This window comes from Zeus faber (genome assembly GCF_960531495.2).
Source record: "Zeus faber genome assembly, chromosome: 15".
Classification (NCBI taxonomy): Eukaryota; Metazoa; Chordata; class Actinopteri; order Zeiformes; family Zeidae; genus Zeus; species Zeus faber.
Genome location: NC_137194.1, coordinates 15,878,242 through 16,009,209, shown reverse-complemented (window position 1 = coordinate 16,009,209; position 130,968 = coordinate 15,878,242). Strand labels below are relative to the sequence as shown.

Sequence of the window (130,968 nt, the reverse complement as noted above, 5' to 3'; positions counted from 1 at the left end):
CTCATGCGATGCCGACACTACTGCACAGATCTACACTCACCTGAAGAGGTTAGTGAAGACATCAACATGTCATTGTCCCTTGACCATACAAACTACTACCACATCGATGACATTTACCACCATTTTTACTATACTACCTTCCTACAACAACCCTTTTTGGCATGGCGCTTATAACCGAACCTACTGTGAGCAGTGTTCACAGTATTTTTTCTATGAGGCTGTATTAAAACATTGGTTCCCAAATCCAAACTGTTCAACTTACCACTAGAAAGAACACTCTGCTGCAGCTCACAATGCTTAAATAGTCTTAAAACAGAACGACCTTCTTGAAACAGAATGCATTCTGGTCTTACAATTGCTGAGGATATATTCAGAAATATTTATTATTATTTTCTATCCTTCAAATAAGATGTTCTATGGGCAAGTGGATGTTTGTGTGTCTTCGCTGCCAGTGTTTAGCTGTTAAACTGTATGTCTTTGTATATAAAAGATTATGATATTTGCTCCTAACCCCGCAGCGTGTTGAAAGGCTACACTGTCCAGCACCTCCCTGACAGCACGGTCATGGTGGAATCCATAGTCATCAAGGTTTCCTCCTCAGCCGAAGACACAAACACCAAGGTCCTCCTCCTCTCCTGGAGCTACCAGGTAACAGGCTCGATATCGTTTTTTTTTTTGTTTGTTTGTTTGTTTTTTTTGTTTGTTTGTTTTTCCATCGGGTGTCATGTTAAGTTACGGGGGCGAGCAGCACCTGTCTGTCTGTGTGTGTGTGTGTGTGTGTGTGTGTGTGTGTGTGTGTGTGTGGGTGTGTGGGTTTGTGGTTGAACTTGTTATACAGATCAGGATCTAGCGTGCAAAGTGTGCGACTTCCGAACTCTAACCTGTTGATCCTGTCTATTAAGTTTCTAGTTTCTGATTGTAACCTCAAGCTGCTTTACAGTAACGCATAGAGCCGCCACAACATTTAGTTGTTTTCTGTGGATTTCTTGAAGAATACAGTCTCTGAGGATTTAAGTCATTTATAAGAAAGAGAAGAAAAATAAGAAAAAATGTAAAGATATAAGAAACATATTTTGTAAAAAGAAGTAGTCCACTTAAGCACATCTTTATTGACATACTTTCTATCGTTGCAATTTTATGTTTCCGTTTCTTGACCATGGTTGACATTTACCACTTTACCACATTCTGTGCGTACTTGAGCGATTGTAAAAAGTTAAGAATTTGCAGCTTGGTTTGGATTTAGTCAGACGAACGTTTTCTTTTTTACTTTTGGCAGGATGAAGATTTAGGGAGCTTTCTTTCCAACCTGCTAAAGAAAGGACTTCCTTCGGGACTGTGCTGAAGTATGTGGACGACGATAGAAATGTTTGACATCAAAAAACTATTTGCAAAACCTACATTTCCATGAGTGAATATTAATGTGTACCATTTGTCAGTATACTTCATATTTTCAATTCTATAAGATTGGACTGACTCTTATCCAGACTCTTATTGTGTTCTATTCATATCGAAAGACTGAAAAGACATTAGAAGATAATAGGAATGAGATATGCACATTTTCTGTTGTGTTGGGGGGATCCTCTTTATTCCCGTTTCCTGTATGAGGTCAATTTGAATAAACTGTTTTTGTAGTAAAAGAAAAAATGTCTTTTCTCTTGGGATGTCTACTACTTATCCGGAAGGCGGGCGAACAGGTAACCTTTCCTCCATAACGCCCCCCCTTTGCCTCGCTCATATCCTTGTGATAGTGTACACTCCCGTGGTCCTCCTCAGCCTCCCCCACAGCCACCTCAGCCTGGAGGGTTTCCACTGGAAGTGGTTGGTGGCGGCGAAGTAAATCAGGGGGTCGAGGCACGTGTTGATGGTCACCAGAGCCTTGGTGACGTGCCTGGCGTTGTGGATGGCGTCGGCGTAGGGGCAGTGACTGATGGCGCCCAGGCGCCGCAGCATGTGGAGCAGGTACATCAGGTGGTAGGGCAGGAAGCATAGCAGCGTGATGGCCATGATGGTGTAGATCACCCTCACGGCCCGGCGGGCCGTCTTGGTGCCAATCCGGGTGATGCGCTTAGCGGCCAGCGGGTAGCACACCAGGATGATGCTAGAGGGCAGCAGAGCGCAGAAGACCAGACTCAGGACACTGTAGGGCGCCACACGCCGGCCCCACTCATTCAGGGCAAAGTTCTCAAAGCAGCTGTAGCTGAACACTCCATTGGCTGCAGATTCAGCAGTCTTCAGGGGCCCCATGAGGATGAAGGATGCCACGGCCAGGCACAGGACCCCCCAGATCAGCAAGCTGACCCTGACGGAGCAGTGGGAGCTCCTCATTCTCAGGTAGGTGTGAGGGTACACTGTGGCGATGTAGCGGTCCACGCAGATGCACGACATGAAGCAGACGCTGCTGTAGATGTTGGCGTAGAATAGGGTGCCCGCGACGCGGCACGCCAGGTCCCCGAACACCCAGTGGTTTCCATTGACATGGTAGTGGATGTGGAAGGGCAAGGTGAGGAGGATGGCGGTGTCGGCCAGCGTCAGGTTGATGAAGTACACGCCAAAGGAGGTACGGGGGCCGACCTTGAAGACGAAGACAGAGAGGGCGACCAGGTTGCCGGGAAGCCCCAGGACAAACACGAGGCTGTAGACCGCGGGGAAGAGCCGCTGTTGGTACTCTGCCGGGGCGACGCTGCAGTTGGAGTACGACACGTTCATTTTCTCTTCGGTGGATCTTCAATCAGCTTGGCTGTAAATGCTTTGCTGGGCTCTTTTCTTCTTTCTACTGCTTTCTCACTGAAAAGACAAGATGATGAGAGAACCTTTGTGCAAACCACCACTTTTCCCAATACCCTGATGGGGTTGGTTGTGACTTTGGTACATTAATGGTTTATAAAAGAGTAAAGCAATGCAGTAGTAAAGAGGAATAAAGAGTGGACAAGGTGACACTATCCCCACCAACAATGCAAAAATATGCTATTTTTGAGTTAACAATACTCCTTAAATCATCATACTCTCTTTCTGACCGCAATACTTTGAGTGTCAGAAGTTAGATATTTTGAAATGAAAGTACTGTACTTACCAAGTTATGACAGGTTTTAAGGAAATAATGCCCCGCAATTATTCTCAAATTCAATATTCCCTTGAACTGCAAAATATAGTCAGATCTTGCTGGTAAAATGCTCGATCTTTTGTTCAGTGGGCCCCTTTACAGTATATGCATGTAGGTAGATGTTTTTGTCTTGCTTTTACTTTCAGAAACAGGAAACGTAAGAGTGGATGGAAATGATGCACACAGCTCGACACCCACTCAAAACAAAGTTTCAGAGTTTCCAGGTGTCAGACCCTACTTCAGATTCGAAGAAGAGAAATGAAATATGTTTTGCTGAGAAGTTGATCTAGCCTACCTACTACTTTCATGGCTTAGTTTTAAAATCAATGTATTATGATTTAAATAACTTCAATATCATGTTTATATATTCAGCAACATTGATGTCTACTGTAAATTCAAGTATATTCTCAACAAATGTTTTGTAAATACCATTTATTTACTAGAATTTATTTTCATATTTGTTTCTAAACAAAGCCTTCTAAATTGAGAGTTTATTTTTCACAAATGTATGTTTGTAACCATACATTTAACATTTATTTTGTGTTTTTACTTGAACTGAGTTATACTGCAGTACGAGGCCCGTCCTCTAGATGACGCCAAGAACCAACACTGCATGAAGATGAACTGGTTCCTGGTGTCTTTACCACTAAGGTCTCCATCATAATATTATTCACTGCAGCAGATCAATTATTAACGGACGAGCTATAAATACGAAATCTTGATGTAACTTACACAACTTGTATTTAAAGCTCTGACACTTCAAAGTGCCAGCTCTTAAAGTTTTGCTTTAAAAGTATGGATTCTGTTGGAGGTTACAGCAAGTCGAGGGTTAATTTGGTTTGATTTGATATGATTTCTGATTCGATTTTGGGGATATTTCACCCATTTAATCTCTGAAAATAACTCAAAAGTTCACCTGGTCCAATTCCGGGATGGATTTTCTTTATAGACAGTTCCATTCGTATTCCATATATTTTCAAAGATTTCTAGAAAAACGGTAAATATCATAATAACCTAATGTAGTAAATAATACATTGTGGAGTTACTTGCAGTATATTGCCATTGATAAGTCACTCCTAACAAAAGGGAAATTTGGACGAGATCAGAGCAGGTGCCCTCACTACGTCCATCACTCCATAGGTTGTGTAATGTGGGGGGGGGGGGGGCAGCGGGTGGAGTGGACACCGTCCAGCAAGCGTGTGACGGGACCTCGGAGACGTTGCGGCATCGAGGCGGAGGCGCCACATCTCACAGGGTGAAGCAGTAGCAGCAGCAGCAGCAGCAGCAGCAGCTGCAGCTGCGCGGTCGGCGAAATTCCCCCACCCCTCGCATCTCCTCCATCGCCTAGCAACGGCAGCCTCTCCGAAATATCTAGTCCAGCCGTGCCCCAGAGAAGGCTGCTTCTGTCTGCGTCAGACGCGTTCCGCCACAGTCTCACTGGTCCTTTGTGTCTGGGCATTTGATGTTACATCTCTAGTTTGTTTATTTCTTTTTTTATTTTTTCGCTTTGTTTTTCGACGAGGGATTAGTGCTCGAAAGCATCAGATTTCATACTGGATACATGAAAGTATGGAGGCAAGAAACGATCTTTCATACATCACATTGTTATGGTCACTTGACTCTCGATGCTGGGAATATGGTCAGTTACTCATAGGTCAGCACATGTATATCTATATGTCTGTGTGTGTGTGTGTTATCATTCATGGAGGGGGGGCTAAGCAGGCCTGCAGCTCATCTTGCCCTACTTTTCCTAAAACAAAGTGCATAGACCAAACAAACATGTGCCTTCGACTGCTGCACCTATAGGCTGATGCAGAGCAAAATGCGGAGTGGCATGGTGAGCAGACCGGACCTGAGATGGGAATGGAACCCATGGTCTTTTTGGTGTTTGTTTTGCGTCGTGGGGTCAACAGTTGTAGGTGAAGTTGTTGCAATTAAGCTGTCCAGGGCTGGATTTGTTTTTAGTTTAAAGTTTTTAACACAACAAAAATATACAAACTAGATAAAAGATTTATAAGAAAATATATTTATACAGAATATACTCTATATATATATTTTTTTTTCCAAATATAGTTATATTTAATAGCCTATCCCGTATACATAAGTCTATTCCCTTTATTTCTAATTTGTACCCCCACTCTGCATTACCTTTGAGTTCTTTATTTTATTTTTTTCTATATTATTCGACTTACTTACTGCATTACATTTTAGGAATCAGTTAGTTAGTCAAGTAGAAATTCTTAGGTAGCTGTTGTGTTCAGTCTAGAACATATTGTGTGCAATCATCGGGTGCGTTGCATTGACATTTCACTGCATATATGTATGAAAGGATGCATATGTATGTGACGAATAAACGTCTTGAATCTTGAATCTTGTTTATTTCTGTTATATGAGGCTCAGGGTCGCCTCTATTTACTAGGAGTGCCAAAGTAGCGACGATGACTAATTTATTTACATACAATAAATGAATCGTAATGTTTTTAGTGTTGACTGAGTAATTTCTTTATTGACATTATTTGGATTTTCATTTTTCATCAAATTGACTTTTTACGCAGTGATCAGCTTTGTATCCTGCTGGCACTTTAAAATCAACCCCCAACTTGGTGGTTTGGAACGATGCTTTCCTCAGTGGTTTCTACGATTTTCAGGAATCGTGCACGCTTTAATTTCAGAATTCGGGGTGCCCTGGGTCTTTGCTTGGGCAGAATTCCCAGGGAAATGGGAAATTAGTATAGCAACAAAAATCCATCTATCCATTTTCTTTTCCCTCTTGTTCTAGCTCAGGGTCGAGTGTGGTCTTCAAACCCAAAAATGGGTCTTGATATTTGACAGATTTTGATCACCCTGGAAGCGATCGGGCTCGTCCTACAACACCATTAACAGACAGCGACGTCGAAGTGAGGACTACAGTGATTCACTGCTTCGGAGAGGGAGCCCTGTTTACTTCTTCATCTTCCCCTTCAAAGGGCGATAGCCCTGCGAATGGTTCTTCCTGGTCGCATGGTACTTTGGCTTCATGATCAAACCCAATGTAAGACTTCTACTTCCAAATACACAACCTGACGACAGACCACCCCCCACACACCACCATTTTATCTTGCAACACTCGTATATGATGTACTGTAGTGGAACCGATGCCGATTGCCCCGGGTGGGTGGGGCCAAGACGTCTGGCGGAGTCGTTTTCCCGGGGCGAGATAATCGGCACGGGCTGCTGAATAAGTCATGGCTGATGTTGGCGCGGCTGCAAATCGCTTCTGCTCCCGTGCATCTCAAACACCGAGGCCAGTCAAAGGTCAGGTGCAGTTGAACGTGACCCCCGCCATTGCCGGGGTCACAAGGAAGAGCATCCACGGGGCATCGTACCCGCAGGGAGGAGAATATTCATTTCCAGGACGTTGTTTTGGTGGGAATTTCCACGCGGTCTCGAGGAAAGACGGAACACTCCCGCTCCCGCATCAGCGCCGTCCTTCCTAGCAGCGCGATCACGTGCGTGAGATGGTGAGATAAACAACCCCAAAAATGGGGGTGAAATGTGGGGAGTGAGCCAACGAATCAACAACGGGAGATTTTGGAGATTGCGCAAAATGTTCCACGGCCTTTGCGGTAGCGGCTGGTGAGGGCTCTCACCTGCAGTCGATGGAGGTAACGCTACAGGCTGCGGACCCCACCAAACAGGGGAGAAGAGGAGGAGGAGGAGGAGGAGGAAGAGCGGGGAGAAAAAGTAGGTCAACCTCCTAGAACATCCACACACACACCCCCCACCCCCCCCCCCCCCACCACCACCACCACCACGTGGTTCCACGCCGCAGTCGGTGCTTATGTCTGCCGTGAGACTATAGGGACGTTCACCCAAAACCTGTACGGCTGCCGCTTCGGCTCCCCAAACCCCCGAGCTCAGAGCGTGAAGATGCCACGGAACAAGGCAAAGGGGGACGCGGTCACGTGAGGGTCCGTGAGAAGAATATTGACTGGGCGGCACGGTGGCTCAGTGGTTGCCGCTGTTGCCACACAGCAAGGAGGTCCTGGGTTTGAAACCTGGCCATCCCAGGTCCTTTCTGTGAGGAGTTTTCCACGGGTTTCCTCCCACCATCAAAGACATGTATGTTCGGGGTGCATACTCCTGTCGATCCCCCTGACCGAGGCACCGGTGAACGAGCCGGAGTTGGTCCCCGGGTGCTGCACCACGGCTGCCCCACTGCTCCCAGGGGGGTGTATGGGATGGGACAAATTTCATTCTCGATGTATGCTGAGATGACAATAAAAAGAGGCTTAGGCGTGTTAAATTTCCCCCAATCAAGTATCACAATTCCTCAGACAAAACAGCCTTCGCGGGGTGGAAGGGAAGGGTAGAAGCAGGAGATGATTTCCTTCCCTTGCCGCTTCCCAAACTTCGCTCCCCCGCAGGTTTCTTCATCGAGGGTGGATCTTTTTTTTCTTCAAATCAGAGTGAAACCGCTGGCTCAACAGTTTCACACGGAAGCGGCTCTGCCTTGATCTCAGACGAGGAAAAAGGAACCAAAAATGAACAAGAGAGGATACTGTATACAGTATATACAGTGTGTATATATATATATATATATATATATATAGACGGATCGAGAAATTGGTGTTGTTTTGAGCATGTCTAATGTTAGCCCCTGTTTATTCAACAGAGCAGAGGATGGATGAGACGTCCGGTGCCGGGTTTCTCAACGTGGGGTCCGGAGACCCTCCAGGGGGTCCCGAAGCAAAATTATTTATCGCTAAACCTTATTATTTCATTTGCACGATGTTCGCACCAGCGGGGAATGTACAATAATGACTGTTTTGATCCTAGTTTCACTGTTATCGTTCTAATTTTAGTAAGTGGACTAGTTTTAGTGGACGTTTTGGACAAAAAAACCCCACAATAAAAATCTTCTCAGATCGGGGTGCCAGAGAGACCTAGATCTAGATCTTATCAAATGGGGTCCGTGGCCTTATATATATCAAATTGAGGGTCCTCGATATGTAAACAGGGTTGAGAATCAGTGGTTGAAAGTGAGATCATTTCCACCGAGGGTCGCTTCCAAAACGAAGGATGAGACGGAACAATGGTGCTGCAGTGAAATCCCGAAGCGAGAGCTCTCGCTCTCTGTCTCCCCCCCCCCCCCCTTGCTCCTTCGCTTCCTGTGAATTAATAAGACTATTTTAGGCATTCAAGCGGAAATGGATCGAGGGGGGGGATGAATAACCGCTATTTTAAACATCACATTGGTTTGATTTTTCTGTGGTTTCCATGTATGTTTAAGCATGTTTTCAAATCAGGGAATTAGAACTTAACGGTTGAAGCATTAAAACTTGTTCAGCTGCGTTCAAATGAGCGATCACCTCAATATCAGCGTAAGTCTCAGGATTGGTCCCATTTATTTACACGATAAAGTAATAAAAAGGTCCAATAGTAATGTAGATCACAAAAAATTACAGTCGGAAAAAGAGAGAGAGATTCGATACCAGTGTTCATGATAATTGACAGGATGAGAGGTTATCTGCTTAATTCCTTTTTTTTCTGATAAAACTTAGAATTGTGCAAAATTGTATGAATTGAATAAAAATAAACTATATGCTGACAATGGCTTGGTCCCAGACTATTTTTTTGCGATTTCAAAACTTTGCAAAGAATCTCTATATACATGACATAATTCAGACAATGCCATATTCAAGATATAGCATCAATTCGATTTTAAACACAGCCCCATTTTTTTCCTGAAGTAGATAATTCAAATACGTTGTGGAGTAGGCCTGAAAATGTACATAACATCAAATCTTTCTCCACCACAAAACACTGTTTTTGTCCATGTCAGAGATGTATGGATTGTTGTTTTATATGCTGAAATCCTGCGGGGAAATTCAGGGTGAAAAGCAGTTCTAAAATTGGCCTGCATTCCTACTTTTTATTGATTTTATTTTTTTTCAGAGTGTGATTGGGAATAACCTGCCCGTTAAAGGCCAAAACAACAACAATGGCCATCCGTCTCTTGCAGTTATCCACCCCCAATGTGTATTCTGTAATTCAAATATGAATACACCAGAGATGGGACCCTGTGCGCATAACGAGTGACTCCACGTGGGGTCCCGACCCCGAGGTGGCCGAGGGCCCCTCATCCAACAAAACCCTCGAGAGTATCATTGTCATTTTCTTAACCTTTTTGAGTGATGTTGCATCGTCAACTGTATGGACGATTCATGTTGTGTTTTTTGTACACACAGATTGTGATAAGCATATTGCAAGGTTCGAATATAAGCTGAATAAAAATAATAATAATAATAATAATAATAATAATAATAATAATAATAATAATAATAAAGGAAAATGTAAAAATAGGTAAGGGTTTGAGTTTAGAAAAGGGACATAAATAAATACATGAAAGGAAATAAATACATTATAGAAAACCAGGTCATCAATGTTTTTTTTTTTTCAAAGTTGATTGATCGTCATCGGACATGAAGCCGTTTTGAAGCTGCGAGCTTAACGGCATGGCGGGTGACGTCACTCGGCAACTCGTGCTGCATTCGATCTCAATCACAACTCGGAAAATCCCAAATCCCCGTGGAAAAAAAAAAAAACAAAAAAAACAACGAAACGGAGTCGGAATCCCAAGTCGGAATTTTCGGGGCGAATCCCCGTTCCGGCCCCACATCGCCGAGAAACCACACCCGACATCGCAGCAACGCGGCGGCACAACGGGCTGACAACACGCACTCACTCTGACCCAAAACCCACCTGCCCAACCGCATTTTTCTGCGAGCGTGGGTCCCGGGGCGCTGCGGCTTACGGCGTCAAAAAAAAAAAAAAATCACCGAGCTTCGAAGCGCTCGCGGAACGCCCCCGTCGGTCTTGCGCCGCGGTTCCGCGCTCGGCGGCGGCTGCAGACAGTGACCGCGGCGGCTCGGAGAAGCAGCACGGCGCGGCTCGTCGCTCTTGGCCCCGGCGCTACACGGTCTGGATACCCGGAGGCGCCGCCGAGGGAAATGAAATCCCCGTTTTAAGCCTTGCAATTTAGCTTTTGTTTTATTTGTAAATCTCGCCCCAAAATGACGGTGGATTTTGAAGACTGCATTAAAGATTCACCCCGGTTTAGGTAAGAACGGTTTCCCGTTGCTCTCATGTAAAACCTGTGTGTTGTGCACCGGCGATGTATTTATTCACTGTGCTGGATAATGCGGTTCCAAATGTAAATTCGCAGCACCGTATTCAAGTCTGTCATGGCTTACAGGACAGCAGTGGTCGTCATTCTCAACGCGGGGTCCGCCAAGACGTTCCAGCCCCCCGGTCATAATGATTAATAGTTAAAAATTCACCGTTTTTGTTTGGTTTTTTTTTCATACCGTTTTTCCAGACCTTAGGGAATGGACAACGATGACCGTTTGGATCGCATTTCCACGGTTATCTCCCTCGTGACAGTAGGGACACGTATGGAATCCCCGGGACGAAATCATATCGAACAACGAGGATCGTCTCAGATCGGGGGTCAAATCTTATCCGTTGGGGCCCATCCGTAGCCAAATGTGGATCAAATTCACGGCCCTGATATGATAACGGTTGAGGAAAACTCATTCAGAGTAATTGTATCTCTGAGGTATATCACAAGGACTCTTAAACCGCTTAAACAGCGACCACCGAATCGAATCCTAATCCAGTAGAAGAGGTCATTTCAGGGGCTCCCTTTACCCTCGTGCTTTATGGCAGGAAAGCCCCAAACCATGAAGTGACTTCCCTTTTTAATGAACTGCTCAGAGAATTGAGCCGACGAAAGTACAAGTCCTCACAAAGGGGTCTGCTCAGTGTCACTAAATATTGGATCGGAGGCGAAGTGAGCAGCTCCCAGCACAGCCTCACACACACTCGGCGACCGCCGTGCACCAGAGGTTAGATAAATAACACAGGAATTCCTCTACACCCACATCTCTTCCCAGACCTGGCTCTCCCTTCACCCCGTCCTGTCTGGGGAGAGCCAAGAGCCTTTCAGGCTGAGAGGGGTGTCTCAGCCTCCCTTCCTTCTTACCCTGCTTAACTTAGGTCCTTTTACACTGTGTGTGTGTGTGTGTGTGTGTGTGTGTGTGTGTGTGTGTGTGTGTGTGGGTGCACACTCATCCACAATAGCTTTGGGAACCCTTAGTGAAAATGTCTCATTCTGTATTTCCATGGGCTCCCATACGCGGCAGATAAATCTGTTCCTCTGGCCGGGGCTGTGAATGCGGGCTGAAAAATAATGCTCCTCATATGCAGCGCTTGGCGAGGGCTATCTCACTGGCTACAAAAGGACAGACGCCCACCGAGGACATGTTTCATTCTAGTGTTTCGTACGAAGCCTTTCTTTTGAGTGCTACTTAACGTCTATGTCAATAGTGAAGATCCAGTCCAGTGTTGAAGAACAGTTATAATAAAGTCTACGGCAGACACCGATTAAGACCAGCTTAGAAGAAAACGTTCTTCTACCCACTTTGGTCCGTAACAGCGCTTTGAGAGGACATTCAAATGGCTCTTTTGTATCTAAAAGCGGCGCGGGTGTTATGTAAGAAAGCCTGGAGGTGGAAGACTACAGCAGGAGAGCAGGCTCGGAGACAAAAAAAAAAAAAAGGGAAAATCATCAGCTCTTTTCACGTTTGATATTTGAATGACACTCTACTTCCCACGTGTGAAATCATGCAGGAAATCGGCTTGGCATTAACACTCAAAGTCTCGCATGTGGTGTGCCTATCGCTGCTTTTATAATTTTCACAATGATTGGTCAAAGTGTTTTATTTGTCAAATGCATAGTAAACCAGGGGCATTCCGAGCATTTAAATTCTTGCGACACGGTAAGCAACACCAGTGGTCATAGGATATAAAATAGGATATAAAATATAAAAAAATGAAAGTATAGTATGGAATTATTAATAGTTGCTTCTCACGCTCAAAAATATACATAACAGTACAACACTAGCAGCAGTTTCAGAGATGGAATGGAATGGGAATATGGACAATAGGGTAGAGTATAATGATATTGTAAATATAAGTGTCAGAGGGCCAATGAATGTGCACATTCAATTATGGTGATGTACATTGAATGGACATAGGAAGTGACCAGGGCATACTGGTCACCAGAGATGAATGTTGCTGGTTGAGAAGCCTGATGGCCTGGGGGTAAAAACTGTTTGAGTCTGGTAGTCCGTGCCCGAATGCTGCGGTAACGTCTACCACACAGCAGCAACGTGAACTGTCCATAGCCTGGGTGGCTGTATTCTTAAATGACTTTCCGCACTTTCCTTGGGCATCGTGTGTGGTAGATGGCTTGCACGGAGGGGAGATGGCAGCCGATGATGCGCGCCGCTCTCTTCACCACCCTCTGGAGAGCCTTGCGATCAGCAGCGGCGCAGCTGCCATACCAGGCAGTAAATGCAGCTAAGAGAGAAGGCTCTCAATGGTGCACCTGTAAAAGTTAGTGAGACTTTGTGCAGACATGCCAAACTTCTTAAGTCTTCTCAGGAAGTATAGGTGCTTCGGGGAGGTTTTTGCTGCCGAGTCCAATTGCATGGACCAATTGCATGAACCCCCCCCCCCCCCCCCCCCATTTCCTGAACTTCACCATCATCTCCTTAGTCCTTTCCTTAGATTAACCTTTTTTTTGGCCGTTTGAGCACACATAACCACCAAGGAGCTGTTTTTTAGACCTATGTGAAATCCTGAATGAAATTCAGGAAGTGAAGCAGTTTTAAAACCCTTTCCGGTGCTTTTTTGAGTTTTCATGTGCGTTGTGTTGGACAGAGAACACTTATTGGGAATAATCTGCCCATTATAGGCTTTTTAAAATGACCGGAACAAATCCACCACCTCCAGCTATCCCTCCCCAATGTGTATTCTTGCGGTTGTGTCTCTCCGGATTTCTCCGGACACAAGGAGACAGATGTGAGGTTGCAGCCATGAGGCTCTCCACATCTGTTTTGGAAGTGGGGCTCCGTAATGATTACACAACCGCAGGAATGGGGGGTGTTTGTGTTTGCTGCTGCACAACACTGGCGACGTGTGAGTCTGAGCCGTCCGTCCTCACTGACATGCTTATTTTGAGGTCACAATCACATTCTGTTGGAACACCACAGCCACCACACTCATTAAAAAGGTCTTCTGATGGACATATTAATTTCTGATTTTATGTTCTTTCTTATGTTATTTATGGTTTCTGATCAGATGTTTAGATCTGATTTCTTTCCGCAAGAGATTATAAGAACTATTGTATGAATGTATTGTATATGTAGAATATATATTCCACCTCATGAATGTTGTTCATCAGGCAAGCATTATGACGCCCTGAAGGATCGAGAGAGGCAACACGGCTATGAATGCCTCTTGTATTTACACTTGGGTGGAGAAAAAGCTTGGTTCACACACACATTTGGAGGGAATTTTGGCATCCCCCGATGATCCGTCCCCGTGTCCCTAACAGTCTCAGACAGAATATGAGTATTGTCCTAGGGAGCGCCCTGCTTCAGCCAAGAGACAGACTCTTTTCACTCAGCCTGAATGGCTCGGGCGGAGAGCCCCCGAGATTCCTTCCCTCCTCCCGCCATGTGAAACAGCCGGGGGTTGGGGGTGCCGATGATTAGGTGATTTACCCAGTGACCTGTACCACTTATTGCTTCTGCAATTTGCACATCTGTGAGAGAATGACTCGACGCTTGAATGGATGGATGCATGCATCCATGCATGCGTGGATGGATGCGTGGATGGATGTGTGGATGTGTGACCCAGTCATATGACGGAGGGCGGGAGGCATGTCGGATTCCTTGATATGGCCGCTACGCGGGAATGCAAGGCATGTGGCGTAACGTCATGCTCCATGAGGGGGGAAAACACCCCCAAATACTGTCTGTCCGCCGGATAAAGAACACTGTCCCTGAGAAATCCTCTCAACTGAAATACATATTAGTACAAATACTTTACTAGCTGGGAAAGTACTTTACAAACAAATACTTTGTTTGCTTGGGAAAATCATTGCATAATTGATTCTGTCAGTACAACATACTGAAAATGCAACATTTGCCCTGTCTGTGATTATGGCATTCTTTCTTCATCTTTAGAGATTCAGCGTTTTTTTTTAATCTTTCATCTGTGTTCTTGACTTAATGACTCTTAGAGCTCAGTTGGGGCTGGTCTTCAGTCCTCTTCACCATCTTGTTAAGGGTGTCAGCAAGCTCTCTGTGTGCACTGGAGCTCACAACTCCAGGTAATGAAAGCGACAGGGATTAAGGCAGCAGTGTGCAGTTTGATGGCTGTGTGTCTTAATCAGGGATTAGCCCACATTCCTCTGTGCAATCCCTTGATGGCAAGGTGTGACACCTGGAAACCAAACATTCAGCCGGTGTCACCTTGGTGTGGGGGGTGTGTGGAAATAGATCTAATGATAGGCAGAGAAGTATTTTTTTCTTGACCAACAGGCAATCCATAATTGTTAGCCCCTCACTGGGAAATCCCAGCACTGTTCACACTATTACGGCCTAAAGGAAAAGCTTTCATCCTCTCAAAAAGGAGACAAGATGAAAGGATTTTGCCTGCCTCAGCTTCAGAACTCACCAGGAACACCACAGCAATATAGGGCAGCAGATGGACGGTCACCTCATATTGATTATTAAAGTGTTTGAAGGATGTCCTCAGGGAAAAAAGGTCTTCTCAGCGAGGGCAGAGCTAATACGACTGTGCGGTGGACGGATCTAGGCTTGACCTCAATCAAACTTTTATTATTGGAGTACACAAAATGTAATTCTGCCTGGCAGACATATAACTGTTAATGGGCTGTTATCACAGTATGTGTACTTCAGTCATTGAACTCAGAGAGCAATCCTTTAATTGCAGGTGTGTCGTCGTTTTATAATGTAATACATTAATCGTTTTTTTTCTATATCCGGGAATTTAATTATGCTCTTCTATGATTTGAGACTTAACCCTAGTGAAATGGATTGGGGCATATTGATGATGTCATCCCTAAGCCTTTTGTGTAAGAGGGGGAAGTCGCTGCATGAGCTCCTGTGGCCCCTCATTTCATTTAGATGAATGGAAAGACGTTTCGCACACTGCACACACAGACTCGTGCAGAGCAGGGTCCTGCATGCTAAACAGTGTGCTAATCTCCTTCTATGGGACATCCTGAGAGGTGACAAAGAGATCTGGGATTTGCGCCAGCACAAACAGAACTTGCTCTCCTGCCCTCTACTGTGCACAACCTGCAAGAGTGTGTGAAGGGTTTATTAAGTATGATGAAATCAAATGGTCGAACTTAATGGCTGTCGTTCTGATTGATTCCTGCCTCCTCGCATCCAACCCGGCCATCCGGTGTGCTCTTTTGCAGTCATTGAAGCAGCAATATATTAATGTCTTGAGGCAGAAACCAAGTGATGATTGAGTGGATGTGACGTAACACCTCAGGGTTTTGCAGATCTAGGCCTACATTGCAGCATGTTTTTCCCAGCAGATTGTATTTTGGTTATCTATACCATACATCTGATGTCAATTGAGCATAGGTCCTAAATATCAGATATCCCATACTTTTCAAAAAGTGGAAAATCCACTTTTACCTTGATATTTATCAGATGAGTTCCAATTTTGCCCAGAGTAAGGCCTTGTGTTCTTCATGGGCTCAAACAAGCGATGTGTCTTACAGAGAGTAGTGGGACTTCTAGAAACGTCAGGTAAACACAACTCACTGTCAGAAGTATCCAGCTATAATAATCCAACTCATAACACACACGATAATACTCTTCATGGCAAACATTACTAAGGTCAGTCCTAGAAATCACACAACAATATTAGACCATAAAAAAGCCTACAATATTGCTAGCAACAGGTTGCTGGAATCCCAAGTATTTGCTGAGTATGTATCATCAATGCATTTTCAACATCTTTTTGATCTGCACAGAGGGAGTTAAGCCTGGGCAGCAATGTGGCACCATGGTGAATTACTGGTTATGCCATGATCAGATGGACTATAATTCTGAATTAATATACTGCATCTAATGTCCCTGCAGGATTAGCCACACTGTGCATCGCTTTCAGATCTACCCCAGTAAAGGTTGGCATAACAGGATGAGCTGCCATTCCAGTTGTTCTGTCATAGTTATGCGAGCATTTTGTTTAATTGGTTTTACATACAATTAGGAATTTTAACAATGAATCAACTATCCATTAATTGCTCATAAGCATTTAATCGATAAAGATTTTATTATCGATATGAACTGAACAATCTGTGGTGGTGTTGTTATTGTATTAACAGGCGTCTTTGTTGGGTGCATGGCGTTTTTGAGAAAAAAATACTCAGCCAGGAAGTACTGGTACTCACCAGAACGACTGGGGGCAATCGAGGAAAAAAATGATGCATGCGCGAACCAGCTCGGGGAGCCTTGCCTCAAACTTCTCCATTTTGAAATTAAAGGAAATTAAATGAGGAGAAACGCTCCTCGCGTCAAGTCACAAAATCTCAGAGATACGCGACTTTACGTATGTCCCCACGCACCATGGCCCCATCCCCTGGTGACGTCATTAGCTTTTATGTTATCAATAAATTGGCAAATTGTTTAAGGTTAACAACTATTTATTGAGCAAATTCCTTTAAATTAACATTCCGACATCAAATTAATTGCTTCAATGGCTCGATTGATTTTGACTGTTTCAACCTGCTTGAACTTCTAAAACATTGCATCATGTTTTAGGAAATCAGATTAATCTCCAGCAGTTTTTCTTAATAGATATCCCCTTAGACAGTTACAGCAATTTGTCCACTATGGTTTGCATTCAAAGTAGGATCATTTAAACATACCTACTGTACTTTCCTGTCTCAGGCCATGTAAAAGCTGCATGAGTCTTATAAGCTGCGCTGTAGACAGCTTTTTCAAAAATCTCTGGCAAATCTTTCACTTGCTCCTTACACATAAAACACTCAATTTGTATACCATTTGAGAAAATTGGACTTTCTCTTCGGGAAACAACAAGTGATGTCACGGTTTCTACATCCATTTTTAATCCAGTCTATACAAACAAATATTTAACAATAAGTGTTTATTTGCGGTGAACAGGTATCTGTCACTACACGGTCAATGGAGACAAGGCTCTGTTTGTTATCGAAAAACAGACTATTAGATGGACCCATTCGGGCCCTGATTCTTAGTTCATTTAGATTATTTGTAGAGAGAGTGGCAACATAGGGCAGCTCAGCCTAATGTATGTGGACTGAAATGCCTTATAAGCGAGCGATTTGACTCTTCTGAAACTCTTTGTCTTTATATACCCCAACTGTTGTGTGAAGAAAAGAAATACGGAACTGTCTTAAGCTCTGTGCCACAACCACTGGATTGAAAACAAAAGTAGTAGTGAAGATTAACACTCATCAAAGGCCATTGCCTCAGTTGCCTTTTAGCTGGGTCCAGGGCCATGGTTCTACAGTCACCAGGCTCTGGTACATCTCAGTTTTGAAATGCTGAATCACACGTGTAATCAAGATGAGCATCTGCTTTGGATTTGGTCTATCCCTCTCTCCGTCCTGTCTCTCTCTCTTTTTCCTCACACCCCCCTTTTCTACTTTTCCTCTCCTTGCAGCCTTCCCCTGTGAGTGGGGGCGGACTTCCTGGTCGTGGCCTGGCCAGGACTGAGCCTGGGGATGTGTCAGGAAATGCGTCAGCCTGCTGAAATATTAAAAGGGGGTTCAGAGTAAAGGGTAGTGGCCCAGAGAGGTGGGAGGGAGACTGTGATGAGGTTGCTGACGCATCTGTTATTACAGCCAACCTTCCTCGTCAATCTCAGTTTGAGCCAAATTCTAATCCTTTATATGCATTCAAGTGTATAGTTGGTTTCAGGAGAGCATTTCCAGCTGTGTTGCAAAATTAGATTTTATTATACTCATTATTTCAAACAAGAACTACCCTTGTTTGATGACAAACAAAGGTTTCATGGCAAAATCATGTTGGACTTCATATTATTGAACTTTTGTTTAAATTCACCAATGTCATAGGTTAGGTTGAACTCCATAAGTTAGATTTTGATGTATTCTATGTTGAGAGTATGAACCCTTGTGGTGACGCTAATAATCTTAAGCCAGAAATTGTCTTTCTATCAATCTATCATTTCTATCATTTGTGCACTTTCACAGTCTGTTATAGTTTCGTTCTCACCAAGAGTTCTTTACAACGCTTTCTCCCTTTTTTTTTTTTTTTTTTTTTTTAAAACAATTGCAAATATAACATCAAACTGCTTGTCCATTCCTCATTAGTGTCAAAAATATTTCTCCTCTGTCTGCTTGGAAAAAATACTCACAAAGGATAGTAGACACCATTTGATTTGGATACTGTACCTTACCATCTTGGGTCTACTCTTTCCAGTTGACAGCTTTGCCCAGGGTATGTGTTGACACAGGGGTCATCAACTTCCTAGTTCCGGGACTGATGGGATTGGGTCAGGGGGCACGGAAGAGAGTCAGAGATTGACGTAACGGACAGGGTGCTGACTTTCGGGGAGAGGAAACATCTGCGGGAAAGACAAGGGGAAATGTGAGGACACAGCACCTCTCCTGTTGTCTCCCAGTCTACTGAGTAAACTCTGCTGACGTTGAGACCTTTACATGATGTATCGGTGGGTTACTTGAATGGGTATATTTTCCACAGTTTTGTATTAACCAGCAGTCTGATGTTTAGACAATGACTCAAAATCGAGTGTTTTCCAAGACAGCTGCATATATTTTTCATCATTTATCCGCTTCTGGATCACATGTAAAACAGCAGACTTCAAATTACTTCTCATGGATGCTCACCATCAAAGGGTTCTCAACATAATCCATATGGAAGCTGTCTTTAGTTATTTAGCATGGTCTGTTGTTTCTGCAAGCTCCATCTCCCAAGTTTTCAGACAGGAAAGAGCTGAATGCTTCACACGTCTGGTATGTCTTTCTAGTGCAAGCCAAGCAGCATGTTTAGCCCACAAAAATGCCGGGAAGACTCCCAGCTCAGCCCAACCACCGTTGGACATAGTGGTTATGTAGACGAGGGATTTTTCACTGGGGGAATTCAGTTATTTCACCGAAATGTCAGTGTGTTGCGATATGGGACTGGCTTACCGGAATCATCACTCTCTCCTCTGCAGCCGTTGACCCAGGCAGCCTGATGTGATGCCCAGGCAGAAGCTTTAAGAAGCACTGTGTCTGTGGGGCTTCATTGTCTCGGTCCCTACAATGGAACATTGTCTCAGAAAATTCTCACGGCTAGGACATTTGCCCATTACCGTGTGAGGTCTAGCCTTTCTTCTGTCACTCTTAATATCTTCATTGACATTTTTGTGTGCTGGAGTCATGTTGGACCACCCTGTGTTAACATAAACCTGCTTGTCCAGCTCAGACGGCCTGCATCCTGAACTTTCTCTGGTCTGTCCGCCTTTCCGCCTCACAAATCTTCTTGCCTCGTATACAAAGTGTAACAGATAACAATTGAATCACACTAGTGGGGCACAGAATGGACTGAATATACACTGCAGTCCTGCCGAAAGGGTTAAGCCTTATCATACTTCTTCTTGACAGCCTTTTTTTGGCTGGCGCTGTCTGCCATCTGAAGTGCCATTTCCCCATGGGATTTGTTGCTTAATTGAATGGCCCCAGACATTAGTTGGAGGACTGGAGCTGGAACTGCATTATACATTGGGGTATACCCAGCTGGTTCGTAGAAAAGCCCTATTGCAGACAATATTTGGGATCTCTTTTCTAATCATTACCATTTTACATGCTTATACTAGCATTACCTCAGGTTTTTAACATCAAGAACATCACAGCACTCATAGGGTAGACTGGCTTACACAGCATGATTTTTTTTAATACCATTTTCTAAAATATATTATATTGCATTGATCCTCATGATATGCCTTTCTTATTCTCTCATACTTTCTGTTTGTGTCCGTCTCTGCCTTTGTTTCTCTTCCTCATCATCACACAAATGAGTTATTTGGTTATTAACGATGTGGCCTGCATTGGTCTACATTTAAGAAAGCAAGAGGTTAGCATACAGTTACAGTTTATCTAAGACGGGAGTCACATTTGGCCAAGCATTGTTAAAGCGAACTTACTCGTATCTCTCTTTGTCATTCCATCTAGTGATATTTTCCAGCAGTTACCATGATACTGATGTTAAATCTGTGAAAGTGAAAACAGTAAAATGGGTTTCTTCTCAAAATGATATGAAAGTGAGAGTTGTCGACCTTGAACTTGGGATGTCCTCATTGACTTCACTGCTGTCACACAATTCAAGGTCATTCAGTGCTCACTGGCGGCATTCCCATTCATTGTCCTGTTAGTCAGCTGCGTTCCACTACAGCCTCCAAACAAGAATACTGCCTTCAGAAAAGGTCAGGAGGGGGAGCAACACATGGCCACTTTGGAACGTACTCTGTACTGAAAATCAGTGTCACAAGCTGGAAGTACACTTGTGCGAATCCAGTATTTGTCTGATTCACACGAGCACAAGCGTCCTGTTGGGACCTAAACATGTCACGTTGAATTTAATTGTGTGCAGGCTCGTGAATCAAAACCATCAAACTTCTCCCACAAATTTGTCCCTTGACATTCTTTTGTACTTGTTTTTTATAGAGCAAAAATGTCGATCCTAGTAGGCAATTTGAGTTGAGAATCTATTGAGTAAGTTATTATATAATTATATTCCACTTCAGGTCAGGACATGTACATCGCCCATTTTAATGCATTAGATACCGTAGCTTCTACTACAATCTATATGTTTGCAGTCTGTGTACATTACCGAAAGCCACAACTCGACAACCCCTTTTGAGTTTAAAACAAAGTGGCACACAATTGTGAAGCTGAAGAAGAAACCAATGTGGTAGCAGGTGGTTTGCCTTTGAGCTGAACTGATGTTTTTTTTGTTTTTTTTTTAAGAATAGGGTTTTCATTTTGTCTCCAAAAGCACTGCTTAAAATATTGAGGATTCCTTTTTTTCCGACACATTTTCTTCTCCCTAACATTTTCCATTACTCAATCCAACTCTTTTTCCTGCTCAGAATATTGTGCAGAAGCCCGGGGATGCCACGGGGCAGCGTTGACCACACCACACCACCACCACCCATCCTCCATAATGCCTCCACTCCTGTCCCTTGTCCTCTTTGGGCCGGGAGCAAGAGGCTTTCCGCAGACACACGCCCTCCAGCAACATGGTTACAAATCCCATGCTGATTCCCAGATAAGCCTTGGCCCTTGCCCCACCACTCCCACTGTTTAGTTCTCCAACTTTGACTGACAGCCAGCCTGCACTAACAATCAAATCCCTCGGGGATGCACAGAATAATGGTCCCGCTATCAGGTTATCCAAACAGTCCAACATTCTCACTCAAGATGCTTATGTGAATATAACAAAGGAAGGCAAACAAGTGTTTTTGTGGTGTTTTTGAGGATGATTGCCGATTCTCCTTTCCGTAAACAAGATAAGGAATTGGATTTGGGATTTTTGATTTTTTTGATTTTACCAGATAATTGAAGTGTAACCATTTGTCTGAGATATGAATGAGAGGCAGAGTACAACCGTAACATAGCTGACTCATAGTTACAGAAATATTAGTGGAAAGGCTGACACAGAACAAAAAAAATACCGGTCCATTTCATAATGAGAGGGGAAGAGAAATGTCTACCACATAAGAGCTTTTTGTGTCATAATTTTGGAGTTAGGGCATCTGGTTTTACAATTCGGACTACAGTCCAAACAGTACAACATCACCAGTTGACGCTTGAAATCTGCATTGATATTCATAATTTATTTATGGATTCATTCAAATCCTATTATTCTGGCTGCTTCTGTCTGAGTAGAAGCTAAAATTAGACGATCCAGATGTTGTGCTATTTGTGTAACATTCAAAGCCCTGACCCACAAAAAGAAAACAGTGACCAGTTTTATTCCGTTATAAAGAAATCCAAATGTCTGCAGACTGAAATGTCATTGCATGTGTGAAATTTGCCTCAAAGTGTCATATGTTATTAGTTGAACGCAGTCTTTTTGACACATCTAATGGCCTTTGTTTGATTTATTCTGAACCAATGGAATCGCCTTTGTTGTATTTTTAACACTCCAAATGACATCTCTCTCTTGTTACGGCAGATCTAGAGCACTGACTCAGTAAAATCTTCATAGGCTGAATTTTACGTACGGGAAAAAGCTGTCAGTCACTGCTGTTGATTTGGAGCCTCTGAGCCCCCCCCCCCCCCCCCAACCCCCTTTCTCAAAAACTTGTGAAATGCAAGACTCTGGGTGACTCTGTGTGTTTTGGCGGCTCAACCTTGTTCTTGTATCCCAGTACCTCCATGCTGTCTGGGCTTTCTGTGCGATGGGAGCCAGGGTCAGCGGCTCCCTCCCCGGGGTGGTCACGTCCCTGTTGTGGTGTTGCCAAAGGGTCAGGAGTCAATGCATGGCAGACAGATCTGTGAGAGGGAGAGGAATATTCATGCTAAGATTTTTAGTAGTAGCTCCTTTGGGCTTCCAGTTGGAGCATTTTGGAGGAAATGAGCAAACCTCAACAAGTCATTCAAAAACGTGTTCGGACAACCCGGTACATCTGACAAGTATTTTATTCTTGGACTTCACCTGGAATGCCGTAACAAGCAACCCTGGCAAATTGTTTTGCAAGAATACAGTTCCCCAGGGCCGCAGAAATCTTGTTTGATTTGAATGTCTCAGCTAAGGAATGCGTCTCTATTCCCCTCTCTGTAAGCACGTTGAGGAGATGGGATTCATGTGGTCTGATTAAACAGGGAATGTTATCCTCTGCTCAGGGAAGCCCAACTGCCTAGCTGTCTCGCTGCTTGGCTGGCACTTTTCTGAGGATAGTTTGGTTGTTGCTGGGCACCGCCGGAACCAACGCCCCTCTCCTCGGCACAACTAAAGCCATACCGTAGAACTAGGATAGGATTTAAACTCTCCAATAGAAAACCATTCATTTCAACAAGAAGGGTGATCTTAGTTTCCTTTTTTTCTAAGACCATAGAAACAAAACATGCCATAACATTCAGGCTCTGGGATGAAAAATGAAAACCAAATGATAGATGATGGGTCTGTGCTACACATGTAGTGTGCTTGCAGTCTTAGTAAAAATAATATGATATTGAATATTGAGTCATTTTAGAAACCAAATGCAATTTTTGTTGGACATTAGCTTCTTCCTTTAATGGGTTGTTGTTGAATTATTATTTTAATCTTTGCTTCAGTGTTTGGATCCGCTTTCTGAGATGGAAACCCATCTGTATTATTGCCTCTGGCTGTTCATTCCCTCATGATTTATGTGCCGCGGTCTGTGGCATGCAGACGGGTACCGCAGAGTGCATAAGGCTGTCGGAGGTAGAATGAGGCTGCTGCTTGGGCAGAGATAGATGGCAAGAGGAGAGGCGGTGCAGAAAGAAGATAGGCACAGAGTTCACCCACAGCGAATGGACCATCACCACAGGATGAGCACCTGAACCGCTGCTAGCCTAGTGATCTACCTCAGTAGATAAAACAAAAATCCAGGGCGTTGACTTTGGCGGGGTCATTGTGCAGTCAAGAATGGAATATGTAGCCAGAAGCCTTTTTTTTCTCCGTAAAATAAATATATTTCCCTTCTCACTTCTTCTTGCAAAATTTTGTGGGCAGAAGTTGTCAAGATTTTATAATCTCGTCACCACTGTCACTGTTTGTGTGTATGTTTTTAAGTATGTGACATGGTTGTGTCTCTATATAGTGCTATTGTCAGACTAATGTGGGCTCAGATGGTCATTATACACAAAACACATTTTATAATCCCATCGCATCCTGCGGGACTCATGGGAATTCTGTGGGATGTAAAATTTCAGAAATTCTGTCAGGCTTGCAGGTTGGTCAGATTTAACAGATTGCTGACTTCAATCTGTCCATGGGAATAGGTGGGCAAAACACTTTGCTATGCCAACAGTGGTAGGTCGCACAAGCTGGCCAAGGTAGCGGGCCAGCTCCGATTGTCTGAATTTGCACGGATATTCTGAAAACCTTCCTTCCTCTGTCCTTTTAAATTGAGATAGGATATGTGTTGAGCTGTAACAGATATTTCATAATCAAAAATTGACTGTAGCCAAATGTCTGTTGCACTATATAATGCAAAAAAATACAATAATTTATTGTAAACTAAAATTTCAGGATCATGACAGACCTACAGTACATGTGTGATAATGGTCCTACTTGACTAGTATCCAAACATGGTTATGTCTGGTCATTTTGTCTATAAAATAACCCCATGACTAATAAAAAATACAACATGTTATATTGCATATTGCTCATACAAATGTTGGTTATCTGAATCTTTGAATTGAACATAATTGTAAATGAATACAGTGTAAAATGAGGTCAGAGCTTCAAATAAACTGCTTTTGTTGCTGTTTCTGAAAACATGAGTCCGTTGTCCTTTGACTAGAGCCCACTTAGTCATTGTGGAAGATGTCATTTTCCGCACCCCGCAGTGTCCTTGTCACTGATTTATTAAGTTCCCCCATTGTTGCAAGAAGGGAGGCATGTGCCCTTCTGTTTTTAAGACCTAGTTTCTGGGCCTGCCCATTAGGACAAGCTATGTTAGGCAGCAGTTAGTCTTGTCACTGTCACTTCAACCGCCGCTTGGCTAAGAGCCCTCAGGGGGGTATGGGGTTTGGCATCCAGCCTGGCAGTGTTAGGCACATGCTCGATGAATGAAATTGTAGAGGGTTTTACTGTAGGTTTTATTTAACGGTGTTAATTTGGTGGTGTCTGTCTTTTTTGTTATATATTCCAACAATTGCTGTATGGATTTTTTTTCATACACTAGTGAAAGAGACCTGGAGTCAAGTCAATGTCAAGTCTGCCCTGATCTGCCAAGGATCTGCACCAAACAGCACTTTTTGACAAGCCTAAGATCAGAGTTCCAGTGCCCCAATGGTACGGTAAAAGTGTTGGTGGTCCTGTGACTTATTGAATCCATTGAATGGGTGGGTGGGCTGGGACGGATGCCTGTCTGCTACAAGAGAAGGCTGTTGCCTTGGAAATGAAATAGGCTTTGGTGAATGGTTGCCTCTCAGCTGTTGGCTACATGCAAGTATTTGGCACAGTAGGAAATCAGGGGGATGGGGAGCACCCAGGCCACTTTACTCATATGGAAGCTGTTTTCCCCCCGATATCAATACTGACATGGTTGATGTCAGCAACCAAGATGCATTTTACAGCCCAGCGGTGAGTGCATTGTGTGGGGAATGTGCAACTGAATACCTTCCTCAGTGGACAGCCTAATGCCCTGTCCCCTTGGCTTGTTGTAATCGAAGCATAAATGAGTAATTATTGTGGCAGCAGGCACGTCAGTTCTGTGAAGCCATTAGTGCAGATGCGTGTGTTGAGGACGTCTGAGTTAAATGTACCAAATGCAGGCACTCTCTCTTATAGTCTGGGCAGAAATGTGAGCACTGTTTATAGGTAGGTCTTTTTCAGAGCAGAAAGCAGTCCTAGTTAAGCATGAGGAACACACATCTAAGCTTTCAAGTGGGAAAAAAAATCCTAGGCTTATGAAACAATAGTCAGGATTTTAAAGGCGTGTTAGGGGGGCACTTTTGGAGATATTTGAACTCGATCACACTCTAGAAGCATTAGTGTCTGTTACCATAGATTATTGGTTGGTGGAAGTCTAATTTGGTGAAAGTCTAATTGTTAATCTAATGGAAATACAATACGTCAACTGATTGCACAATCTTTGTCTCATGAAATGCAGCAAGACAGGTGTATGAAGGTTAATATAATACTGACACTTTTTACTGTGCCCTTACCGTTGGTATGAGGAGGTGTATTGTGTTCTGAAAATAGTCTGTGCTAAATTTTTGGTAAGTGCTTGGCATTGCAGTAGGGGGGCACCTGCTTGACCCTGCATTAGCTCATAATGTAGTCTCCATGGAAAGTAGGAGGAGGAGGAGTTCTGGCATATTAGGAGCTATACGGATAAGAATAACCCAAGCAAGGAATATTCCCTTCAGCGGAGCCAAGGGGGAGATTCTCAAGGATCCCATCCTCCTACAATCACCTATTCAGCCTGACAACTCAGCCTCAATTAGGGCACTAAAGCAATCAATATTCCAACAAAATGCTGTCATCCCTCCAGACAGGAAATGGTGGTGTCACAATGGGGTCCATAGCCAGCAACCCATCAGGTCTCTCCTCCCCGTCTCTTCTGGCTTCCCAAACAGCCCATTCTTCTCCATTAATGAAGTCCTTCCCCCTTGGTGCAGAATCTAGCTGAGATTAAAGACACTGAGCAGTGTTAGAGAGGGAAAATAACGACTCAGTATCAAGCAGTCTGTTTAACATGAAGGATCACTTGAAAGTAGCAGCCAGCCTGCTCTACAGCTGTTCTCCTTTGTATGCTGGCACGGTGATTCCGCTGCATTGCACAGTCATTGGTTCGCCCACTGGGCCTCACTGCGTAGGCTCAGTTGGTGTGCCCCAGCTGGCTGTGGGTTTAGAAGCCATGGCTGTGTTTTAGGGGTCAGTACCTGGACCTGGCGCTACTTTTCTCCTCGCCTCCCACCTGCTCATTTCCCATGCAGGCCACCAGGCTTCCCAGGCACGCCGTGGTATTGTAGGCAGCGCACAATACAGACTGGTCAGAGAGCTGGTCGTAAGTCCGAATGGTCATTAAACAGGTAGGTCGTTAAGTGAGGAGTACCTGTATTGTGTTGGTTGGGTTGTTATGAGGCTTGGAGAGCATGCATTATAACACAAGCTCTGTGTGGAGCTCATTTGTACACTGGTAATTCAGTGATCTATGGTTGTATATTCCTCGTTGAAGATATGAACCAAGATCAAATGTGGACAGATGGGTATTTGATCACTGATGAATCACTACAACAGCGTGGCCATCCCTACCAAGCCAAACTTGCTGTGAGTCATATCCTTGTCCAGCTAACCCCATGACTGTGTATGGTTTGAGTAAAGGGTCAACACACGACTACATTGAGGATTGCCGATGCCCATTTTGGGGGATGGTTGCCATGGTTATGGGCCCGGGGCAGTTTGTGCATCCATTATGGAAGGCATGTTGAGTGAGACAGGACAGTGGGGGGTCAGGGCCTGGGGGCTAACGTGAGCAGCTGTCCCGCAAGCCAGCATAAATTCACTGGGGAAACACATCTGGAAGGCAAAATGCCAGCCAGCATTTTGCAATGCTCAGCCAGGCCCAGATAGCTTCATTCCTAGAGATGCACTGCATGGCCTTAACAAAGTTCCTCTGAGATTATGTGTTAGATGTGATAAAGGGTCTCCGTTCCTTATGTAGCTTGCTACAGATTTTTGTTACAAGTAGATTGTTCAACCAAACGGACATTTAGTAGATGTCTGGTTGCAGTTTCTAAAATCTTTCTATGCTATTAATGTCTGCAACGTCCACAAACTGCAGATGCACTGCTGCTGAAATATTTTCTATAGATGGGACACTATAAAAATTAAATAAAACATTTGAAGAGCAGTCATTGTCAGATTCATGTCCTAACCCTACCAGCAACCCCCAAAAAAGAAAGAAAAAAAACAGCACTCTGTTAAGCCCTACGTTACCACATATTAAAAGGGATGTTTTAAAAATGACATCAGCTATTAAAACATTATGAGTGGCTCACTGCAGGATTATCCCTGGGTGCGGTTGCTACGGGAGATCAGTCCAAGTTACAATAACATTCATCCCTTATGTGAAATAACACTGTATTGATTATTCTGCTGATGTCTGTTTCAAATTGGCATGAGCCTGGGTTTGACAGATCTTTCCTCTCTGGATTATTTTTACCCCCCCAACTCTCTCCCTGTTCCACTTTAATGGCAGAAGTGAGAGCGCAAGCTCTGGGGGGTAAGGGTGGAAAGAATAAGCGGTGCATGTGCCATCCGTCCTCCCCTGAGTATGCTTCAGCGTGGCCAAGCAAGCTAATCCACCCAAAGCTAGGCAATGATGGGAGACGGGGTTGGAGAAAGAGCAACATAAATACTGTAGAGGTCAGTGTCCCGGCTCTGCCTATACAGTACGTGTCACAGATAATCATATCAGCCACCTCTTTGTTGTGCTGCGATTCGCGCTGCCATCTCGTCTATCCCGAACTGGAAACCTGTGTGAGGCGACCTGGCAAGAAAGGCAGAGAGCCCTGCTTCTGCGGTGAAAACGTTGCAGTAGAGAGTGCTGAGAGGCGTTACGCACAGATCATATTTACACTCCGCTGCACCCACACAGTCCCACGGGGCAGCCGGGTGCTGACGTGGGAGGATGGGCGACGCAGAGAGAGAGAGATTACATAGGAAGGATGACGAACCTCCCTCTGACTGTAGGTCCATACATAATCCACTTCGCTCCTGCTGACATCAGGCCATCAGATCAGCAATGGGAGAGAAACCGCCCCACAGCTGTAGCCTCTTGAAGAGTGGCTGTTTCTCAGGGTTCAGTGACATCAGCCGGCGGTGGGCCACCGAAGTGTAAATCACCCTCAGCTGCGGGGTCCAGATGCTATTGGGTGTGGTGGTGGGGGCGGTATCGATATTGTTATTGGTGGGGTAGATGGCTAGTGAGATTGAGGTTTGCACTATGAATGTGTCTGGGGCTTGGCTCTCTCCAAATATTTCCATGTTTTGCTGATTTTCAGGCTGTCATGCTTTCTTTCTAAGGACGGAGGGGACGAGAAGCAGTTCTTACAATGGATACATTTTTCCAATGAGGGAAAATAGCCTGAAAGCATGAAGATTCATTAAAGGAAAAAACGTACATCTTAAACTTATAACTTAAAAAGTTTGTACATTAATGAAGTCCGAAATGCATCTTTGAGACCACAAAAAGTTGAGCTTTGGTTATTATATTGAGAATGAATGGCTTACTGTTACATTTGTCAAACAAGACTGGTATCAATTTCTTTTCGGATTGACAGGTCGATTGATAGTCTTATTTAGGATATAATATTAACAATGGTATAGCTATAGATCATCCATAAGTCATTATTTTGCTGGAAATAACACATTTCTCTATGTATTTGCAGGGCAAATATCGATGAGGTGGAGACAGAGGTGGTAGAGATTGAAGCCAAACTAGACAAGGTAAGACGGTTCCACCAAATCTGTTTCTTTGTCAACACTGTGAATAACGAGGTCCACATTTTGTAATTTTTAGCACCAGATGTCCTTTATAGATGTTGTTTTACCACTTATTGTTTGTTTGCCGGAGCTTATGCAGAAGTATATGCAATAGTATGTGATATGCTTGAATTTGTTATGGCCTATTCCGGTAGGTTTATGAGGAATAACATCATATCTGTATTGGAAAGATTAAAGGATGATTGTTGCAAAAGTACCGCATTACACTACTTTCCAATAAAGCAGGTTTACCGACACAGTGATTACACAGCAGTAGTAACATACACTCTTTGCAGTCGGCTTTACAGTCGTATTATCCCAGGCCTATTCCAGCTGTAGTCCACTCAGAAAATGACCGACAGAGGCTGTGACTGAAGTTCTTTATACTTCAAACTAGTCTTGAACATTACATTGACATTTCAACATAGTTAAAAATGAGACATGGCATCAACAGTGAGATGGGACTCACTGACAATAAAAGGATGTACTGTGTAGACGAGCCTTCAAAGCATCATGGTTTCTGTTTAACAAGCAGCCACATGCTCCACCTGGAACACTCATGTCACAATTTCCATCTACGTTTTACTCTTTGCTGTACTGGGACTTTTTTTCTTGCGTACCGGTGCGGCCCGACACTTCTCACAAGCTGCCGATACTCTGTAGCTTTCTCTTTAAATGATCAGAACGTACAAGCCGCGAACACCGGCTCGTGGGCTCCTGCTTGTGCTAGTTTTCACCACGATTAAAATAATAATAATAATATACTTGTTTTCAGCACTAACATAGCAAATCCCACTTATTACCTAACCCCGCTTTGAATTGCACATGCTTTGAATTGTGCTTATGAATTGTGCAACTGCCGATTGGACTCAGCCAATCAGGGATTCCCGATATATTCGTCCAATCGCCCAAGCCTACTCTGCAGGAGGGAAGCTGATTCAATTTCAGGGTTTCAAAATTCGATTATATAAGGGGGGATGAAACAGAACAAGGAACTTATTGAGTCAAGGATGCATTTGTATATTCCCTCCAGTGCTCTGATCTTGATTGCCCATGCGTCACAAACCAGAAATTACCTCTTCAACCATGATAATCTTTGAGGAATGAATATTGTAGATTCATCAGTAGATTGAAAAATAGTTTGAAGGCACGACATTGCCCATTTCCCATTGGAATTTGTTTTGAGTTTCCTCCAATGAACATGTTGGTTTAAAGTACTGTAAAAGCTCTGATCTCAAGGGCAGCCATGGGCAGTTTGTCAAACACGCTCTAGGCATTGAAATTTTTTTCACCCCGTCAGCCATTGACTTCAGCTCAAGTGTTTCTCTGTCTAGACACGCAGATGAGCGATACAGTACCATGTCCCCAACCGTCAACCCCCTAAGCTTCTATTCGTCCGCCTTCCTGTAAAGACAAACGGGTGGGATTCCCGTCTAAACGGTCCATTCCCAACAGCTACAAGACTCTTCCTGGGTGTTAGGACCGAATAAGGTCAGTGAAGCGCACGCTCAAATCTGGCTAGCAGCTGGGAGGAAGCAGGACTTTGCTGGAGAAAAGGGGTATAGGAAAGAAGAATGTCTGGCCAAGAGTGAGGCATAGAAGAGCCGTCACGAGTCGCCACAAATGCAGAAGCAAAACAATTACTTCAAGTGAAACGGGCACCATGGGAAAAAGTGGGAAATTCGGGGTCAGAAATTGATCCTTAAGACAAATACTTTTAACACTGTAGAGGACTGTGATGATTAATTGGAACCAGGTGAAAATGTATGTTGTAATACGTTAACTGTGGCTCAAAAAATAAAGCAAAGCCCATATAGGATGGATGGACGAGGTCTTCACTTTTCACTCCTGTCAAATATCATCGGAACCTGTCAAAACAGGCTACTGCACTGAATTGCCGTCTCTGGTCCTGATTTCCCTTGCTCTCTGTCTTTACTGTTGGCATATGTGTCGGGTCACATGTGGACATCATAAGACAACATATGGGCCACACTTGAGAATGTAGCCACCACAAGTGAGAACTGAAGCCTCGGTTCAATTAGGAGTTAGTGCTCTCGTTAAAATAACTACCTCAGTAAAGGCAATAAGGAGATATTTTGCGGCATTGTTGCACTCGTCCACACAAACTAAATAGGGGTGAAAGGGGGTTAAAGACCGCAGCAGGAGGAAGCATTTAAGCTGGTCGCCCAGTTTTGGGAATTCAATCAGACTGGCTAATATCATTGGTCATCTGAACCATCAGTTGACAGCTGGGTGGATCAGTTTGACCACCATGTCCAGCCTGAGCTAAAGCTGAACCAACAAACAAAACTTCCAACCAACTGTATGACTCACCTCAAGGCATGCGTGGTATATTTATGCCTCCGTTAAAAAGAGAAAAAAAAAAAAAAAGTGGAAGAGGTAGATGATTTCTCCCCCTGCTCTAGAAATAAAACTTCTTGTGGGCTGCGAATTAAGTGTATGATGTGGAACTAAACAAGAGGCCTTATTCAACAATGATCGAGACATGAATCACATGGCAAGGGGAGGAATTTAGTCGTGCGGTCAAGTTAAGGGAGTGAAATATCAGTGCACTATCGTCCGTATAACCCCTGTAACTCTCCTCTCTTTCCCCCAGTTGGTGAAGCTATGCAGTGGGATGATAGAGGCAGGGAAGGCCTACATCAGCGCCAACAAGCTCTTTGTCAGTGGGATCCGGGACCTGTCCCAGCAGTGCAAGAAAGATGAGATGATCTCAGTGAGTCTCCAACAGATCTTCAACCTGCCCAACATTGTCGTTATTTGGTTTATTTCTCACTAATAAGCTTGACAGGATCTTTATAGTAGCATTACAAATCCACTCTTTTCCTCAGAAGAGGTACTTTCCCGAGTCACTGTTCACCAAACCCGATTACTAATGGATTAGTAAGCAAAGATCAGATCAGACTCACTTCAGACTAGTCTTCCTTTTAAGCTGTCCAACAGAACTAGACTCATGCATTAAGCATTAAAAGCCTTCTTGGCTTCAGTCTTGTGACTAATATTGACTTGTCTTATTAAAGTCTTGTTTCATTGTAAAAGCAGAATCCGGCCGGCAATTATGCTGTTGTTTCTGTTTCCCGCACAAGAATTATGTGAGGGGAAAACCCCCTTTATTTAAGATTCCAGATTTAACTCTATTTAATCCTTTTAAATATATTCACTTGTGACCTAGCATGATCAAGGGAAATTGGTTCCCTTTGGTTCAATATGCTGAAGCTATTGTGTGCTATTTTCATTGTAGGAGTGCCTGGAAAAGTGCGGGGAGAGCCTCCAGGAAATCATCAACTACCACATGGTAAGTCAGTGTGTTCCCCAGACTGTCCCCATATGCTCCACACAGAGAAAGCCACTGACACAGTGATTTCATCCCATGTCAAAATGCCAAGACGTGGCCTGGCATAAAGGAATCACTGCGGCTCAAGGAACAGCCTCTCCCGTGTTTTAATATGATTCCACCTACCATTCTCTGTCACCGTGGGGTCCAATTCAGGGGTAAATTAGGGTTTGGAAAATGGGTGGATCTTATCCATCAAGCTAGAATGCGCAATTGGTGGAACTTTGGTTTCTCAAACAACTTGGCCAAAATGTTTGACCACTCCGGCAATGGAAATTTCATGGCAGTTCTACTGTATAAGGGTTCGTTCACACTGCAATCAAAAGTGGCTAAAATCTGATTTCTTTTTGCTCATGTGAGACTCAGATCTGTTTTTTTTCACAAGTGTGAACAGCACAAATCACATGGAATCTGATCTATTCAATTCAGGTTTTGGCCACTTTCGTATGTGGTCATAAATCGAATACAGGTCGGATTTTTTTGCAATGTGACTCAGTCTGAACAGTCACATTGGAATTTGTGTGACTTTTAGGTCACTCCAGGGCAGGGGTTCCCAACCCTTTCATTGTCACGGACCGGACCACAGTGCACAAAATGTTCACGGATTGAGGATGCCATAACGCGACAATAAACTCTGAGTTCCGCCCCGCAACTTCAGGACCAGCGAGCAGAGCAAGGCACAACGCGGACGCCCCCACTGCAGCACCCACACCCCGGCCATCCGCCACTGTTAAGCAGTGTATACAGTGCTGGAATTCAGTGTGTTCTTATTTATCTTTTTTTTTTTTTTTTAACCAAAGATGTAACTCCTGGTCACCCCCACAGTAGTCCAATAGTCCAGTAAATAAAATTTTAATTAAATGTATTTATAGGCTGTGAGGCATTCAGATATAATTTCCTTCCTTGGACATGACAGGTTGATGGCTGTTAGAGGAGCCTTTTTGTTTTCAAATGAATATCTACATCTGTTTTAAATCCATTGTGAGCCACACTATAGCACACAGAAACAGTTTAAACTATAGATGTCACGGTTCTATGTTGTTGTTGGCCTTTATGCCATGGGGGCTATACCCAGACAGATCGATTTGCTGACTATAAGTGGATCTTCTGTGCGCGTATTGTTTCCCCAGCCCTGCTCTTCGCTGCCCCGCACCCCTGCCCTCCCGCTGCTCGGCGCTCCTTTGAAGTCCATTAGCTTGAACCCGTTGCATGTTTGATGACGCTCGGCCTGCTCTCGAGAGCGTAGCGTGTGCAGATCACATTCCTTTTGAATCCACAAAAAAGTCACGTGACGGCAAATCAGCGTCTCTCTGATCTATTAGAGGAGTGGTTGGGCTTTAACAAATGGAAGGTTAATGGCCCCAGGCCCCAGGCCAGCATGTATTAACTTTAGTAGTGAGACGGATTTTGCCCTGGATGACCCTGACAAGTCACACACACATCCAGTGTCTGTATAGAATATGTGCAGTTTGCTTGTTTCTCCACGTGCGACTGTTGATTGCATTAGTGTTCACACATAGTTGTACAATAATAGAGGGACATACACTGATCAAAACGTGTGTGTGTGTGTGTGTGTGTGCGTGTCATCATCATCCTGACATCAAGATTGTTCAATGGTTCTCTTATTCTAGGAGAACCATTGAAGGGAGGGCTATCAAAACAGCCATACCTTAGTTTATTGACCACTGCTTCTGTAGTTCAAAAAATAGTGTTCTTAATATCGTCTTGATTGAAGAGTTGTATCTAACAGGGCCGGGACCGTACATTTAACTCTAGAGGATAAACAATATTGGATTCACAATATGATATAGTCATGTTCCAATATCACTTAAGTTTGCCAATTTCCATCCTTAATCACTTAACGATGACCTAATACTTGGATTCAGAGAGAAAACTGGCCTGGGGCATCTGTCATTTTGAAAGGAGAAGTCATCTACTAATCTTGTTCCGTTTAATAGTTAAACTTGAGAGTTTTAACAAAAAACTAGCTGTACCATCACAATCTTTCAACACACGTACACTTATTTTGTTCCATCATATATGCATATGGTCATGGTCATTTTATTCTATTTAAAAATGTTGTGGTTTGATTTTATTATATCCCGGCCCTTCTGTTTAAGATCCCATTCGATGCCTACCCACCCTTCTGTGTGCCTTCCCCGACTGCAAGGCATTTTCATTTGTTGGCGCCGAGTAGGCTACCTTCTGTCTGTCGTTCCTTCTGCCTGTTCCATCTGTCTGACTTTCTGTCGACCGATTCTCTGTCAGTTTGTCCAAGACTGCAACTGTCACCAACCAGCACTTTACAGGATTTGGCCCGATGTTCTGAAAGCTCACTTGCCCTTCTCTCCCTTCCCGCCGGCGGGTCTGAGCCATAAGCCTAAAACCTGGCCTGACATTTATACTATCAGAGGTTCTCTGATGGGGGGGGACGATGTAGAAAAACTAAAGCGATAATAGGGATTCTCTCCTCTGATTAAAGACTCCAGAGAAATGGAAATGATATTCGCCGTGACGTGACCTTTTACACAGATTACAGTGAGGAAAGCCGTGTTCGCTGTTGATATTAAAGGATTTGACTGGGCACTTCTATTAGTCTCCAAATGAAATTAGAATGCATTTTTGTCAAAAAATATATATAAACCTACCACTGTTCTGTTTAGGAATTCTGCTGTGTATCCATTTTTTCCAAATCTGCAGTTGCTGCTGTGCTAGCGACCTACTGTAGCGTAAACCACCCAAACTAAGCTTGAGCCCCAATCTTATTTTCATATCTCCAGAAAAAAAAAGTGTTTTTTTTCACCTTTTTGAAATACTAAAAGTAGTCACAATAACTTAAATATCATTTCGATTGATATTTTTCACATTGAAAGTGACAGGATCACCAGTTTCACTTGGCCTTGAAACCAAAGTATTAAAGGCTGCTATTGCTATCTATCATGGTCTCAACAAAGGCAGGGTAAAAAACGGGGCTCCAGCAGCACCGTGATGAATAAGAAATGTTGATGGATAGATCTGAAACTTGTGGTGGACGTCCCGCTGCGTGCATGTGCATGCGATGCAGCTGCCACCGTGCTCGCCCTCCACGACGGACCCCGCCACACAAAAACGGGACCGCTGCCGAGTGCCAACTGTTCCCTTTCGTAGCCAGACCACGGTTTCCTTCACATAAAACATACAACAGCCCGCACATATGTTTACGATGATGCCCGCACATGTGCTTGTACAAAATGAGCACCTAGGTCCAAAATAAGTATGGCCCTGGCACTCGCCTCCCTCCGTTTCCCGATCGCTTGCTTCTCTTTGCCACACAATCGCCGCTCCAACACCACACAACAGAACAAACAAGGCTCTGTTTGCATGAAGGTAGAGCGCACACGCCAAGTATGGCTCCTGTTACTTCGGCTCAAAGGCTGGATGTGTTTTTTCACAATAGGCTGTTCTTACTTTTGGATGGAGAGAAACCTGGATGGAGAGGAGCCGAGGTTTAAACAGTGAAATGTTCAATTCGAGCATGAAAGCCTATATGAACGCTGCATAAATTACTGACACATGTTCAACTCGCTGAACAGTCATTAGGAACGAGAGAAGGTTCACGCTCATAGGCAGAGTTGCGTCTGTGTTGCCAGTTAGAGCAGCAGTACGGCCTCAATAATGCTAGAGGTGTCAGGGTCTTTGAGGATCTTCCTGATGAGAAGTTCATTTAGTCCCTGAGAAGCTTTTCCAAATCGACTTACTTTTATTAAAAGTGAGACCAAATAGGAATCGCTAAAAGTTTTGTGTTCGCCCCTGATGTCTTCTATTGTGGATTTAACATTTGAACAGCACATTTTTAACAGCTGAACGAGCAGAGCTTGTGGAGCAGGAAGCCTGTGAGACAATTCCGTTTCTGACTGCGCAGCATTGCGTTCTGTGTCCCAACATGCCGGGGGAATCGGAGAGAAAGTTAACAAAGTCAACGCAGCGGTCCGTTGTGGTAGCGTGTGTTGTTACCTCATTCCGAAGATCTGATCTCAGGTATCGCAAGATGAGTCTGACAAGTGTTCTCTGCTTCTTGCTGCCTGGCAATCTCAAAGGCCTGTTGTTGGAAGGCTTCCAAAAGTTGTCTTTGTCGGAGTACAGTACAATGTGTCTTTGTTGTACTGCAGGTACTTTTGAATTTGAACTATGCTGGGCACCCGCTGAACTTATCGAAGGACGGACCACAGGTTGAGAACCACCGCACTAGTCGATACGATGATGGTGTGAATCACAGTTGTTAATGGTCGTTTAATTAAATATGTATAAGGACCCAGAAAGTGATCTAATGTGATTGCATTCAACACACAGCTAGGGGGGTGGTGTTGGTGGGGTTGCTAGTTTCATGCATGCTCTGTGTGACGTGTTTCTCGTCACACAGAGCACCTGCGTCATCCCACAAACAGCCCTGGAATGCTCCGGGCAACGATACACCCAGGTCCAGGAAACCTCTCAGCACTTTCCCCCCCCCGCCACAAACACTTGTTAACTTGACAACTTAGAAAGACGTGGTTATTAAACTGAGCGACACACCGAGTCAGACCTCCCAGGAAAACAAATTCCGGCAGAACGTCACTCGGCGATCTGACCTTGCACCAGAGTGTTTATGAGCGCCGCGCGCCGCAGCCGAGCTGGCTTTAAATTCTGGATTACATTTCTCACTTGCTGTTTTTTGATGGCTTGTTAAATCTTATCTGGGCAAACAAACTGACCACACACACAGTCGGACCTGCTTGTTTCCTCTGTGCCTTTGCCAGAATCTGGTGATTTATTTTGACAGTGGGCGGTTAGCTGCATAACACCTCCCTCCAATAGAAAGCACTCCCAGAAGCCTTAGACCTTAGTCTTTTAACAAATTTAAATCGGTACCACTTGAAAAAGGATGGGTTGGCTTTTTTTTTTACCGGTTTATGGCTGGACAGATGCAACAAACTGCTACTGGAGGAATTTTCTTTCTATGTTGATAGACTGTAGGGCTTTTTGAGAACGCCACATTTCGCTGAATGAAGAGACGGTTCACCGCTCACATTTGGCTTTGAATGGTTGGAGATGGGGAAACGGGGAGATGTGCGTCCCCACAGGGGGGACGGCAATGTGCGCACAGCGGAGTGCAGATCACGGGTGCCACGAAGGGGTGTCTCCTCCCAGTGATCTGTGCTCCCCTGTGCTGCTCCATTTGCCCACAGCAGCAAAATGCCTAGAACCGGAGCTGGGGGTCCCTGTGCCTTTTCTCTTTTTTTTTTTGAGCAGCCGCCCCTCAAACTTTCTGTACGGGACTGTAGAGGGGAAGTGAGAACCGGAGTAGTTTCTCAACAGCGCTGAGCGGAGAGGGCGAGACCCTCCGCCCCCTCTCTCTCTCCCTCTCCCTGCTCCAGTTTCAGAACACGGTAAACTGCACGTACACTGTTTCAGTTCTCTGATTTTTCCATCATCTATATGGATCACGATCGATGGAGTCGATCGCTGATAGACGATTTAATCGTAAATCAAACCAAGCCTAGTTTACATTTACATTTAGTCATTTAGCAGACGCTTTTATCCAAAGCGACTTACAAGGGAGAATAACATTCAAGCTACATTGCGACAGAGCTTAGTGTAACAACAACATTCGTGTAACAATAAATACTGCAAGGTGGTGCTAAGTTGCTATGGTAGTTGCTATGGTACTTCATTTCGGCGGTTTTACCTGCTACTTGTTAGACCAGCCAACAAGCAACAGGTATGAAGCCACTCTGACCCAATCACCTAGATCCAGGTCAGGTGTGGCTGCTCGAACCAGACCATCCCCACATCACATACCCCCGACACCAAACTGAGGCCAAATCTCCCTGGCCAAAGCCAACCCGCCCCCCCCACTGCCACCTCCACCACCAAGTAGAAAACAGACTCTGAAACAGGGTTCCTATACTGTACCTAAAACGACAGACTCTGAAACAGGGTTTCCATACCTTAAACAAATAAATGTCCAAACATTTTTTAACAGGTCCCCTTCCAGAGGACCTGGTTCCCCGGAGCAGCACGGTCGACCAGCTTCCTTTCCTCAGGGGGAAGACAGACTGCCCCTCCTCCTTTCTGGAGTGTGAGGCCTCTGGCTGTTGCGCTGGCTGGTGAAGGCTTGGCTGGACTTGGCTGTTCGCGGGGGCTGCTTGGAGGGGTGGCCTGGCTGCTGGATGGTCCCGACAGTGGCTCTTGGGCGGAGGAGCTAGCTGCAGACGGTTACCCATGGTGGTTGCTGTGCTGCTTCTCCCCCGGTCCTCCGCCGGACACCCTGGGTGCTGCTGCTACCAGTCGGGAGAGGGTTGGTGCTGGGGCCGCCCATTGACCCGGTGGTGGTTCCAGGGCGTCCTCAGACGGCCCCTGTGTCCCTTCCTCGTGCCGTAGAGTCCCTGTTCAGGTGCCATTGTGGCAGTTTCTCCTACAGCACGCCACCCAAGTGGCGTTTTCAGGGCCCTCCGGCACAAAGACACAGAAGACGATGTTGTAGACACCAGTTTATTGTGGAGAGTTGGCCAGTTGGAATTAGCCAGGAGCAGATAGAACATATCATGACAGGGCTCCTAATCTGAGTGTGTGTGGGGATGGCGGTTTTACCTGCTGCTCGTTAGACCAACCAATGAGCAACAGGTATGCAACCATTCCGACCCCTTTACTTGTAAATAAGAAATCCTGCACTTCTGGAACGCATTTGTCACATTACATTATGTTCTTGGTGTGCACAAGAGCGGGCCCCCTATAAATTCATGTATCACCAGTCACCGCAGATTTGAAATTTTGCACGATCGCTCAAGCCTAGCAGCTACTTGTTCTAGCACAAATCCCTTCTTGATCGACCATACTGTGTTAGAACAAAGAAAGAGTTTTAAGGATAGCTGCGTTATCACCTGCGTTAAACTCCTTTGAAGCACCCATACAGGTTCCCTACAACTAAATGTGTTTTAATCCATGCACATCAGCAAAAACAATCCTCACTTATATAACCACTGAGTGAATAAAGCTCTGGTTCTGGCCCTGCACCCAGGATCCTGACAATACGTCTGGGTGGGTTCTCATCCTGCAGGATGGAGGCTCTGCAGTGTCGTCATGCTGTACCCAACGCCTCCCCATCTCCCTCTCTCGTTCTCTCTTTCTGGATCCTCACTCACTCTCTTCCTCCATCCCTTCCTCCCTCCCTCTGTGCCCGAATGACCTATTTAGCAGCAGCAGCAGCAATCAGAACCTTCTGCACTGGGAGGGAGAGGAGGAGAAGGAGAGAGATGAAGGGGGCTTGAATATAAAAGTGTGTGTGTGTGTGTGTGTGTGTGTGTGTGTGTGTGTGTGTGTGTGTGTGTGTGTGTGTGCGCGTGCGCGTGCGTGTGTGCGTGCGCGTGCGTGCGTGCGTGCATGCGTGCTACAGTTGGTGTAGCACTACAGTCAATGTGACATTCTCTATCAGTATGAAGAAAAACGTGCTGGTTTTTCATGCGACTGGAGCAGCTGTATTGTTATGGCGCCCTCTGTTGGCTAAACCCTATTGCAGCTTTTCAGCAGCATTTAGTCCCCAGATGGTATTGTTTCTGATGTGGAAAAACACAATGAATGCATGACTATTTCTATTCCTTTTTCGGGCATGTGATGCCTGCCAAACCAAATAAGTAAATACAGAAAATGTTTTGCACGAGGATCTCACTTGAGAGACACGCACGCACACCCACACAGATACACATTTTACTAACAATTTGTTTTATCACGTAAAGTTAAACAAACATAGTTGTAGCCATTCCAACCTTGAGGGCAATCAGGGTGTGTATTGCTGTGACTTCCAACTTTCGTAAACTCGTTCAGTGTGTTTCCAAAAGTTAGAATTAGACAAACATTAGAAGCTGTTCATCATAACTCAGGAATTTTAAAAGACGGTTTATTTATATATATATAATTTTTATTATTATTTTTCTTCCAGATTCTCTTTGACCAAGCCCAAAGGTCGGTGAAGCAGCAGTTGCACAACTTTGTGAAAGAGTAAGTCGAGATACGTAGAGCTCCATAAATTCATAATCTTACCTCCAAATGACATGAGATCTTTACTAGGCATCATTTAAAGTTGTTTTAAAAAAAATTGCTCATTCATAATTAAATTCCAATTACAAACTGTCTCCGTCGTTCAAGGGATGTCCGTAAGTTCAAGGAGACCAAGAAGCACTTTGACAGGGTCCGCGAGGACCTGGAGATCGCCCAGGTGAAGAACGCCCAGGCGCCCAGGAACAAGCCTCATGAGGTGGAGGACGCCACCAGCACACTCAGCATCACTCGAAAGTGCTTCCGACACCTCGCACTAGACTATGTGCTGCAGGTTGGTGAACATATTTCATTTTTTCATTTAATACTGATGCTGCCACCAGCAGATGTTTTCTAGAGAGACTGATTCACTGAACTTGAATGATGCACTTTGTGGGTACAGTGGCACAGTGTGGCACTTCTGCCTCACAGCAAGAAGGTCCTGGGTTCCATTCCGGCCTGGGGCGCTGTTGGCACCATGCTCCAGTAGAAAGGTTATCTCCCTCATCGGGAGATAACCTTTCTGTGCGGAGTTTGCATGTTTTCTCCGTGCTCACATGGGGTTTCCTCCATGTAACATCCGTAAGGACCCCCACCAAATCATGCCGAACATCGTTGTCTGACCAGCGATGGATATTTGAAATTGGTCGCCGAGCGCGTCGTCGTATACTGCCCACTGCCCCTGGCTGCCCCCCGAAGGAAGGACTTGCCAGGATGGGTTAAAATGCAGAGAATGAGTTTCACCGGCCACAATTTGAAAGCGTCTGTCTGCGTGTTGGTCACCGTCGCTGCATGAGTGCATGTGTTGTGGTGTGTGTGCCGTGTGACGAATAAAGAATCTTCTTCATCTTCTTCTTCTGATTCAGTGCGACGGCTGGGAAGGCTGCATCCCTTTCATTGTAATTTCATGCAAAATGCTCCTCAATTGTAGAGCAAAACTCATTGCGATTGGTTTCGATACAAAACGCACTTGGCCATTTTCAAATCGAAGTTCTAGTACGTTCCATTTATGTATCTGTCATATTTTAGTGTTAATTTCCTTTTCCCCCTTGACAATATGCGCAGTGCAGCTAATTTTGAATATTGTGAACCCAAGTAACATTTTATGTATATAACACTAACTGTTATATTTACCATGACATGGATCAAAAGAACGCCTTGCTAATGCCTTTTTTAAATCATAAATGACTTAATATATTATTTTTTGCAGATTAATGTCCTTCAGGCGAAGAAGAAATTTGAGATCCTCGATGCTGTGAGTAGCCACTCATGGGTTGACGATTTAATATGTGGGAGTTGGGGCTTATTCGTCGTATATGCTTTCTCAATCCCTTCAAAGACTTTGCTTTCAATGACTTTGGTTGTGCGTCAAATTGTCCTCAACTGTTATTCTTTATATCAAACTTCAACAAATAATAAATGCGCAGGCAAAAAATCACAAACATCTCAGCGGTGTATGCTTGGCGCTTCTACCGAATGGGGCTTTGGATAGTGGCGTCAAACAAAAATTGCCGATCCAGTCCAATCCAAGCGTCCCTGTCCATTGCAGATGCTGTCCTTCATGCACGCCCAGTACTCGCTGTTTCAGCAGGGCTACAACCTCCTGGACGAGATTGACCCGTACATGAAGAAACTGGCTGTGGAGGTGAGCAGAAAAACCATCTGTATACCCAACACGACGTCAGCTTCTTTGTACAATGTTCCTCAAGCCTTCAAGCAATCGTCCAAAACGGCTTTGGTTCCTGTGAGAGATCGCTGCATGTGATTTCTGATTTGGTTTCCGAATGCTGATGCTGTAATGAGATACCTCCACTGTACTATCTCATATGGCACCTGCTGCGGCACATGTTATTGGACGATGCACACATTACTGGGAACCAATGTGTCCATGCGTCCTTAGTCAAAATCGACCGCAAACCCGTCAATAAGTTCCTCCGCCTGCGCAGGGCCCACTGTCACGTTGGCCGTCTGTGAGAATCACACAGTTGAGAGTGTCACTGTCTGTACCTTCGATGGAGAACCTTAATGTCGGCGAGGTTCTTTTCGTGATGTCCACGTCTCCTTATTTCCAGTTGGATCAGCTGGTGATCGATTCGGCGATGGAGAAGAGAGACATGGAGCATAAACACGCCACCATCCAGCAGCGGGTGAGTTCCGCTCAAATGGGTTTCACTGTGACTCTAGGCTTCACTTAAAGGACTGTGCTGCTGTCAAATTGAGTTTTTAGACCGTTTTCTAGTCAACACTCATATTGTGAATGGCCCCTGACAGTTTTCCTGATGATAGCTCACATTTTAAGATTTTGTCTATATTTTGAGTTGTTGAGAAGTTTGAACAATATTGAAACCAAAGAAATAGTTTGACCTACCTTGACATTTTTCTAAATTACTTTATTTTGCTATGTTTTTGTTTTGTTAATTCCATGCTACAGCAATGGTCCTTCTGCCTTTTCAATTTATTTTGCAAATACAAAACACAATTATACAATTTACTTTGATAACTTTGATAAAAATGTGATAAACCTTGATTAAAATACGTTTTACTATAATTGTGAGTGGGACAAGGAGAACATTTTGAGATTTTGAGTTTCTTGCCATTTCATTTAAATTGTCCAAAACCTTAAAAAATATAGGTACAGTTTTAAATAGATAATGAAATTATTCCATAGGTATAATATAAAAATCATCAGGGAAATGTTCAGTCATCTAAAATGTCCTGTCCTGATGAGTAAATGGGCTCAATTTGACACTGTGGTGCTTTCAACATAATTTATGAATGGAAACAACACATTCCGAGAATATACTGCTTGTCCCTATAAATTAATGTAGAATTCATCCCAGTTCTGGCGCTGGTATATTTCTCCGGTATTGCACCGGTCTCCGCCACCTGGCCCGGTGCTTGTGTTATGACTGGGGGATTAGAGCTGGTGTGACTGAGAATTGCTCGATTAATCTGGCACACAAATGCCAGGCATTGCTTTAACCGTTAAATCAGGTGGAATTAAGCGTTCTGAGAAACGCTAATCCCGCTGTTGTCTGCTGCGGACGGCCGCCATCAGCACATTAGGTGTATGTGCCAACACCCAAGCAGGATCCCCCCACTCTTAGCCCTGAAAAGTGCTGACCATATGGGATGGAGACCATTTCACGAACTACCTCTTCACATATCATGTAACTGATCAAGACTGGGCTTTTTTTTGTCTGCTTTGCTGCATTTGTTTATCCAGTAGTTATCATGGAGCATAGACCGCTGTGACAAACAGGTTCTATACAATCCCTTATCTGCTTTTATCTCACTAGAGATTGGGCTTAATGCATTTACATTATGTGTGAGAAATTGGATGCTATAATCGATGAATGCAGTGGTGATATTGAGTGGTGCAGTATGTGGATGGCTGACCATCTGTCAGACAGACCGGCAGTTGGGGACACATGTTGGGCCTGGTATCGATCTGTTGTTGTTTTCAGAGCTACTACGTATTTAACAGTGTATTTACAGTAGGAATGTGAGTCATTTATAGACGAGTAATGTATTTCGGTATTTCTTGATAATGAATTGGATAACAATATAATATTACTCAATTGGAAAAAGAGAGATAATCTTGTAACAATATATCTAAATCTATGTAATCACGTAGTATTGGAGGTAGGTTAAGTTAAGTTTCATTTGGGGGGATTTTAATGTATATTTACATTCAGGATTGTGGCGCCGCCCCTTGCGGCCCCCTGCACGAGCATCTTAGGTCGATTACGCACATTTCAGTATTTTTAGTATTTTTAGAGCTTATGGAGCTTATTGTGCGTAATCACCGGGTGTCATGACATTTCACTGCATATATGTATGACCGTATGTATGTGACAAATAACCTCTTGAATCTAGATCTCTAATCAATAATGTATGTTATCTTGCTATAAACATTTGTAATTGAGTAATACATTTGACTAAATCTGTGTCCAGAAAGTAACTGAAATGAACAAAAGGTGTTTTGCAGAATCAGAATCCGTTCATTTGTGCTAAGTACATTTTCATATACAGGGAATTTGTCTTGGTAAAGGCTCTATTGGAGCTTAGACAGACAAGTAGCATAAAAAACAATGATCATCAGTCTAAAAAGGCGGTGGGATATATGAAGCAGCAAATGAACGGTCAGTTCTTAAAGTTGATATGGTGGAAGCAGTGGCAGTAGCCTCTTTCCACACTGCAAAAATTGTTCAGGGATGGTTTAAGGAACATGACAAAGAGTTCAAGGTGTTGGTTTGGCCTCCAAATTCTCAATCCGATGGAGCATCTGTAGGATGATGTGCTGAAAAAACAAGCCCCATCCATGGGGGCCCCACCTCGCAACTTACAGGGCTTATTGACCAGATATTAATACAAATCAAATACAATTAGGATGTTTCAATACAAGATGAATAATGTTTATCATAATATAACAATGGATGGGTTAGGTCTAAATGATCATAGTATTATTACAATATATTGCACAGAGGTTAAACGCAGACACCCTTGACGCAGATGTCTGATTATACAATATTTTATTTGATAAATGCAACTCTGGCATCATTACTAATGAAGTACTTTTCGCTTACACATTTCATAATGTGAAGAGAGTAATTGCTGTTTCGTCATTCAGTCAAACAGGAGAACCAGTCAGCAGGATAATCAGACATGCATCACAAGTCCAAAGATTATTGTATTATCCTGTAAACTCGTCTGCGGTGGAGCTGGAGGTTTTAAGGCTCTAACACGGTGTGTTCTCTCTCTCTCCTCTTCTAACATCACGTTCTTCCTCTGCTCCATCCCTGCATCTCCTCCACCGCAACATCCGGGGCCCTCAGACCCTCATGCAGGTGAGTGTGCACTTTTCATTATCGTCTCATTTGAGAACGAGGAGCCCGTGTACGGACCATTATCAAATCCCCTTTTTGGCGTTTTCCTAGTAGTGGGACACCGCAGACCTCCCGGGCCAGCTGTGGTGCAGCCTGAATTATTTATACAGTACCACACTTTCACAACCCCAACTTGCCTTGTAAAAAAAATTAATACATTCATATAAAAACAAAAATGGCTGCTCTGTCATCTAGTCCAGATGGGTTGGTAGTTGTTTTTATTATACGTTTTTTTTCTGTTTTGTAACTCTTCCATTGAGAAGTTAAATGATACTGTAGTTTATTCATCCCAAATGGAAAATTGCATTGTAACAGCAGCATACATCAGAACAAATAGACGATCACAATCAAGTAATAGAAAATAGAAAATAATTGGCCCTATCCAAAAATATCAAGAATAAATATTTATTTATTTAATCATTTATGATGTCCAATTTATAATATTTACTTTTATTTATATACGTAGATATATGTATTCCGTATGTAAGTTGCTGCTGATGGTTGCCATTCTGGTCTTTTTTTATGCAATATCTGATTGAAGTCAAATGTTGGAGCCCGTCTGTGTATTCTGCATTATATTTAACCCAGTCTGGCTTACTTTGTATACCCTTTTTTTGTCTTTCTTCAAGGAACTTCCACTCGCTTACATGTTTTAAACAAACCATTCCTCTCTCTCTTCCCACTGCTCTACCTACTATAAGCCCTGTGCAAACGTGCACGGGACAAAGGGGCAGCATCGCGCAGTGTGCGGGGGGGGGGGGTTAAAGTGCACACGGTGCAGAGTGAAGCCTGTAAATGCCAGGGTCATTTATTTTTCAGGGCAGATTTAATGGAGAAGCTCTGTTCCGGGCGGGCACCGTCCTCTAACCCCTAGCCCACATTTCTGCATCGCAAACGCGGTGCTCTGCTTTTTTTGTTTTTGTTTTTTTAGCTCCAGCTTTAAGTGGTTTTGTTTTTTCGCTGCTCAGAGCCAACTAGAAAGCTGTTCTGATGAAATAATAATCGTACATTTTGTTTGCGTAGTGATTTTCCCAGACACGTAGAGACACTTAACATCCGCTGGTGGAGCGTGAAACAACTTTACAATGCATATAGTAGTTTATTTGCTTTAAATATACCAAGTGTAATGTAAAAACATAAAGAAAAAAAACACTGAGAATGATTCAGGGAATATGAGACGATTGCTATCAGTACAATTCTCCTTCTCCTTGTTTTTTTTATCCCTCTGCGCCGGCGACCCCCGTGGCCGGAGGCATTATGTTTTGGGGTTGTCCGTTCCTATGTACCAGGGTTTCCGTTAGAAAAAATGGTGTCCGTCCACGTGTCCTGGAAGATTTCAATGTCCTAGAACGGGAGAATTTCCTGTCAAATATTATGTGTGTAAGCTCAAAGGTAAGTTTAAAGTCAGCTTAAAAACAATTGATAGACAGGCTTTATAAAGAAGAACATCATCAAGGCATGTAAGATAATGGTCTACATACAGTTTTCTTAGATAAAATAAAACAGCATGAAAACTATTTGTAACCCAAAGAAGAATTACATGTAGGCCTATCTGGCTCATAATATTGTAATTACTGCGTGCTTCTGAAGACTTGAAATTCAATTATTTCCATTCGCCAAAGGCCTTTTCTCAGATAAAATTAAATAGAATTAAAAACTCTTTGAAAATGTATGTATGCATGCATGCCAGCCGTAATGTAAGTAAGACGTGAACAGTAACAAGTGTAGCTGCTTTAATTAACATTTCACTTTCATCTAAATAAAATTTGGATAAAATCAAAAAACAAAATAGATATGTCATGTAGACCTAAATCGAAATAAATAATGAAGTTTTGTGGTGTTGCCCGTCTTCATCTGCACATCTTCTCGACACATTTTAGACAATGAATATCTGTCTGCTTTGGGTCGAACTTAAATATCCGAAACACACCAAACGCCAAACTATGGTTGCCCTGTTGTCAACGACACATCATCTTTCTCCTCTGAGTTGCTCATTCTCCACTGCTATGCTTTCTCTGCTGCCGCTGTGTTTACAAGCGCAACCTGCCCACAGGGGAGGGGGCGGGGCCTCTTTCTGTATCGACAAACCTAATTCTTTAGAGGTGAAAGGTCAGCCTTAGATTGTCCAAATGGATTGGCTTTCCGTTGGCACTTGCGTCTCCAAATGAACAAATCTGCGGAAGACTATCGAAATGATCAAGCTTATTTTATTTTGACATTTCACATTTTATTTTGACATTTAATATCACAATAATTATTGTTATCGTTTTGTCCCCCAACACTAATTAAAATTGTGCTTAGACGGAATTATTTTCACCGAACATTATAACCGGAGAGATTTAAATAAGTCGGACTTCAACAGATTTTCCCTGTCAAATACCGTTAAATACAGGATAATGGAAACCCAGGTACGTCCGTCCGTCGTCCCATTCTGTGAACTCGTGAAAATCTCATGAACTCCTTGAGGGAATTTGGAGTAAACTGCGCATGCGTATCTCCATACGCTCACACAAGCGGAGAGGCGTGCTCTGGTTACTGGTAGCGATGACCCCAAGGTGGATTCGCCCACAAATTGAACCTCTGGCCACATTATCTGGGCAGGGAGGCTCGCACCTGTGTTTATATATTTGGTGACATGTCCTGGCCTCACATGAGGCTTCAGGCTCATATTTTATCTTCAGGAAATGAAGCTTTTATGTTTCTGAGTCGACAGGGGCCCTCGATAAACAGACTGGGGAAGCACACTGGAGGGAGGGAGGGGAAATAAAGACTTTGTGTATTTTATGTACATTAACCCCACAGCTTTTGCTGGCACGGGAATTGGTACGGCAGGATGTCTTTTTCGTGCTTAAACTCAAGGTCAAGCAGACGGTGCAGCAGCATGAATCCCCCCTGCGTAGTGGCTCAGGTTCTCCTCACCTTCCTGCCCCTCACTGCCGAAGCCTGTGGCTGGTGAGGTCCGCCGAAAGGATTCCTGTTCCAGCCCAGCATCCCGTCAGCGGGGGGGAGGCCAGGACGTCTCCTGGTTGGCAGACACCTGGTAGGCCTTCAGCGGGCAGACATTGTAAGCAGGGCCGCAGCCTGCCCTGTGGTCTTGTAGGATTTCTCCGCCAAATTCGCTGTCAGCCTACACACCTTGGACGGCTGCTGAGGCTTTTCCGTGGTGAGGGAGGGGCACAGATGGGCAGCCACTGACTCCTCCAATGGGCGCATAGCCGGTTATCCCAACTCCGGCTCGGTGTCCAGGGATGACCACTAGTTAAACGCTTGGAGCGCTCCTTTTGAGGAGCGCTCCTTTTGAGGAGCACCCCAAGACGACCTAGCCTCCTTAGTGAAATCTTTAGTGAAATCCTCCATACCCCATATCCGCGGGAGCGGAGTCTGATCCCCAGCCTCCGTAAAATACGCCCCGGACAGCATGGAGGGAGCAGCCGGTTTGGGGTCTGCCCACGGTATACCCAGCTTCGCCACAGCTCGCTCCAGGAGGCGCAGCAGCTCCTGGTGAAAAGGCCCCTGGGACGGTTTGTGTGCAGCACTTTATGCCTCGTCACCTCGCTCTTCTCTTTCCCCCTCCTCTACCTCGGAGCCCCACTGGGCTACATGGAAGTTCCTTCACGCCTGGTGCCCGTCTAACTCCTCCTGATCCACCTGGCATGGATGTTGCGGGCAATCCACAGGAGTTGGGGAGTGTGGCCTCAAAACATGGCCCGAGCACAGGAGAGCCAGTTCCTCCTCTTTGCCCTCCCCCAAGACGCTTGTAGGCCTTTCGGCACTAGGGACGGAGCCGAAGATGTCGGCCCGATGGCGGATTACTTTCAATGGCAGACCCGAGCAGTCGATGCAGAAGAACGGGTCAGACAGCACCGCCTCCGCATGTGCATGACCGAGTCAGCGGAGGCACAACGGGTCCTGTAAGTTGTGAGGTGGGGGCCCCCATGGATCAGGCTTGTTCCATCACATCCCACAGATGCTGTATTGGATCGGACCCTAACCCCAGCAATCCACATGATATGATGTACAAGAAAACGTGATTCATCAGACCAGGCCACCTTCCATTGCTCCATGGTCCAGTTGTGATGCTCATTTGCCCATTGTAGGCGCTTTCTGCAGTGGACAGGGGTCAGCGTGGGCTCTTTTACCGGGCTGCTAGCCTGGTCAAAGAGCTAGGCAGCTCCATACGCAGCAAGCTGCGATGCACTGTGTGTTCAGACACCTTTCTATCATAGCAGCATGAACTTTTTCAGCAATTCGTGCTACAGTAGCTCTTCTGTGGGATCCGACCAGACAGGTTAGACTTCGTATGCCATTGTAACAAAATAATCGCTGTTATTCACTTCACCTCTCAGTGGTTTTAATGTTGTGGCTGATCGGTGTATAATTCAACCATAGCATAGAAAAATAAAACAAACCTCTTGAGAGTTTTTCTAGCGTTAAATGGCCATTGTGCACCAGGTGCGTTCAGGATTACAGGAAGCCTTAAGTCCTTCCAGCCGGGGGTGAGTGCCCAGCAGACGATCGCCCACAGCTCAGGATCCTAGAGACAATAGGTGAAATGTGTTGCAGCAGACTGCGCTACCAGCGCTGCCAACTCAGTACCAGGTGGTCGAAAAAACCAGGGCGTCCTCCTAAATGTAATTTGCTTGTTCTATCCTCTCACTGCCGGCTGTTTCAGCGGAGCGGCACGATTGACTTATTTGTGCCAAACATTTGGTTGGATGTCTCCATGTCCCCCGCCCGCTCAATAATTTACCCACGTTCAACTTGTATCGCTGTGATGTGGGAACCATGAAACATAGATGATCTTTGTTGGGCATGAGAAAATGTAGAGTACCAGTGCAGCTTGTGTTCATAATGTTGTATTCTCTGAACCACATACCTGATCTATCGGTATCTGTATATCCATCTTTCATATGACTTTTGAACCCCTTGAAGGTAAGAGTTATCTTCTTCAGGGAAAGATTTGGTGTTGATTTGACAGAGACGGGAGAGAATCTCTCTTCGTGGCTACTGTTTTTCAGTGGGGACTAATAAAAGCTTCAAGTGGGTCCGCCTGCTAAATTCCTTTCAGGGTGAACGGACCCCCGCCCCTCTTTCTTGAATGAGGGAGGTGTGTTTCCAGAAAGTTGTAAAACGAAAAATGACTAGTCTGCATAACTTGGGGGTGGGGGCGGTCCGGAGCAGCCACGCAGTGGGACGAGGGCCGTTGCCAATCTCTGTACTGGTGGTGCCAGGGACGCTCTGGGCAGCTGTATGGTAATCAGCTCTAATCCAGAGCCTGGTAGGCGGGGGCTGCACATGTCAGCGGAGGAATCACACAACGCCCTTACCCTTCCTCCACAAGCGCCAGAGCGTTTGGAGAGCGGGGATGAGAGCTGTGAAATGCTCGTAGTCAATACTCTGTCACTCTTGCACTGGGTTTTTTTTTTCCATCCTTTAACCGTTCCTTTTTGTTCGTCTGACTTTTCTACTCGTTTTGATGTTGTTGGAATACACCAAGCGTTTGAAAATGAAGATTTTCGGGCGCTGGGACCACACTCTGGTGGGTTGATCTGCCTTGTTTGCTGTTGCTATTTGTTTTCGATGTTTTGCCGGGGCTATAAATACAACCTGATATAAATACTTTTAAAAGGTTTTAGGAAATAAATGTTGAAAACACAATTTATTTCACTCTCTCCCTCTTTTATTTCATGTAAAACCTTTGGTGCAAGTGTTTGGTGGTCGGCTGGAGAACTTCTATATGTTGCATTTTATGTATGTCAAAAAGGAAAGGGGGTTGGAGAAGTATGTTTTGTCATTATTCAGACATTTAGTGGTATTAGTTTACAGTGTACATAGAAGTGGTATTAGGTATCAGTCGCTTTTGTAAAACAAGTCAAGATAAATTCATAAATGGCCTCCAGCTGCCGTTATCAGATATTACATGTTTCAGATAAAGCTTTACATTAAAACCTTTCTTTCATTTGAGCATGCACTTTGAATTGCCTATGGTTGGAAATTGTGGTTGCTCTATGAATAGAACCGTTGTTGTATGTCCTATAACTCGTTCTGACACCAAATGCCCCGGTTTATTTAACATTAAACCTCCAACTCCAGTAGCGGCTTGTGTTTCCGTGTTTAAGAGCCTCTAAGCGAAGCTGTGAGTCCTCTCACAGCTCTGGGCTCTGAGCCTTTCAGTAGCCCCGTCTTTCCTTTTCTCCTCCTTATAATTCTCAGGTGCCCGTTTTGACCTGAATCAAGTTGATTTATGTAATCGTTTGCGTCACTATCTGCCACGAGTTATGAAATGCCAGAGTGTATCACACAGAGAAATGAGATGCAACTCACATGCATACATGAGCGAGTACATGCACTTTCCTCATGAACGCACAATTTATGACGTAGTTCACTATGTACAGTGCGCTGCACATCCCAGCGCTACTAGCAGCGTATGGTCGGCGAACGTGAAGGAACATCTAATCCTACCAACAGAAAAGGGAAGATGCATGGGCTCTCATCTCTTTTTCTTCTTGGAAATCTTAGAAAGATTTTGCAATGAAAAGTCAGAACGCCGTCCGTCGATGGCTGTCTGTTAAACAAAGATTTGACGTCCAGGGTTTATCATTTCAGTGCTTCTCCTCCTCCTTCAGGATTTTTCCTACGATGACCCCAAGGCAGAGTTCAACGTGGACGCTCCCAACGGTGTGGTGATGGAGGGCTACCTGTTCAAGAGGGCCAGCAACGCCTTCAAGACGTGGAACAGGTAATAAGGCCGCCAGAAGGAAAGCCGCAAAATGACATTGTGGTGCGCTGGAGAGCATTGAAATGGAGTTCGGGGAGAGCTGTTGGAGGAACGTGGGATGGACCCATCACTCTTTGTCCGTCACGGGGTTGAGTGGTTGTGATGTGAAGCTATACGTTATGAAGCCTCTGATGGTCTGAATATTTGATTGCCAGATAAGGGAGAGAGAGAGCATTTCAATCAATGATTCACTTACTGTCCCTATAGCACTGGTGTATGTAGGACATTACACAACCTATGTGCGCTGACCCTTCTCATGGGAGGAGATAAATCTAGCATGTATGTTTAATCGCTCGCTCTCTTTCTCTCCAGGCGATGGTTCTCCATACAAAACAGTCAGCTGGTCTACCAGAAGAAGCTAAAGGTAAGTCCACATATCCTGTAGCTATCATTGGGTCCCCGAAGGGACGCAGGTTGGAGGAGGTTAAGTGCTGTGGTAATGGTGAGAGGGTGAGTAGATGGAGAAAATGGAGAACGCTGTGGCTCTTAAGATCATGTCAATCTGCTGCACGGAGATCCATCATCGCACACTCTGCTCACTCACCGCATGCCAACGCTGAAAAACCAAGCCCACCGAAAACAGCCAAGGGCATGAGTTTGGTTTCCTCTCTTATGCTGAAGTTTGTTTTTTCTCCCAAGGAATATTTTCCTCCTCAGTGATCTATTTTGGTCAAATTATGGGGATATACTGTATGTTAGCTATGGTTATGTTTAGCTATGCTAAATGCAAGCCAAATTCATAACTACTCCTCCGTCCCTTGGTGAGTAACTGAGACGGTCCACTGTTTTATTGCAGGATTCTCTGACTGTGGTGGTGGAGGACCTCAGGCTGTGCTCCGTGAAGCCCTGCGAGGACATCGAGAGAAGGTTCTGTTTCGAGGTTGTCTCTCCTACTAAGTAAGCCACTCAATAAATATTTATATTCTGTAGTTACAATGCAACGAACACTGGGTATTGGACAGGATCTCATGATTCAATTTCGATATAAAGGGTGACGATTCGATCCAATATTGATTCTATGCTATATCGATGAGACGGGTCATGGTGTGATTATATTGACATTTTGTACATACCGTAATGCAAAATGGTTAAATGAAATATTTCAATAAATTTGTGACGGTGTTTAATTGTAATAGAAAATGGTTGCATGACGTCCAGACTAAGTATCAATATTTGAATTTTCTAGTCTATTTAGAAATTGAAACTATGGAATTGAATCATTTTTTTAACCCAGCCCTATTAAGAAGCATACTTGCATAAAATATTTGGACTTTTATTACAGTTTGCTTCAATATACTGTATACTCTTTTTGTAGTAAATAACATTAGAGTGCTCAAACATGTCTGAATCCTGCTTGTATGTTTTTTGTATATATATTGTAATAATGTTAATGTAATATTATATTGATACACTTCATCCTGATTAAAAAAAAATAAATAAAAAAGGCCAGTGCCAGTCCAGTAAGTGATCCTTTGGGACTGATTTGTTCTCTGTCTTCTAGGAGCTGCATGCTGCAGGCGGAGTCAGAGAAGCTTCGTCAGGCCTGGATCCAAGCCGTTCAAGCTAGCATCGCCTCGGCATACAGAGAGAGCCCTGACACGTATTACATCGAGGTCTGTCACGGGAAACCATCGCAAAGTATTTTATTACAAGCAGCATTATTACTCTACCTGGGGTAGACTAAAACAGGACGATCTCTATGGGGGCTATACACAATACAAGATCCGAACCCTAACAGCTGGTTCTTTGCGTCCCCTCCAGCGTCTGGACAGGACGGCCTCCCCATCCACCAGCAGCATCGACTCGGCCAGCGAGCCGCGGGAGCGCACCGCGCGCGGGGAGAGCATCCTGCAGAGGATCCAGTGTCTCCCCGGCAACGAGCAGTGCTGCGACTGCGGCCAGGCCGACCCGCGCTGGGCCTCCATCAACCTGGGTGTCCTGCTGTGCATCGAGTGCTCCGGCATCCACAGGTACGCAGCGCTCAGAACTTGGTGGGTGGTTGATTGAGGAGAGGGGACTCCCTCTCAGATAGCCACCATATTGGATGGTACCAAGGCGTCCGGAAGAACCTTTGGACCGTTGATCGGCTGTTTGATTGATTGAATGATTGTTTGATTGGTTGGCTGGATGGTTGATATATAGATACATGGGTAGATAGTTGAAGCCTAAAACACACGTTTTAATCTGGTACAACAGACTTGAACGTGCGTAATCGCTAATGAATTTGGGCTAATGTCAATGACAGAAGCTCCTTTTCTGATTAACCTATTCATCCTCTTCTGTCATCTGCTGTGATATTTCCCACCATACTACCCTGATTAAAAAAAAAGTATGTATATATATATATATATATATATATGTGTGTCCTAATACAACATGGGATGAGTTGGAAAATATGAATCATAACTTGAATAAAACATAACAAAACCATTACAACTGTACAATGTGCAACTGTCCTTGCCTCGCTGCTCTACGTAGGCGTAGGCACACGCTGTCACACATGCTCCTAAATGGATTAAAGCGGCGCACTGTTTATTGGATCAGGCTGGCTTTGATTGAGGAATACCATTGAAGGAGGAAGGGAGAGAGGGAAGTGTAAAGATTTGGGAAATACTACCGGCGGGCAGTTCATACACAGGAGCCGTTGAATGTTGTGACGGTCAAGAGCCGAATCACTTATTTGGGACTGGCCGCTTCCATTACGTCACGCTGTTGCATCACCGGGGGTCGTTTTCGCTCGTCCGATGGGAATGTTTTTCCACCGGGAGTTGTTGCTGTTTACTCGGCTGGAGCAATTATCAAGGCTTATGTAATGACTGACGCCCCACATCACTATCCCAAAAAAGCATGCAATGAATATTCATGTTCCCTCGTTGGTCCTTTCTTCTCACATTGCAAACAGACGAGGGCCCCAAATATAAAATGGAGGAGGGGAGGAGCGCGGCAGGAACAGAACACATAACTTTTTTTTTTTTGGCGGTGGACCGCTTCTGTTGCTTGGTGACCAGACAGTTCCACCAGGGGAATGCTGCGATTTGCATGACATTGGGAGAAGCTCATTACCCCGATAATAAAGCCACAGTGATTTTTCCAGTGGCCTCCTCCACTATTCGCGTTCCTTTACCAAACAAAGCCAGACTATGTGTACATTTATTTTTCCTTTATTTTTTTCATCTTGTCTTCCTCTTCTCACAGGAGTCTTGGAGTTCATTGTTCAAAGGTGCGCTCACTCACATTAGACTCCTGGGAACCAGAGTTACTGAAGGTATGTTTCTGAAACGGCCTGTTACTGTATACTGTATATGCAGGTGATATTGTTGTATAGTTACGTGTATTAAAGTGTCAGTGTGTACTTGGTAGGGGTGTCAAGATTCTCTAAATTTGCGATGCGATCTGACTTTCGAGTTTAATGTTTTGATTCGATTTTCGATTTAAACATATATATATATATTTTTTTTTTTTTTTCCAGCACTGACTGCTTAAGCCCCTTTCACACGTAGTTCCCCGTAAATTAGAGGTAACCCATTCCGCACCGCTAGTGAGTTTCAGTATTCACACATACAGCTACATTCAGGTAAATTCCCATCTTGCACCTTTTCACACATGCCATGCTAATGCCGTGATAGATGGGGCGAGGGACAGTCATGCAGAATTCACCCAGTGCCGTCCCGGTCTGTACCCCCTGCGCCGGAGAGCGACAGACAGAGCAGCAGCACACGGAGCGATGCACGGACAAAGCTTATTCACTTGCACGAACAAAGAGGATGTATGCGGACGTAGCACGCAAATAAAAATAGATATGCCTATGAAATCCTGAAATAAATAAACAAGGTAATAGATATATAAATAAATGTAAATATAAATGAGTAAATATACGCCGGACCGACCGGGCGGAGACGGTGGTGCACCCGTGCCGCATGCAAGGTGGGGGCACCGCTTTTGGTGTTTCGTGAGACCCTCCGAATCTTATGCGAAGTTACCGTTTTTCAGGCACAAGTACCGTTAGTTGTTTTTTTTAAATCTTATTTTGAATGTTTTAAATAGGCTATTTTAGGAAAACAGTAAAGTTTTAAAAGGTTTTGAGTAGACCATTACAAAAAAAAAAAAATTCAATTTTTCTGTTGACATTAAGAACACAGAGGCATCTTCTTCCAACGCACACTGAATTTATTTGCCATTTCCCAATATGGTGGCCATGTCAGACAATATTACCCACAATAATAAGGGGAGAATCATGAACTTGCTTGTGATTTTGAAGTTCGAAATCGAACGCTCATTACAATCTATTTTCAATTTTGAATCGGAATCGTGACACCCCTACTGCTTGGTGTTGAGGCCTAATATCCATCTAACTAAGTCTGTTCACCGCAGTTAATGTGCGAGCTTGGAAACAGCGTCATCAACCACATCTATGAAGGTTCGTACCAACAGCAGGGTCTGAAGAAACCATTGCCCTCCAGTTCAAGGTAGGAATAAACATCACAAATCGGATTAAAAATAAAAATACAAATAAAAAGATAAAAGGCAATAATATCACAAGATCTGGCATTGTTTCCGCCTCACCCCATGTAGGCAGGAGAAGGAGGCCTGGATTAAGGCCAAGTACGTGGAGAAGAAGTTCCTGAAGAAGCTCGGCTCCACGGAGATTCTCATCAACGGCGAGCGCAAGGCGGAGCGGCGGTGGAGCGTCAAGAAGTGCCGGAGACACAACAGCGCCACCACGGTGCCCAAGACGCGGCGGAGATACCGGCACGAGCTGGGGAGCGCCTCCCCCGCCACCCTGTCCTCAGGTATCCCTCCAAGCTAAAGTGGAATGCGCGTGAAAGTTCCAGTCCATTTATCGGTGTCGATCTGAGCTGTTGTTGGAGGGGTTGTTCTATTTTGATTTTGTGTTTTTACTTTGACGTTCTCACTCCGTCTGTTGTTCCCTCCACAGCTGCTGCAAAGTTCCGCAGAGACTCCCTGTTCTGCCCGGACGAGCTGGACTCTCTCTTTTCCTACTTCGATACTGGATCTGGGCCCCGGAGTAAGTAGCTTGTTACGTTGAGATTTTGGGCCCCCTCGAATCATCAGTCAGTGCAGGGTCCGACAGTAATTGTTAGGCAAGATGAGAATTTTGAAATATGCATTATAATTATATCATTCAATTATAAAATGATTCGTATTCGGCAAGCATTTTGTCATTCTTGGCAACCAACAGCTGAGGCCCTGTGGTGTATTCATTGGTTCTACTAATTGTTGTGCTGGTCGGGGACAGTGGTAACTAACGTGTCCGTGGCTCGGCGTCTCCCGGTCCCGCAGGCCTGAGCAGCGACAGCGGGCTCGGCGGCAGCACCGACGGCAGCACAGACATCCTGGTGTTCGGCTCGGTGGTGGACAGCGTGACAGAGGGTGAGAACGTGTGGCGTCATCTTGAACTCGAATGTAAACTCTGATGTAAACTCGAATTTAAAAAAATATATATATATGTATAGGCCTACAAATCTTTAGGTGTCTAAATTAGTAGACACCGACTGTGGAAACTGTGCTTTGGCTTGTTTTTGATCTTCTAATTCTTATGATTAATGTTTTTGATTTTGAATCTTCTAATTCTTATGATTAATGGCTTGATTTTAATCTTTTATTCTCATGATTAATGTTTTTGAGTTTCATTATTGGTTAAATCTTTTACTTTCTAATGCGCTGTTGTACAGCACTTTGAGTTGCATTTATTGTTGGAAAGGTGCTATATAAATACATTTTTACTTACTTACTTACTTGAACGGTCCTTTGGGATGGTACGGGCTGGGCTGTACTGTACGGTGCGGTGATCTTTCTGACCAGGGAGATCCCTGCACTATGCCGTACACCCCAATGGAGCCCAAGGAAGTAGTTGAATCCATATTTCCATCTCCCTTTTTTTTACCCATGCGTGATTCCCTCGTCTTCTCAGAGTGCGAGGTGTCCGAGGACTCGAGCGGCGAGGCCGAGCTGGAGGCGGAGCCGGAGACGTCGGATCCGGAGGACGTGAGGGAGCTCCACCCTGGGGCGCTGCTCTACAAGGCCTCCAAGGCCCGAAACCTGCCTGCCATGGCGGAGGCGCTGGCCCACGGCGCCGACGTCAACCTCGCGAACGACGAGGACGAAGGGAAGACGCCGCTCATCCAGGCTGTGGTCGGGGTGAGTCAGTGGCTTTAACATGTCATCTTAATCACATCAGAGCGGTTATGCGAGCGGCCATCTTCAGTATTGGAGCCTCATAGAAATAAATGGACGGTCTCATTTCTATTCAAAACACTGCAACTTAAGTAAATTGTTAAATTTTTTTCAGGCAAATAGGCTTTATCTTTTACAACAGAAAATATAATCGTATGCCATCACAAAGCACCTAGATATCCTGTTGTACTGACGCTTTCATCTTACCTCATGCATCATCTACCGATATGCCCTTATTTGGAGTTCCACCTTGACCTATATGCCCATATATGGGTGGTATTTCTCAAGTTGCTCCAGGGCATGCACAAGGAATACAATATTAAATGCCTTCATTAAGGTGGACCTATTATGCTCCTTTCACCAAGTTAATTTATGGTCTCTGAGGTCCCCAAATATGTTTTTACATTTTTTTTGCCGAAAATACTACGCAGATTATGCATTTTAGCCATTATAACGTGCGTCCAATCCACCCTGTCTGGGCGTTTTAGTGGGAGGAGCCACCCTTCCGAGGCCCCTAGTTCTGTGAGCCAATGGCGTTTGAGCATAAGTTCCGCGTTCTTTGAGCCAATGGCGTTTGAGCATGGCTTCCGGGATTCATTCCATTTACCCCGTAACTTTCACCTCATCAGTCCACCAAAATCTGTTTCTGAACAAGTTTGAGGTGAGAAATAAGCAATCGAGTTGCTGAATCTTCACTCATAAGATCTACAAGGCCTCGTTTAAAAGTTTGTTCCGTCTTTCACCGCGATGTCCAGAGCAGCGCGGGGCTTAGAGCACCGTGGGATACGGCGAGGCTAGGGTCTTTTTTTTTTTTTTTTTTTCTTTCATTCAATTGCGGAAATGTCTGAAAATAATAATAAATACATCTACGGTTTTGTTTGGAGAAACGCAGAGGGGATTGCGGGCCACAGTCTACAGTGCAGTCAACCTAACGTGGACACACCAGAATAAATGTTTAAATACTTTCATTTTCCTCGTCCCTCTGGGTGGCGTTAGTCAGATGGGCGGGCGGTTCTAATTGGAATGTGTCTCAATGCTCTGTAGTACTGAGACACGAAGCTGAACGTCCTGTTTCCAGACCTGTTTTCTGAAACAGACAGCTCACAAAAAACTGACTGGGTGGCTTTTTATTTCACATTTTGTATGTAAGTAGACCCATCAGAGACCCCAAATGTATGTACCCAAGCACTTAAAAAGTGAGTTTTACATAATAGGTCCCCTTTAAGACATTGACATAGTACATAAAAAAATAAAATAAAAGGAAACTCCGGGGACCTCCACGGCGTGGCTCCACAGCCTTCATCACGAGTAGAAGTACTGAACCGTTACAATCATATGGTCTGTATCCTTCCCTCTAATTTGTCCACTTCAATCCCAGGGATCGCTATTAGCCTGCGAGTTCCTGCTACAGAACGCCGCTGATGTCAACCAAAGAGACGCCCGAGGGCGGGGACCCCTGCACCACGCCACCTACCTGGGACACACAGGGTGAGTGGCGAGGCTCGGCCGTGTTCCTCACGCAGTGTGCCACTCGGTGCGGTACATCCTTCACACTGTGTCTGCAACCTCCTCTGTGGCAGTCGACTGTCAATTCAGCAGACGTCCAAGGAAAGGAATCTGATGGGCGTGTGTGTGTGTGTGTGCGCGCGCGTGCGTTTCCAGGCAGGTGTGTTTGTTCCTGAAGCGGGGAGCGACGCAGAACGACGGCGACGAGGACGGCCAGGACCCGCTGAGCATCGCCGTGCAGCAGGCCAACGCCGACATCGTCACCCTGTAGGTTCCGTCCTCGCCCTCGCACAGAGACGTTTTTCCTCGTTTTTTTTTCCATCGACCCTTTTATTTATTCTCCTTACTCCGTCTCTCTTCCAGTCTGCGTCTGGCCCGGATGAACGAGGAGATGCGGGAGTCGGAGGGACCGTTCGGCCAGCCAGGTCAATACCCCAGCAGCAGCCCCACCGAGCAGCAGTATAAGAAATGCATCCAGGAGTTTATCTGCCTCAACATAGCGGAGTACTAGTACGAGAGGAGTCTATACTCGGCCATATCAGCTGCGGTCGGGGTCAAAGCACCGTCTTGTTTAAAACCCAAAAAAGAATCCGTAGACAGAGCAGATTAGCTCTCCAAGTCCCCACCAGTTCAGCTCCCGTCTCAGGAACCCTAAAAAGAAGCGAGCGCTACGACGCTCCTCAATGATGTCACACTGGGACACTCGACCCCTCGTTCCAAGATGGCCGAACCAACCGTGTTTAGCACTGATGTCACGTGAGGTACAAATTCACTGCCGGGAAGAGTGTCCCCCCCCCCCCCCTCCCCCGCATACAGGGTTTCTGTACATTAAAACGTCAACCTATTATTCTTTAGAGCTTGATGAGAGACTAAACAGGGGAAAGGTTTCTTAATTTGGTATCGATCTGTCGTTTCCCAGACCAAGGGTGCTCTGAACCAAAGACCCGCCATGACTCGTCAGCGTCAGTTTCTAACGCTCCGTTTCCCCGACGGCGATCCGGGTTAAATGATAAACTCGAACCTGCTATCCAAGAGGTGCTAAAGTCCTTCATCAGCGGAGGTGTTTTGACAAAGCGTAGCCAAATTGGGGGCCGGGCGTTAGCGCAAACTAAGGAAGAAGAAGCGTCATTACTCTGAATTACTTTATTTGTCTTGATGGAGACCATTTTGAGGCAAAGCTTTTTTGACGCAAAAGTCTAAAAGCTACGATTATGCACTTTTTCCTACCAACAATCGTTTGAACTTCTGTCTTTATTGTAGTCGTCATGGTAACTCTCACTCAATAGGCTAGGTTGAAACGCGTTTGTTTTTGTGTTTTTATTTATGATGAAATGCCCAGAGCAATAGTGCAATGACCGTTTGAATACGGATACTCTGTATTTTTTTGTATTACCTTACGATCAACGATGCAGATGGTATTTTTTTATGCTGGATATATTTTGTTATTTTTGAGTTTTGCCGAGGACTCGCACCGTTAAACACCAGTATTTACACAACACTAATTCATAATTTCAATGCATGAAATGGAAAAAATGCTCTACAAACGGCAGAGGATTTTTTTTTTAGCAGAGAAAACTAAATTCAGTATTCAGTGTTGAGGTATTTGTTAATATTTGTTTATGGTACTCTGATGCATCATGAATTATATTGGATTTTTTATTGGTTTTCTTGTTCAAATACTGCATGGGTGGCTGTTGCCCTATTAACCAAGTATTCTAAAGCTGTCTTGCTTGTTTTTCTTCCTGTACTTTGTGTATGTGACATGACATGTCGTGCTGTTTAAAGATGTTAATAACTGCCAAATTGAGAATTGATAACTGTGCATTAACTGATGACTGTGTCACCAGAGCCGATATCTGTGGTTCGCCCGGTCAGACAGAAATGGACAGGAACCAATTCAACGGCCATGATTTCCACTGGGGAATTAATAAGACACTTCTTCTTTAAAAAAAAAAAAAAGGATATAACCGTTAACCTGGTGCTAAAACTGGACCAAATGGAAAACATAAATGTGGTCCCAACATTAGACTGTTGGAAGTTTTTAACATTTCAAGATTTCGGAAAAAAGTTTAAATGTTAACGTGTAAGGCCTTAACCCAAATACTATCCAGAGGTTTTATAGTGGGAATCATTTGCATTTAATGCTGAAAATTTATGTTTATATTTCTGCCTATCCGAGATACATCGTTGCACTTTGCAAGATATCAAAAAAAGGACTGTTGTATGCTTCCTTATGCTCGACTTGTTTATATTTTGCAGTACACAGTTGGGAGGCTAGGTTAGGTGAATTGGGAGACTAAACACCAACCCTTTTAAAAAGAATGATTCAATCCAGATGTGATCACTGAGCAAACCATGCTGATCAGATTAGCATGAAGCCGCAGGATTCCACGGTGTACAGTTTATCTGTGTCTGTCAATAGGTTGTAAATATATGTAAACTAAAAACTATTAACACTTCGACTGCTTGCTTCTAACATGCAACTCTGACCCTGTCCCTGTGCCCTTTCTGTTCCTGACTATATATCTGTACTTTCTCTTTTTCCTTTTAAATATTGTAAACGAACCCGTGTCTGAGTATTATCATCTGTGTATCCTAACACTTAATCCTTTGTACTTTTTAAGTTGAATCTACTTTTTGTTCGGTAACTCTTCCCCTGCTGTCTTCTCGAACGTTACTCAAAAAAATAAATAAATGGAAGATGTGACTTGAAGTAAGCTTTCTCTTTCACTTCTTGCTTTGCTTTGTCTTTTTCTTTTGTGCCTTTTCTTTACCTTTCCACTCCTAACGACATTAACAGCATTTCTAACTTTCCTCTGCTTGTGAAAACACTAATTGGGGCCAATTATCTCTAGTATGCACATCACCACATTATATTATAGATCAATCTTTTCAGACATTTGTGCGATCTTACAGTATCTCTTGTTGGAAAACAGATTGAGTTCGGTTGAACGTTAAGCTTCAGGGGCGATATCGCCGTCTGCCTGTTTAAAAAAAAAAAAAAAAAAAAAAAAAAAGGAACAGAACAGAAAGCAGAAAGATACTTGAAGGCCGGCACCCATTCCCATGCTCAGTCTACAGACACAGTGAATGACTGGAATGTTGATTCCCCCTTTTAATTAGTTAAGCTCAGGGATCTCTCCTAGGGCACAAAGGAGTTCAATTCGCCTTTGTTACGGCCATAGATACGGCTGTTGCCATGGTGACGAGGAGAGCAAAAGCCTCCGTATTTGGGAAATTGTGAGGGGCGAGGGGGGGCCTCTTCGTAAATATCAACGTTTGAACTTGTAGTATACTTTAACTCCGTATCAATATCAGAAACCGGTCGATGAGTTATTAGTTTTGCGCCATTTGATTGCTATCCCATCGTTTTCACCCTTTTCCCCCCGTCACTTTCCTTCATCAGGTGACGCCACGTACCTGGACATCTTCCGGGAGTTCTCCCACATGGCGTCGCACAACCCCGAAAAGCTGAAGCGCAGGAGTGTGCACTTCCGACACTCCTTCAGGTAGCGCCAACACCGCCCTGGAGAACGGATTTCTGCTTATACTTGAAAAAGTGCAGCGGCCACTTTGCCTGTTTTTGTTCCAATTGAAACAACTGGTCAATTTCAACACTCCCCCCCCCCCCCCCCCCCCTCCCAATCACAAATTATCTTTACCGACTTTACCCAAACTATATTAAATTCCATTCCTGTGTTGAAAACCACTCTTGTCAGTACGATGTGCACTAAATGGGAGAAACCTTATGAAAGTATATTGGAAAAAGGTCATTACAATGCAAGTCATTTCCCCGACTATAATGTGACACCGCCCACTAAACTCCCAAAGACTTGTTTTTTTGCAAATATGTCTTGTGCTTAAGTGGAGAGTGCTGTCCTCAAAAGGAGCCTTTTGGATGCTGTTTCCTGATTCTGAAGCCTTCAGTTGCTGCGTGACGTGTGTATTGTAAGGACTAAGCCCTAATGCTGTCCTCCGATCAGCCACTCGCAGTGTATTGTAATTAGAGATTAGTGACGTTTTGTCCTGAGGGGATTTGCTGGTCTCTTCCTCCCTAGGTGTTACATGGATTTTACCATTTTACTACAGTATGCCGGTTAATTAAGATTAAGAAAGAAAAAAAACAAACAAAAAAAAAAAACACCCAAGCACTTGACAATGATCTGTCTTCCTTGTATTTGATGTTTACTTTCGCACATTTCACCATGTGTTAGCTATGATCAGTTTGGTTATTTTTTTCTTGTTGTTGTTTTCAATTCATTGCAGGATTTACATAAATATTTTACACGGAGCTTGTTTTCTTTTACTACCGAGTAACGCATGCATTTCTATAATCAAACCCAAAGTCATTTCAAGTCAATTTTACAGATCAATTACAGTATATTGATCCGAAATGTTTTATCCTCATTTATCAACAGTCTTCGTTATATACTCAGTGTTAATCTCCTCATGGCTGGTGTATTATGTTTGGTTTTTACGGCTATGCTGGTATAGTCTTCATGGTATTTTGTTTCATTGTGCTCCAGTTTATATTTGGTTGTAGGTCATACGATGTGCAGATTGCAATGCTGATGTTGTATAGATGCTCTATGGGCATAAATGGTAATATATCTCAGCCAAGTGTTGTTGTTTATTTCACTGAAGGTTGAAATGGCCTCCACTGTTCACAGGGTCAGAGATATTGATGATGGTGCCAATCAATTACATCCATTATGTCGGACAGCAGCGCCATCTAGTGGTTGGATTCAAGCATGGGCGGTTGAAATCCCCCTTCATAAAAACACAATTCACCCCGGCATTACATTAAGGAAGAACAACCTTTTCATAACGTTTCATTGGGACATTTATTTTCGTAAATTCGGTGATTTTTGTACTCTTCAAGGTTTTGCTGACCACCGAGACATTTATTAAAGCTTTTTCAGAAATGTCTAAAGGGGGATTTTTTTTTTTTGTTTGTTTGTTTTTGGAAGAATAAACCAAACAATATACTGAGGAAAGCCATTGGTCATTATTGACTGTTTCTAGATCGTGATATGAAACTTTTTTTTTTTTTTTTTTTTTGTGAAAACTATAAACGTCAATGTCGATGACGTCACATCTCAGAAGAAAGTCAGCAGCGAGGTCAAGTTTACAAACACATGTGTAAAATACGTTAGAGATTAAAATGTCATAAATACAAAAATAAAATGAGACCACCTGGAAATAAATTAAAAACAAATTATAAATGATAATAAAATATAAAATAATAAAAACAAAACCACCGGACGCTAACTGTTTTATGTGGGAGGAAGTTAGGAATACCTTTTATTATTATTTTATTGAACAAAATTATACAAACAAGGTCAGCAAAAATTAGCAACCATATCGTAAAACATCCATAAACAAATACAAATAAAAAAAATAAAAAATTGAATCAACTAACGCTACGGTAATATTGCTCCTTTGGGTGACATCATCGCCTTTGCGCCAGCGCTGACGTCACTGCGCGGTGGCGTGACGTAAACCCGAGCTGAGTAGGAAGTACACGGCTGAGCCCGCACGGCCCGGTGGCGCGCGCGCGCGCTACGGAGGACTTCGCGCACGTGCCGCGCCGTACGAGCGCGAGCGGCCAGACGGGTGACGTCACTTCGTCCCGGACCGTGACGACGCGCGGATCAGCTGATCGTCGGTCAGCTGCGGGGAGACCGAGGCAGAATGACCAGGCCCTGATGTCACATCACATCGGTCGACGGCTTTCCATCCACACACACACACACACAGGTAGGAGGAACGTCACACACCCATCCCATAATGCTAGACGTGCGGGAATGCGTCGCCTGGCGCGGAGACCGTAAGGACGGATCAGCTGCTTTATAATAACGGGGTCAGAGCGGCAGGTGCAGCGCTGTTGGAATGGCTGCAGATCCAGCCGATTCCAAATGAAACGCGATGATGATGATGATGATGATGAGATCAGATGAGATCAGATGAGATCAGATGAGATCAGATGGCACTTTCATAATCCCTGGGGGTGGGGGTTGGGTGTTGCAGCAGGAGAAGTTGACAGAAAATGCCCCCCCAAAAAAATGTAAAAAAACGATAATTATATAAAATATTTACACATAAAGTCAACAGGGTGTAGCACAGGTGCAGGGTAGTTAATATACACATTCATACATATAAGGTATGAAATACACAAGTACAGTATATTAAATATCGACTGTATATAAAAGCAACGAAAGAGCGATAATACAAGCATCCGACTAAAAAAGGAAAAAACGGATAAAAGAGAAAACTAACACAACATAATTAAAGGCAATAACAGGCCTACACACTCAAACACGGCGGGAATCAAACCCGCACCCGCTTTGGTCATTGGGACTCTGACCCAACTATAGAAACTCGATGAATCAATGTTCTAAATGACGTTGGACTCTGTCCCACAGACATGGCGTCCCAGCTGGGGGTGTTCTCCTCTCCGTCCGTCTCCTCCAGCGCCTACTCTCGCTCCAAGAGGCTGAAGGTGGAGGCCGCCGCCTGGGACACCAACCAGCCGGGGGATGGCGCTTACTACCAGCAGAGCCCTGGTCAGGGCTCCGCGGCGTCCGCCTCCAGCTCCAACGTAAACCTGGCGTACAGCAACAGCAACAACAACAACAACAACAACAACAACAACAACAGCGCCTCCTCCTCTGCCCAGTCGCACCCGCCGCCCACCGCCCCGGGCTCCCGGGAGCAGACGGTGGTGCGGGCGGCGGACAGCACGGGGAGCCTCCGCGGTCCTCCGTCGTCCGCCTCCTCGTCGTCCTTCTCCAGCCGCCGCGTCAAGGACGCCGAGTCGTCGTCGCAACCGTGCGACCTCTACCACAAGCAGTACAGCCTGAAGCGGAAGAGCGAGGAGGTGGACAGCAGCGACAGCGTCCAGATCCTGGAGGAGCTCTCCGTGCCTGTTATCGCCAACCGCATGGGTGGCGGTGGTGGCGGTGGTGGCGGTGGTGGCGGTGGTGGCGGCGGCGGCGGCGGCGGCGGCGGCGGCGGCGGCGGAGGCACGGCCACCACCCAGTCCTTGGCCCACTCCACCTCTGCTGCCAAGAGCAGCAGCTCCCACAGCGAGGGGGACTACCAGCTGGTGCAGCACGAGATCCTCTGCTCCGTGTCCAACAGCTACGAGGTGCTGGAGTTCCTGGGCCGCGGCACCTTCGGCCAGGTGGCCAAATGCTGGAAGCGCGGCACCAACGAGATCGTGGCGATTAAAATCTTAAAGAACCATCCCTCCTACGCCCGGCAAGGTCAAATAGAAGTGAGTATCACTCCCTTAAAGGCCAAAATATCAATATGTCGTTATATAATATTGATATCGTGATACGAGACTGGATATCATCTGGGATTTTGTGTATGGTAATACCGTGACATAGTTAAATGTCAACTTTGAGGCGGCATTACTGTACGGTAAAGTAATGCAGCTTTCTGAACTTCATAGTCTGTTCTCATCTCTACCGATTTGGTCATAATATCCACATTACCAATGATTGTGTCTCAACTATTTCTTGTGTGAATATGTTGTGAAAGCACCAATAATCATCCACAAAATATCGTCAAATGATCAATTTTGAGGAATCGTATTGAGGTGTTGTACTCACATGTATGTTTGTTAAAGTTACTGATCACTTAGAACGTTCCTCATCTCAAACTTTGACTCTATCTTTGTTTCCCATGTCCGCCGCGCCGAAGGTGAGCATCCTCAGCCGGCTGAGCACGGAGAATGCCGACGAGTTCAACTTCGTCCGCTCCTACGAGTGTTTCCAGCACAAGAACCACACCTGCCTGGTGTTCGAGATGCTGGAGCAGAACCTCTACGACTTCTTGAAGCACAGCAAGTTCAGCCCGCTGCTCCTCAAGTCCATCCGGCCCGTCCTGCAGCAGGTGGCCACGGCCCTCATGAAGCTGAAGAGCCTGGGCTTGATCCACGCCGACCTGAAGCCGGAGAACATCATGCTGGTGGACCCCCTGCGCCAGCCCTACAGGGTGAAGGTCATTGACTTCGGCTCGGCCAGCCACGTGTCCAAGGCCGTGTGCTCCACCTACCTGCAGTCGCGCTACTACAGGTGAGTCGCCATTGGAACAAATGTGTCGTTGAATTGACTTGTGGAGCATGGAATGAAGATGAAGATGAGTGAGTGTCGCCTAGTCCAGAATGGCATGGCGTGGTTCGACAAATAATAGGGAAACTGGGTAGTATATACATTTAAAGCAGACATTCTCTATCTTGGTGTGCATGGTGGCACACCGCGCTCCGGCGGGTTATCTCCCGATAAGGGTCCTTTCTGTGTGGAGTTTGCATGTTCTCTCCGTGCTCACATGGGGTTCCTCCATGTAACATCAGTGAGGACCCCCACCAAAAACATGTAGAACAACTCTGGCAGTGGCTAGTTTGGCAGGCGCTGAACTAGAATGGAGAAGTAAGGCGACTCCTTCCCTCCACTAGTCTGAGGCTCCACCTTGGGCAAGTGATAGTACCCGCTTAGCCCCCGTGCCTTGGGTCACAGGCCGGGCGGGAGGACTGGCGGCCCTTGCCTGTACCTAGCCTCGAATGGACACTATGGATTGCTACACCCGAAACACAAAATCCTATACTTCCAGGGGCGGGAGTCCCCAGGAGCAACACAGTTGCGGGCACCCGTACGCGTCTGCCAGACACTGCGGCGGGACAGCGGAGCCAGCAACACTGCAGAGCTCCGGACCCTGATGCTGGACAGGATGGAGTGGAGGGCGGCGATTCAGTAGTCCCGAGTTGGTGTCAGCTAATCCCGCCCCCTCGCAATGCATCGGTGTTGCTGGATATACGCACGCGATCAAGACTGATATTTGATTGATATATTTTGAATTGAAGATTTCGATAAATAGGTTTGAAATATACCCTCATTTCTATATATATATATACACTGCTCCAAATTATTATGCAAATTGGATTTAAGTGTCCTAAACATTTCATTTTTTGTTTTTTTCGATTAAACTCATGGATGGTATTGTGTCTCAGGGCTCTTTGGAGCACCGAAATCAATCTCAGACACCTGTGATAATTAGTTTGCCAGGTGAGCCCAATTAAAGAAAAACTACTAAAGAAGGACTTTCCACAAGCCTCAAATAGTGCAATGCCTTGGACAAGGTATGAAAACATTAGATATTTCACGACAACTTAAGCATGATCATCGTACTGTGAAGAGATTTGTGGCTGATTCAGAGCACAGATTCAGCACAGACGGGTTGGTGCAGATAAAGGCAGAACGAGGAAGGTTCATGTCAGACAAATTCATGGGATTAAGAGAACAGCTGCTAAAATGCCGTTACAAAGCAGCAAACAGGTATTTGAAGCTGCTGGTGCCTCTGGAGTCCCGCCAACCTCGAGGTGTACGATCCTCCAGAGGCTTGCAGTTGTTTATAAACCTACTATTGGGCCCCCCCCCAACCAATGCTCACAAGAAGAAACGGTTGCACTGGGCCCAGAAATACATGAAGACTCATTTTCAAACAGTCTTGTTTACTGATGAGTGCGGTGCAACCCTGGATGGTCCAGATGAATGAAGTAGTGGAGGGTTGGTGGATGGCCACCATGTCCCAACAAGGCTGCCGGAATCATGCTGAGAGAGCTGGTAGGCCCCTTTAGGGTTCCTGAAGGTGTGAAAATGACCTCGGCAAAGTATAAAGAGTTTCTGACCATGGTACAAAAAGAAGAACCGTGCCTTCCGTAGTAAAATCATCTTCATGCCTGACAACGCACCATCTCATGCTGCAAAGAACACCTCTGTGTCACTGGCTGCTGTGGGCATACAAGGAGAGAAACTCGTGGTGTGGCCCCCATCCTCCCCTGACCTCAACCCTACTGAGAACCTTTGGAGCGTCCTCAAGCAAAAGATCTATGAGGGTGGGAGGCAGTTTGCATCAGAACAGCAGCTCTGGGAGGCTGCTCTGACATCCTGCAAGGAAATTCAAGCAGAAACTCTCCAAAAACTCTCAAGTTCAATGGACGCAAGAATTGTGAAGGTGATATCGAAGAAGGCTCCTATGTTCACATGTAACTTGGCCTGTTAAGATGTTTTTGATTGAAATAGCTTTTGATTTCAGTAAATATGACCTCCTCATGCTGCACATTCAACAAACGACCATTTTCGGTTCTTTACAACCTTTAAAATGTTTTGAAACTCTGTTGTGCATAATCATTTGGAACAGTGCATTTTTTTATTTTTGAAAGAAATACTGTTATCATTGGGAGGGTTGTTTGATTACATTCGATTTATACCCTAATGGTTGATGACTCGAAAATTATACTGACTGTCATTTGCATCGACTATTTAGGAAAATCTGAGGAAAAGATCATTTGCATAATAATTTGGAGCACGGTGTAAACCTTTTGGAGCTCCCTCCATGCTCTATGCTGCGATACTGAAATTACTCAAAATATGCATTGTGGAATATTTGCACAACACGTGAATCATAATGCATGGAATTAGTGGTGCCGGCTTCTAAATCGTAATAAAATGGGAAAACAAGAAGAAAGGTTTTCACGCTTGCAAATTGCCGTTGCCCAGAGACCTCAAAACGTTTCGTCGGCGTTTGTCACTTTGCCTTTGTTCGCAGAGCTCCCGAAATCATCCTGGGACTTCCCTTCTGCGAGGCCATCGACATGTGGTCGCTGGGCTGCGTCATCGCCGAGCTGTTCCTGGGATGGCCGCTCTATCCCGGAGCCTCCGAGTACGATCAGGTCAGGCTCAACAGACCAAGTGAAAAGTGCTCTACCTCGCCCTGTCACGGATGCTGGGATGTTGCCGCCGGGCGGGGGAGACAGGTGAAAAAAAAACGTGTTTTTTGAAACGCTTCAAACGCCCGTTGTTGTGTTTGCCCTGCTGGCAGATCCGCTACATCTCCCAGACGCAGGGCCTCCCAGCAGAGTACCTGCTCAGCGCGGGAACCAAGACCAGCCGCTTCTTCAACAGGGGCCCGGACGCCAGCTACCCGCTCTGGAGACTCAAAGTGGGCGGCTTTGTCTGAACTTTCTCACTTAAGCCTTTTGTATAAAGTGAAACAAGCTTGTAATAACACTGCAATAATCCAGGCGTCTAGGCATAACCCCTTCGTCGTTATCCGTGTCCACACTGTCCATCCCCTACAGAAGCATCCCATCTATATTCATATTTCTATTTTTACCCAACGCGCGCGTCCTTCACCGTTTTTCGTTTTTTTTCGCCAGACACCCGCTGAGCATGAGGCGGAGATGGGGATCAAGTCAAAGGAAGCGAGAAAGTACATCTTCAACTGTCTGGATGATATGATGCAGGTGACGAGGTTCACGCGGGAAATTACACACGACGGCCGCGCCGCCGCCGCCGCCACCGCCGCCGCCCCTCGCTCGGCGTTCACCTTTTTGCCTCTCCCTTCCCCCCCTTTCGCGTCTCCGCTGTAGGTGAACATGACGAGCCTGGAGGGCACCGACATCCTGGCGGAGAAGGCCGACCGGCGGGAGTTCATCGACCTGCTCAAGAAGATGCTCACGCTGGACGCGGACAAGCGCGTGACGCCCATGAAGACCCTGAACCACCCGTTTGTCACCATGACCCACCTGCTCCACTTCCCCCACAGCTCACAGTGAGTGGGCCGACGTGTCGCTCTGTTCCGGAGGATTCACAGCATTTGATGGTTCTTTACAGGCAACCATCATCATCAAGTGACAATGCAGCATTTTCCCGAACCCAGTCAACACACAGAGATGTTTTTCCGCAATGAAACATTTCGTCATTAGGTTCTGTGTTCTCTCGATTTTTTTACCTTCACAGCGTCAAATCCTGCTTCCAGAATATGGACATATGCAAACGCAGATGCAGCGCCTTCGAGAACGGGAAGAATCTGTTCGCCGGCAACGGCGCCCCGGGCGCGGCCGCCAACCTGACCGTGACGTTCAGTAGCCAGCTCAACCAGCACAGCCAGGTAACACTGACGACATGTGTTGGGATTTGCGGATGTAGGAGGAGATCAAATCGGATTTCTAGTTTTAATGTTCGGGAAATTACCCTGTGTTGCATGGGACGTCGGGGATTTTGATATTGATGTCCGCATTCGTCTCTTAAAGTCTTCCGCTGTAGTTCCTATATACCACCACAAGATGGCGCCACTAACTGCTGTTAGCGAGATCAAATGGGAGGAGTGATTATTAACGGTCATTTTTAAGTCAGTATTCCAGCATTACTGTCGCTATTCACCAATCACAATCGAGTGTTCCACAAAGGTCTGTAATAGGTATTGATTCATTGAATGTTATCCTAGATATACTGCAGCATATGAAGTACAATAGTAAATACTCTAGGGAATGATCTGTTATCATGTTTGGCTTTTTTCTGACGACGACCTAATCATTTTGAACACGTTGGTGCCGTGTCTTGCTCTTGCCGCCTCGACCTTCAGATAGCCTCCACCGGAGGCCAGTCGCTGTCCCTGAGCAGCAACGTCCCACTGCTGAACTACCAGCCCGGCCTGTACCAGCAGGCCACCATCAACATCCCCGGCCTGGCCCAGCAGAGCGTGCCCCTGCAGACCAGACCCGCCCAGCTCTGCGCCCAGACCGAGCCCTTCCAGCAGACCCTCATCGTCTGCCCGCCGACCATCCAGGGTGAGAGGCCTCGCGGAGCTGCTGTTTGTGAAGGTGTCTCAGGCCCAAACAGTCTCTGTATACAATTTATTTATTTTTATTTCTTCTCCAGGTCTCCAGACCTCCAACAAGCACTCTGGTTACCCTGTGAGGGTGGACAACTCGGTGCCCTTGGTTCCACAGAACCAGTCCTCCCAGCCGCTGCACATCCAGCCCGGGATGCTGGCACAGGTAGGAGGCGCACATCTGCTTCGGTACATGCCATGTTATGGGAACCTTTAAGGACCTTCTTATTCAACAATACGATGAAATATAATGTACTGTGTATAGCTGATTCTATATTGTGATTCTTTCAGCATCATCTTTTTGTTGGTATTCAACTTTTTACACAATATTGCCTCTGTCCTTGCTTTTGCCTCTCTCCTTGAAGGAGACTGAGGATGTCAGGGCATGTCTGCTTTGCGTTCGGAGACTTAGCAGACTGAATGGAATGCCGCTGTTTTCTTTTCAGCTGCTTCCCTCGGCTTGCTCTGGCATTCTGCGACTCTCTGTGACGCTTCAGCACGATGCTTCCTCTGCATTGTAATAGATTTGGGACCGAGACGTAGGCTGGGCATTATCTGGAGTTTGGTTTAGCCTTTCAGTGTTCCAGTGGTCGGTTTCAAAGTCACTTACTTGTGCCAATAAGTTTTTTTTTTTTGCAAGTCCTTCGATAGAGCATTTTGTCTCGTGCTTTCATTGAAACTGTGCCAAAGCGCTGCTGCGGTTCTTATGATGGTTGTATTTTTTGCTGATGTTTCTATGTCTGTGTGTCCATCCGTGTGTGTGTGCAGCAGGGTTGGCCAGCTGGCACCCAGCAGATCCTCATCCCTTCCTCCTGGCAGCAGATGCCGGGCATGGCCATTCACAACCCGAGCCAGGCCGTGGTTCCTGACTCCCCCATGGGGGCGCCGCTTCCTGACGGCCAGCAGAGTTCCAGCTGGAGGTGAGCTTTGCCCGAGGGCCCCTCTCGGCTAATTCTTTGGACAGTCATCACACACACGGTCCGTTTCACTGCATGGCATCGAGAGCGGCCGCGATGTCTACAACTCCAAATGTTTCAATTTGTTTCAACCGTTTCCACCTTTTCCAGGGGTCGTCACGCCAACCAGTACGACGGCCTGGGCCATCAAGACTTGGGCTCGGGCCGCCACGCTGCTGGTCAGAACCAAAACTCGGCGGCCGCCCATTCCAGATCCCAGCAGGGCAAGAGGTCCAAAGCCCGACACGCCGACTGCAGAGCCAGGTGCGGCCAAACCCTGTCCGGTTTCATGCAGTCCCTCTGGACGGTCATTTTTATGTTTTGACATTTCTATTTCTTAACATCCCCCTCTAGGCCCGTGTCGCCGCTGCTGTCGACGGGATCCGTGGTTCACAGCGTTCCTGCTCCTGCTGCCGGCGATCGGTCCCAGCCCATCGTCATCTCCGACACGCCCAGTCCTGCGGTCAGCATCATCACCATCCACAGCGATTCAGAGGACGAGGACGAGAGGAAGTTCCCCGCTGCTTGGTGAGGACGTCTGCCAATGCTGCTTTATATTATCTGCTATTATTTTCTGCCTCATAGATCTGCGTCGAATAGCCGCCGTAGGTATGCCGTATGGGTCTGTGTCACGGGCGTGGCCCACAGAAGTCGCCGCCATGCCGCAGCTTACGCGCAAGTTTCCCCGCTACGTGTTTTCAGTGTTTCCGGGTCATATCCACCAACAGTGGGGGGGGGGGGGGGGGGGGAACAAAATGGAGCCGATGGCAGAGAGGCTTGCTGAGGAGGTTCTAAAATATGTCAATTCATATAATTATTACATTTATATTTCGTGGTGTGAAATATCCACATTCGGCATCTACGCGCGTGATCACCGCCGAGGAACCATTAATACAAGTGTAGACACCCACGCCGGCTATTTGACGGAGAACTATAAAACAGTCTTTAGAGTTTCGGAGATGCCACCCTGGACCTCACAACCTAAACATTGTAGACACATAAAATGTTTTGAACGTTTGTCATAGCCGACGATTAACGAGACTGTCCGAGGATATGACGTGTTGTAAATGAAGAAGCCAAACATCTGATTTCACCGTATAAACCTGTTTTGCTATTCCAGCTCCGGAACGAGCCAGCGGGCCAATGTGATCAGCTGCGTGACGGTGCACGACTCCCACGACTCTGACTCGTCCACCGGCAGCCCCCTGAGCCCCAAGGCCGCCTCGCAGCCCCCCAAGTCCCCCCTGGCCATCGTCATGCCCTCGGTGAAGAGCCAGCCTGCGGAGAGGGCGGCGCCACCGTCAGGTCTGGCTCTCCGGCCGCGTCGACGGGGCTCATCCCCTCGGTTCAGAAAGAGGCGACTCGTTGACGCTTTGTTTGATTTCCAGATCCGGCTGTGATTCATTCCGCGAAGTCCAAGAAGGGCTCGGTGCAGCAGGCCGACCAGTCCGCAGTGGACTCCAGCACCGACCGCCACCAACAGACCCCACCCGGCCGAGCTCAGCCCCTCAACCCGAGTCAGGTAACCAGCCAGCCGTCTATTATCGGCAAAATAACTCCTGACAGGATGATCAGTTCTTGTATAATCCTGAAGGGGTTATCGACAATGACCTGCTCATTACACGGCGCTACTCACTAAATAAATTAATACATTGAGCCGACATCTTGATTTGGCTTTATAACTAGTACGCCTAGTTGATGAACTTCCGCCAAGAAATATAGGTCACAACAATGTAGCTAACACTGCAGCAACTAGTGTACTATTGGAAAAATATTGCCCTACATGACTAACCCATTGATATCATGAAATCATGAAATGACACATGCTGAATGACACTTTGGGGAGTTTGATATCCATATCTGCGCTCGCCTCAAGTCTTCCATTGTAGTTCCTATGTAGCGACACAAGGTGGTGCCACTGTCTAGTGTTAGCGAGAGCAGGTAGGCGGCGTGATAGTGAATGAGTACTCCGCGATCAAGTCGATCAGAATGGAGTACTCCACACATGCACCTTATAAGGAAGAGCTTTTTATGTACATTGAACATTGGAACATACAAATCTGATCGACGGCTCATTTGCTTCAACTCAATTGAACTGTTGTCGTTTTTTTTTTAGGTCCAGCAGCCTGTGATGTCGTCGTCGGACGACCACCCGCTGGGCGGCGGCTGTCTGCGGCGGCAGCCGACATACCCGCCCGCCGTCCCCTCGCATCCGTCCCACCGGCTGCACGAAACCTCCATCTTCAGCTCCGCCCCCAACCTGTACGCCTACCCGGCGTCGGCGGCCCTGGCCTCCGTGTCCCAGGCGGTGGACCAGATGCAGCAGCACGGTGGAGGGGGCGGAGCCTCACGCCACGGCCGACCGGGCGGAGCCTACTCCTCCCTGGGGCTGCTGGGAGGCCACGCCTCCGGACAGTACAGCAACCACCTCCACCACCAGAACCAGAACCACCACCAGAGCCAGAACCACCTCCCACAGCAGCAGCAGTTGGGGGGACAACCTTTCCACCGTGCTAGCGCCGCCTACCAGCGGAAGATCAACCAGTACCCTTACCTGTGAAGAGACAGGTTTGGGATTCGGGCCAAACAGATCAGATGCCATAACAGCACAAGGGGGGGGGGGGGGGGGCGTGAGATTCTTAGTCTTCAAAGCTTTTAACCATCGTTCTTTTAAATGTTTGTTCCATGAAATCTATTTTTGGTCTGTTGTAATTTTACTGTGTCATGGCCGCTGCTTCAGGACTTGATGTATGTTGGGAAACTTAAGCACTATATGTTACGCTGCTGTGTCAAGTGGTTCGGATTTTCTAAAGAAATTTTAAACTTCATACTCTCGTACCTTTTTTTTTTTTGGTTTTAAGTTGGATTTTTAAAAGGAATCGAAAGGTAATATTCCCAGTTTAATACTCATGTCCTTTTTTTGTTTTAAATGTTCTCCCGCCTTACTTATTTGCACACCTTGTTGTCCGACGATGTTAAATTCGGTGAATTTGTCGTGCGTTTTCAATTAGGAATGTTGTGTATAATCTGTTAGTTTGTGGAGTAAGCGATGTTCCGTAATTTCGACAGATGTTTAAACAGGTCTTCAGACGTCAACAATTATTACTTGTATAATATTAATTATATCTCCCACGCCTGGTCGTCTGAACTGGCCGTCGAATTCATCATGATTTATTTTTTTTGGACTATCTGATACAATTAGGAAGCAGGAAAGTCCCAACATTGTTATTTTTAATTTGTGTGACCAATATTCTTCAGTTTCAAGGCTCTTGTCTTGTGGCTTGATGTCTTAGATGAAGTTGAGTTTTTTGAGGTATCACGTTGTACTGTAAAGGTGTAATATTACTACTGTTATTACACCTATATAGGAGTAATAAAGCTGTGATAAAGGTGTAATAAAGGTGTACCTTTCTAGGTGTAACGTCCACACTAATACCCTCATACCCGTTCGCTCTATGAATGATCAAATACGATTATGGAGGTGATTCACCGAGACGTGATGTTTATTATGCAAGCGCTTCACATGTAATCTTCGGCTCGGTAAATTGTTTTCCCAAAATCCTGCTGTGTTGTGAGGTTCTGCACGACCTAAAACACGCAATACTTCAATCGATATATACGCAATAAAAATATATATTTATCTCAAAAACACAGTCCTTCGGAGAAGACAAGTTAAGGCCGCAACATATTCCATAAGAATCGTCAATTTTTATCTTTTTTTTTTTTGTTCTCACAGTATGTAGTGTCATATTGTATATAAACATTATTCTTCAACAGCGTCAATGTGCAGTGGCCTCTAGCAGGATGGCCTTCTGGTCCTGGAAATAATCCTGGATCTAGAGGGGAAAAGGGCAAACACAAGAGCAGGCATTAGACGGCTTAGGCGAGAACCGGGCGCTAGAGTGTGGTGTTGGGTGTGGTTGGGTGTGCCACCCAGTTCCGTCACCTTGTCCAGCTGCTCGGGGGTCGGGGTGTCCTGCGAGCTCACCATGTCCTCGGTGGCCTTGCACACGCTCTGGTAGAGACTGTCCGTGGCCATTTTGAATTTGCCTATTTGCATGGTCATTTTGGCGGAGGTGTTGTAGATGTGTGCCCATTTGGACTCCTGTCAATGACGGTGCAGATCAGAGGAATAAATAGCCAAATTGTTTGGATCAGCATGAGGGACAACGGTCTGGGTAACGTCTCTTTTGAGAAAACCTCGCTGAAGGGGGGGGTCAGGGGTGTCAAAGTCATTTCAGATTGCCGCTCAAAATGCAGCTTCTGATAAAAGTTTCGTTTCGCGGTTTCATTTCATGAATTTTCATTTCATTTGAATGAAGGATAACTCTCATATCTTATCTCAACTAATATTATTTTATTTATAAGTATTATTTTTCCGTATTCATTAATAATGTGTTTAATAATTTATTTACGTATGTATACATTTATTGACGCACTTATTTATTTAAAATGTTATATTGATTTCACTTTTTTGTCTCCCCCCCCCCCCCCCCCCCAACACATCCTTATCTTTGACACCCCCACCGTCGTAGGCCGCTTAAAAGCCTTTTTACCCAAAGCATCCGGTCGATGTGAGCCTTGTTCAGCTGGCTCTGCAGCTGCCCCAGCTGGTGGTTGTAGTGCACCACCTGGTCGTCGCACTGCTTGTTGATGCCGGCGAGCTGCGCCCGAGCGCGGTCCGCTCGGCTCTGGTTCTGCTGGGCGGCCGACAGCAGGTTCTCCCGCGTCGACATCAGGGTCAGCAGGTGAGACATCACCTCCTGAGGCTCCTGGAACTGCACCAGGACCAACAAAACCACAAAGGTGAACCGGAGGCAGAGGGGAGGTGGTGGGTGGGGGGGGTCAACTGTGTGGGAGCGACTGAAAAGTTTCCAGCTGATGAGCGACAACAGGCGGATCAGTGCAGGGCCCGAGGGAAAACGTGGAAAGAGATCAGGGAACACGAGAAGCCTCGCCAGCAAAAGGAACACTTACTTGCTCGCTGGCGTGGGCCACGCTCTCCAGGTATTTGTAGTAGACCTCCTTGTTCTTGACCCGCTTCTTAACGTGGTCCCTCTTTTTGGTCAGGGTCTGGATCTCCTCCCTGAGCATGCATATTTCCGCTTCCTTCTGGTTGATCAGCTCCCTCTCTCGTCTGGCCTTGCTCACGGCCCGGCATCGCTTCATCTCGGTTTCCTAAAGGACGAGCGTGTGAGCAGGGCGGGGGCACGGCCCTGATGTCAGCTGCTACTTTCGCCGCGCTCCGTACCTTCAGGAAGTGGTCAAACTTCTTGACATACTCTTTCAGATCCGTGTTCTTCTCTTTGAACTCGGCCTCTTGCTGTTCGAGTATCTTGGTCGTTGACTTAAATTGCTGAAAAGTTTAAAAAAAAAAGTAAGTTAATGAAAACTCAACAAAAGCTGGGCTGTCCAGGAGCCATTGAATGCAACGCTCTCACCTCTCGGTGCACTTGCATCGCGATGCGCTCTTCCCCAACCTGCCATTTCAGATCCAGGAAATGGGCGGCATCCAGCGGCTCGTTTCTTTCCAATTTTTCGTTCCTATCTCACAAAGAGTTGTTTACATTAAAAACTACAGAAATAAAATCGTAAAAAAACAAAAAATCCAACAATTTGAGAGCTGCCGATTTGTGAGCCACTGCTTTTCGGAGTCGGTCACAATACTCACATGGTCACGAAGAAAGGAAGGATCCTCCGTCAGATGAAGATTTCTATATTTGAATGCTGGTCCCGAAACGCAGCCGGAGCTGAGCACACTTGTGTGCCTGTGTGTTTGTGTGTTGTTGCGCGTACGTACGCACAAACTCAGCTTTATAGGGGGGTAGTTGTGACGTCACAAAGACATCACATGACTGCAGCTGAAGCTCCTGGCGGGCGGGGCTGTCGGGGGACCTCTGACCTTGTTCACGCAGGGAGACGCCGGAGGAGAGCGAAACACGCCGGTGCGCTCGCGTGTCTCCGCCGATGCGGATTTTGCACAGTTGCCAGATTATTTCTCTCTAATGTGCGTTCGCTGTGCAACTAACTACATTCATTTGTATTGAACTGTATTTCTCATCACATGTGGATTGATTCGCGAACAAAAGCCAATTTATATTTATATTTTCGAATTAATTATTTATTTATAAAAATAAATAAAGAAATAAATACATTTTATATATATATATATATATATATATATATATATATATATATATATATATATACACAATCGAATGGCAACTTCAGCATTTGAATAATTTATTTTTTTAATATTCATTATTTGGTTACTGCAGCCCTAAAATATACATTATAAAAATCATCAGGCTCGGGTTGCCAGGAAGGCGACCTCAAGTTCTAGTTACTGTTTGAGGAAGACCCCCGCAGGCCGGGGAGAGAGCGGAGGAAGCTCCGGCGCTTCTGCTGTACGATTTACTGGATGTCACGTGGTTGTTTTTTCTGCTGTACAATTGGCTGTTCATGTCACGTGGTTGTTTCCCCGCTCCCTACGATTGGCCGTTCCTGTTGTGTCTTTGTAGGGAGAGGAAAACAGACTCTGTATCGAAAATAAATCTCATACATTGATCATTCTTATCGTGGAAGATTTTATTGTGAAAATGATCGAGATTGTTTTATCTCCCAGCCCTACAATGGAATATGAAAAACGTTGTGGTATTTCTGTAGCATGGCTCGTCTTTCCGAGGGCTCGCTGAATCTTGAACGCATCACTCACTTTTCCATTCGAGTGGATTCGACTCAACCTGGTCATGAGTTTTTGTGGATTACTTTTAATTGTATTTTTCATGAATCCGGCAAAGTAATGGGGACTAAACAGATAAAATATCAAACAGATGCACAAACATCTAGCAGGTAGGACAGTACATAAACACACACACACACGCATGACCAACTGGTAATGTCTAACCAATACAGAGCGCCAGTCTACACAGTACACTGGACATTCTGAATCAGAACCTGCACATTTATAGTAAATAGTACGATGACGTCATACTGTTAATCTCATGTCGTTCATTTTGTTTACGAATAGTGGCACGTCTGTCAAGAAGGACCAGCTCAATACTTGAGGTTAAAGTTGGTCGTTTTTCACTCATTTCTGCTCTTTATGTGGATCGAATTTGATGAAACTTTGTGCATACTGGTTTAAATGACATGCACATAGAATACAAGGTTGCCGTGACAACTATCTCACGGTAACGCACTCGTTCAAGGATGTTCTCCTGTACGTGTGTATATATACATATATATAAATAAATAAATGAAAATAGGAACACAGCAATTAATAAGAAATGTTTATTGTTTACAAGTATTCTGCAATATATTTTATAAAGCTGCGTCACATTCCGTTATCATAAATCTTATCTTACAATCCAAAGAGAGGGCAGAGTACACAGAGATCTAGACAGCACTCCACAGTTTATAGCACAACCCGAGAACATTTAGGAAGTTTGACCAAGCGTCACAAAAACCAAGGACAAGTGTGAATGTTTTCAAATTAATCTAGATTAATCAAATCCCGCCCTTCCGCCGCAGGAAAACCAAAAAATAATGTTTCTCTGACAAGTTGACTACTGACAAACCTCTGAATATGAAATTACACACCCATAAGAGAATTCAGTGCAAAACTGGCTAATTGGGAAACGGTCACTAAATGACATTAAACAATAAAAAAAAAAATAAAAAAACTAGGTTTAACCTTAAAAAGAAAACCTTCCGAAGAAAATCCCAAATAATTCATTCTAAATTATGTAACAGACAAGATTCATAAAGTAGGATTTTTTCCCATATATATATATATATATATATATGAGAAAATAGATTTCTCATAAAACCAATCTAATAGTAGCAGGGCAGATGATATTTATCACCCAGGGGTTTGTCATAAATTATAACAATGGATCAAAATTCAGTCTTAATGGGGGTAAAATGGCAATTGTGCTTCAGGTATAAACCCGGTACTGGACAAATATCTCTGAATGGGCCGGTGTTTCTCAGCAGCATTATATTACATTTATATGCCATCCAATCCTGCTCCAAGCATGAACAGATGTGAATGAATATTTACATTTTATACAGTTACGCCAGCTTAAAATCAGGGAGATTGCAGAAATCCATCGGCTGATCCTGGTGCTACAATGGGGTCCGGAGATTTAGATGATTCAAATTTCTCATATACAAACGTTTCACTAAATATCAACTAAAGTTGATGTTGAAGTTGAACAGAGGCTTAAAAAGTACCCAAAAAAATGTATCACCCATATGTGGCATGTCCAGGCCATGGAAAGGGGTAACAGGGCGAGCCAGGAATCAAATTGCAATAGAACATGGATGTATTGTGAGTCCCACCTCCTTACTGAGGGGGAAAGAGGCCCGTCCCTGAAGCACGAAAAGGACGGTGGAATTGGGAGATTTGGGGGATTGGGGGGGGTCCAGGAAAGGTCTGGTCCTTCAGAACTCTTCGTGGACATTCCTGGCATAGTCCATGAGCTTGCTGCCCGTGAAGTACTCGCTGTACTTGAGGATCTCCTCCAGCTCCAGGTTGTGGTTCTGGTTCTCGTCAGCCACGGCGATCATCTGCCTGGCCTCGTTCAGCGCATTGTACTCGTTCATGGGGTCCATGTACTCCTGCGGGACAGGGGTTCAGAGTTCAGAAGCAGAACGGGTCCTAGACATTTCTAAGGATTTTGGCATACATTTTTATTTTATTTATTTGTATTTATTTTTTTTTACACCTACCTCCAGTTCATCCATGGTCACGATGGTGTCGTGATTGGCATCAATGACTTCCTCAAACTCCTTCTTCCTCTCCCGGACCCAGTCGTCGTCTATGCTCTGGGCCTGCTGGTTCTCCACGGTGCCCATGGGCAGCGAGATGAACTCTGACAGTGTCAGCTTCTTATCGCCGTCCTGGTCTACGGACAAAGGGGCAACACGTTTATGTATTGCAGGGTGGTCTTTACGAAGGGTTTATTACACAGCAAGGCTCACTCCGATGTATATCTACTCATGGCGTGGCAAGTGAGACGTACCGAGATCGCGGACAATCTCCTTGACCATGTATTTGAGCATCCCACGGCTGTGCTCGGGGTGCAGGAAGGAGAGGAACTCCTGCTCGTTCAGCAGCTGGTCGGCCGGAGGATTGTCGGCTTGGAACCAGCGGTCCTTCAGGCTCTCCAGAACCTCTTGAGCTGCAGAGGTCAAAACACAACAACTTGATATGTATCTTTGTACCATGACGTAAAAAGACCAAGCCAAAATGAGGCATTTGGTTTTTGACCACTTACTTTCCTCATCCACCTTCAGATCTTCGTTATTCTTGATTTTCTCCGCAACTTCTTTCTCGTTGAAACCTTTGCTCGCTAGGAACTTGACCCTGTATTCGTCCCACGTCACGTGACCTTGGTAAAGAAATCAAACATTTTGTGTGAGTGTAAAGAAGTCACTTTGCAACAAGCAGTCTAAAAACGGCACAAACCGGCCGTCCTCCAGCCCTCCTCACCATCTCCGTCGGGGTCCACGGCTCGGAAGCTCAGCTTGTTCTCCTTGACGGCCTCCTGGAAGTGTTCCTCAGTCTTCTCCATGATCCAGCGCTGCATCTCCTTGGCGCTGACGCTCCTGTCTTTGTTGAAATCCACCCTGAGAGAAAAGTCACAGACAATTTGCTTATTGATTTAGGCTTTTTGAAATAGGACCATCCTCAATGTTGGAAATTAATAATTAGTCCATCTTGGCCAGATACAGCTTTTATCTGGCTGGTGGGGAGTCAGGGCTGCATAAATGTGCATTTTACCAATACTGTTAACAGCGGTTCCAGTGCTGTATAAAGGCAAAAAAACAGAATAACTGAAGGTTATCCAAGAAAATATGCACATCAATAGGTGGCCAATATTGTAACCATCAAGAAAAGGCTCCACCCCCAAAACCTAAATCATATACCTACATATACTGTTTGAGACATGGCCACATCAAGTTCTAGCTTCATGATATGTTTGGAACTTAGTCAGTTCATATATCTGACTTTGTTTAAAATAATTCAAAAAGATGAAAAGAAGAACACGTGTCTCTAATACAGTGATCTCACGATTGTGATTGAAAATGACACTATTTGGATCACTCATTCTGGCGAGTACCCAAGAGCAATTACATCCACAGAGTATAGTATAGAAGTACACAATACTATACTTATACACTAGTATAGGATAAAAATACATATAAAAGTCAAATTGGAACATCTGTGTGTAAAGTACATGCAGTGCATTTTTTGTTATCACAAGCAAATAAATTCACATCTTGGATGTGTACGAACTTTTTCCATATATTTTTGGACATTAGGACAGGTTGGTTTCTTGTTATATCTGGTCTTGCTTAAACAATGCAAATAACACAACGACCAAATGATATTGTTGTGCCTCAATTTCCTTTCAGTATTCATATCACATTCATTTAATTCTCCCACGTCATCGATGCTGCTTTGTTACGAGGAACTAGATCGAGAAAGGAATGAGGAAGTCTTACTTGGTGAAGATATCAATAAGTTTTTTCCGGTTCCTCCTTGGTTCCGAGTCCTCCTCGAACTCCTCCATCTCTTTCCCCAGGAACACCTCCTGGTGGAAGTCCTTGTTCAGGTGGCCGTCCAACTCCAGCTTCACCCCGTTGAGGTGGCCTGGCGGCAGGATCTCGTTCTCATCCTTCCCTGTGGGGTTCTTGTCCTTCAGGGCCGAAATGTTGGCCGGCCGGGCGTGGAAGCCCGTGCCATGGAGCAGGAGGACGGACGCCGCCAGGAGGGCTCTGCACCCCAGAACAGCCATGTTGCTTTACTCTCACCCAGATATCCTGATGCCAGCAGGAGGGAAGAACAGTGTTTAAAGAGACAAACAGGAATTCAGAACTTTGAAGAAGTACTGAAATAGTTTCAACTGCAGCTATCAATGAGAAAATGCCACAGCCATTCAGTCTGGATATTTTACCTCATGCATGACAGAAATGCACAACAATACATATTTAACTCACCCGGTAACAGGATCCACTTTTACCACTTTAAGGTTTTTAAGTGTCACATGCACAATTTAACAGCATGAAGCAGATATTACTGGCTATGAAATTCTTGTCCATAGAGCCCACCAACACGTAGTTAATAAAAACAAACATCTGTGTTTTTTTTATTTTTATTTTAGATGTATATGTTTTCGTTAGTTTATACTTGCATGAAACCAAATCTTTTAAGCACAGCTGAGTTAAGCGACTGTCCTGTTCCGTTACAAAGAAACCCGGGTGTCCCCACTGTCCCGTGTCGTGTCACGCATGTCTACCCTTTGCCATGGGACTTAATTTAGTGGAAGTTTTTGTGTAAAAACTTAACTTGTAAATAATAAATCATGTACTTCTGTAACAGGGAGACGTTCTCAATTTCCCGGCCAGACTTTGATATGTGCAAATGAGTACATACTTCCACTTACGCAGAGTCAGTTGAGTAGGTGGTACTTCAGTTTGGACCAAGATTTTGTGAGAATCACCCAGGTATATACATACAAAAAGACTAAACAAAAATATATGATATGAAAGAGTAATAATTAATATAGCTGCAGGCAGCAATGCACAGGGTCCAGCTTAGTCATGTTAGGTACGTATTACAGGTTCCAGAGGTTCCAGGTTCCCAAGTTTGCGCTCTGCAATTATATGCAGAGACGTTTGAAGCAGATCGAGGGACTCTCCCACTGTGGATTCTTTCTTTAATGCTCTCCTTTTGCAGGGACGGGGGCCATGCCGGGCTTGGGAGGAGCGCTAGTTCAAATTGGTGTTTTAGGAAGACCCGGGGCGTCAGCTCTGGGGGGGCCTCATCACCGCTGCGTGCTGCCAGCCAGGGAGAGAGCGGAGGAAGCACCGGCGCTCCTGCTGTATGATTGGCTGTTTGTGTCGCATGGTTGTCTCTCTGCTCTGTAGGATTGGCTGGTTATGTCACATGTTTGAAGTGACATATTTACGGAGGTTTACGAAGGTAATCGAACTTGCGTAGTTTTAGTAGTGACTTTCCTTGGATTAAATTTGATTGGTTATGTTTCCATGAAAAAGGAAAAACGTTGGCATATTTCTGTGACTAATTACAATTTCACGGGTTCTATTTTTCTGACGCGTTATTGGTACACGAACCAGACCAGCCAACCATGGGAAAATATTTTGAGTACCACAATTGTGTAACAGGGAGTCTCCGTGGCGTTTGAGTTCCTGCAGCTAAATGACTCCGTCTGTTGATTCACACCATAGCAGTCTCGAAACAAGGCCAATCACATTGTATGCGAGCTACTACAGCTAACTATATTATACGAATTTATCTCATTAGGATATACCCCTTGAAATCCATCTTCGCGTAAAGCTACCAAACATGTTTACCAACAAGAGATGCACCGATTGCGATTTTATTGGCCGACTCCTATTTCTGATTTTTGATTGTGCAGATTCCGGTTTCCGATCTTCTATACGTCGATGACAAATATATCCCGTGATCTGATCACGCTCACGTTATTGGACAGCTGCACATACGGACTACCGCTGCAATTTTCAGTTACCACAATATTGAGATTGCTGATTTTTGACAGTTTATTATTGTTCATTATTTACTTTGGAACAATAATAGAACATGAAACTGTCACTGAGTTCCAATAAAATAGAGTATGGGACTGTCACCAAGTTTAAGTATAATTCAACCTGTAACTCTCACAGAATTTTAGTAGGACACAATATATTACTAACATGGAAATATCCAGTTTAAACTTCAAATGAAAGTCTCTTTCACTTTAAGTGCAAATATACATATTATATTTATATAATACTTTGCAAATAAACTGCAATTATAAAAGAAAATAAACAAATAAAATACAAGGCCGATTCTTCTCTCTTTCGTTCACTGGAAGTCCTCCTTTTCTCACCATGCGTTAAACCAAGTGAATCAAATTCAACGACTTGTTTTACTGAGTGACACGTCAAGAACCGAGTCTCAAAAAGAGTCAAACTTTTCATCACAAACGGAGCTCCGACAGCAATAGATACGCAGTCTGCACAATGTTAGAATATTCTCAGGCGATAGGTAAATCATTTATCTAATCTTATTTGTTTACCTTGGAATACCTCCAACCAGCAGACATTTTCTACCTTTCGCTCTTTTTTGAGCCTCAACTACGTTACATTGGTATGGGGTTTAAATATTGGAGCATTTTTACGAGTATAGTACATGAGCACAGTATTGGGCGTGTAAACTTGACCGGCAGAGAATCTGAAATATATTTGACCCTGATCGGCCGGTGAAAACTGACCAATTCCGGTCATGGCCGACCGACCGGTGCATCTCCCGTTTTATATGTTAACATTACGGTCACATTGTTGTGCTCTCCCACTTCCCATTTTCCCCTCACAATGCAGGGTTACACCTCAGTGGGTAATAAAGTTCCGCTCAGTGCGCAGCGTATCAGCGGATGTTGAGTGAGGAGAGGGAGAGCAGAACCACAGGTCATAGCATCTGGACCAATCCGAGGGATGTAGTTTAAATACCCAATAAATGTATTGTAAGGTATTGTTTTGCATTTATTGATTTCTGTCATTAAATTACAATTATATATATATATATATATAATTATTTGCATATTGCATATACCTGCATATTTTGACTAAGAATTGCTTAGTTGGTACACAAAATGCATGCAGGTTGGCAGGTCTGCATGACGCATCACTCATTCACACAGTCGAGTGGACTCGACGTGGTCACGAGTTCCTGCGGATTAAGGTTTATTCCTGTTTGTTTTTTCATGAACGTGGCAAAGTAATGGGGACCAAAGAGATAAAATACCAATCAAACAGATCCACAGACATCTACCAGGTAATACAGGCCATAAACACACACACGGCAAGTTTGTAAGCATTGACCCCTACAGAGCGACGGCGTGTCCACCGAACACAGTGCGAATGTACATTCTGACCCACAACCTGCACATATATAGTACGTAGCATGATGACATCACAAAGCGTCTTACGGTAAATCTCATCTCGTTCCATTAGTTTTCGAACAATGGCATGTCGGTGTTGCACGACCACCTGGGGATCAAATTTGGTCCGTTTTTCACTCATTTTATGCCCCGTTAAGTGGACTGATTTGCATGAAATCTCGAACCACGAGAGGCTTACGACGTACCGGCCGAAGCGAGACAAACCATGTTCGCAGCTTCTGCCGTCGTCCTGTTCCAGATCGTTTTAGGCCGAAGAATTCGAGGAAAAAGTTGTTGAATAATATCAACATTTATTATTATTATTGTTATTGTTAATAATAATAACTATGGTTACAGGCAGCAATACATAGGGGTCCTGTTGAGTCGTGTTCGTATTACATATTTGCTAGTTTCCATACAACACAATTTCGTATCAAGAGCAATTACAAATTTAGCTTCTTCCACAATTACACTAACTACCACAATAGTACAATACTAATTCCCGACTATCGTTGTACAAGTATTTTGTTGCAAACGCAGTGAAAGCGAAAGCACGTCATTTAACCAATCAAGGTGAACCAACGTTGTCCCACTTGCGGTAGAATCTGCGGTGGATTTCTCTTCACAATCTCCTGCTCCAAACGCGGATCGATGTTGTTCAAACCTGAACCGCGGGATGTCTGAACCGCCCCGGTTCCAACGAGACCGCAACCGTGCCTGCGCGGACCGCGGTCCAGGTACTCCCAGCGCGAAAACCGCCAGGAGGGTCAATAACCGTGTCGAAATATAACTATAGTTAAGTAAATGGGATCAAAGGGGAAATGGTGTTGCGGGAACGCAAACAACGAAACGCGAGGCGAACAAAATGAGGCAAGAGCGAGGAAGAAACAAGGCAACGTGTTGCCGCGGTAGAGTGACACACACTCGGCTGTCGTTAATCGGAGGCGCCGGGCGAGGCTAGCTTCCGAGTGGGGGGGGGGAAGCTAACTTACGTAACAGTACTTCGCACACCGCCGCGTTCGCAACCGCCGCGGAATGCACGGAAATGCCGGCGAATTTCTCGCACCGGCGTTAAATGACTTCTACCTGGGGAGGGGGGGGGGACACGAGAAGGAACTGTTGCTGGCTGGACGCGCCGCCCGAGACGAGCTACGGCCGCTTCCCTCCAGTCAGTGACGATCGAGCTGTCACAATGTTAGCTCGTTCCTGTACACGTGGCGGACCCACAACCGTCCCACATCGATACGACGCGACGAACCTGGACGAGGAGAGACGCGGTCGCCGGGAAGGACGCGGACCGGGCGGCTGCTCGTCGCCGACGTGCCAATCGATAATCCCCGCTGGCGGTCCGGAGGAGTTGGGCCGGGCAGCTCCGCGTTGTCACGGCGTCGGGAAGGGAACCGGGAAGTCGGGGCGGGCTGTGTCTGACGCCATGTTGGAGAGGTCGAACCGCCCCGCCCTCCGCTGCTTCCGCCTTTCTGCCGCTGGGTGGCGCTGCGCTCAAGGCGAATCGTTCCCCAACCACGTGCTGCATTCCAGTGACGTCAGAACTCGGCGAAACCCGCTCTGCTACTGGGGAAAGTGAGGACTGACGGCCGTTTAAATCGGAATTGGCAGACGGAAGTTTGTCGATGCGACAGATATGACGTAACAACAGCGTGCTAGCTACAGTTACAAAGTTCTCTTTGGATAGGTTTTCATTTGAAAACTGGTCTAACTTCGAACTAAAACAGTTTCCGTTTTATTGCTACGTGAACGTACGTTTAACAGCTGCTATAAATCGACACGCGTTGCACAACAAACACACATTCCCTGCGGGCGTCCGCGTTTTCCAAAACACATTTTGGCTCGGATCTGGTGACTACCGTCCCGGAGTTGCAGATTACCGAGTTCTGATGGAATGCAGCATCGGACCGCTACCTCATCCGCATCCCACCACCAGGTGGCGCTGCTCCCAAACCTGATATTCTCCCATCCGCAGCTCTGTCCACCCCATGGCGCTGTGCCACCAAAACTAGAGCACTTTGCCATTGTCTGTTGCACATGCAGTCACTGTGCATTATGCTGTTCTTGTCACCATGATTGGTGACTGAAGACTTTTGACATTTTTACAAACAGCACATTGCACAAGGCCCTTAAACACTATTTATATACACTACGTGTCACAGGAGTTGAATCAACCGGCAGTATGAAGGAATCGATTCCACATTGAAGCTTCGAGACAACCCAAATAATTGCCCTAAAGACAGGTGTGACATATGCTTTACATTTTAAAGTACAGCAGGTATTCATCTGCTGGTAGTTTTTTCAAACCAGGGATTACGCAAAGTATTTCCCGGAGCTTTGTAAAAGGTGCATAAATTCTTCTATGTTGTTTGGAACCGTAGACAGGGCTTTGGTAAGAGCGCTGATACGTCGGGCCAAAATGACAAGACACTCTCAGAAGATCCACACGCCCTCGTACCGCACATCTCACACACAGAGCTCGTCTGCCAAAGAACCTCTCCCATTTACAACGGGAATGACCATTTCATCCATGATATGAAGCAGAACTGAACATGCCGGCGGGTTTGCCAATTCCACTTGATGAAAAAGAGGCAAGGGAAAAAGAGACCGTGAGAGAGAGAGAGAGAGAGAGAGAGAGAGAGAGAGAGAGAGAGAGAGAGAGAGAGAGAGAGAGAGAGAGAGAGAGAGAGAGAGAGAGAGAGAGAGAGAGAGAGAGGCGGGAGGGAGAGAGAGTGATGACAAAACTCCACTGAATCCTTCTGTTTGCTCAGTCTGGGAGTAAAGGAGGAACCAGGACTAGGGGGAGACACCAGAGACCTGCCTCACGCAAACACCAGGCTCCCTGAAACAGGGCTTGGTTTTGGACCTGAGTGACCAGCAGAGTTGTTTTGGTCCAAAAGCTGAAAGGCAAAAGGAAAAAAAAAAAAAAAAAGCAATTTGGGACCAACATAATTTAATACACTTTTTTTCATATTACAGCAGTGAGGAGCCAGTTTATTCTTCATGTGGAAGAAGTGAAGAAACAAAGCAAAGACCAAAGGTGGACCTCATACGACTTCTGCACTTCTTTGGACTTTATTCACCCTCTGTCCCTTCATGATCCCTTCATCATCACCCTACGAGGACGGACACGTGCAAAATCAAATGCTGAACTGCATCTTCTGTACAAGGTAGACCTTTTTTTAAACACCCCCCCCCCCAAAAAAAAATCCCCACTATCACACAACTTTGTTAGGGGAGGGGATCCGTTGCCCAGCAGGAGGCAAAGGGAAAAGACCATATTTGCCATCCATCTCAATCTTGAATCTTCCCCCCGCGCACCCCACCCTCTGCTTTGGACGGCCCTCCTCTCCACCTCTTCCTTTGGCCCCTGTGCCCCCCCCCCCACCCCACCCGCCCACCCACCCACACCCACCCCCACCCCTCAACCCCCCAACAGAGCAGAAAGCGTGAAAAATCTCACTAATGGGTTTATTTGCTGTCAGATCTGCGCCGATCTGTCATTCCCAGAGACCATTCTGCTTGACACATTTCATAGCTGAGTAAGTCTTCGGCCTTCCCAGCCAGAGTTAACAGTGTCCCGGCAACATTGCTGGCTGAGAGCTTGTCAAAGGAGGGGTGGGGGGGGGGTGGGGGGGTGGGGGGGGGGGGGAGTGGTGGCGGCAGCAGCGGCAGCCTTCAGTCTGACAGCACCCGTGGACTGGGAGTCCCTGAAGCTGCACTCCAACTCTCTGGTTTTCTACTTGTTTGGACATCCAGAGAAACCCTCAGCTCCCGACGCACATCAGAAGCACGAGGCCGGTTATCAGGTTGTCTCCACCGGGATCCGGGTGCTGAACAGAAGAAGAAGCGTGAAGATGTGGTGGGGCCCTGGGCCGCTGGCCGTGGTGGCTGCAGTGTTTTGGACTCAGTGCGTCCTCCTGGAAGGGGTGGACGCCAAGAAGGAGAGGAAGAGGCTGAAGGAAGCCGCCCCACAGCACACAGAGACATTCAACACCACCCTCTCCAACAGCGAGGAGGTGGATGGGAGCGTCAAGGTAGTAGCTGCAACCCTCTTCCACTTGCAAATTGATTTTCCTATGACATGTATGATATTCTATTATATTTGGTTGTATTATGAGTCTTGCAACAGGAATTTATATTTGATTGATTGTGTCATTATGGCAATGCTATGGAAAAATGCTATAACACAATCTAACTCTGCACGATTTTAATTAGCCTTCAAAAACCAGAATGCATTTAGACCCATTTAAAGCTGTTCTTGCAAGTATAGCAAGATTCAAATACTCAAAGCTCAAAGAAAAACTCAGAGACAAAATTGGAGCAGGACAGGTGTGCCCTCCTAGGTCAAGGCTCAATCAGAGAGATGGACAGAAATGTGTGAAACGCTAAATGGATGACTTCCTGAAGAATTCCAGGAATGCAAACATCTAAAGGCTGATCAATGCATCAATTAGTCAGCACAGCGGGTGCATCTCACCAATTTTCAAGCCTATTGCATGTAAGGAAGTGTTTAAATGAATGCATTAGGGATGTGAGAGGGCTTGGTGAAGTGATGATGAGGAGAGATGAATGCCCAGAACGCTCTGGTGGTGGTGTCCAGCGCTGGCTTTCACAATTGATTAATGCACCGTGAAGACCAGAAAATAAGACATAAGACAAAATAAGATTTAAAATAAGCTATAAGACAAATTAAGATATCATATAACATAATATAAGATTTATGATAAAGATTAGATTAAATGCGATAAGATAAGATAATATGTCAGATAAGATATAAGACAATACAATTTATCGCCTAAGGTAAGATATAAGATGTGACTAAATAAGAAACAATTTTAGATTTGACAAGATAATATGTAAGATACGAATGGATCAGCTAAGAAAACTTTATAAATGGTTGTATTGTATAAAACAATTATGACTAAACACATAACGCTGTATGAGGAATGCCTGCTATGCCAACCACTGACAGCTTGGACAACACGCTACAGTGCATGGCTGTTTGGATTTTAAACATGCACTTACAGCAAAATTGCAGCACATCAACATGATTCCATTTTCCATAACAGTAGTTGACCTTTGACACTGTTATTTATTGGTTTATAACTGGTGTTGCATATTTGCCCCGGTTCCTAACAGGGTATTTGTTTTGCCTTTGAGCCCACCCATTGTGTTGGCATTCTCCAACAACCCTGCTTATGCTTACTTTTTATCCTCCACCGAGGTGGTTTGCTCAATCTTTCGAGAAGCCTCCGTTGTCATTTTTTTCCCTTCCACTTTCACCCAACCAACCAAACCCAGTAAGGTCTTCTCTGTATCACCAAGAAACACACTGTGGTGAGCTCTGGCCGGGCGGTGTTTATTTGACTTGCTCGGCCCTGTAAAAACAGAGGCCGTGAGGGATGATGACCCTGTGAAGAATGCCAACCGGCCAGACTTTCCCCGGCTCTCCCACTCCGCAGGGAGTTAGCTTGTCTCACTGTCTTCATAGTCCACCCCCACCCCCACCACACCCCACCCACCCCCACCCCCACCCCCGGGGGTCCGCCCCAGGCCCGATGCCATGATGTAATTCCTGGGAAAGTTAGGTGGGCAGATATTTAAAGACCTTTTGCTTATGCTGTTCCCAGCCCATTGATTCTGTCATTCACAGGCCCGGTCTGACTCCGCTGTGTCTGGGACATCCGATAGGGGCGGTGCGGCCCCCAAAAAACTGGGGCAGCGTGCCGTGTAAGCCCCTCACAAAGCCCCATAGAAAGGGGGCTGAAAGAGAACACCTCAGTAAGGATTAGCCCCCCCCCCTCACTTGCAACCCCCCCCCCCCCCCCAGCATTCTTTTCATCTGGCCTCCAACAATCAGAGGGTAATGACATAATCACTCCTAAGATGCCGTGTTATGCCAGATAATGTGACTTGCCAAATACTGTCACCTCCGATGAGGAGCCGCTCTTTCGGGTTAGAGGACGCGTGGAAACACACACTATTTGGTACCACTCTGCCCTGGACTCTGTCTGAGAGAGAGAAAAAAAACGGTGCCACACACCACGCAGAGAGGCTAATTTGCTTTTCTTGGGCTGTCCGTCAGTTTATTCCCACCACTACACATCTGTAGCTTCTCTGTCCCGGAGAACACAACATGTCCACTGCAGCCGCCCCGGTGGCATATTTGTATTCTCCAACAAGTCAAACATTTATACTTCGCTCCGCATTTACATTTTTTTTCTCCCCCTTTTGCCCCGGTGGAAACAGTGGAAACTCATCTCGCGATGGCATTCATTTTCTATCTGGCAGAGCCCCCGTGTGGGCCACTTGGCGGGGGCGCAGCAGCAGGCCGCATTCCACGGGAGATTTTTCCATTCGAAATTGATCACAATGTTGAGGTGTGGAGTTGTTGCGGGGCAGTGGAATTTTTTTTTTTTTTTTTTTTAATCGTTTGATAACTTTTGGAGCTCCGTTCAAACAGCTGCTGATGTATGAAGTGGAGCAGGTGATGAAATTAATTTTATCCCCCCTGGAGTGTATATGTCGAAGTAGGGCTTGGGCCATATCGGCGATGATATTTTTTTTTAATTTTGAGGATTTGACCTTATTTTGGGGATGACTGTTGGTGCTTTCATAAGATATTTGCACACACAAAAAACATCTGAGAAACAATCTTTAGTAATTAGAACAGCAAGAATTGTGTATGAAGTCCAGAAAACGGAATTACTTCAAGAACACATTGAACAACATCACAATCACAATAACCAAAACCCCAGACCGTACCTAGTCTCATACCTAGTCACAACGATATCCTTCCCAAGCAGTGGCGAGAGTGCTACTTTTTTACGGGTCATCCAACCATGGCGGCAGGGACTTCTACGTTTAAAGCCTCACAACCCTCCACTCGGGAGATGAGAGGGATCTGTCAGTGGTGAGAGCAGCGAGGGGTCCGTGATGGCTGTAATTGAGGGAGTCGAGTCAAACATCACGCCTGCCGCGTTGAGTAATGGCTGAGTTTGGCCCTCGGGGAGGGTGTTTTATTTCCCCTCTCTCTTCCTTGGCGATGATTAATGTGGCGGCGTGTGGGACCTTTTTCGATTCCCCCTCAAACTGCTGCTTGTGATGAAAATGTCAAAAAATAAATCATGTAAATCATTCTGGTTTGAAAAGTAAGTTTGGTTAACGTCGTCCAATTAATAAATGAACTCATCAAAGACAAACATTAAACAGTCTTTGGTCATTACGTCTGAGCGCTGCAATCAAAATAAACCTTCTGGGCTGATATTCCCCCGTGCAGAGACCCCACTTTTTCGAGGGCCAAAAGTTCTGTTTTTACAAAAAAAATAAATGAAGGTCCTGTTTTATTTGGGTTTCATCCGCTTTAATAACTTCAGATTGATGCCAAGATCGAAAGAAATCCCTTAATCTTACACGATGCCGATCAGGTTCCAGGGATTTTGGCTTAACCGTCGATGGCCACGGCAGCTAAGTACTTAATATTCATAATAAGATGGTCTGAGCAATCTTCCAGGTCTGAACAATCTTCCAGATTGTTCGTAAAACTTTTTTTTTCTGTTAAATAATGATTTATTACATAGTTAGAAACGATGATTCATGATTTCATACAGTATTTTTCTGGATCCATACCATTTGGATTTGGAAGCGCAAAGTGTAAACTACCTCAAATCGCTAGTGTTTATTGCATGATTGCATGATTTTTACCTTTTGGGTAAAATGACAGACGGCACTGCTGGTTTGTAGCTCCCTGTAATTCAGCGTTATTATAATGCTTTGGATTTCATCAAATACTCCTAATACGACCCCCCGTAGGACGAGGGGGAACAAAGTACTTATGTAACACTGGTACCCGGAAATGTGATCCATCTGTGTACTTATGTGGTGGAGCGGGGGACCACAAATGGATCCCATAAAACTTTGGAGGCTTCTAATGACTCCCCCACTCGCTGCATTCTGCCCACAGTGGAACCACGGGGGCCGTACCTGTACCTGAGCCCACCTTGCTGTTCCATAGCTCCTGTTACCTACCACAGGGAAAATGAGCACTCACTCCAATTTCAAAGTTATAATTTGTACGCAAAGCAGATGTGACACAGCGGCAACCGAGAGTTTTCCTTTTTCTTTTTTTTTCTAGCTCTTGTGTGTGCCTTTTTATACCGCTGCAAATCCACCACAAGTTCACCGCAAATTTGTTTTTTTGGGGTGTTAAAAAATTAGATGGAGACCTTTTTTCTCTCACACAAAATAAATATTCACACTTTGGCGTGTGTCCATTGTCCATAAGCACATTTCACTTTGTTACACTGCGAACAGTTAAAAAAATGTGCTGAACTTAGCGGCACCGCGCCGGTTCCGATAATGTTATTGTGTTTTCCACCAGACAGCATGAGCTGCGCAGAGTCAACATCGCATGCCTCGCTGTGTTTAGCTCCTAGGAGGTTGAAATCCTCAAGGGGCTCCGCGTGCACGAGGTCCAGCGGTGGGGAACGCGGGGGTGGACGCGTGACGACGAGGAGGCACGGGCGCTTTTCCCCAGGTTTCCCCCTCGTCCCAGGCGAGCCGCGAGCCCGAGGATCCTGCTTCCAGGGAACCACGGGGGGAAGGGGGTCTGCTACTCGGGCTCCTCCACCCATGCACGGCTTGCGCAAGGAGCAGCGCGCTGATTGTACAAATAAAGGATTACGGAAGGCTTTCCATCATCCTGTCCTACCTTAAACCTACCAGCCAAGACGTGGATGTTGATATTCCGTGTTGCACTGTGTGGAACATGGTACATGACATATAAGACAAGGGATAATGTGCAGCCAGACGGTCATTATCGCAAAATAACCCCTTGTATCACTCTGAAGGGGGTTATTTTAAGATAATGACCGGCTGCCTATACACTTATTACACGGCTACTTACTAAATAAAATGATACATTGAGACGGAATATTGATTAGTATGACTAGTATGCTGAGTTTCATAACTGGTATGCCTAGTTTCATAACTGGTACGCCTAGTTTTATAACTGGTACACGTAGTTTCACAACTGGTACGCCTCGTTTTATAACTGGTATGCCTAGTTCTATATCTGGTACGCCTAGTTCTATAACTGGTATGCCTTGTTCTATAACCTGTATGCCTTGTTCTTTAACTGGTATGCCTTGTCTTATAACTGGTATGCCTTGTCTTATAACTGGTACGCCTAGTTCTATAACTGGTATGCCTTGTTCTATAACTGGTATGCCTTGTTCTATAACTGGTATGCCTTGTTCTATAACTGGTATGCCTAGTTTTATAACTAGTACGCCTAGTTTTGTAACCAGTACGCATAGTTTTATAACTAGTACGCCTAGTTTTATAACTAGTTTTCCTAGTTTTATAACTGGTACAGCTAGTTGTATAACTGGTACACCTAGTTTTATAATTAATACCCCTAGTTTTAAAACAATTAGCGACTGCAAAGCTTCCGCAAAGAAAAACAGTTCACAACTACGTAGCTAACACTGCAAGAACATGATGAACCTATTGACTGTTATTGATTTGAAATTGTACAGCATTCATCTCTTCAAGTCTTCCATTGTAGTTTCTATGCAGCGCCTCAAGAAGCTACATGCTGCTGTACTGTACATGCAAGCATTAGCATGTAGCGGGAGTGAAACAAGAACTGTGACTACAGCCAGGGTGAAGTGTTTGCCCATGACAACGGTCATTATTCAGAAATAACTGACTGATTACCAATTACTGACTCACCCCTATTTGCCACTATTGACCAATCAGAATTAAGTATTCCACAGAGCCCTGTAATAAGTATATTAGTTTGGAAAACATATTGAATGGCTTGGTTTGTACTTCTGTGGGAGCCCTGCAGTGGAGTAGGGTTTCACTCAGTTTCATCAATTACAGCCCCACAGACAAGTTTTAACAGTTGTGTTTGTGTTTTTGGTGGCACGCTGCCCCGGGGAAATATCTTCCCATTTTATTGCCTCAAATAAATTCAACTTAATTTTTTCCAAACTACATAACAAACATACTTAGAGCAATACATGTACTGTCAAAGGATTATTCATCCAGAACCGAGACGCTCTGTACTCACTCAGTAACATGATCTCATGCGCTTCGCCTCCTGGAAAACATCAAATCAAAGTAAAGTTTATACGATGCAAGATAATTGTTTCAACACTCAGTGCCAAACGTAGAATAGCACGCATTCTATAGTATCATAGAAATCGAAAAATTGAATGCTAAGGGCGTTGAAGGAAATACCTCCAGACAAAAAACAACAACACTGTAACGTGTTGTGAGGGCTCCGAGTCCCCCTCCTTTAAAATACCTGTACTCCCTGTCACTACACGAATTCCACTTGCACCTGCTGACAGACGAGGCCATTTTGAAAACACCCGCGATCAAAGCGATCGGGGAGAGAGACGGATCGTCAGCCCTCGGACGCCCCCCGCCCCCATCCCCTCTGTTCGCGAGCCCATACAGACGTACGGGACCGAAGCCACGATTTATTTAACGCCACAGTCAATAACGCAGAGCGAGAGATTTACCTTTTATACTGACAGCTCTCTCTCCCATCGTCAGGGGGGAATATGTACGTTTCGCCTGTCTCCAATATCTCGTCTTTTGAAGTTCTGCTGCAGGAGCCAAAACTCACCTGGATGCAATGAATCACTGAACTCAAAAGTTGCATGAGCCACGAGTAGCACATAATAAAGCACAAAAAGTACGGAAGGGGTTTGAGGACTCCTCGAGCGAAGGATTCATTATTATTATTATTATTATTATTATTATTATTATTATTATTGTTATTGTTATTGTTGTTATTATTATTATTATACATTTTTGTGATTTTGCTGTTATTTCACAACCTAGAAATGAAGGTAATAATTACAGCGTCCACGGCCTTGACTTTCTAGAGCAGGGATAACTCTCCGGGGCACAAAAAAAGGTCGTAATGGTTTAATTACAAAGAGGATAACAAGGCTCGATGAATGGCTGATTTCCCGGCGATGAGACGCTGTCTTTATTTTTTTGGTGTTACTACACGGGAATCGGTCGGATGTGTAATTACACTGTATGTTGTGTTACATGTGTGGGCCGACTGCTTGACATATTTGAGAAGAGCAGACGATCATACAAGCCCTGGTGCATAGTTACGACTTTCTCGGGATTACTGTAGCCGCCGAAGGTGGTGATGTCTGAAGTCTTTGTCTCTGCCTAGCTGTCAGTGTTGGGCGGGCGTCGTTTTGGGCTGTCTGAGAATGTTTTTTACACTGATGATTCACAACACCATTTGACAGACACTTTCACAATTAATCCCCCAGTGGAAATATACTAAAAATCGCCCCGGGGCGTGGAATAATGGCACTCCTCCATCCTCCCAAACACCACCACCATAACCCTGGGTAATTAATGTTTTTTTTTTCTTTTTATTATTTTATTACAGTTTCTGTAATAATTACGGCAATGAATAACACGGACTGAAAAAAAAACAAAACCAAAAAACGGAGGGAAAAAAAATCGCCCTCTATCCAATAATAAGTGACCACTTATTGAAACAACATGGAGCGCTGTAGAAGTTTCCCTTGTCTTGACATAATCCGTCCCGTGCTTTAATCTGTTTCCAAGCCTCAAAATCACAACAAAAACACAGAGAAATCCATCTCGCAGGAGGCACCGTGCCCCGTAAGTTGTTTATTTTGTCTTCTGTCAGAGAGAAAAAAAAAAAAAAAGAGAGAGAGAGAGAGAGAGAGAGAGAGAGAGAGAGAGAGAGAGAGAGAGAGAGGGAGAGGGAGAGGGAGAGAGAGAGAGAGAGAGGGAGAGAGGGAGAGAGAGAGGCGGAAAATTATGTTGCAACCCCCCACCCCAACCCTTTTTATTTTACCCCCACATCCAAATTTCAGCGTTTTGCAAAGAAAAACAAGGAGTTACTTTGTTGCGGTGGAAGGAGAGGCGAGTGTTCGGCGGCGAAGAAAGGGGCCGTGTTGGTTTTGCAGATAAGTGATCCGTGTCCCGCTGCCAAAGCTAAACAAATTCCATTTCAGACAGCTCACCTCCGCGCCTCGTCTCTATCTCCTTCTCTATCTCAACCACAATCGCTTGACGTTTCGGAAGAGGGCGAGGGCCGAGGGGTAAGAGCCGAGTCTTTCTGCCATGACTTGAAACTCATACCGGCTTTCATATTTTGGCCCTGAAAACGCGCAGCAGTAAAGGAGTAGTGCGTAGAGCTCCGTCCAGAGGGATTCATCACCGGTTATCTCCAGACCACATCCCGCTCTCCCATACACGGATCCGCCACGGCCAAGTCGTCTCAGATAAGTGAGGAAATGGACAATCAACCCGAAATCACATACATGCGATTGGACGGCGTTCGTGGTATTTTTTTTACGCAAATATCCGTTATCTTGTGTATTAAAAAAATTTAATCGTGGCATCAATCATGCATTCCTTTTTTCCTTTTTTTCAACAATAGTAACTCATTTTGTTGGCGCGCGTGGCGCTTTTCTGCGTAGGGGAATGAACGTGTTGCCATTTTGACATGTTGTTGTAGGCTAATTGAGGTCTGCGATCCACAGAATCTACATCACGCACGCACGCACGCCCACACACACAACCACACACACACACACACACACACACACACACATTCACACACACACACACATACACACACGCACGCACGCACGCGCGCAGACAGATTCATTTTTCACCGGGCTACTCATGGAAATTTTCACGTGTTGAAAAAAAGAATCGCTCCAGTCGGTTTGTTTATATTCTTCGGGGCTTATTGGGCAAATAAGAACTGACGTGGCATCTGAGTGAATTATCTGTAATGAAAAAACGAAACCTTTTCTTGGAGACAGGCCCCCCCAAAAAATGAACAATATTCATATTCAAGGAATCTAAGTTGTAAGTATTGAAGTGTGACCTGCCTCCATGTTTGGTGCTATATGATGACATTTTGGTGAAGGATTTTCCACTGATTCAATTATGACTGATTGTGAATTGGTATACAGTACTGTGCAAAAGTTTGAAGTTTCTTTGCAACAACCTACCTCCCGACTACCTTAAAAAAGTGTACCTAGGAGGCCTGGTGCTGTTTTAAGGCAAAGGGTATGCTCACATACCCTAAATATAAATATTGATTTTATTAAGGTTTTTCCTGTTTACCATCCTCTGCATGTCATTAATTGTTAAATAGAAACTGTTCATGGAATTTATTATTGAGAGCCCCCTCACTATACAGCATTTTTTCCACGAGTGCCTTAAACTTTTGCACAGTACTGTATGTCTTTTTCACGTGTGCAGATTTCAGACAACCAGAGGGTCGACCCACTGGGATCATGGATGGACTTTGTGAAGCGACCCGTCGGCAACTTCCGAAAATGCCCCAAACGGAGACGACCCCTGGTGCGTAGAAGCAATTGATGGCTGGATTGTGTGCTTGGCTGTTTTTCCAATAAACATCACCATGATAATTATTACCTTTCTGGCTTGAGGGTAAATGCTCCTAACATGAAAAACATTATTATTATTTTTTTTTATTTTACGAAGTAACCTAAATCATTAAGATAACATTATATCTTATCGTAAGATTAACGTTGTGCTGAGTTCTGATTTTTGCTTCGTGTCCTCCACAAGCCCGGCCCTCCGGGTCCGCCGGGACCTCCGGGCCCCCAGGGACCCCCTGGCTCTCCTGGGGCAGAGGTCACCCAGGATGTCCTTCTCCAGGAGTTCAAGGAGATGATTAAAGGTACATGCCATGACTTCTGTTGTGAAAAAACAATGAATTTACCCAAACTTAATTGAAACACTCTTTGGAAATTGCCGATTTGCAGTGTCTTGTGTGCTGGATAGTATGCTGGACTGGATGAAATAATACTACTGAACATGAAGTGATGTGGTGTACATCAGAGCAGATATTGTGTAGTACTAGTTCTGCTACTTTCAAAAACACCTTGTTGAGGGTTAATGTTGCAAACCAATGGCATTGTTTCAGATATCTAATGGGATTTGTGTAAATTGCAGCTAATCAAACAGTGGTACAGTTGCATCCTACGACCTCAGAGAGTACAAATCCATCAAGTTAGCCTGTGTCCTGTAACGATAGGATTCCTCATCCTATGCTCACAACAAGCTTTAGTTTTCCTTTGAGGCACAGCTGAATAAAAGTATATAATGTAAGTACTTGCTCTCTTAATTATAATCAAGTATTTAAAGTAAAAGTTCTTGTCATATCCAGTGTTCTTTTAGACAAAGTAGCTTTGACCATGAGAATAAAACGATTGAACGGCACCCAACCATCGGCCATAGCAGCAAATGGAATTGACTATAAGTCAGATGGACGATGCTTTCCGATTGGTTCAGTGGATTGTTTCCTCTTGCTTCGGCTTTCTTGGGATAAATATCAATATAAATCCCTTGTATTTGTCTCCGTCAGAGGCCACGGAGAGGAGAGCAGCGGCGGCTCTGGACCGGCAGAGCAGTCCCAGCCAGCTCCCCACCGCCCTGCTCACCCTGGAAGGGATGACCTCCTACCGGCGAATCGAGGAGGCCTTCCACTGCAAGCTGAAGGGACCCGTGGTGGTCGACAAGAAAACCCTGGTGGAGCTCCAGAGCTTCCAAACGGTAGGTTGTTTTTTGAAATAACAGCGAAAACGAATGAGCTGTTTATCAGTTTTGGCCGCTTCGGCTAAAGGAATGACGGTTGTCTCTTTTAAGTTCCCTTTGACACCTTTAGCTTGTCTCCCTTGAATGTGTTTGAAGGTACGAGTGTGAAGTAATCGTTCCTTGTTTAATATGCGGGGGAGGTTATGACAGCGTCAAACCATCAGCTGTGGCGAGTGGCACAATTTTTCGAGGTCTGGTCTGGATCTTTGGTCAAAAAAACTATCTTATTTTTTTAATCTTCCACATCATTTTGCGGGCGTCATACAAAAGGCGCTCTGTCTGTGACTTGGAATACAGCGTGGGGAGGACAGAAATAGATGCTGTTTTTTTAAACAGCACGCTGCAGTGGAAGAACCAGGCCTGGTCAGGACGGAGCTGACGAGGCAGAAGAAAGGCAGGATTTTGGGAGAAAGACGAAGTGAAGTTTAAACGGTAGAGGTCCTCGGAAGCCGCCAGGCTCTGGGCTGAGGAACATGAACATGAAAACAGTGGAGAAAGCGATGAAACATGCTCTTCCTTCCTTCCTTTCAGCCTCCGGCTAAAGGAGCCTTCCTCAGGGGCTCGGGGATGGACCAGTCGACTGGGAGATTCACAGCTCCCATCACAGGGATTTACCAGTTCTCCGCCAATGTTCATATCGGTAAATTCTTGCTTTGTTATGTCCAATGAGAAAGCATTAGAGAAAGTTTGGAGTGGGTTTTTCACTTTTGGGGAGAGTCATTTAGATTGAGATCTTTGGCTATGTCTATCATCATATGGCTCTATGACAGTTTGTTTTCATTCGCAGACCACAATGAAGTCAAGAAGAGCAAGAGCCAGCTCAAAGCGAGAGACAACGTCCGGGTGCTGATCTGCATCGAGTCCCTTTGCCACAGATACACGTGCGTCATTACTCTGGTGGTTCCCACTTGGCAATGCCTCGCACAACACACGCTCAAAAATGTTCCCACCTTTCATCAACCAGGGTCGGTAAAATGTTGAGTCCACCTCCCCTCTAACCGAAAACGTCGCCTTATCTCCAGAGTGGAGACATTGGCCTTTTTTTTCCGCGTCGTTTACATTTTATCTGGACACTTTGTATACTTGTACCACGTGACAGAGATAGTTTATTAGCGTTTACCGCCACCTTAACTTTCACCAGAATTTATGAGCTGTTAAAGCTGTTGCCTGTTATAGTTTGTGTGGAACCAGTTTGGCATTTCCTGTATAAAAGTGGAGCAGGTCTTTAAAGGAGATGTCCACTCACTAAGGGCTCCTGTCCGCGCTGCCTAACTAATCTTTACGGGGTGACCTTTGACACCCAAGGCGGCCTTTCGTGTCCATGGTCGCAGCAAATAAACTCGTGTTTGCTGAGGTAGAATTCACCAAAAAGTACTCAAGTATTTGGTATTTCACATTTCAGCGATTGTAAAACCCCACTTATAAACGGTTATGGTTTCTTGAAACCCTCCTCCACAGTCCTCCGTCTCTGCATTGTTTAAACGAAGGGAACATCAAAATAATAATATTATTATGATTGGTTACTTGACCCAGAAGAGTGGTTTGCTTTTGCTTCTGCAGGCCAAAAGCTCCGATCGGTCTCGCCCCTTCGACGCACGAAAATTCAGAAAATGTGCAATGGAGACTCGTTGAAACGGCAGTTCGGGTGAAGGCAAACATGATTGATTCGCAGTAAAAAAGAAAAAAAAAAAATGCAACGTTTTCCACCAAACGGGAGCCAGCGCCGCTGGAGCCCAGCAGCGACGTGACCACAATCTGTGGAGACTTTAATGCACAATAGCAATATGAGGCCTGGCTTGCACGTTCTTTGCAAATTGGAAAATGGAATATCTTGCTACTTTCTGAACTCTTCATCCCAACATGAACGCAGGTCGCTGGAAATGATCGTCGGACTGGAGAGCAACAGTAAGATATTTACTGTGAGCGTCCAGGGTCTGCTCGAGCTGCAGGTAGGTTCATGCTTATTCGACGCATAATGCAAATACACTCCAAGTTTTATGTTTTTCTAACTCTCCCCCCCCCCCTCTCTCCCTCTCTCTCTTCGCCCTCTCCCCCTCTCTCCGCAGGCTGGACAGTACACCTCCATTTTCGTGGACAATGCGGCGGGCGCCTCCATCACAATACAGAACGGCTCAGACTTCATGGGCATGCTGCTCGGCGTCTAGACGTGCCCTTCGTCCTGTGTTTGGGAGGACCACTACGCAGCGCTATCACGCAATAACATCCGTGGGCTAGGGTCGCTGGGGTTGAGCTTCGGGGGGAAGAAAGGAAAAAAGTAAAGAAGAAAGCCTGTTTGCCACTGGACTTCACGACGCGGCAAAAATGTTGAAAGGACAGCGTTACAAAAAAACTCATGGATTGAGTTTGTCACTGCCGGGAAAGTTGTTGTTGTTGTTTTGTCCTTTTGTTGTTGTTGTTGTCGTTTTTTTTTTTTGTTTTTAAATCCTACAAACAGAATAAACTGATAAATCAAACAGTGAGGAGTTAAAAAAAATCTTGCCACATGAACTTTTGTATCATAACAGATCTGATGTTTCTAGTGTATATGTTTGATGAGCACCGAGAAGAAACATCATTCATTGTTTTGAGGAAAACCACACACACACACACACACACACACACACACACGAGGAATTCAGTCTGGAACGTATATTCGTTGTGTTACAAAGACTCTGTGAGTACACTGGACGTGCTATGAACCCAGAGCTTCTTGGAAGAGAGATTTCCTATCCATGTAATTACACCTTTTTTTTTTTTTTTTTTTTTTTTTTTAACTTAATTAGTGTTTCACTGAAATCCAGATAAGCTCTCTGACTGTACTGGAGCTGGCAAAGGTTGTTTTTAATTTTGCAAAGGTTTCCACGGTGTCATTTGTGAAATCACTGAGCTACTATGTGTTGGATTTATCCCATTGTTTCTGCCATTTTTTTTATTTGTCATGTAGTCTTCTGCAAAGTTTTCCAACGGATCATTTGCTATAAATGGGAAATCGTCCACAAAAAGCATTGCATTGCATTTAATATGGTATTTATGTTTGAAATGCGTCCACCCCGTTTTATTAGCAAATGTATTGAATTTCAATCACATGGACTCATGATGCCAAAGTTTGGGTTACGAGATTGAGGTTCTCTGTCTTTCTACTATATTTTTTCTATTAGTCACATGGTATGCTGTAATTAATTAAACATTTATACAAACACTTGGTATTTGTGTTTGATTTATAAGATGCAGTAGTCACATCCATAATTGTAGCATCTTGTTTATGCTGTTTTTCTTTTGTCAAATGAATACTACAGGGGCTGCTTTCCGAGGAATTTCTTGGTTATGAAATATGCATTTATACTAATACACAGTGTTCTCTGGAGCCAAACACGAGTCGATGGAAGACCTCATCATAATTTGCATTTTAAATCACTCCAAATGTCTGAAATACATTTAGAAAGGCGTTTTTGTTACTTTCCAACCTGTTAACTTACAGTATACCGTATTTAAGTTGTGCTATATAGAATGTCTTGTTCTTTTAAATGCAGATTCCCCCCAATCCGTTGTGTATAATGTTGGCTATTCGGAAAACCACATGTCTGCCTCTACTTTGAATTTTTTCCCAAGTTTAAACAAAATTTCAACCCAGACGGTTGCTTTCCTTTTGATGATTATTAACAATTCCTTGTGGAGTCTGCATTTGGGATAAGACATGGACCGCTTCCCACCTCCCAGAATCCGTTGCTGCTGTAAACACAGATACATTTGACGACAGCATTTAATAAATCTTGGGTGGTCCGTACATCACAAGGCACTAATCAGAAGGTTTTAGCCCTTATTGCACAAATGCTTGCCGAGCCATTTGTATGAGTGTGTCAGCATCGATGCATGAGCGGGTTATTAAAGGGCCTTCTCAGGGAAGCATTGCCAAAATGCCAAGTGTCACAACCTGTACTAACTCAGGAACCAGCCACAAGAACCGAGCAGCCCTGCACTCCCAAAAAAACCCGAACACAATTTTATAAATCTCATTTCTCCCGTTAAGGCTTTTTTTTTTTTTTTTTTTCATCACATTTCAAAAAGAACTGCTCTTTATTTTCGGTTTTGACTCAGCCTCGGTGTGTTTTCTTTCCTCCGAGGCCGCATTCCAACGTGGACTGCGCACCGACGGGAATGTTTTTCAAATGACATAAATAAGAGAAAAATATAACCACAAGCGCTCATTAGCGGGGTCTCCGGCAAGTCCACGGACAACGTGAGAAGGCACGGTCGATGCAAGACTCTGGCCAAACCGTGTGTTTGGGGAGGGAACATTCCTGCAGCATGAAAGTCCCGGGGTTCGAGGAAAGCGGTGCATTGAGTGTCAAAACGTGACGTGAGCAATCCCACTGGGTGGAAGATCAGTGGAATGGACAGGTTGGCTGACAAACGATCAAATACACATAGTATCTGACTCTGAACTGTGATTTTATCCATTTTCACTTCCCAGGTAGTCACCAGGAGCCATAAGCCTCTCAGCCATTTGCCAAGTTGTCCATTTCCTCCTGCTTTCGTACCAAATTCCCCCCTCTAACATTACGTTTGCGTTTGGACACTTTAAAAGATTTCTAACCTTCGCAGTGACCTTGACTCAGGAGGTGGATTTGAAAATGCGCACCCTCGTTCATTCGGAACTGGAATGGATTGGCAACGCAGATTAATTCCACACAGCGCGCAAGCCATCAACAGGTACAAGTCTGCAAAAGCACACGCCTGACAGAACGGTTATGTTTTACATGATATCCCTCTTCACCGCTCAAGAACCCGGAGAACGGCTCATACTTGAGGATTTTGATTGTCTTATGTGATTCACCCCCCCCGCCCCTCCTTAAACGTGTTTAATGACAGCTATGCGTGCATGCCGCAACGCATTCGCCGTCCCCGCCGCGGAACACACAGCGCCTTGCCAAGGCGGGTTGCGAAAGCGTCCTACGCCACGATTCTTTGACAGGAATTTCCCACCGCCCCCCATTATCGGCATCAGACGAGTTGAGTGACTGCAATTACATCTGCCCAATGCTAAGAGCAATTGTTTTTCGCTCTTTTTTCCTCCCAAAGAAATTGGCTTTTATGAATGGCCCCATTGTGAACGTGTCAGGTTCCTGTCTGCCTCAAGTTGTGTAAACCAACATGGTCGGGCCGCATAGTGTATGGCCCTCTGAGGCCTTAATTATGGGATTCCTCATCCTTATAGCGACCGAGAGAAAAGCCTCAAGTGTACGGCCGTCTCCGATGCATAGAGGCCAGAAAATGAGACCGAGGGTGAACCAGAGAGCGTCGCATCACGAGAACTCCCTTTCGGCCGGAGTGCGATTTGTACACAGCGGATCAATCCGGTTCATTAGGCTGTAGCAACACCGCAAAAATCTAAATGTCCGCAAACAAAACACAAATTATCGAACGCGGCAATGGGAGACGCTTCGGAGCCGGACGGACGTGGCCGGATAAACGGCCCCCCGGACCCCTCGCATTCTATCTTCCCTCTCTTGTTTGTCGGCACTTCCAAACATGGCTACCTGCGGGGAAGAGCCGAGAGGGGAACAGATGGAGGCTCGCCCCCGCCGGGATGCCAGGCTCCTGTATATTATGTTTTCGACATGCTTGGGATTTTTTCACGGCAACCTAAGATACTCAAAACACATCCGCGCGGACTACAACGTCATGCTGATAGCGTGGCGGCTCTAAACAAAAGCTGTTGCTAGGATATCGTCCCCCGGTCTACTATGTCTGGGGAGAAGATGTGGCTGTGGTTGTAAAGGAGTGTAATGCAGGTTTTTTTTTTTAACCCTAGTACCCAATACTTAGTGTTAGGGGTAAGCCTAACCTTTAACCCCATAATTTCCAAACTTAGTGTATTTTTTCCATGTTTGTTTTGAACTATACAGAATGATAGAATCCCCGACGGCCCTTAGTCCCGCAAGGGTCAAAATACAATATATATACTGGAAAAATATATTTTCATGTGTTCAGTGGTGGGTTTTCTATGTCGATTCTTCTTTGCAGGGGCACAAAAGGAGTCTGTGTTTCTCAGACCTCTCTGGGGTTTTCTTGAACCTTTTCCCTTCAATTAAATACACACTGACATTATCTCCCCTCTCCCCTACATGTTTGTCCTCTCCTCAGACCGCAGAAATTGGGATGCCGCTAGAGTTGCGTGGGCGATTTCTAGAGATATGTACGGCTAAGCCCCCGTCATATCCAGGTCAGTAACTACCGGATAGGGGTCTTTCAGTCTGCATATCCCAACAATGTAATTCTATTTTCGTAAATAAAGAGATATTTTTCCTGCCAGTTGTGGCTGTAGAAAAATGACTCCCATAATTCACCTGTGCAATTTGCAGTGTCACAGGCACTTTTCCGCAATCCGGTAGAAATTGAAAATGTCCTATCTTTGTCATCGCGCATTGACAATATCTCGACAAGACGCTGGTCTCGGGGATCAGACAGCAGCTATGTAAGTAATTTCTGTAATTTTGTTCTCGGCTTGCCGCCGTCGAGTTCCTCCGAGGCCTCCCGTTCGTTTGCGCACGGCTCCTCAAATCGTGTTTTGTTTCCCTCGCCACGTCCTTCCAGAAAAACTCAGCCCCGAGGAAGGGGGGGCCACGTGAGGATACGCCGCACGGAGGAGCTTTTTAATTCATTAGGACAGGCCTTTAATGGAGTCTGAGCTGATTTACAAGTCAATGAGGTCTGCTGTCCGATGAGTCCGCTTTGATCAACCTAATGAACTACATGCTGGGTCCATCAGCATGTAGTGGGTCCATCTTCCCATCTTTAACATCTAAGTCGGGGGTCACTTGTTTTTCCTCAGACACCCCCTAAATCAAATCTGATTCAATCCGAGACCCCCCTATTTAAAGGGTGCTATTAATTTGTGGTCAGCAGCCATTTTTCTCCGAATTGGTTCTGTTTTCGTGGCAATCATTGGGAAACATGCTTTAAATCGTCCAAGGCCTTACGACCCCCACTGCGATCTCTGGCAACCCCCACTGGGGGTCTGGCACCCCAGGTTGGGAACCACTAATCACTAGTCATGGTTTCTGACATACTAGACGCTCACCAGAATATTACAAGAGGTGGTTTACTGTCGATTAGATGTGGTAAACAAAGTCAAAAACCACCCCTCGTTGGTTAACTTGACCATAAACACACACACACACCCACACACACACACAGACACACACACACGTGCACACACACACACGCGCGCACACACACACACGTGCACACACACACACACACGCACACACACACACACACACACACACACACACACACACACACACACACACACACACACACACACACACACACACACACACACACAGGCAGTCGGGCAGTGTCTGCTCAACCTGGAGACGATGGGTTGTAATGACACAGGATCTTTCAGAGCGTTGTTCCCATAATTATCCCCCGTCTGACATGGATCTGTCATTGGCATTGATTGTTTGTCCTGATGCCCACCCCCCTTGGGGACAGCAACAGAGCAGATATTTAGATTCCCTGGAGTTGGACAGCTTGAGCTTCAGGAGCCCGCGGCCTGCGGGAGGCCCAAACTGGAGCCATTGGTTGAGATTGGTATCGTGTTAATGGCTCGGCAGTCTCCAAGATGCATAGCAGCAAAAACCCGTAAGAGGGACAGGAATGTCGAGCTCCCTCTTGAATCATCGTCATAATTAGAGACAATTGCACACGCAGACCTGAGACTTTCAGACCTATTGTGCTGGTTTGGACGCTGTCTTGTCTGGCTATTACGCGTCTCACCACTGTGTGTGTGTGTGTGTGTGTGTGTGTGTGTGTGTGTGTGTGTGTGTGCGCGCGTGCGTGTGTGTGTGTGTGTATACGCATCTGTGTGTTTGTGTGTGCGTGCGCTTCGTGGGTAAGCATAAATTACAGCATTAAATACCACCAATACCTGCCCTCCCACCGTCCCAGTAGGTTCTCACGCTAGCTCAGGCGACAGCGCCGCTAAGCGCCTGTTATGAAAAACATGTCAAGCATCCAACATAATATATGCCTCTTCATAGTTGCTGATGGTTGGACATAGAATAGCACTAATGGCAGTAATAATGGCAAATATCCCCCATTATCTTTGCCCTGAGTGATAAGAGAAGGATATGGGGCGGCGGGGTGGGGGGGTGTGTTATGGAGTTTGGGATCCTGGGAAAAAGGGATTCCAAAGAGAAGAGGCTGCAGGCCGTTGGTGCCGTGGCCTGCTCAGTGGATGGGGATTGAGGGGGGGACGGATGACGGGGACCAGGGTTCCCAGAGTGATGAGGTAGGATAAGATCGAGCGATAAGGGTCCGTTCTCAGGCCCCGGCAACCAGACGCAGGGAAGGCGTCAGAACCGGGGGTTGGCATGAGCTTGTCACCGAGACGGATAGAGTGATAGAAAGGTCGGGCGGGCCCCCGGTTTGTGGAAGGGCCCTCCGATCCCCTACAGTATCTGGAGAACTTATTCTGGGGTGCGGCGGTAGATGTTCTCGACTGACTTGGGGATGAGATGGACTGGCGATGGACTGACAGATGGAGTGAGAAAGTTTGAGGCCCCTGGTTGTGGAAGGCCCCTATCTTATTTTTGGGGGGTGGGTTGGGATTGTGTCCACTTGTCCACATCCGACTCGTAAAATAGGACAAATCTAAATATTACCCTAACCCTAGCTTTTGATAGCTGCCCATCAGTGGGATTTTTGCCGTCGGTGACTGACTGACTGACTGACTGACTGACTGACTGACTGACTGACTGATTGTCGGATGTGTCCTTAGTTCAAAATCCCGATTGGTCCTTCTAACCCTAACCCCCCCCCCCCGCCTCTCTGTTTCACACTCCCTCCAACCCTTCTCATTCTCATACACCATCATTCACTCCTGTCTTTGTCGTCGTGTTAATGAACTGCGAACCGGGCGAGCTGCCACGGGCCGACGTGTGATAATCCCCCTCGTTCCCTTTGCGCTCAGGTGAGATGAAGGTGGTGCATCCAGAGGTGACAGTGGAGGGGGAGGTGGGGGTCTACCGATACCCATACGAGGGGCTCAGGGGAGATTTGCCGGCCCCGAGGAGAGTCGGTCGGTAGTTGGTAGCGTGTTGTCTGTCGCTCTCTCGCTCTCGAGGAGGAACCACATCCTCAAATCAAACCTGACAAAAGGTTGCATGCGGCACGGAGGCGGATGCTGAACCGGCGGACTCATAAACGCCCAGGCCTCTTTTGCCGTCCATTTGTTCAGATGTGTAATCCCATACATCACGCCTGTCTCTCCGAGGGCAGCTGGGAGACCTCAGAAGCTTTTAGGTGGAGGGGTGGGGGTTGGGGGTTCTGGGGTGGGTTGGGGGCGGCTGGCGGTGTTATTTGAAATCCCCCCTTGTGATCTTTCCCTATAGAGTTTACATATCTAGAGTGGATATGTGGATACACTCTCTCTATCTACAGTATCCATCTATCTATCTATCTATCTATCTATCTATCTATCTATCTATCTATCTATCTATCTATCTATCTATCTATCTATCTATCTATCTATCTATCTATCTTTCTATTTATCTGTCTGTCTGTCTGTCTGTCTGTCTATCTGTTTGTCTGTCTGTCTATCTATCTATCATCCTAACAACCTACCTATCTACTTATCTATCCATCCATCATCCATCCATCTGTCTGTCTATCTGTCTGTCTGTCTGTTTGTCTGTCTTTCTATTAATCTATCATCCTAACAACCTAGCTATCTACGTATCTATCTATCTGTCTGTCTGTCTGTCTGTCTGCCTGTCTGTCTGTCTGTCTGCCTGTCTGTCTGTCTGTCTGTCTATCTATCTATCTGTCTGTCTGTCTGTCTGTTTGTGTGTTTGTCTATCTATCTATCATCCTAACAACCTAACTATATACGTATCTATCTATATGTCTATCTATCTATCTATCTATCTGTCTGTCTGTCTGTCTGTCTGTCTGTCTGTCTGTCTGTCTGTCTGTCTGTCTGTTTGTGTGTCTGTCTATCTATCTATCATCCTAACAACCTACCTATATACGTATCTATCTATCTGTCTATCTATCTATCTATCTATCTGTCTGTCTGTCTGTCTGTCTGTCTGTCTGTCTGTCTGTCTGTCTTTCTATCTATCTATCTATCTACCGGGGCGTGGGGCCGAGCTAGTTCCGATGCAAGGAAAAGTACCAGCGTAGTTTCACACACTTTGCAGCCTACAAACTGTAATCTTCCAAATCCGTGCAAAATCCCGGGGATGTGCGTTACGCCGGGGAATACACACATTCACCTCATTTACTCCGCCGCAACCCACCCGATCGCACTCGTGGACGTTTTTGATACATAGAGTATTGGGATTTTTTTTTCTTCCCTTTCTAGATGTTTTGGCAGGGCTGACAAAACCGTAAAAAAAAAAAAAAAAAAAAAACAAGACAAAAAAAATGTAATATTTGCCGACATAATTCTTCTGGCTCGGGACAGGTTTACAGTCTCGTGCTGGCAGAACGGATTCCTGAAATAAACTCTCCAGACCCCGGGAGTGAAAACGACTCCCTTTTTCTTTTGTGAGGGAGACTGGTCTCGTCCCGATATTCATCAGTGAGGATAACCTTTGACCCCCGGAATCATATGACGCTGAGTGCTGGAGATCTCGGCGCAGCCAGACAGTCTGCCGGGGACGCCATCTCTCTCTCTCTCTCTCTCTCTCTCTCTCTCTCCCTCGCTTCATCTGTCTCACTCACCCCAAAAGTTTCTCTCCCCCCTTTTTGCTGTTTCCCATTTCTTCCCTCCGTCTGGCGGCCTCTCTCCGCTTCACAATCTCAGCTGTTTTGAAACAGCACACTCCACTTGGCACCATCCGCGCACGGCCTCTTATAGATTGTCTTTTTGGAGAAGCGAGAAGCGATGCCTGAGCGTGGACGAGGCCGCGCCGTCGTTTCCTCCGACATCGTCACCTTTAATATTCGAGGACGGTAAAATATTAATTGCGGGTATAAGCGTTTACCGGCCTCCTCTGCCCCCCAGGCAGGTGCAGCCGAAGCTCTCCGCCTTGCCCGTGGGTGAAATCTGAGATTTTATACTGATCATGATGCAACGGATACTGCGGGTGATGTATTGGAGCGTTTTTTTTTTATATGAGGCGTTACAGTAATTACAGAGCAGTCGTGGATACATTTCAGGCAGGGGGGAGATACTCTCATACTTTCACTATTCCAGACATGGTGCCGCTAAACGTGTAATTACCAAATAAAAGGACGCACGCGGCATTTACATGCAGCTTCGCATCGTGCGGATGCAGATTCGCTTGATCAAAAATCAAAAGTCGCTTTAATGAAAATCTGGATTTTATTTTTCTCCCCCAACTGAGATCACCGCTGGGGCCTTGAGTTTATGTTCTCAGCGGTGTTAGAGCACCAACACCCCCCTCCACCCCACCCCCAAATAATATAACGTACACAATGTCCGTTGACTCACTTTTATAGCCCTGGTGTTTACAGTAAATGGAGATATATGCTCTCATGATTATGATGTATGGAGGCAAAACAAACCCGATGTTCAGATGAAAAAAGGGGGGGGGGGGCCTGGGGGCTACAGGTGGTGTAAAGCGCGGCCGCGTCAAGTTGACGTCTCCCCCTCCACTTCCAGGAAGAGGAGGCCTTTCGCCCCGCGCACACATCTCCGTTCACTCCACGACCTGGCAACCGTAAAGCCGTCATTAATCAGAGTTCGAGGCATTTCACTCAAGTGAGTCATGGTTAAAGTCGAGTGCGGTGCCAAAGAGGTGTTGGGCCCGAGCGCCGCGGCGCGCGGGGCGAGGTGAGGAGCGTGAGGCGACATGTTGCTGCTGGTGTAGAGGAGAGGGGAGAGACGCTCCTGTAATGAGTGCTTTGTGAGATAATGGTATGCGGGGACCCGCCTCTCGCCGCGTTTCCTCCACCAGCTCCAGAGGCGGGGAGGGCCGCGCCGACAACGCCGCAACATGTCACGTAGGCGAGCCGGGAACACACATGCACAGAGGGCCTGGGGAGTGGTTAAACGGGGCGGTGCGCGCGACGGGATCGGCTTTCTAGTGACGCGAGGTCCCGTTGCGTCGCGCACCTCGCGCGTTTCAACCGCAAACAAACAATAACGCGTCGTCAGTCAATAACACGACACCCATCGATTGAACCCAACTCCCCTTATTATCTGCATGCATGCATCGAGTGCTCCGAATGCTCCATAAGGTTGCACCGGCTCATCCTGTGTAGACATGCCTTGCTTATGGGCTCCCAGCTATGCCTGTGGCCTATGGCTAACAGCTGTGTGCCGCTGCCCAGGGACAACTGGCTCTGACGGCATTTCCTCGGATATTCCCTCACATACTGTGTCTTTATTTCCAGTGGTCAAGCTGCCGCGCCGGATCCCCGCGTGGCAGCCCACCGTGGATAAATGCCGCTTTGTCAGTTTTTTCCCCCCTTGGAGCAGCTGTCCACAGCCCCGCAGGCGGCCCTGCGCTCGGCAAACAAGGCAAGTGCGCCCGTCGAACGGCGGGGCGGCGAGATGCGGACGCGGCAAAAGTTGACGGGTGGTTTTCATTAGATAATAAATTGAAAAAGATTGGAAGGAAAAAGAATCTCAAAATGTCCTCTCTCTGCAACCCATTACAGCCAGAGCCACCTGAGTGTGAGGCTGATGTGTGCGTCGGTACGTACAGCTCAGTACGTGGGGCATACATACCTAAAATGTGGGCTGCATAAACAAAACAAACCGTTTCCAAATTCCTGGAGCGTACGTGACCTGCGCATGACCTCCGGAGATGTTCCCCGACGCTTGTAGTTATGATTTGGCGGCCAACAAAAATAGCCGCGCTCACACATGGAGGCCACGGACATTTCTCTGGATTCCTGGTCAAGTCCCCCGGGCGCCATACAACATAGATGGTGGCCAAGGCCAGGCTGAAGTAATGCTAATGGTGAGAGGTGATAAGGCAGCGGGGAAGGAAGGGGAATAAAAAATGCAATAAAGAAATCGAGGAAAAGAAGAAGAAAAATAATTGGTTTGAGACAATGGACGACCGACAGACGTGTGATCACATTTTGAATGCATCACTGTGCTTTTTCAGATGTTTGACGTGTTGAATATGTTATTTACTTTGCCTTTGTTAATCCTGGTTTGATTGACTTGCACGTAAAAGGAGCTGTCCAAGTTGTTCTTCAAGCGGCCCATAGGGGGCCACATCAGACCTAAACACCCACAGTTTCAAGCTTTACTTTGTAGAGTCATAGAATGTCCATTATGTGGCCACTGACGCCCAAGAAAAAGAGGGCATTGGTAGCTAGACAGAGAGACAGATGTGCAGACAGACACAAAGACGGAGAAACAGGGAGACAAAGCCACGGCCAAGACAAACACGGGAGTCAGACGGTCCTCGCAGAGGAAAAAAATGCACGGAAAACCGCAAACGTGGGACGGAGAAATCGCTGCCTCGGCCTGTTAATGGCTGATTGAACTTAGGAGCGCGTCGAAAAGGACGGAGCCGGGCGGGGCCAGCGTGTCGCTAACAAGGCCTTGACTCTTACCTGGACTGACAGCCGCAGAATGGGAGGAGAGGGACTGGCTCCACGCTGCTCAGTCAGCCAGAAAGGCCCCAAACGGCAGGGCCAACGCAGGTCAAGTGATTTGGCGCCTTGGGTGTATTAAAGCCATTTACAAGAGCCTTAAGGATTTACGTTGCTCCACTACACGGTCTGCTGTTCTATACAGCCTGGCGCTGGGCTGCCGCGTCTTTTCTGACCCCCTCAATCAATGAGAGAGGCTAATAAAGCACGTCGGGTTTATGGGCGTGTTTGGGGGGTTTGTTTGGTTGCGGAGGAAGAGGGTTTTTATGGGCGGCTTCGACGCCTGGTGTGAGGGCAAGCGGGCGGAGAGACAGACGGAGAGAGCGCACACACACCGTCACACACGGACACACGCTAACACACACACACACACACACACACACACACACACAGACACACACACAAACACAGACACACAGACAGACACACACACACACAGACACACACACACACACACTGACACACACAAACACACACACACACACACACACACAAACACAGACACACACACACACACAAACACAGACACACAGACAGACACACACACCCACTGACACACAGACACACACACACTGACACACACACACACACACTGACACACACTGACACACACTGACACACACAAACACACTGACACACACAAACACACACTGACACACAGACACACACACACAAACACACAGACACAGACACACAGACACACACAGACATACAAACACACAGACACACAGACACACACACTGACACACACACAGACACACACACACACACACACACACACACAAACACACAAACACAGACACACACACACACACACACACAGACACACAGACACACACACACACACACACACACACACACACACACACACACACACACACACACACACACAGACACACACACAGTTATCCTATATACTAAGACAAACATGCCACATGAAGAGGATGGCCGGACAGTTGATTTAACCACTGATTGACCATTGGATTTGTGCTAGAATTCAGCTCACAATCACATTCTAAGCAGTTTGTTCAACTAAATATGATATCAAATGATGTCAACATTTCCCCCCACCTACTCATGTAGCATGCAGCTTGTGCTTCCAGTTGTTGGAAGTTCCTCCTCAGGTGAAGCAGTGGACCCTCCCCTCAGCCTTCATTCCACTGTAGGACAGCTGCTGCCATCTTGTGGAGGGGTACGGAGGCTCTAGCCACTTGGCCCAGGCTCATTAAAACTCCATTTATCGATTAGCATGGTGTGGGGGAGTCAAACGTACATTAGACCCCTAACTTCCTTCCGCTCCTGCATCTGACCTATAAGTCTTTCGATCCTGCAGCTGAAAGGGCGCCGAGCCGCTGCTTAATACAGAATAATGAATCATAAGTGCTGCCTGTTCTTTGATCACAGTGGCACAATTAAGCAAGTCATTAATAAAACATTTAAATATCACCCTAAATTGCTAGACCGTGTGGCAGACACGCACACCCCAAATTGGTTTTGGAACCTTTCGCCAAACAACATTTTTAATTATTCATATCAGTCAAAAATTATAATTGAATCTGCTCCGTTCGGGCCGCAACAAACACACACGGACAAATTTATAATTACACAAAAAACCCCAAAAAGCAAGTATACACACTCACACTCACAAACATGCAAACACACGCACACACATTTACACTATCCCACCTACAGACACACACACCACACAGACGCACAGATTTATTATTACCCAAAAACACACAAATCACACAATCTGTGTGCACAATCATGCACACAACCACACCCACATACATGCACAACGTACACACACAACGTACACACACAACGTACACACACATGCACACACACAAATGTATAACTACATAAAAACGCCCAAACTTGGAAACTCACAAACCTGTGCATATACACTCTCACACACACACACACACACACACACACACACACACACACACACACACACACACACACACACATACACACACACACACACACACACACACACACACACACACACACACACACACACACACACACACACACTGTCCAGTCAGTCTAAGGCAGGCTATGGCTTCCAGATTAGATCAGACACAAGGTAGCCGGGTCCACTTGTACAAGTGGCAGCATGGCACCATGTGTTACCATGACGACACTCACCATCTGCTTGGCTGTCTCTGGACATAAAAATAGACACAGGGTTCTGGTTGAGTGGCTCACCTCAAGACTCACTGTAATGGTGGCCAGCAGACAATCACTAAATATCTCATTAGACGCACTGGGATCGCTCCACTGGTGCTAGCAGCTCGCAACTGGGAAGGCGAACCGTGGCCGCTCTCTAATTAACCTGCGCTACGGCGGCCCCTGGGGGACACATTGTGCCAGCATCTTCGTACTTTTTTCCCCTCGAAAAAAGTGTGAGACCTTTCTGCGGCGCGTGTGAAGCCTGAAGAGCCTGCGTTTTTTTTTATTTTTTATCTCTAACTTTCTGCGCAAACAAATGTTTGATTTGTTTTGACAGGGTTGAAAGGTCAACTCTCCCAGTGCGCTGGCCTATGTTATCACACCCACGTCCACTTTCGGCCCCGCGGTGAGAGAGTAGGCGGGTGTGTACGCGGCTTTCCCTCCCGTCAGAGCCGTGCGATCTTCCTTCCCCTGGCAGAGAAGTGTTGTTAAGTAATTGTGGTTGTCAGCCTGGAAGGGGAGCAGCATGCGCCACTGCCGAGCGGGGGACAGGACGATGGCGCTTCAAAGGGGCGGTTCTTGCTAAATTTCACGAATAACGCCGTAAGATCATTTTTGTTAAAAAAAAAAAGAAAATCCCATATTCGATACTCATCACATAATTATTTAGCACTTCATACGAAACAGCCATTCAATGTATCTTTGCCATGAATGTGCTCACATGTTATTTCCATCGTCGGCGGGGTCCGCCACATGTGACAACTGAGATCGGCGGAGCTTATTGGGGGTCAGGAAACTGTCGATTTTGATGAATATACACAAAAAGGAACCCTGGGGTGAAAAAACATCCCCACACCATCGCGTGGCCGACCTGGCAAAATCCAGATGTTGGAAACAAGACGTTGCGGTTTTGAGTTAAATTCTGGGACTTGTACTGTTGTGCAATCCACACAACAAAGAGTATTTTATGGATTACGCCTTTAAAATAATGAGTCTAATAAAAGTCAAATAACAGTAAAATGATTCACAAGACTATTCCAGGATATATATTACATAATGAAATGACTTGTGAAGTCAATGTTTATGAATTTTATGATGGATAATCATCTATAATTTTCTTTAACTGAATGTTAAAGACCTGCCGGACAGAACCAGGAAGGTATTGAGAGTCATTCAAAGTTAGATGAAAGGTATTTGACTGTGCCATGTCTGAATTACATAGTACTCTATCTAAACACACACACACACACACACGCATGCACACACGCACGCGCGCACGCACACAGGATGTAGAGCACTTCCACTTTCTGAGGACCGAGTGCTGAGAGGCACAAGGCTCCTCCCTGGGAGTTTGTGAAAACATTCCAGCAAAGTGAGAGCAGTCCAAGAATTAGCGACTCAGAAAACTTGACTGTGGCTCTCTCCGGTGTGCGCCCACTTAAGAGTGCTTGACTTCAAAAGCGTCCACAAGGGTGTATACTTTCGTGCGGAACTATAAGGACTCTGACTTGGCCGCACCAGGGACTGCGAGCAGAAGAATCGGACAAATCGGGCCAAACGGATCCATCCACCCGGTGCATGTGGACACCATGAAGCTGGCCATTGTTCTCCTTGTGTCGTTGGCATCGTCTTTAGCCAGAGCGCAGTACTATTACCAAGGGCTGATGGATTACCTGGAGAACAGAATACTGGCAATCGAGGTAAGAAGCAATCCCATCCCACCAGGAGATTCAGGAGGATTGATTGAAATGGTTCCTACGCATGAGAAGTGCAGCACAAAAAACAAAAAAAAAGAGGCCATTACAAGAGTTAAAGATTACAAAAACAGTGGCTTAACTTTGCAACGGCCGAAGATAGATTCCCCGAGATGTAAGTTTGTTAAGGAAGCGAGGTTCCTGCCTCCCTTCTTTCTACATTCTACATTCATTCTGTATATGTGAATTGAATGTCTCGACTAAAGCGGCCCAATTACTGCAATCTCTGGCCAGCTCATCAAATATGCAGCAGCCTCCGGGGGGAAACTTGCAGGCTGAGCTTTGGTGCCCCCCATCTCGTGCCGCACTCCGGGTCTACAGGGCGGCGTTACCGTCTTTCATCAGAGTCGGGGGCCGCAAATCTCAAATGAGTAATGAGCAAATGACAAAAATCCCACCCAGCAGTAGAGCTTTCAACAGCGTGACAATAGCAAGCGAGGCAGCATCGTAACAGCTCCCGTGCAATATTAAAGGGTAAGTTTGCAATTTTTCCACCGAGGTCTAATTAAAATGTAAGTTCCCATTATTTACAACGTTAATCATTTACAGCGCAGCACAGACCTCGCTTAACTACTGAGAGACTTTCCGCTCTGCTGCAGCTTCGCACCGTCTTGAAAGACGTTGAATCTACGGTTCGAAAACACAAAACTCATATGATACAGTAGTCACATGTTTCTTACGTGTATTTGAACAGGTTAAGATTAGTGCCAATTATAGTCATCACAATGTGTTTAAAAAACCTTTGGCACTACATCTAGAGCGTAATCGTACAGTAGGTTGCCAGTGAAGCGGTGCAACTTCCCGTTTGTAGTCTCTGACATTACTGCGGGTGTAGCCAAAAGAGCTGATTTGCAGGTGCAATAGGGTCTATAAAACCCTGAAAAACCTGATAAAATGTACGGTTTCCAAGCATTTGTTATTTTTTCTTTGGTATACCATATAAAGACTGTCAGTTTACATTTAGAGATTCCCGTTTCGTAAAAAGGAGATTTCACATGCTATTCTCAAGGCTCAAACGGCTGTCCAATTGGACTGCATTTTAAACACAGTGGAAAAGCTGCGGCAAAGTTGAAAGTTTCTCAATAGCAAAGCCTTCAGCGAGGTAGTGCTAGAAACAGGAAGCAATTATGGAAACACATCATTGGGTTGAAAAATGGTAAACCTATCCTTCAAGGTACAGTTAGACATCTCCGGTGTGTGTTTGTGTGATTTGCATATAAGCCTGTTGAGAAAGGACCGAGATGCTGCGATGCCGTGCAATAGCAATGTTTCTGCTGCATATATTTATCTTATATAGTTCAGGCCAGCTATTTTTTGCAGCGACGCAATGTATGCTGAATATTCCGGTCGACATTATGATTTGTTTCTCAGACAAACCATGCGCGGCCCACCCGGCTCGGATGATAACACTAGAAAGTGTTATTCAAATGAAATGAATAATCTATTTACAACACGTTGCTCCCTCTGGCCCCTCGCCAGCCTCGTTTCCAAACCCCGTCCTTGACTCCTGCCTTGATATGAACATGACAATTCATCACAAAGTTTCATTGAGCTGTCGTTTTCCATCTGACCCATCTGATCACGGACCCATGGCGAGCAGTGACACAAAATGAAAGTGAGGCGGAGAGTTGGCGTTGGCTGTGGAATACAATCAAATCACCCACCTGTCAGTCTCATTCAATCAGCACACTGTAAAACTCATCACTTAATTATATTTACAGGACGGTAATAATAATAATAATAATAATAATAATAATAAATATAGCCGCATGCAGCAATAAACATTTTAGGTTCGTATTACTGTTTTGTGAATCGCAGCACAAAATACAAAAAGCGTCTGTCTGCCTGTTGTCTCCCTGTGATGCCATGTGAGGCGACGACGACGGAGTGACATAATGACGTGGTGACGACTTTCTCTGGATTATTTCTGTGGAGTTATCTGGGTCCTAGCTTTCCGATGCGTACATGGAACACGTCATGGACTCCCACAGTTTCTGTGTTACGACTTCCTCGAATCCCGCAAAGTAAGGATGGACACAACGGCCCATCTAACACGGGGTTAGATGCGAATAGAATGTCTTCATGTCTCCAATGTCAAGCAGGTAAAACGATAGACAGATACCTAAACACATGCGGTTTGTAACCACGACAGAGCACCAACTACAGAGTCCGCACAAAGCACCTCGCACGATGTGACTGTGCTTTTCGGAGCCACACCCTGCACATATATAAGGAATTGGATGATGATGTCACAAAGCATCCTACTCCACGAACTCATCTCGCTTCACCACCTGTAGAATCTTGGCCTATGGGTGATGCATGAACATTTGGCTACTTCGCGTCAAATTTCATCGGTTTTTCACTAATGCCGGCTCAGAATGTAGATCGATATGGATGAAACTTGAACCACTAGATGTCTGTGACGTTCCGGTTCTAACGAGACCTCAACCTGGCTCCCGCGGTTGTCGTGTTCCGGACACTTAGCCCGGAAAATGCCAAGGAGAAAAATACGAATAAAAATCCCTGCTGACTGGACCCCTTAAAATAATAATAATAATAATATATTATAATTAATATTTCTGTAGGCAGCAATACACAGGGACAAGTTTAGTCGTGTTAGGTACGTATTACAGCTTTTTGGGTTCTATCAATCACAGCACGAGTTACAACTTTCTGAGTTGAAATTGAATGCCGCAATTTTTTTTTCACTTGTTATTTCATAACTTTTCAAGGGATTTGTTTGGTCTTTTTTTGAACACGAGTGTGACTAACCTCTGAGGACGGATGTTCTGTCCAATCCTTCTTTACTGACTGGTGATGCGACTTGGTCGGGTAGCACTGTGGAAAACCTGAGGTGATCGAGGGTGGCTCTGAGTCCGGCTTGTCCACTGTGAGGGCGGGGCGGAGGGACCCTGTTTTTTTTTACATACATTTAATGTTTTGGAAATAATTTGTGTATAAATAAAGACATTGTGGTGTGGGGGTGGTGTGGTTTAAAGAGCCACACCCTGATCCTGGGCCCAATTACCTAGACCAAAGACAGGTGTGGCTGCTTTAACCACACCACACCCACACCACAGACATGTTTACTTTAAATGAATCATCTTATTTTTCAAGTGTTTTTTCCAATCACTGTGGACTTACGTCTGGACCAATCACTATGCACTTACATCACTGAATGTTCCACTTGTGTCGTTAAGTTTAAGCGTCCCTGTGGTGTGGGGATGGTGTGGTTTGAGCACACACCTGACCTAGATCTAGATTATTGGGGCGCGCCATACCTGTTGCTTGTTGGTTGGTCTAACGAGCAACAGGTAAAATCCCCATCCCCACACACACTCAGGAGTTAGGAGCCTTGTCATGACACTATGTCAATCTGCTCTGGGCTAATTCCAGTTGGCCCACTCTCTACAATAAACTGGTGTCTACAACCCGGTCTTCTGTGTCTCTGTGCCGGAGGTCCCTGACCACTCCACTTGGCTGCCGCGGGGTAGGCGAAACTGCCACAGTCCTTTAACGTTGTTTTAACAATTATGATCATTCCTGGATCATGCAGTGTCGACACAGAAGAAAGGGATGGTTCCCCCAAAGATTCTTAGAACTTCCTGCAGTGCGAAAACGCCTTCTGTGACCGATTATAGTTTTAGGGCTTTGTAAAACACAGCACGAGTAACAGTTGTCCGAGTTTCCTTTAAACGCAGCGTCGGCTCAAGTTGTCGGTCTACATGTAGCAAATGATATGCAGTCCACAGGGCGCAAGTGGCTTGATGTGAATGACTTTCGAGAGACGAAGATTGCACTTATATAACCTTGGATGACGATGTCACAAAGCGACCCGCTCCGGAAGCTCATCAAATCACACAAACGTTCTTCTTCTTCCGGTAAAAACAGTTTTTCACAAATTTCTGCTCCGCATGTACATCAATATTCAACAAACTCAAACAACAAGATGTCTGAAATGCCCCGGTTCTAACGAGACCTCATCCGTGTCTGTGCGTACTGCGGTGCTCGTGTTCCAGATTCTATTAGCCCAAAAAACGGCAAGGAGGTTAAACACAAAAAATCGGAGCAATGACAATTCAATAATTTGATTAACAGTATCTTTCATTGTTCTCCCAACGGAGCAGCCTCATAGAAATTATAAAACATATTCCTCTGTTGCATATATGAGGAATTTCTTCTGGTGAGATTTGGTGCACTTAAGTACAGAAAAGTCAGATATACAAATATACAAATGCGATGCAAAACTATATGCACAGTCTAAATTACTGTCATGGTATATAGGTAGAACATTTTCAATTTTAATATGAATTATTATTACAGTATGTAGAGAGACAGTCAATAGGGGCCAGAGGAGGGGCAGGAGGCCTGTGGTTGAGCCCCACTGCCATGAGGTAGAAACTGCCCTTGTGGCACAAGGTTTTGGTCCTGATGCGACCGCAACATCTCGCCAGATGGATGGGTCTCAAAAAGGTGGCGACCGGGGTGAGAACGGTCGGCCGCAATCTTCCCCGCCCGCCTCAAGGTCCTGGAGGCGTGCATATCCTGGAGGGAGGGAAGGTCGCTGCCGATAACCTTCTTTGTAGAATGTATGATCCGCTGCAGCCTGCCCTTGTCCTTGGCAGCAGTGAACCAGAGGGTGATGGAGGAGGTGATGATGGACTCAATGATGGATGTGTGAAAGTGCACTGTCATTCGTCTGTGGCAGGTTGAATTTCTTCAACTGCCGCAGGAAGTACATCCGCCGCTGATTTTTACCTCCCACTTGGGGTCCTGAGGAATTGTGGTGCCCAGGAAGCGGAAGGACTCTGCAGTGTTTACTGTGGAGTTGCACATGGTGGGGGGTGGGGAAGCTGGCCTTCTCCTTAAGTACGCCACCATCTCGACTGTCTTCAAGATTCAAGATTCAAGATTCTAGATTCAAGAGGTTTATTTGTCACATACATATACATACTTTCATACATATATGCAGTGAAATGTAATGCAACGCACCCGGTGATAACACACAATATATCCTAGGAAAAATTTCTTTCTAATAGACCAACTAACTGACTCCTAAGACAAAATACAGTAAGTCGAATACCTATAGAATAAAGTAAAAATATATAGAATAAAATACAATAAAATAAAATGACATAAAATGGAATAGATAGAAGGAATATGCTCATGTATATGGAATAGGCAATTATGTATATACAGATATGTTCATAGTGTGGAGCTCCTGGTTGTTCTGGCTGCACCAGGAAGCTACAGTATGTGGTCCACCTTCCCATCTGTAGGCAGACTCGTCACCCTCTAAGATGAGTCCGATGGGAGTGGTGTCGTCTGAAAATTTCAGAAGATGGACAGATTGGTTGTCTGGAGGTGCAGCAGTTGGTGTACAGTGAGAAGAGAACGCAGCCTTGGGGGGGTGCCGGTGCTGATGGCCCGGGGGTCAAAGACACGCTCCCCCAGCTTCACGTGCTGACTCCCTTCTGTTAGGAAGTCATGGATCTACCGGCAGGTTGAGTCGGGCACGTGCAGCTGGAGGAGCTTATCCTGGAGAAGAGCTGGGCTGATGGCGTTCAATGGAGAGCTGAAGTCCACAAACAGGATCCTAGGTGCCAGGAGAGTCCAGGCGATCGAGGATGAAGTGGAGAGCCAAGTTGACTGCGTCGTCTATAGACCTGTTGGCTCTGTAGGCGAACTGGGTCCAGGAGGGGGTTGGCGATTTGAGGTGACATACTGTAGCGCAAGGCGGTCAAAGGTCCTCATCAACACAGGTGTCAGAGCGACGGGTCTCTAGTCATTAAGACCCGTGATCCTGACCAGGTGATCCTGGTCCTGGGGATGATGGTGGAGGCTTTGGAGCAGGCTGGCACCCTGCATGCCTCCAGTGAGGTGTTAAAAATGTCCTTGAACACCGGAGACAGTTGGTCTGCACAGTGTTTCAGCGTGGAGTGGGAAACAGCATCTGGTCCAGTTGCGTTACAGGGGTTCTGCCCTTTCAAGAACCTGTAACCTGCAACCTTTGACGGCCTGATGTGTCACAAGACGTGACTGTTCCCATATGAATCATCTGAACATCATCATCATGCTTTGGTGTCCGCGATGGTCTTTCATCTCGTAACCTCTAATGAATTCCTTTAACGGTGAGGCTTTCAGCACTGTAATGTTTTCAAAGCGTCTGCTCCCGTAGCTCGGGTGACGACCTTATATTTGCAGCTTTACTGACATCTGACTGACTAGTTTTAATGACATAGTTTACTGACACCTTTAAAGGTGTGCTCATTTATGAGTAATGCTACTCGCTATGTCTTTTTTATTTATTAACTGTGGCCTTTTCTCAGTGACCAAATGTGCGTGAATGCTTGGGTGTATTATGTTAAAATGTCTAACATAACAACTAACCTGCATGATCCAATTGAGATACATTTGTCGTGGTTTGCAAATTTCCGATTGTTTGTCAACCCTGTACCATAGGTACTTACCCTCTTTAAAGTGAAAATCCATAAGATTGCCCGTATTCGGGAAAATTACACTACAGGCCCCAGAATTCCATTCGAACCTTCAACAGTTTGCCTTTCACTTGTTGCACATTCCCAAACTTTGCAGTCTTGCCTGCAAAAGTCGGATCCCATGACCAACAATAGAAGCAACACATAGGAGCACATACACTGAATGGCTGTTTCTTAAAAAGTTAATGAGTTAAAGAGTTTATGGATTTTTAAACAAAATTGTCTTATTTTTATTACTACTTACTACTTTACAATTACTACTTTAATACCTAAGACACAAGAATTCCAGTGCTGCAGTATTATTTCTTGACTGTGTACTACCCAGTACACCAACACTCATTGTCATGTCAGGTTGATATGTTTCATTTGAGCTTGGAAGGATGTAAAATATACATAAAATACAATTATGTAATATTTTTACGACGGAGGAAATCACACAGAGCTGTAAAAAAAAGTGAATTTGCTCTGATCTTTCCTTGCCATTCACCCACACTCGGCAGGATCGCATGGAGTTATGGCGCGAGCAGTCCCACCGCTACCGCACGGAGCTGCTGGACTTCAAGAAGCTGACGGCCGACATGATGCACGGGCTGGGGAAGGAGCACGGCTTCCTGCGCCAGGACCTGGAGGCGGCTGGTGTGCGGGTGGAGCGGGCGGAGCGGGAGGTGGAATACCTGGAGACCAATGCCTCCCCGCGGGCCTGTGTCCACAAGGCGGATAAAGTGCTGGAGCAGGGGACCTGGGGAGCTGAGCAGAGGAGGAGGGGGGGAGCTGAAGAGGAGGGAGAGGAGTGGCAGGAGGTGCAGCATGCCGTCTCTGGTGAGGCCAGAAGCTCGGAACTAACCTGCTCTGCAGACGCCTGCCTTTGATCTGCCACCTTCCTATTCATTGTGGGAAGAGCCTTGGCACAGTGGAGGAGCGTCGCGCCTATATTTAGCATGGCAGGATGCTAACCCCTCCCTTAATGCCGCAGCGCTTTCCCAGAAGACCCATTCTGCTGGAAAAAAAAACGAAGAAGCAAACAGTGTTTCTAGCAGGTTTCAAAACACTGGGGGTATAGTCGTATTTTCCAAGAAACTTCACTTCTGGCTCAGTGAGATTTCTTTAGATCAGAGGGCACTGTTTGTTCCTTTCAGGGACAATGTTTGTCATTGAAACCTTAAAATGAATGCCGTTTGCAACTTGTCCCTCAGTAAATTACAGTGTGTTGCCCTTCTGAATAAGGGTGGTACAGTGGATGATGGTCATAAAATCACCAAAATACAACAATGACTAGTACTCAGACTTCCCATAGTCCTTTGGGATTTGAGATATTTAGGTATTTGAACGATAATTAAAATCATTATACACGAAATCTGTACACAGCTGGAAATGTCTAAAATACCATTATAGAATATACTTGGGTATCCTTGGTTGCCTGCATGCATTATTGTGTGCATCATCAACTGAAAGCGAACTCCCATACCTTTATTCTGACTTTCAACTCCAGTCTGTTTTGGCCTGAGCGATTTCAACAGCTGACTTTGAAAGTAAAGATTCCGACCTCAACAAACTCTCGCTGACCTTTCGATCGTCTTCATTAAAACACAGTCTAAATCCTAAAATTCCTGCACATACTCTGCATAGCCCAGGTTAAACAAAGCGCAGGCCCATGTCCATGCCCAATGAAAACCAAACACATTACTCAATCTCATGTCTCTTATTTGCCGTGTTCGCTCATGCATGAGATGGTAGAATTCAAGATAAATTGTGTTTAATTAGGTATTATTGGATGTAGTTTGATTTCCTACCGCGTCTCCTGTTAAGCCTGGAACTCTGCCTCTGTAGTGGAGGGGCAGCAAACTGCCCTGAGGTTTTGCATTACTCTCAGCGATCACCTCACATCAAGGGGGTGTGTGCTTTGCATACAGTGTTCCCACTGTCAATCCTCCCAACTGACCCAGAGTCAGCTCTACTGCATTGCGGGGACCGACTTTTGATTAGGATGCGTCTTTAGTGTTTGGTTGGACACATCAGGTGGTCGGATGGTCGGGAGTGGTGTGGATGGTACTCTTTGAAGCACGATATGGAAAGCACAGCACAGCTTCCTTGTTTATTGAATTTCTTCTATTAAGGGCTGCAACCCAATCAGAGCTCTGCGCCACACTCCTAACTCCCTCTTCACGTGGAGGTGTGTTCAATTTCCCCTCCCAACTGGTACGAATTAACTATTACATTTTATTTTTGACCACCAGATATCGACGCCTGCAGGCTGCATTATGTGTTCAGCATGCTAAGCTAGATATCGACATGGGGGAAGTCGGAAGACACCTCAGCACAATTCTTTCGATGGTTCGGACTATCTGTCCAGTGTTCCCCGATGACAGTGTGCAGTTGCCCACAGTGGCATTAGCATGCAGGACATGCACAAAATCAATGCTCATCAACGCCTGTTGACAGGAACGTATCTTCAGCTGTAATCATTCAAATTATGCCCCTTACTTTTATCCACCATGTGTTTCTGCTGCAGACTGCATTGACATCATCTCTAGCATCAGATCCGTGAAGATACTGAAGAGGGCGGGCGGTGCCAAAGGCGTGTGGGTGAGGGACCCCAGGTCGTCCAAGGTGTACGTTTTCAATGGGACGGCGGGCAACAAGGTCTACCAGTTCAGCTCCGTGATGAACTTCTCCAGCTCTCCCAGAATCAACCACAGCAGACAGCTGCGGCTGCCTTCTCCGTGGAGCGGTGCCGGTGCCGCTGTTTACAACGACTACTTGTACTACATACAGCAGGCGGACAACAAGGAGGTCCAGGTCATCAAATATGACCTTCTGAGCGGTTCCGTGGAAGAAACCGCCATGGTCCCGGTGGCAGGCCACACTCCAGTCTACAGCCTCAACCCGGAGACCGTGGCGGACGTGGTTGTCGACGACGAGGGGCTCTGGCTCCTGTACGCCGCTGACGAGCATGAGCCCAACATCAACTTGGCGAAAATGGACCCTGCGACCCTGGACATCGAACAAATGATGGACACCCACTGCCCACGGGAGAACGCCGAGGCGGCCTTCATCGTGTGCGGCACCGTCTATGTGGTGTACAACACCCGCCTGGCCAGCCGCTCCCGCGTCCAGTGCGTGTTTGACGTCAACGACGTGATGATCAGCGAGGAGGCTCCGCTCTTTTATTTCCCCCGGAGGTACGGAGCTCACGCCAGCCTGAAGTACAACCCTGCCGAGAAACAGATCTACGCTTGGGACGACGGCTACCAGATCCTCTACAGACTGACCATGAAGAGGAAACTGCTGGTTTGACCACTGAAGGACGCTTCAAAAGCAGAGTCGCTTTATAGGCACCGTGTCCTTTAAAAATCTGTAGGGTGTTTTTTCGAACCAAATGTAGATCATTTGGCTCCATTTTAGCCACAGAATCAGTCATTTAAAAGCAACTGCTGTTTTATTGACGGATCACACTGAGCATTCTTCCAGATCCGCAATCCCTATTAAGATGGCACCTGAACGGACAATTGCCATGTGCAGCTTTGTGCGTGTGAACTAGTCTGTAGTTCCTTTGGTCAACACGAAGACACTTTTCAAATAAAAGAAGAAAGCACGACAAGGATCTCAGTGTCAATTCACTAGGGAACAAAATGAGATAGTAGAATGCAAGATTTATTTTGTTTAATGAGAAATTATTGGATGTAGGTTTGTTTTCTTCAGCGTCTGCTGTTCAACCTGGAACTCTGCCTCTGTAGCTGGGGAAGGGCAGCGAACTGCCCCGAGGTTTTGCGGCATTACTCTCAGCGATCACCTCACATCCAGGGGGAGTGTGCTTCACATACAGTGTTCCCATTGTCAATCCTCCCAACTGACCCGGAGTCAGTTGGGAGGCATCTACTGCATTGCGTGGACCGATTTATGATACGTTCGCATCTTCAGTGTTTGGTTGGACACGTGAGGTGGTCGGAGGGTTGGGTGTGGTGGTGGGTGGTACTCTTTGAAACATGAAATTGAAAGCACCGGGCGGTAATAATATGTCAACAGCCATAAAAGTGGAAAACAAATATTTCAAATTTCAAATTCCATTTTTATTTAATCACATATCATGATTCTTCATAATGATCCAGGATCTAAAATTAACTGAAAAATAGACTTTGTCTGAACTAGGGTAACAACTTTTGGTTTCAATCACCAGAACATTTTGTCAAACAGTTGTTTTTTTTTTAAGTACAAGTACAAATTGCTCAATACAAAATTGGAAATTCATCGCTATCCACGATGGGAAGGGATACAAGACCTCAAGGAACACTACGATAGCCAAAGCTAGAAGGTCTTAAAACTGTCCACGGACCGAGGCTATTGATTTAAACAGGTATATCAGTTACTATGGAAACACGGCACATTTTCAGAGGAAACATATGAACATCATAAAGTACGTCTTAGAAAAAAGTTTGAACAAAAGCTACGTCAGTTTCTCAATCACTAATTTCCAAGATCACACTGAAATAGGATATGTACGTACGTAGAAAATATATGAGCAATGCCGTCAGCAGAGAGAGGGAAAAATCCACCTGTTCACCCACTTTGTGACTTTCGTGAGGGAAACACCCACACATTTTACGGAAAGACGAGGGATTGAGTTCAGCCAAAAAGATAATAATAATACGCCAAACCCTTCCTAGAGAT

General features: G+C 45.4%; 8 protein-coding genes across 8 annotated transcripts in view; 5 read left to right on the top strand and 3 right to left on the bottom strand.

Moving 5' to 3' along the window:
* The window catches only part of ints11 (integrator complex subunit 11), a 6,389-nt gene extending 4,764 nt beyond the window's left edge, over positions 1-1,625 (top strand). The window contains exons 16-17 of the mRNA XM_080014536.1: positions 518-648; positions 1,277-1,625. Coding sequence (XP_079870662.1) covers positions 518-648; positions 1,277-1,342 — 197 coding nt within the window. The 3' untranslated portion in view covers positions 1,343-1,625. The remainder of the gene's footprint in view (positions 1-517; positions 649-1,276) is intronic.
* Positions 1,626-1,731: 106 nt separating this feature from the next.
* On the bottom strand, positions 1,732-2,706 carry LOC307241208 (P2Y purinoceptor 1; the record flags this gene model as incomplete). Its single annotated transcript, XM_080015246.1, has 1 exon — positions 1,732-2,706. The coding sequence occupies one exon, from the start codon at positions 2,704-2,706 to the stop codon at positions 1,732-1,734; it is 975 nt and encodes a 324-aa protein (XP_079871372.1).
* A 7,092-nt stretch (positions 2,707-9,798) lies between these two features.
* LOC307241155 (arf-GAP with coiled-coil, ANK repeat and PH domain-containing protein 3-like) lies at positions 9,799-65,001 on the top strand. The gene is made up of 25 exons (XM_080015189.1): positions 9,799-10,202; positions 29,139-29,196; positions 31,850-31,969; positions 32,495-32,548; positions 40,542-40,600; positions 40,748-40,931; positions 41,847-41,891; positions 42,186-42,281; positions 42,709-42,783; positions 45,475-45,486; positions 52,152-52,264; positions 52,616-52,667; positions 53,100-53,200; positions 53,805-53,916; positions 54,065-54,273; positions 55,499-55,568; positions 56,675-56,769; positions 56,876-57,093; positions 57,240-57,329; positions 57,605-57,694; positions 58,236-58,462; positions 59,877-59,986; positions 60,161-60,271; positions 60,368-60,429; positions 63,411-65,001. Exons 1-25 carry the CDS (start codon positions 10,156-10,158, stop codon positions 63,515-63,517), a joined length of 2,517 nt encoding a protein of 838 aa, XP_079871315.1. The 5' UTR covers positions 9,799-10,155; the 3' UTR covers positions 63,518-65,001.
* Positions 65,002-66,431: 1,430 nt separating this feature from the next.
* On the top strand, positions 66,432-76,201 carry hipk1a (homeodomain interacting protein kinase 1a; the record flags this gene model as incomplete). The annotated part of the gene is made up of 15 exons (XM_080015245.1): positions 66,432-67,283; positions 67,715-68,088; positions 70,619-70,742; positions 70,892-71,011; positions 71,229-71,315; positions 71,442-71,623; positions 71,812-71,962; positions 72,437-72,641; positions 72,733-72,851; positions 73,454-73,605; positions 73,753-73,905; positions 73,996-74,169; positions 74,762-74,964; positions 75,030-75,163; positions 75,758-76,201. 15 exons carry the CDS (start codon positions 66,432-66,434, stop codon positions 76,199-76,201), a joined length of 3,474 nt encoding a protein of 1,157 aa, XP_079871371.1.
* Positions 76,202-77,420: 1,219 nt separating this feature from the next.
* On the bottom strand, positions 77,421-79,100 carry LOC307241206 (coiled-coil domain-containing protein 42 homolog; the record flags this gene model as incomplete). The annotated part of the gene is made up of 6 exons (XM_080015244.1): positions 77,421-77,477; positions 77,588-77,746; positions 78,198-78,419; positions 78,619-78,819; positions 78,893-78,997; positions 79,083-79,100. 6 exons carry the CDS (start codon positions 79,098-79,100, stop codon positions 77,421-77,423), a joined length of 762 nt encoding a protein of 253 aa, XP_079871370.1.
* Positions 79,101-80,919: 1,819 nt separating this feature from the next.
* Positions 80,920-89,032, bottom strand: sdf4 (stromal cell derived factor 4). Its single transcript, XM_080015801.1, has 7 exons — positions 88,873-89,032; positions 84,157-84,474; positions 83,141-83,277; positions 82,926-83,039; positions 82,671-82,829; positions 82,378-82,553; positions 80,920-82,266 (listed from the first exon to the last, which is right to left on the bottom strand). The coding sequence occupies exons 2-7, from the start codon at positions 84,447-84,449 to the stop codon at positions 82,090-82,092; spliced, it is 1,056 nt and encodes a 351-aa protein (XP_079871927.1). The 5' UTR covers positions 84,450-84,474; positions 88,873-89,032; the 3' UTR covers positions 80,920-82,089.
* Positions 89,033-90,409: 1,377 nt separating this feature from the next.
* Positions 90,410-105,069, top strand: c1qtnf12 (C1q and TNF related 12). The gene is made up of 9 exons (XM_080015462.1): positions 90,410-90,790; positions 91,380-91,657; positions 100,920-101,021; positions 101,253-101,364; positions 102,052-102,239; positions 102,813-102,921; positions 103,069-103,162; positions 104,152-104,230; positions 104,348-105,069. The coding sequence occupies exons 2-9, from the start codon at positions 91,478-91,480 to the stop codon at positions 104,444-104,446; spliced, it is 963 nt and encodes a 320-aa protein (XP_079871588.1). The 5' UTR covers positions 90,410-90,790; positions 91,380-91,477; the 3' UTR covers positions 104,447-105,069.
* A 14,572-nt stretch (positions 105,070-119,641) lies between these two features.
* olfml3a (olfactomedin-like 3a) lies at positions 119,642-129,849 on the top strand (the record flags this gene model as incomplete). The annotated part of the gene is made up of 3 exons (XM_080015243.1): positions 119,642-119,752; positions 126,804-127,122; positions 128,813-129,849. The coding sequence occupies 3 exons, from the start codon at positions 119,642-119,644 to the stop codon at positions 129,595-129,597; spliced, it is 1,215 nt and encodes a 404-aa protein (XP_079871369.1). The 3' UTR covers positions 129,598-129,849.
* Between the last annotated feature and the right edge of the window lie 1,119 nt (positions 129,850-130,968).

Bases quoted from the DNA above. Each gene is read 5' to 3' on its own strand.
- LOC307241155 (XM_080015189.1), top strand. From the start codon at position 10,156: ATGACGGTGGATTTTGAAGACTGCATTAAAGATTCACCCCGGTTTAG. The intron at 52,668-53,099 runs GTAAGTCCACAT...GTTTTATTGCAG, and splicing joins TCTACCAGAAGAAGCTAAAG to GATTCTCTGACTGTGGTGGT. The intron at 60,430-63,410 runs GTCAATACCCCA...TTCCTTCATCAG, and splicing joins GGGACCGTTCGGCCAGCCAG to GTGACGCCACGTACCTGGAC.
- sdf4 (XM_080015801.1), bottom strand. From the start codon at position 84,449: ATGGCTGTTCTGGGGTGCAGAGCCCTCCTGGCGGCGTCCGTCCTCCTG. The intron at 83,040-83,140 runs GTGAGGAGGGCT...TTCTTTACCAAG, and splicing joins CGTGGACCCCGACGGAGATG to GTCACGTGACGTGGGACGAA. The intron at 82,554-82,670 runs GTACGTCTCACT...CTTTGTCCGTAG, and splicing joins GGAGATTGTCCGCGATCTCG to ACCAGGACGGCGATAAGAAG.
- c1qtnf12 (XM_080015462.1), top strand. From the start codon at position 91,478: ATGTGGTGGGGCCCTGGGCCGCTGGCCGTGGTGGCTGCAGTGTTTTGG. The intron at 91,658-100,919 runs GTAGTAGCTGCA...TCACGTGTGCAG, and splicing joins AGGTGGATGGGAGCGTCAAG to ATTTCAGACAACCAGAGGGT. The intron at 101,022-101,252 runs GTGCGTAGAAGC...GTCCTCCACAAG, and splicing joins CCAAACGGAGACGACCCCTG to CCCGGCCCTCCGGGTCCGCC.